The sequence below is a fragment of the Oncorhynchus masou genome, chromosome 27, assembly GCF_036934945.1.
Source record: "Oncorhynchus masou masou isolate Uvic2021 chromosome 27, UVic_Omas_1.1, whole genome shotgun sequence".
Taxonomy (NCBI): domain Eukaryota; kingdom Metazoa; phylum Chordata; class Actinopteri; order Salmoniformes; family Salmonidae; genus Oncorhynchus; species Oncorhynchus masou.
In genome coordinates, this window is record NC_088238.1 from 36931241 (window position 1) to 37053136 (window position 121896).

The following is a 121896-nucleotide window of genomic DNA, read 5'->3' on the forward strand; positions in this document are numbered from 1 at the left end:
CTCTTTGTCGTTGTATGTGTCAAACTGCTTTGCTTTATCTTGGCCAGGTCGCAATTGTAAATGAGAACTTGTTCTCAACTTGCCTACCTGGTTAAATAAAGGTGAAATCAAATAAAATAAATAAATAAAAGAGCCAGAATTCTTACTGGTTGGTAGTTGATCAAATACTTATGTCATGCAATAAAATGCAAATTAATTACTTAAAAATCATACAATGTGATTTTCTGGATTTTTGTTTTAGATTCTGTCTCTCACAGTTGAAGTGTACCTATGATAAAAATTACAGACCTCTACATGCTTTGTAAGTAGGAAAACCTGCAAAATTGGCAGTGTATCAAATACTTGTTCTCCCCACTGTACATATCCCAACCAGAAGCCATGGATTACAGGCAACATCTGCACCAAGCTAAAGGCTAGAGCTTCAGCTTTCAAGGAGCAGGAAACTAATCCGGATGAACCATCAAACATGCAAACCGTCAATACAGGACTAAGATTCAATCCTACTACACCTGCTCTGACGCTTGTCGGATGTGGCAGGGCTTGCAAACTATTATGGACTACAAAGGGAAACCCAGCCGCGAGCTGCTCAGTGGTGCGAGCCTACCAGAGGTGCTAAATTACTTTTATGCTCTGTTAGGTTCTAAATAACACTGTAAAAACTCAGATGACTAGTAAAGCTGAAACCAAGTTTATTCCCCACTGGGTCACATAGCTGCATAAGACAAAGACATATTTACACAAGCACGGGCATTTCATCCTCTCCTATACTGAGTCTACATGGCTGTTGCCAGACCAGACTTTAGTGATGCCTATTCTTTCTCAATTCATCTGACCTGACCTCGGCCCACATTCCTCACTCCTCCCTAATTCATGGCTGTCCTGTTGACTTGTACCAGACTATGGCCCTTCTCCTTTCCATAGGATACCTGATGTCGAACGATAACATGTTCTAACAAAATGTAAATGTTCTGCATTCCCATCTCTCCCTCAGTAACATGAATAATGATATTTCAAGTTTAGAACCCATCAGTACCCCCTTTTGAACATGAACTCCATACTGTTCAACATGAAATAAACTTGGAAATTACTTAGAAATGAACAAAAAAGACAAAATGAACAAGAAATAAAATATGATTTAACATTCACAGTTGATTACTAGGTTTGCACTGCTGAGACAAATGGCCTCTGATCTATAATTACACTATGCACACTTACGTCCATCTCTCGTCTGATAACTGAGAATGCCATTTCAGCTGGAGCTTTTCTTCCACCATTTTCTCCTTCTGGTTCCTAAGAGAGTGATAGCACAAAATTTGAAAACCAAAGATAAACACAAGTATTAATAATGTGTTAAACTATGCATCATCATATATACAAAGAAAAAACGAAGTTTGGTAACATGACGATTTCCACACTCTCTTCACCTGACTCTATGCCTTCCGGAATTTTTTCTGTTGGTTTGCACAAAAATGAAGGCCCTAAAAAACCTCCTCATTCTTTCATCCAGTCTTCCCCCGTCCGACAACAGGTTCCAAGAGGTGTTCCAAAGCCATGTAATTTTCACTCCCCATCTCCTTCTTCCTCCATGGCCACCCGAAATAAACGTTCTGTGGCCTTAATCAACTTTACCTCATCTTGAGGTAACTCAGCGCTGTATATACGTTTCACATCAATGCCCTCAAAAGATGATATCCCAACAATGCTACTAAGGTAACCCCTGCTACTACTAACACTGCCCATGATGCATACCTCAAAATCCCCTCATTTGCGCTCTAGTCCAGTTCCATGCTGTTACTATAGCATCCTTCAAGCGTACTTTCTTTGATGAACCCCTCACTGAAAGTTGACAATAGTGTCTGAAATTATCACACTATCTCTGCTACTCCCACCATGATCTGAGTGGGTGACGTTCAATTTAACTTCTTAGTAGTCTCTATATTGTACACAGTTAGCTGTCCTTCCTCTCCAACTAGCTATTTCCTGGTATAACTATACAGAGCAGAGTGGTATGGTACCCAGATTCTACTACCCCATTCCTTAATTTATGAACCACACAGATCTCCGCCCCAGTCACATTCCATTCCGCTCTCCCCATTCCATATAACGTTAAATCCTTGGTTTTTGGGACTCCACATACAGTACCAGTCAAAAGTTTGGACACACCTACTCATTCAAGGGCTTTTCCTTATTTTTACTATTTTCTACATTGTAGAATAATAGTGAAGACATCAAAACTATAAAATAACACACATGGAATCATGTAGTAACTAAAAAAGTGTTAAATAAATCAAAATATATTTTAGATTCTTCAAAGAAGCCACCCTTTGCCTCGATGACAGCTTTGCGCACTCTTGGCATTCTCTCAACGAGCTTCACCTGGAATGCTTCTCCAACAGTGTTGAAGGAGTTCCCACACATGCTGAGCACTTGCTGGCTGTTTTTCCTTCACTCTGCGATCCAACTCATCCCAAACCATCTCAGTTGGGTAGAAGTCGGGTGATTGTGGAGGCCAGGTCATCTGATGCAGCACTCCATCACTTTCCTTCATAGCCAAATAGCCCTTACACAGTCTGGAGATGTGTTGAGTCATTGTCCTGTTGAAAAACAAACCATATGGGATGGCATAACGCTGCAGAATGCTGTGGTAGCCATGCTGGTTAAGTGTGCCTTGAATTCTAAATAAATCACGAACAGTGTCACCAGCAAAGCACCATCACACCACCACCTCCGTGCTTCACGGTGGGAACCACACACGCGGAGATCATCCGTTCACCTACTCTGCGTTTCACAAAGACACAGTGGTTGGAACAAAAAATGAAACATTTGGACTCATCAGACCAAAGGACAGATTTCCACTGGTCTGATGTTCATTGCTTGTGTTTCTTGGCCCAAACAAGTCTCTTCTTATTAGTGGTGTGCTTTAGTGGTGGTTTCTTTGCAGCAATTTAACATGAAGGTCTGATTCACACAATCTCCACTGAACAGTTGATGTTGAGATGTGTCTGTTACTTGAATTCTGTGAAGCATTTATTTGGGCTGGTAAATCTAATGAACTTATCCTCTGCATCAGAGCTAACTCTGGGTCTTCCTTTCCTGTGGCGGTCCTCATGAGAGCCAGTTTCATCGTAGCGCTTGATGGTTTTGCGACTGTACTTGAAGACACTTTCAAAGTTCTTGACATTTTCCACATTGACTGACCTTCATGTCCTAAAGTAATGATGGACTGTCTTTGCTTATTTGAGCTGTTCCTGACAGAATATGGACTTGGTCTTTTACCAAATAGGGCTATCTTCTGTATACCACCCCTACCTTGTCAGAACACAACTGATTGGCTCAAACACATTAAGATGGAAAGAAATTCCACAAATTAACTTTTAACAAGGCACACCTGTTAATTGAAAAACATTGCCAGTGACTACCTCATGAAGCTGGTTGAGAGAATGCCAAAAGAGTGCAAAGCATTTATCAAGCCAAAGGGTGGCAAAACGGACTTTGAAGAATGTCAAATATAAAATATGTTTTGATTTGTTTTACCCTTTTTTGATTACTACATGATTCCTTTATGTGTTTTTTCATAGTTTTGATGTGTTCACTATTATTCTACAATGTAGAAAATAAAGAAAAACCATTGAATGTCTAGGTGTGTCCAAACTTTTGACTGGAACTGTATATGCTCACCTTGGTTTTGCTCATTTATTGTGTGTGTTTTCTTGATCTGGGTTTGAAAGGCAAATAGTGAGTGCGTTCGAGCACATTATTTATTCAGTGTATGGTAATGTGATAGTAGCTTATTCCCGGTGGGATGTAGGCTACATGTTTATATCCTAGGTTTTATGTACAGTGCCTTCAGAAAGCATTCTTAACCCTTGGCTTATTCCACATTTTCTGTTAGTCTGAATAAAAAAAGGATTACATTTATTTATTTAGTTTATTTAACATGTTTTTAGAAATGTTTGCTAATTTATTGAAAATTAAATATCAAATGTACATGTACAAATTCACACAAATGTACAAATTCACACTCCTGAGTCAATACTTTGTAGATGCACATTTTGGCACCGATTACAGCCACGAGTCTTTCTGGGGAAGTTTCTAGTATGAATGGTGAAAATATGTTGTTACAGCCTGAATTTAACATTTTTAAAACGTCTATTTTTTTGTCACTGACCTACACACAATACCCCAGAATGTCAAAGTGGAATTTTGTATGTAGAAAATGTTTGAAATTAATTTAAATTAAAAGCTTAACAAAAGGCTAAGCTGTGATTTCATGAATATGAATATTTTCTAGTAAGATTATTTGACTGTTGCGCTATGCTAATTAGTGGAGTTGCTGACAATTCTCCCGGATCCGGGATGGGTAGTTCCAAGTTAAATGTCTTGAGTCAATAAGTATTCAACCCATTTGTTATGGCAAGCTTAAATAAGTTCATGAGTACAAATGTGCTAAACAAATTACATAAGTTGCATGAACTCATTCCGTGTTCAATAATAGTGGTTAACATTATTTTTTAATGACTACCCCATCTCTGTACCTCACACATACAATTATTTGTAAGTTCCCTTAATCGAGTGGTGAGGACAATGGTGAATTTAAAACTGAGTTTTTAAATGTTTTATTTCACCTTTATTTAACCAGATAAACTAGGCCAAGATAAAGCAAATGCAGTGAGACAGAAACAACACAGAGTTACATGGAATCAATAGACAGTCAATAGAAAAAAAGAAGAAAAAAAGTCTATATACAGTGTGTGCAAATGGCATGAGGAGCTATGGCAATAAATAGGCCATAGTAGCAAAGTAATTACAATTTAGCAGATAAACATTGGAGTGATAGATGAGCAGATGATGGTGTGTAAGTAGTGATATTGGTGTGCAAAAGAGCAGCAAAGTAAATAAAAAACCATATATGGGGATGAGGTAGGTAGGGTGGGCTATTTACAGCTTTAACGATCTGCAAAGATTAGTTGCTCAGATAGCTGATGTTTAAAGTTGGTGAGGGAAATGTAAGTCTCCAGCTTCAGCGATTTTTGCAATTCGTTCCAGTCACTGGCAGCAGAGAACTGGAAGGAAAGACGGCCGAAAGGAGGTGTTGGCTTTGGGGATGACCAGTGAGATATACCTGCTGGAGCGCGCACTACGGGTGGGTGTTATCGTGACCAGTGAGCTGAGATGAGACGGAGCTTTACCTAGCATAGACTTGTAGATGACCTGCTGACGAATATGTAGCGAGGACCAGCCGACTAGAGCATACAGGTCGCAGTGGTGGGTGGTGTAAGGCGCTTTGGTAACAAAACGGATGGCACTGGGATAGACTGCCTCCAATTTCCTGAGTAGAGTATTGGAAGCTATTTTGTAGATTACATTGCCAAAGTCAAGGATCAGTAGGATAGTCAGTTTTTCTAGGGTAAGTTTGGCGGCGTGAGTGAAGGAGGCTTTGTTGCGAAATAGAAAGCCGATTCTAGATTTGATATTGGATTGGAGATGTTTGATATGAGTCTGGAAGGAGAGTTTACAGTCTAGCCAGACACCTAGGTATTTGTAGTTGTCCACATATTCTCGGTCAGAACCGTCCAGAGTAGTGATGCTAGTTGGGCGGGCGGGTGCAGGCAGCGAACGGTTGAAGAGCACGCATTTGGTTTTGCTAGCGTTTACGAGCAGTTGGAGGCCACGGAAGGAGTGTTGTATGGTATTGAAGCTCGTTTGGTTAGTGCTTGAACTGTTTGGGCATAGACCAACTTTGCAGGCTATCTCTGCAGTAGATTGCAACTCCTCCCCCTTTGGCTGGTCTATCTTGACGGAAAATGTTGTAGTTGGGTATGGAAATCTCAGAATTTTTGGTGGCTGTCCTAAGCCAGGATTCAGAGACGGCAAGGACATCGGGGTTGGCGGAGTGTGCTAAAGCAGTGAGTAAAACAAACTTAGGGAGGAGGCTTCTGATGTTAAAATGCATGAAGTCAAGGCTTTTTAGATTATAGAAGTCAACAAATGAGAGTGCGTGGGGACACGCAGGACCTGGGTTAGCCTCCACATCACCCAAGGAACAGAGGAGGGGTAGGATGAGGGTACGGCTAAAGGCTAGCAAAACTGGTCGTCTAGTGCGTTGGGGACAGAGAATAAAAGGAGCAGATTTCTGGGCGTGGTAGAATAGATTCAGGGCATAATTAGCAGATGGGTATGGTGGGATGCAGGTACAGTGGAGATAAGCCCAGGCACTGAGTGATGATACGAGAGGTTGCATCTCTGGACATGCTGGTTATACTGGGTGAGGTCACCGCATGTGTGGGAGGTGGGACAAACGAGGTATGTAAGGCATGTACAGTGGGACTAGGGGCTCCACAGTAAACTAAAACATTGATAATTATCCTAAACAAAAGTATACAAGGCATATTGACATTTGAGAGACACATAAAGCAATCACAGGGGTTGAGTGGGAGAGCTAGCTAAGTCAACAATGGGTAAGACAACAACAGCTAATCAGCTAAGTCAACAACAACAGGTAAAATGGCGATGAATGGGCAGGGAGGGTCGGTTAACTACACACAGGGTCTGAGTTCGGGGCTAGGGTGACAGATAAACAAAGGTAAACAAAGTGGAGTACCGTGATAAATGAACAGTCCAGCAGGCATCAGCTATGTAGCCAAGTGATCATAGGGTCCAGTGTACAGCAATAGATGAAACAGGAAAACCGCTAGGTAGTCATTACTACGCTAGCATGCGGGAGATACGGCGTTTAAAGTTAGCAGTCTGGGGTAAGTAGAAGCGTCTGCTCCGTCGTCCGGCAAAGGCCAGTTGAAGGCACAGCTGATGGAATTACGTCTGTGGACCAGTCGTGGTGGTACGGCGGGGCCTCGTGTCGACGAAGGGAATGGGCCAGATGGCGAAAGAGGTATTGTAGTTGTGGGAATTTCGTTTGCTAGCCGGGAGATGCGCCTGGCTCAGGGCTAGCTTCTGGGCTGGGTCACTAAGTTGAAGATAGCTAGCTGTGATGATCAATGGTCCAGGGGTTTATGGCAGGAATCTGGCGTTGTAGTGGAGAAAAACAGTCAGAGGCTGGCAGGTATTATCCATCCTAAATAAAACAGCTGGTGCCTGAGCAGAGGGTAAAGGCCGCTAGCTGTGGCTAACAATGACGAAATGGCTAATGTAAACTCACCCCATTCCGTGCAAATGTGCGCAACCACAACATTCAAACGAGGCTACAAAGAAAACTAATGGGACTGTAGCGACTGTGTTGCCTTCAAAATCGGGGGTGTGAACTACGTTTCTATTCAAGCATTGATCGGCTCTATATTATTGGAGAAAAGTTGAAAAAAACTGACCTTCCGTTACATCGTGACGTGTCATGTCTTAACATACAGCACTCATAAAGCAACTATTTTTGTCTTACAATCTCTCTCCACCAGGTGTAGCACTTCTCTCATCCTTTAAAAACAAGAAATGGACAGTGACGGGGATAAGGGGTGATACCTAGTCATTTTTGCGTCATCATTACATGCGATCATCATTCTCGAAGTCGCTGTTTACTTCTAAGATCACTTTAGCACCGCCCTAAAAACCCGATTCAAATTCGACACAAACCTTCAAATAGGTATGTAATGACACATTATATAAACTCTTTATAGTGTTTTATTTACATTTCAGAGGCGATAAGCTGATAAGTTGGACAGATCGAGTGAAAAAAAGCAGTTTTCCCACACAACATCTCTCCTCACTATCACGCATTAGTTTCGCTTCCCCACCCGCCATTGCCTTCTTGATTCATGCAGAAACGGGCAGCGTGGGGGTCATGTAATTGATTATGTTGGGAAGGGGAGAAATTGGGCTTTACAGTGATATTGACATTACAGTTGATCTGGAAGTATTACTTTTTTGGGGCGCTAAAATAAAGTAAACTGTACTGACCTGTCACGACTTCTACCGAAGGTAACTCCTCTCCCTGTTCGGGCGGTGCTCGGCGCTCGGCGTCGCCGGTTTACTAGCCGCTACCGATCCCTTTTTCTTTTTCTGGTTGTTTTGTCTGTGTTCCTTTTCACACCTGGTTTCAATTGCTTTGATTTCTGTGGGTATATAGGGCACCTGTTACCTGCCGTAATTCGTGCAGGATTAAACTTGTGAGTATTAGCGTTCGGTATTCTATGCGGTTTATTATTTTCGCATTTGACGCATGTGTATGTAGTGTCGGGACTGTGGTTGTTCCTCTGTGTACTGACACGAGTTTGTTTTCCTCCGAGCGCATTGTTTGGACATTTATCTGGGCCAATTTGTGTATTGGTGGACTATGTGTACAGATCTCTACATTAAACACGCTTTTTAAAGAAAATACCTGCTCTCCTGCGCCTGACTCCTACACCTCTCACCGAGACACACTTTATCACAGGACCACGGCGATGTACAAAAGTGAGTGAGTTTACGTTAGTAACTTAGCTAATTAGCTGGCTACCTTCTGATGAAAGTTTTGGCTATAGGATCTAAAAAAATAGCGGATCCGTGTCACATTGAGTGAGGCGGGTTACCGGAAGGTACATTTAATAAAAAAATGGAAAAAGAGATTGAAAAATAAATTGGAATATATACAAAAAATATTTAAAAAAGACGAAAAATACAAAAAGTAAACGAGAGGACAACAAACTACGTCTGCACTGCTACGCCATCTTGGATACTAACACATGACTCACACACAATAACTGTCAGTCTTAGAATGATCAAGTGTACAAATGTTAAAATACTTGTGTTGTATAACATGACTGATCCCTGTGTGTCCATCTCCTCTCCCTGAAGCTCTGACGGCAGTTTAATGGTTGTTTTAGGAGAATTGAGGATGGATTAACAACATTGTGTTTACTCCACAATATGTACATGCTGACCACACCGCTCGCGTGGTTCTATTTGTGATGCTTGACACACTGCATGTCCCACCTCTCCCATTTCCTAATTGTTTTTTAGAAGCATATACCCACGTGCGTGATTGAAAGATGAACTGAGATCCATACTCCAGTCCAGTTGTTAGTGGTAATGCACCTTAAAGTTGGTTGCCATCTGCCATATAAAGTCCAAAGAAGAAGAATAAGAAGCCTGAAGGAGGAGAGATTACTAGAAACAAACTCGGTTTACCCTTTTATCTGTGGATTAATTGTTGGAGTAGAGGACCTTGTGCATTTCATTTAAAATAACACAAGTAATACTGCAAAAGGTGTGGCCAAGGAATTAACTTTTTTTCCTGAATACAAAGCATTATGTTGGGGAAAATACAACACATCACTGAGTACCACTCTTCATATTTTCAAGCATGGTGGTGGCTGCATCATGTTATGGGTATGCTTGTCATTGGCAAGGACTGGGGAGTTTTTTAGGGTAAAAAGAAACGGAATACAGCTAGCTATAAGCACAGGCAAAATCCTAGAGGAAAACCTGATTCAGTCTGCTTTCCAACAGACACTGGGAGACAGTAGGACAATAACCTAAAACACAAGGCCAAATCTACACAGGAGTACATACCAAGATGATATTGAATGTTCCTGAGTTGCGTAGTTACGGTTTTGACTGAAAATCTATGACAAGACTTGATAATGGCTGTCTAGCAATGATCAACAATCAACTTGACAGAGCTTGAAGAATGAAAAAAATAATAATTGTACAATCCAGTTCTGCAAAGCTCTTAGAGACTTCCCCAAAAAGACTCAAAGCTGTAATCGCCACCAAAGGTGCTTCTACAAAGTATTGACTTATATCTTTATTTCATTTTCAATAAATTTGCAAACATTTCCAAAAACATGTTTTCACTTTGTCATTATGGGGTGTCGATGAGTGAGAAAAAAAATCTATGTAGTTATGAGGTATGAATACTTTGAAGGCACTGTACATAATAGGCTACAAAACATTTATTCTCTTGATAGAAAAACTGTATTGTGTAAAAAAAGGAATTTTTAAAAAGATGACTGAATGCCATCAATAATTTAAGACCTACAGCGAGCTCTTTAGCCTATATTCTGGAATAATTTTCAGCACTAGACAGCTCCTGTAACGACACAGTTAAGTTTAACTTTATAATGAGTACACTGCGTGGTGTTTTGAGACATGGGTGTGACATCTTCAGCTGTTATGTTTACGATCTTTAAAGCCAGACTCAGTAAGTCCCAAATAAAATGTCATTTTTAAAATCTGGTTTAATATATCTCAAAATGTATAGATAAAAGAGTAATTTATCATTTGGGTCCCTTCAAAGTGTCAAAAATGAAGGTTTTACTAATTATAAGTACAGCAGCTTTGTTTACATATTGAAGGTCAGATTTCTCCAGGTAATTATGATGCATAGGCATATTGATCATTTATCTTGTGCACTTTCTGTCACACCCTGATCTGTTTCACCTGTCCTTGTCTCCACCCCCTCCAGGCGTCGCTTATTTTCCTCTGTGTATTTATCCCTGTGTTTCCTGTCTCTCTGTGCCAGTTCGTCTTGTCAAGTCAACCAGCGTGTTTTTCCAGTGCTCCTGCTTTTTCTTACCACTCTTTTGCTAGTCCTCCCGGTTTTGACCCTTCCCTGCCCTGACTCTGAACCCGCCCGCCTGACCATACTGCCTGTCCTGACCTCGAGCCTGCCTGCCACTCTGTACCTCCTGGAGTCTGACCTTGTTATGATCTTTTTGTCAGTCCACGACCATTCTCTTGCCTGCCCCTTGGATACTAATAAATATCAGAGACTCAAACTTCTGCCTCCTGTGTCTGGGTCTCGCCCTGTGCCCTTATACTTTCTTTCTGTTCCTCTGATCCATCCACAACTACAGCAACAATACATATCTATATCAAATTGTATTGTTCCATACACATATTTAACAGATGTTATTGTGGGTGTATATCACTCTCATTACAAACGAGAGTTGAGTGATACAGAATAAAAGTGTAATTTAGCTGACAAAAACATGTAACGGTTAATAATATTGTCTCCTGGCTGTCAGTCCATCTGAGCATCTGCCTTTCTGTGCGACCATTGACGATGTGCAAGAGCGCAGATTAGAAAACACTGGTGGGCCTGTCAAAGTTGCTTTGATGTTGGTAGCTTAAGCTTCTGAATAAAAATTAGACACAATTCCACTTTTCATTCAGCAAGGGATTGAGAATATTTTCCTAGTGCAACACTCGCTAGTTGGACCACATTTTCAGACTCCTCAGCACGGCCTGCTGGACACTATGGACTTTTTTGGGGGGGACGTCAGCTAACTTCCTGCATTTCAACACATTTTGCCATGATACAAAGAGAAACGTGCAGTTTTATAATGCTACTTGTCATGACGTGGCCCTTTCTGGGTATAGATCATGTCTTCCCCCTCTCTCTCTCTCTCCTACACCCAGGTTATGTTATCTCAGGTCGTAAATTCCTGGTGGAGACTCTCTCCCCCTTTTCATGCAGATAGAGTCCACAGAGTAAACAAAGGATTTCACGTGGCCGAACTCCTAAATCCCCAAATGAAAATGAAGCTATATGTCCACTTGTGAGAATGTGGGAAGGGTCCGTGGACACTTAAGGGACAGTTATGTTGAGTGTGTTTCATTTCGTGACCTCACGAAGGACAGGAAACACACACAACTACAGTGTATATTGATTGCAATTATTCCCGAATGAGTGAGGGTTCAGGTGAGCATTCAGGTGCAAAGGATTAGCATTTCAATTAGGATTCACTACTGTGTGTAGTGAATCCTTTGACTTTCCCGCTTCTTTCTCAGTTCACACCCACTTCCCTTTGTCCACCGAGCCGTCATATCGGCTTAGCCCACTAGGGAATCTTCCCTATCCTTGTTTTTACCAATATCTATTGTTTGTTTGTTTGTTTAAGAATTTCTGTGATTATTTAGTTAGTTAGTAAATAAATGATTAAGCCAATTGGTGTATGGACGATTTATAGTAAAGGCAGGGTTCGTGCAGGTAACCAACAATTTACGACGTTCAGATGAGACTGACGTGAGGTAAAGAATAATTCCTTAATAGAAGACTAATTGATCAGATATTAAAATATCTGAAGAGTTAAATTCTGAAAATTATAACTTTGTAATATGAAGATTTTCAGTGGTGCCACGACTTCCTAGTTATTTACATGATTCGTTTTTATCACACAATAATAATTACAGAGAATTTATTTGATAAAATAACGGTCTTCACTTTTAATGTTGCCAAAGACACACCATACTCTACGCATTTTGTCATGAGATTAAGAGAAAATGTTGCAGTTGTTTTGCTAATTTCCTGCTATTCTACACTTTCACCAATGGGGCTTGGAGAACATTTTGCCTGGGTTTGTTTACATTATGTCTTGCCTGGGTTTGTTTTGTCAACCCGACAGTTTGACATTTCATAATCACAAATGACGTAAATGAGACTTACTGAGTCTGCCTTTAAAACACTTAAGCCTAAATTCCATCGCTTTCGGGAAACCGGGCCATGGTCTTTCGTCAACACGATGTTCCTACATTTTCTTTTCTTTATTTTCTTTATTTAACCTTTATTTAACTAGGCAAGTCAGTTAAGAACAACATCTTATTAACAATGTCGACCTACCCCGGCCAAACCCTAACTCGGACGACGCCGGGCCAATTTTGTGCCTCTGTCTTGCCCCTCAATGTTAAAATCCAAGCACAGGGGTCACCCTTTCACAGTTACTATGATGAGATTTGACTTCAAATATCTTGATTTTGTGAAATTGTGTTAATGTAATGAAAGATTACTTTTTGTGAAAAACGTATGTTACCTTGGTCACTGGCGGTTGCCATGGTGCATCAGTAGTAATATAATAATCAATGCTGAGTTCAAAACAACTCAAAAATCTACGACTTCCGAATTCAGTGTGTTCAAGACAACTGGGAAAAATTGTTTTGAACCGTCATCCAACTCGGAATTCCAAAATCGTGAATGCGGGACTATTTCGAGAGCTCCGATTTTCCAATCTGAGGATCACTAACGTCATGATTTGACCTTGTTTGTTTCAGAGTTCCCAGTTGTCTTGAAAGCACCAATACGCCAAGTCGATATTCATGTCATAGGAAGGAATTACCATCGAACATGCCCACAAATTGTGGAAAACAATCATTCTTACCCATTGACCTCCATTGTAAAAGAGCCAACTTCGTTATCGATGTTTAGTTATACAGAAATAACAAAACATGCAGAAAATCTGCTGTGTTGTTTAATGTACATGTAACCAGGTGAAACATCCCAACCTAAGGTTCACAATGCTCCCACGTAGGTAAATAGAGCCTGTGGGAAGAGCCTTGTGGCTTCAGGCTATTCGGTGTGGAGAGTGGGAAATGGGACCCGGTGTCCAAGTAGGCTACATGTAGCTATGTGTGTGGAAGACATTTAATCACAGCTAACTTGTTTAGTATAGTCTGTTTGTAACTCCACTCACTACTTCTAGCTGTATAGTCTGTTTGTTTGTGTTGTTGGTCTTGGCCAGCTGAATTTTCCAGTCGGTAGCTAGCTAGCATTCACATGGCTGCTGCTAGCAAGTCATGAAAAAGGGCATGAGGGAAGCCCTACAATATTACATTTTCTAAGTAGTGAGAAAGACCAGGAGTAGGCATGTTGTACTTTTGTTACGTGTAGTTTTACAATTGACTAAAACAAGCAGACAAGAAAATTGCTTTAGAAAAAGGTAACATTTTTGCTGTGAGCCAACGGGGTAACCTAGCTAACTACAGGTTGTTTTCTCCACAAGCGGGCGGACCGCAACATTCTATCTAATACTGACTTGGACTATGGTCTTGAGCTTATCTATGGCATCCTTCTGTTCTCTTCCACTCAGGGTCAAGTACTAGGGTCTAGTACTAATGTTAGTTCACAAAATACAAAAAAATATACATTAATTGAGGGGTGTGTTGGGTTTATTTAAGATACGCTTTATAAACTTGATGCAAGTACTCAGGACCGCCATTCTGAGTAGCTAACATAATTATTGCCTTGCGTACGGTATACATTCAGATTCATTTTTTTTAAACATTCATTGAAAATGATTAGTTGATTCAACAGTGGTCCAGCCGGCCTTTTTCTTGGCTCTCTGCACCATGCCATTGATGGCCTTGATACACTTGTCCATACCCACCAACTGCAAGACCACACACACACACACACACACACACACACACACACACACACACACACACACACACACACACACACACACACACACACACACACACACACACACACACACACACACACACACACACACACACACACACACACACACACACACACACACAGAGAGAGAAACGTATCAGGAGAAGTGGAAGTCTAGAAAAGCTCCTCCTTAGTTGAAAGGCTTCACTTACCCTTTTATTTCATCATGCTCAGATCTAGGACCAGCTTATCCTCTCCAAACCATGATGTTAACCAGTAGGAGTGAAAAAACTTGTCTTCAGATCAGTATCTATCTGCGCAACTTCATCCTGCTCAAAGCTGTGTACTAGTAAACTCAGCAAAAAAAGAAACATCCCTTTTTCAGGACGCATGAGGACTGCAGATGTGGCCAGGGCAATAAATTGCAATGTCCATACTGTGAGATGCCTAAGACAGTTCTAGAGGGAGACAGGACTGACAGCTGATCATCCTCGCATTGGCAGACCATGTATAACAACACCTGCACAGGATCGGTACATCCGAACTTCACACCTGCAGGACAGGTACAGAAAGGCAACAACAACTGCCCAAGTTACACCAGGAACACACAATCCCTCCATCAGTGCTCAGACTGTCCACAATATCCTGAGAGAGGCTGGATTGAGGGCTTGTAAAGGCAGGTCTTCACCAGACATCACTGGCAACAATGTTGCCTATGGGCACAAACCCACTGTCGCTGGACCAGACAGGACTGGCAAAATTGCTCTTCACTGACAAGTTGCGGTTTTGTCTCACCAGGAGTGATGGCCGGATTCGCGTTTATCGTCGAAGGATTGAGCGTTTACACCGAGGCCTGTACTCTGGAGCGGGATCGATTTAGAGGTGGAGGGTCCGTCATGGTCTGGGGCGGTGCCTCACAGCATCATTGGACTGAGCTTGTTGTCATTGCGGGCAATCTCAACGCTGTGCATTACAGGGAAGACATCCTCCTCCCTCATGTGGTACCCTTCCTGCAGGCTCATCCTGACATGACCCTGCAGCATGACAATGCCATACTGCTTGTTCTGTGCGTGATTTCCTGCAAGACAGGAATGTCAATGTTCTGCCATGGCCAGTAAGGAGCTAAGAGCCCAGATCACTTCTGGGACCTGTTGGATCGGAGAGTGAGGTCTAGGTCAATTCCCCCCAGAAATGTCTGGGAACTTGCAGGTGCCTTGGCGGAAGAGTGGGGTAACATCTCACGGCAAATCTGGTGCAGTCCATAAGGAGGAGATGCACTGCCGTACTTAATGCAGCTGGTTACTAAATATTGACTGTTACTTTTGATTTCGACCCCCCCTTTGTTCAGGACACATTTGGACACATTATTCAATTTCTGTTAGTCACATGTCTGTGGAACTTGTTCAGTTTAGGTCTCATGTTATGTTCATACAAATATTTAAACATGTTTAGTTTGCTGAAAATAAACACAGTTGACAGTGAGAGGACATTTATTTTTTGCTGCGTTTAGTTTAGGGGCTGTACTTTCCATCTTGCGGCACTGTCACAATTACTTTTTACAGACCTAGGTATTTTTCTGACATTGAAATCTGACATTGAAATCTTCTAAAATTCAGCCGCCTCGACGGGCTACACCACCACCAAAGATTTTTATGACTAACCCAAGATAGACCAGAGCCTGTCATTTCCAATGGGAGCAAATCAATCATAGTGGGCAGAACAAGCAAGGAGGTGGGCAGAGCATGAGCTAGCAGAATCCTATTGATGTGTTTTGGCATTTATTAGGAAACGCCTACTGTGTGGAGTGCACGTGTACAATAACTCAATTCGCTCTTGCCCTCCTAAACGACTACATTTTTTTTACAACTTTGACAAAGGGTAAAGCCAACAATACATAATACACTCTTTCACAGATTCTAGTTTTGGAAACAGAAAACTGTATTAAAATCAAACTTTTCATCAAGGAGAACATTTGCCTGCCACTGGGCTTCCTCACATCTGTGCCACCACTGCAGCCATGACTTCACTCTCTTCCTGTTTAGATCATGTGAGACATCACAACAGTTTCCCAGCTCATCAGATCTCTCCACTGATGTGGTGGATGAGCTCTTTGTGACATTTGCTGATGTAAATAAAATACATTTGATTTGATGACATTATACAGTTTAGACTTAGACATTTTGCATCACTTATATATAATCTGTTTTATTGTAGGAGGCTTTCATGACGTCCACACCTTGTATTGAATTATTTTAAACCACTCACTATCTATTATAGTATCAGTATCGCAGTATTGCATAATATCCACCAGGTGGCAGAATTATACAAGTAACTGATGGCAAAACTTGAGAGAGAGAGAGAGAGAGAGAGAGAGAGAGAGAGAGAGAGATAAGAAAATTGTGCTGATATTTTGATGATAAAGATCTGGGTACAAGGTGTGTTGAGAGGAGAGTGATCATGTTAACTATAGAAAGAATACAAATAATTCCCGTGTGACATATTGGTGAGAGACACAAGTACTGTCTGCCTTAGCCCTTGATCATAACTCTTAGTTCTATTACATTACACAATAATTGGACGAAGGCGTTTTCTCTACTGGGGGAGTTTTAAGAGACCGACACTCAGTCTGAACATTAACACACATCACTAGTGGTACAGATTTGGAAGCATAACAACCTATTTTAGTATTAAGGTTAGGATTAGTGTTCCCACACAGCCATATCTCCAAGTTACAGTGCATGCTTACGGAAGACAGACAGAGGGACCATTTGAGTTAAATATCTCCAGACCCATCCTTCAATTTTTTACCAAAACAGTTGCGGGGAAATACTTTGTTATTGTTTCATCTGCGGATTGCTGCTTTAATATGGCAAATAGTTTTCATTGTGCTCTTAAATGTTACATTTCTGCTCCTTGTAAAAAAAAATATGTCACAGAGAGCCCTGCAATTGGAATTAAATTGTTGTTAAATGTAGTGCACTGAGTAGTGCACTATGTAGGGAATATGGTGCCATTTGGGATGAACCAAAGGTATGGTTGAAACTCAGGGTTTGAGTTAGACCAGCCAGAGGTTAGGATGTTTGGAAAGAAGGACATACACACAATATCACTAAGGATGTGCAAAATGTAAGCATTTTCTTAATGTTTAAACAGCGTGATATTAAAAATATGATTTAAATTTTTTTTAAATTACATTTATTCCCAACTCTGATATAGTCCTGTGTGAGGCTGCTAGGTGGCAATGCAGTTCAATCTACCACAGTCCTTGCTACCTACCAGACGGTGCTCACTTTGCTGCTGTCCCCCACCCACTCAGCAACAATGGTGGCTAATGCCATTTTTGGTTCTCTGCTGTGTGCCTCCTGTTCTTAGTTGTCAGTAGGGCTGAGAATTGCCAGGGACCTCACAATAAGATATTATTGTGATATTTAGGTGCCGATACGATATGTATTGCAATTCTCACGATTCTACAGTGCCTTCAGAAAGTATTAATTTACTTTGACTTATTCCACATTTTGTTGCTTTACAGCCTGGATTAAAAATGATTAAATATATTTTTTTTTGTCTCACTCAGCTACACAGAATACCTCATAATGACAAAGTGAAAACAATTTTTTTTAAAGTGAAATACAGCACTATCTAATTTAAATAAGTATTTCCACCCAAGTCAATACTTTGTAGAAATACCTTTGGCAGCAATTAAAGCTGTGAGTCCTTTAAGAGCTTTAAGAGCTTTTTACACCTGGATTGTGCAACATTTGTGATTGACGGCCTTGATTCGGTCTTATCTAGCAACATTTTAAATTGTTTTTTTTTACATTGGATAAAAGCAGAGACAGCAGGGCTACAAAATGGTATAAATTTGTAATCTCATTTTTGAGAAAATGGCCTTTTAATGTTTTGGTACCTACTGGAGAGCTCTCCCCTCCTCTCTTCAGCCAACCCAATCCCAATTGGTGGGTCATATCAGAACTCAGGATAAGATCCAGATGCAGACAACTAGAGTCATAGATGTTTATTGACCAAAACGGTGCAGGCAAAAGACAGGTCAAAGGCAGACAGAGGTCCATAATCAAGGGCAGATTCAATAAGGTACAGAACAGCAGGCAGGCTCAGGACAGGCAGAGGTTTGTAAATGGTCAGAGTCAGGCAGGTACAGAATGGCAGGCAGCCTCTGGTTCAGGGCAGGCAGAATGGTCAGAGCCAGCGAAACAGAAATTGAGAAAGCAGGAAAACACACTGATAATATCTGACAAGACAAACTGGCAACAGACAGAGAACACAGGTATAACACAGGGCCGATAAAGCGGGGAAAAGTTTGCGGGACTCCACTGGGAGGGGCAGGTCATGAGTGGACTGCCATACCCTTTGCCCGAGACGATACAGGGGAGCCGGGGTCTGGAGGCGCTCTGTTTGTCATCGATACCTGGAGGTGGTCTTGAGAAGAGCCGACCGGGCTCTCTTCCAGGTCCTGCGACAGTGGCGGACAAAAATCTGGGCCGAGGGTATTCCGACCTCTTCCTCTTGCTCCGGGTAGAACAGGGGGTGATAACCCAGGGAACACTCAAAAGCCGAGAGCTCAGTGGTAGAGCAGGGGAGGTGTTGCGGGTGTATTCTACCCATATGAGTTGTTGGCTCCAGGTGGTGGGGTTGGAGGAGACAAGGCATCGAAGAGTCGTCTCCAGGTCTTGATTGGCTCGCTCCGACTGAGGGTGGGAACCCGGGGGGAAGCTGGCCGACGTCCAAATGAGCGTGCAGAATGCCTTCCAGAACCAGGACAAGAACTGAGGGCCCGGGTCTGAGACCATGTGCACCGAGTGTCCATAGATCCGGAAGACGTGCTGCACCATGAGCTGGAAGTTTGGTGGAGGGTAGCTTGGGGACAGGAATGAGGTGGGCGGCTTTGGAAAACCGGTCCACTATTGTCAGGATGGCAGTGTTGCCCTCAGACGGGGCAAGACCAGTGACGAAGTCCAGGGATATGTGAGACCAGGGACAGTGAGGGACAGGCAGTGGTTGAAGAAGACCAGCCGGAGCTTGCCAAGGACTCTTGTTCTGCACACAGACCGTGCAGGTGGTGACGAATGCGGAGACGTCCGGGACCATGGTAAGCCACCAAAAGTGTTGTCGCACAAAGGCCAGGATCCGACGGGAGCCTGTGTGGCAGGCAAGCCTGGAGGAGTGGGCCCACTCCAGGGCCTAGGAGCGGACAGCGTCCGGCACAAACATCCGGTTATCTGGGCCACCACTTGGGATTCGGCTGGGAATGCTGTGCCTCACGGTCCTGCTTCCCTATTCCCCAGATGAGTGCCGTCGCAAGAAATTTACATTACATTTTACATTTAAGTCATTTAGCAGACGCTCTTATCCAGAGCGACTTACAAATTGGTGAATTCACCTTCTGACATCCAGTGGAACAGCCACTTTACAATAGTGCATCTAAATCATTTAAGGGGGGGGTGAAGGATTACTTTATCCTATCCTAGGTATTCCTTGAAGAGGTGGGGTTTCAGGTGTCTCCGGAAGGTGGTGATTGGATGGAGGTGGGAACGATGGTTTCGGGTCCGAGGTTGAAGTTGCAGGGATATAGCGGCCTGACAGCGCATCCAGCTTCATGTATTTGGATCCTGGTCGGTAGGAGAGGGAGAAGTTAAACTAGGTGGAAAGCAGGGCCCATCTAGCTTGCCTGGAATTGAGATGCTTGGCGGTGCGGAGATATTCCAGGTGCTTGTGGTCCATCCACACAATGAACTGATGTTCCGCCCCCTCCAACCAGTGTCTCCACTCCTCCAACGCTAGTTCCTCTCTGTGGCGTTGAGGTGATGGGAGAAGAAGGCGCAGGGATGTAAATTGAGGTCCAGGGCAGAACACTGGGACAGGACAGCCCCCACTCCGACATCCAAAGCATCGGCCTCTACCACGAACTGACGGGAAGGGTCAGGATGAACCAATATGGGAGCAGTGGTGAAGCGGGGCTTGAGGTCCCGGAATACCCGATCAGCAGCTGGGGACATTGTGAACCGAATCTTGGGAGAGGTGAGTACAGACTGGGGAAGCCAGGGTGCTGTAACCCCGGATAAAGTTGCGATAGAAATTGGCAAATCCAAAAGTTGCAGCTGCACTCTGGACATAGGCTGGGGCCAGTCCACCCACCGCTCTCACCTTCCCGGAATCCATCTGTACATTCCCTGCAGTGATGATGTAACCAAGGAAGGGGATGGTGGAGCGATGGAATTTGCGTTTCTCTGCTTAGCTAGCTAGATAACAGTAAGCTTCAACTTGAAATGAAAAGAACTTTGGCAAAATTAGAAACCTATAATATCTGAAACTGTACCTATACTCTTAACCGTCCGTATACATGGATGAACGCTTTACGACAGACTGCAACCCCTTTCATGAAATAAGAAGTTTTAACAAGTTTTTTTTCAGCCACATCCAATACCAGGTGTATCAAACTCATTCATTATAGCAGGCAGGGAGCAGGTTTAAAACCCTCAACATTCTAGCCAAAAGTCCAGCATGCTATCGACTGTGCCCAAATGTATTAATTGTGGTTGGGGCCAATTATGGCTAAAAACACTTTGTCTATTGGAATCTTTAACGTGGAAAGAGGGAAAAGTATTATTATTAGTTTTTCACAAGCATAGCAGGATGGGCTTTTAGCTGAACAATAGGCTAGTCAACTTTTACTAAAGAATTGTATAATAGCCGAGCTAGGCTTTATTTACAAATTAGTGAGAATGTCTCGCCCCATGTTCAGGAATTGCCTTTTTTGCGCTCATTCTAGGTTGAATAAAAACGAAATCCCGAAAATGTTGTTACTTTTGAACAAAGCGATTTATTATTAATTAATTTAGAATGATATAAAAGCCCCTTAGGATCTGTGAAAATATCTGAGAATATCTAACGGAAAATGCCCCTTAGATATTAATACAGAGTCCTCCAATCTTCTAAATGTAATTTTTTGGCGGAGAGTCACATCAAACTATTTTTAGATATATTGTTAAAAATGGTGTAGGTCTTATTTATTTAAGGAGAATGTTGAAGTTAGAAGCAAAAGCCTACAACTATTTTAGCACTGTTTCGTGCTGCTCTGAGATAAGCACGACACTCTGATTGTCACACCCTGACCATAGTTTATTTGTATGTTTCTATGTTTTGGTTGGTCAGGGTGTGATCTGAGTGGGCATTCTATGTTGGATGTCTTGTTTGTCTATTTCTATGTCTGGCCTGATATGGTTCTCAATCAGAGGCAGGTGTTAGTCATTGTCTCTGATTGGGAACCATATTTAGGTAGCCTGGGTTTCACTGTGTGTTTGTGGGTGATTGTTCCTGTCTTTGTATTTGTGGCACCAGATAGGACTGTTTTGGTTTTTGCACGTGTCTTGTTTTGTAGTGTTTGTGTTTTAGTTGTTTTATTAAAACATGAATCTCAATAGCCACGCCGCATTTTGGTCCGACTCTCCTTCTCACCAAGAAAGCCGTTACACTGATTCTTTAGCAAAATAGCCCAGTGCTGTACTGCCGGATATCACATTGTACAGCGCCATATTTTCCGTTCCATCCTAGCAGAAACTCAGAGGGTTTTTGGTTTTTCATTGAATAGAAACATGATAATATTAATCAAATTAATTAAGGAAGTACAAGTCGAAAGTTTGGATACCTACTCATTCAAAAAATATTTCTATATTTTTACTATTTTCTACATTGTAGAATAATAGTAAATCAAATCCAATTTATTTATATAGCCCTTCGTACATCAGCTGATATCTCAAAGTGCTGTACAGAAGCCCAGCCTAAAACCCCAAACAGCAAGCAATGCAGGTGTAGAAGCACGGTGGCTAGGAAAAACTCCCTAGAAAGGCCCAAACCTAGGAAGAAACCTAGAGAGGAACCAGGCTATGTGGGGTGGCCAGTCCTCTTCTGGCTGTGCCGGGTGGAGATTATAACAGAACATGGCCAAGATGTTCAAAAGACATCACAACTGTAGGAGGTGTCATGCAAATGTTTGCTATTAGCAGGACAATAAACTTTAAACCAGGCAACTGTTGTGAAAATCCCTCAACTTGCAATGTATTCGATGCTTAAGTACTCTAAAGTGTTACATTTCTAACTCAAAACAGCAGTACAGTATTTCTTCATCAACATCTTTATGCTTTCGTTAATAAAATAAAATGAGAACAAAGGACATTCAAATGCGGATGTTTATATTTCACTTAAATCTCCATTTGGGTGTTGGTTAGAGAAGAATTAGAAAATTAGGATGCAGAGATGTTATGCTCTTAATGTAACCTTTATTTAACTAGGCAAGTCAGTTATGAACAAATTCTTATTTACAAGGACAGCCTACTCTTTCCCTGTAAATAGCCCAGTACTGTACTGTCGACCATTTTCTGTTGCAGCAGGTACCAGTCAAAAGTTTGGACACACCTACTCATTCCAGTATTTTTCTATATTTTTACTATTTTCTACATTTGTAGAATAATAGTGAAGACATCACAACTATAAAATAACACATATGGAATCAGTTAAGAACACATTCCTATTTACAAGGACAGCCTACTCCTCCCTCCCCAACGGGCCTGCTCTCAACGGGCCTGCTCTCCCTTATATAATGAGTTAGGCACTTTCCCATGTTAACTACAGTATGTATTGTAGACTGCACAGTAGCCTAATTGCCATAACAAAGGGGTTGACTACTTATTGACTCAAGACATTTCAGCTTTTCATTTTTATTCATTTGTATAAATGAAATTCTACTTTGACATTATGGGGTATTGTGTGTAGGCCAGTGACACTCAAAATTGTATACATTTTAAACTCAGGCTGTAACACAACTAAATATGGAAAACGTCAAGGGGTGTGAATACTTTCTGAAGGCACTGCATGATGGGTTGCATGATGCGAATATAGGCTAGTGATGATTTGAGAGAGTCTCAAACAAAACTTGTGCTCTGTTCCTTGCCTCAGGCTGCAGACGCTGGTCTCTCATTTAAGTGATCATATTTTCACCCATCAGACTATTCTCAATTTAAATCTTGTCTTTACTAATATGTACTGTAAAAAAGGTTTTTGATTTAGAATGGCCCATTATCAAATGGGCAGGAACAGGGGAAGAAAAGACATGTCATCTGTATGCACTCAAATGGCAAATGGAGGCCGTTTTCATGCCAGTTCATTTTTCAATCATGCTGGGTAGACTACTCTGGTTATTTAACTCCGTGCATCAACCACTCTTTGAGGAGCATGCAGCCTCTTGCTGCGCAAAAGGTGATATTCCGCTCATGGCCTCTCCAACCCTTTTGCTGAAGCTTCCCAGCGCTTAATTTGGAAAACAAGTAAAAATCTGTTCTGGAACATCGATAGTAACAAGTTTTCACAACAAAATATATTTAATTAAACTGTTGACAGCCCCTCTCTGTGCACTCGAGAAAGGTTTGAAGGGGAAAGAGTAAGAGATGGAAACACACAGTGGTGAGAGATTATGTGGGTAAAAAGGTAACGTGTCAGCCTATTCATAATGCAAATATAAACATTTCCCTATTACGAGCCTATTCAAAATCAAATACAAATTCACTATAATTTAGGCTGACTCTTTTAAGCCGCCCTGCACAATCAAAGAACCAACCGCATCGTCCAGGCCTATACTTTCCATAAGCAATCAGAGCTGCAGTAGGCCTGTATGCAAATAGCCATGGCCATATATGGAAATGTGCCGTTCACAGCATGAGCAGTCTTGAGTAGATCTGCTTGTTTTGAAATCAAAACTAGAACTGCATGTAGGAACCTGTGCACATTTATTCATATTATTTGCTAATTAATGAGTTATTAATCCAGTTATAGCGCATTTTTTGTAAAAAATGGGGAGTGGTTGCTTCTTACATGAGCAGCCATTTTTGAAAAGCGAGTCAGGTTAAGAGCTTTTTGTATGTCTTCAAGAGACAGTGTTGTATTTTGAGATGTCCTTGAATAAACTAAGTAGCCAATAGGCAGAGGGTAGCATAATTTGTCTGATTCTCTGTAATAATGGTATGGGAATAATAATACTTTTTATTTTGTAAAGTGGTTTCTTGCATCAATGTCAAGCAGGTTAATGTCAAGCACTGAATGTTTTTTATTAAAAGTCTCATGGAATGGAATGCCTACATTGAACACCCCACATTTGCTCCTACTTTAGGCTGAATGTTAGAACAGCTATTTCCATGTTGAAATGTTTTGAGGAACCACTCACATGGCCTGTTTCTTAATACTAGCGCTGAGGCCAGGGGAACAAGCGACGTGATGGCAGAGCAGGAGCAGCAGGTAGCCTAGCGGTTAAGAGCGTTTGGGCCAGTAACCCAAAGGTTGCTGGTTCAAATCCCTTAGCCAGCTAGGTGAAAAATCTGATATGCCCTTGAGTAAGGCACTTAACCCTAAGTCGCTCTGCTACATGACAAAAAAATAAATAAAAATAGTGCCAAAACGTGTTAGCGTACAATGACTTCTCAGTTTGCAAAACCCAGGGTGTCTGTGCATGTGCACCGTTAATCAAGCAACCTTGATTTCCCTTTCAAGGGATTTAAAAAAAAACTTTCATGTGGAATACACAACACTTAAAACCTGCAAACAATGGCATTGTTTCAATGTGTTTAGGTGCAAACGTTTTCCTGAAGCCAGTCCACTCTGGGTTTGGCGGCTTAGGCCATCCGTGACGTACCCTGATTGACCGTGCCACTTAGGGTTACTGTTGTCACCATGGGTGTTTGGAGTGGTTGGCAAGGGAGAACCCAATCCCGTGCCACCCCCTTTCCCTGCGCCAAGACCACCTCTCTCCTGGACCTCCGAGGGAGAAAACGTGCAGTGCCTCTTCCTGCTTCTTTTTGTTTTCAAACCGAGCCTTGCTAGACTCCAGGGCCTAACCAAACAACCCTGTGGGAGAAATCGGCTCATTGAGGTACAGCTTGTCTGTCCCTCTTTGGCACCGGCAAAAGCGTCAGCCAAAGATGCTTGTTTACGTACGCCTCTTGGAGGGAACGCAACACCCTGCTATACTAAACTCCCCGGGAGTGAAAGAGATGTGATTGTAGGTGCGGGTAAAGATGACAGAGGCAGAGAATGTTACCATTTACTGGGAATTTATTTCCTTAATACGGTAATGTGGGGAAAGGGGGCTGGACGGAACCAAAGCAAAGAAAGTCTCCTACCTTACCTGCCTACCCACTACTTACCTAAACCTAACGCCACCTGGCGCGCTAACCAAAATACAGGGGGTGGTCCGCCCAGGTCTTACCTAGTGTGCATAGACAAAGTACATACTATGGGTATTTGTATGCCCGCAGGCCTCCTGCCTAAGCACTCCCAAGGTGCTGTCCACTTCCCCATGGGAACAAATGAAACAGCATAATACAAACTTAAAGTGAACAAGTTTAATAATCAAAAACACTGAGTCCTATTTGCACACACATCTCAGAAGTAGCAGCTACAGAATATTTTTCAACAAAACTGTCTCCGAGTGACAACCAACACAGGACATCCAATAAGCTATGTCTCCAAACAAAGGAACACTGGCTTTTATCCAGCTGCAGAAGGAGTTTGTAATTGCCGACAGCTGTATCCCCTAACGTGAGGGCAGGATCAGAGCTCCAATCTGCAGTGGGGCTGACCAATCAGCTGCTTGTGGGAATCCAGGAAGCCATTTCCTGAAATACACAAACCCACACACAGAAACTGGGGAACGTAACAATGCTCTTCCCAAGCGCCAGAACATGTGCAGAAGGAAGTCGGCTGTAAACATGGATCTCATACAGAAGCTCTGCGTAGGGCTCTCCTGCGGTCAAAGTCGTGCCGAGCTCCGCAAGCAACAACTGGTTACTGTCATCTATTGCCAAGCTAATCTGACCCATTGGATCCTCACAGGACAGTCATGACATCGGCTTACCCATCCTCGTCTCGGTTGCTTTCTTGGCCATCTTACTCGTTGCCCCAGTAAATTTAAGAATAACAAGTTGTTTGTAATTAGGAAACTTTTGAGAACAAATACAAACTACAGCACACAACATCCAGGGGGTGAGTACACTCTACCACTATGGGACAGTTTAGTTAGTGCAACGTAAGACAGTCTTGTTTTCCAATTGTTTGTTTAAGTAGTGTGAATCGAAGAGCAATTCACACAGCAATTCACACTGAATTGAAGAGCGGAATAGTTGAAGGAATGAATCCAAGCCTCACAATTATCACCTGTGGAAGTCAGGGCTTCCAGCAATTCACAGATTTCATTGGCCATGTCAGATGTTATTGTAGATCCTTCAACTGAAGTTGCTAGAGTGTGACAGTATGTTGTACCAAATTTGACTGACTTATAAGGGAACACAAACACTGTCTATTATATACACATTAAACAACTTTCTTAGCCTACACTTTCCATTTCTCTCTTTCTATCTCCATCTCCATTCTGTCTCCATCGCTCTCTTACCTCCTGCACACCCTGAGTCTGACTTGTTACATCTCTCCCTCAATTTCTTTTACTCTTCTTTGCCACCTAATTCTTTATGCTGTCTTTTTCACACACCATGCATGGCAGTAGAAATGCAAGACGATGCAATAGATTGACTGCCATATTAATCTTTAAATAAGCATCTAGGCCTACTCTCTGCTAATCTCTCCTAGTGACCCTCACCTCCTTCATAGGACTCTGGTCAAAAGTAGTGAACTAAGTAGCAAATAGGTAGCCATTTTGGATTTGAGACTTAGTAGTTGTCCTTAGATCAATAACCAGTTGATGTATTACCTCTCAGACAGCACAGGGAAAGGTGAGTGTGAGATCATGACGTGTCCATTTGTTTATAAACTCAGCAAAAAAAGGAATGTCCCTTTTTTAGGACCCTGTCTTTCAAAGATAATTAGTTAAAATCCAAATAACTTCACAGCTCTTCATTGTAAAGGGTTTAAACACTGTTTCCCATGCAGCTTCCAGACAGTAGGCAATTAAGGTCACAGTTATGAAGACTTAGGACACTTAAGAGGGCTTTCTACTGACTCTGTAAAACACCTAAAGAAAAATGCCCAGTGTCCCTGCTCATCTGTGTGAACATCCCTTAGGCAAGCTGCAAGGAGGCACGAGGACTGCAGATGTGGCCAGGGCAATAAATTGCAATGTCTGTACTGTGAGACGCCTAAGACAGCGCTAGAGGGAGACAGACAGCTGATCGTCCTCGCAGTGGGAGACCATGTGTAACAACACCTGCACAGGATCGGTACATCCGAACATCACACCAACGGGACAGGTACAGGATGGCAACAACTACCGCCCAAGTTACACCAGGAACGCAAAATCACTCCACCAGTGCTCAGACTGTCCGCAATAGGCTGAGAGAGGCTGAACTGAGGGCTTGTAGGCTTTTCGTAAAGCATCTCTTCACCAGACATCACCGGCAACATCGCCTATGGGTACAAACCCACTGTCGCTGAACCAGACAGGACTGGCAAAAAGTGCTCTTCACTGACAAGTCATGGTTTTGTCTCACCAGGGGTGATTGTCGGATTTGTGTTTATCGTCGAAGGAATGAGTGTTACACTGATGCCTGCACTCTGGACCGGGATTGATTTGGAGGTGGAGGGTCCGTCATGGTCTGGGGCGGTGTGTCACAGCATCATCATTGAACTCGGAAGTGAGTGTTGCAACCGAGGAAAGACTTTTTACATGCTACGCTCTTCAGCACTCGGGGGTCCCGTTCTGTGAGTTTGTGTGGCCTACCACTTCATGGGTGAGCCATTGTTGCTCCTCAACGTTTCCACTTCACAATAACAGCACTTACAGTTGACCGGGGCAGCTCTAGCAAAAAAATTTGACGAACTGACTTGTTGGAAAGGTGGCATCCTATGACGGTGCCACATTGAAAGTCACTGAGCTCTTCAGTATAGCCATTCTACTGCCAATATTTTTCTATGAAGATTGCATGACTGTATGCTCAATTTGGTACACCTGTCAGCAACAGGTGTAGCTGAAATAGCCAAATCCACTAATTTGAAGGGGTGTCCACGTACTTTTGTATATACAAATGTAGTCAGCAGTGCAGCTTTGCATGCTAGGCAGAGTGTAAATACAGAAAATCACAGATAAATAGTGGGACCTGTAGAGAAGATTTAGTTCAGCAGCATTGCATGGTGTATGTTCCAAGCACTCTCTGCCTCTGTTACACTCAATTTAATCTACACACATCATGTATGTGTGTGCGCATTATCTGTGACCAACTGTGAATGAATGGGAAATAGGTGTCTCCTAGTAGTTACCATATATAGGATGGGCTGATTGCCTTGGCTGGAATTAAATGAATGGAACAGGTTTCCATATGTTCCATTCATTCCATTCCAGCCATTACAATGAGTCCATCTTTCTATAGCTCCCACTAGCCACTCTGTGCCTTCTACTCTCCCATACTCAGCAGGTCTCACTAACATAGAAACAATGTTTTCACACTATTTATACTGAACACAAATATAAATGCAGCATGTAAAGTATTGGTCCCATGTTTCATGAGCAGACATTAAAGATCCCAGGAATTTTCCATACGCACAGTTTTTCTTTCAAATGTTGTACACACATTTGTGTATCCATCCACCTGAAAGGTGTGGCATATTATGAAGCTGAATAAACCGCATGATTATTACACAGGTCCACCTTGTGTTGGAGACAAAAGGCCACTCTAAAATGTGCAATTTTGTCATACAACACAATGCCACAGATGTCTCAAGTTAAATGAGAGCACAATTGGCATGCTGACTGCAGGAATGTCCACCAGAGCTGTTGCCAGAGAATTGAATGTTAATTGATCTACCATAAGCCACCTCCAATGTCGTTTTTAGAGCATTTGGCAGTATGTCCAACCGGCCTCACAACCGCAGACCATGTGTATCCAGCCCAGGACCTCCACATTTGTTTTCTTCACCTGCAGGATCGTCCGAGACCAGCCACCTGGACAGCTGATGAAACGGGGTTTGCATAACCAAATAATTTCTTCACAAACTGTCATAAACCGTCTCCGGGAAGCTCATGTTTCTGCATGATAATGCACAGCCCCATGTCGCAAGGGTCTCTACACAGTTCCTGGAAGCTGAAAATGACCTGCATACTAACCAGAAATATATTACCCATTAAGCATGTGTGGGATGCTTTGGATCGACGTTATGACAGGTTGTTCAAGTTCCCGTTAGTATCCAGCAACTTCGCAGAGCCAATGAAGAGGAGTGGGACAACATTCCACAGGCCACAATCAACAGCCTGATTAAATCTATGTGAAGGAGATGTGTCGTGCCGCATGAGACAAATGGTGGTCACACCAGATACTGACTGTTTTTCAGACAACACTGGGAAGACGTATTGTCTAGTTGCTTAAATGACCTTTGCTAAAACCAGTATCTCATTGTCTCCTCTGCTTCATTAGAAATGGAAGAATAATTGGTTTGTCCTCTACCCAGCCAGTCAGAATGGCATTGCACGACTAGAGTTCTATGATTGTTCTGGGGGAGGGGCCAGCGACAAGCCCAACACCAAGAAACTTGACAAAAAAGTAGGTTCAAATCCCGGGTCCTCCTTCTTTTTTGTCCTACACCGATGACCACATTAGAAATAAGTGAATTAAAATGATTTAATGTGTCATATTCTGGGATTCTTCATTTTTGTACATTGTTTTAAACTGTTCAAATTGTTTTACCCTAAAATCAATCAATTCTTCTCCTCAGACGTCTGTCTATCAGAGTATCTTTATCTGCCCCGCCCTCACTGAAGCCTGTCCCACTGACAATAAAAAATGAATAATAATCTTTCTCTCTCCTGCCCTCTCTCCCCCCTACCCTCTTCTTCAGATTATTCGTCTTTCAGAGTATGTCTATCCTTCCCACCCTCACTGAAGCCCTTCCCAAAGACAATGTCTTCCTTCTGTGTGGAGACTAATGACAAAACACATATGTTCGCTGCTGAGAGGAACATCAGCACAGAGTGGGTGGAAAAGATGTGTGAGATCGCCTTTGGGGTAAGACGATGTTTGTGTGTGTGTAGGTTCAGTCTGTGCCACTAGATTCTGAGGTCAGTTCCTTAGCTTTCTGGTATTGCAGTGTTCCCACTTGTCCCCTTAGTATACAATGTAGGCTGGATATCAGGTAGAAATATTCACATGCACTGTTGAGGAGAAAAGAAACCAAGGGAATATTTTGCTCTCTCTCACTGTCTCTCTCACATAGATTATAAAAAGTGCTGAAAAGCATGATTCTTATGCGAGTCTGAATTATAGCACAACTGAAGTAATTAATAACCTCTCTCTCTCAGGGGGATAGTGGTAGCAGCACTCGTGTCTTTGACTCCAACAGAGGACAAACTGATCTACAGATGGCTGAGAATCTCATCTATTACACCAGAGAAGAGGGTAAACACACACACACTATTCCCCCTTGAATTATTGAGTGCATTGACCCATATAAAAACACTCATGAATTATTTATTATGGGCTGATCATTCCTTAGCAACGTTCATAGCAACTCGACCCTCTGGAGAAAGGGTGGCCATTTTGCCACGATTATCTTTATTAATCAAATCACTTCAGTGTTCCAGTTGTCAACACAGCCCTCCCTCCCTTCAACAGACACTGGACAACTGTTGACATAGATTTATACGCAGAAGCTGGGGAGGATACAGAAGTGATATTTGGTCGTTGAGAAAAAAAAGAGGCATTTGATTTTACCTTTGTACATTGTTGCATCATCATAATCATAAACTAACTTTCTGTGGAAGGCTGAGTGACAAACTAAAAGGTCAGTTAGAAAAATAATATGCATTTTTAACCTGCAATTTTATTTTTTTCTAGATTTGTTTTATTCTAACAGTGTGAGAAGAGTATTGAAGGCCAGCTTCTACAAAATTATCCTGCTTTCTCAGTCTGTTCTTCTTAGGACAGTCCCTGGCATTGGATTCATCTCTCTTCTAGTGTTAATTCAGTCACTCTCTCTTGAAGAAAGTGGAACGTTTCTTACCAGACACCCAAGACCCACTACAATTCGCATACCGCCCCAACAAATCCATGGACGACGCAATTGCCATTGCACTCCACACTGCCCTATCCCACCTAGACAAGAGAAATGCATATGTAAGAATGCTGTTTATTGACTACAGCTTAGCACTATCGTGCACTCCAAGCTCACCACTAAGCTCAGGGCCCTGGATCTGAACCCAGCCCTGTGCAACTGGGTCCTAGACTTCCTGACGGGCCAACCCCAGGTGGGGAAGGTAGGCAACAACTCCTCCGCTACACTGATCCTCAACACATGGGACCCACAGGCGTGCATAATCAGCCCCCTCCTGTACTCCCTGTTCACACTTAACTGTGTGGCCACGCACATCTCCAATTCAATCATCAAGTTTTTGGATGACATAACAGTAAGCCTAATTACCAACAATGACGGGACAGCCTACACGAAGGAGGTTAGAACCCTATCTGAGTGGTGCCAGGAAAATAACTTCTCTCTCAATGTCAACAAAATGAAGGAGCTGATCATGGCTACAGGACACAGCAGAGAGAGCACGTCACCATCCACATCGATGGTGCCACAGTGGAGAGGGTCAGAAGCTTTAAATTCTTCGGCATGCATATCACTGAGGAGCTGAAATGGTATGTTTATACTGACTGCGTGAAGTAGAAGGTGGAACAGCACCTCTTCAACCTCAGGAGGCTGAGGAAATTTGTCTTTGCCCCTAAGACCCTCTAACTTCTACAGATGCACCATCGAGAGCATTCTGCCTGGTTGTATCAGCGCCTGGTACGGCAACTGCACCTCCCGCAATGGTAGGGCTCTCCAGAGGGTGATGCAGTCAACCCAATGCATCATCAGGGGCACGCTGCTTGCCCTTTCATGTTCCAACAGCACCCGGTGTCACAGGAAGGTCAAGAAGATCATCAAGGATCACAGCCATCTGAGCCACAGCCTGTTCACCCCGCTACCATCTAGAAGGTGGAGACAGTACAGGTGCATCAAAGCTGGAACCAAGAGACTGATAGAAGCTGTTTATCTCCAGACCATTAGACCGTTAAACAGTCACCACTAGCCGGCCTCCGCCCAGTAAACTGCACTGAACACGCTGTTACTATCCGGCTACCACCCAGTACTCTACCCTGCACCTTAGAGACTGCTGCTCTATGTACATAGTCATTGAACACTAGTCACCAAAAGAGTGGACTCAAGTCACATGACTTGGACTCAAGTCTGACCTTGAGACACACATCTGATGACTTGAGACTCAACTTGATAGAAAATAAAATAACTTGAGACTTGACTTTGAGCCCCAAGACTCAGGAGTCGACAAACTTGAGACTGATTTTGAAATTATTTGGCCAGGTTATAAGTAATGTTTTGTCAGTCATTTTGTGGCTCACTCGGCTCTCTGATTGGACCAGAAAACTGTCAATCAACGTAGGTCAGGTGGAGCGCAAACGTCAAATTGTAGTGAGATCTGGATTGCCATAAATTAATATGCAGCTCTACAAATTGTTTGGTGATCAAGAATATGATCTGTTTACTTTGCAAGCTCACCTGCAATGGGGTTTCAAGCAACATTTACTAGCATAGATAAGCCAATAGGTATTTTGATAAATCAAAATTGCTGCTTGAAATGTATAATTTATTTTTGGGAATTTGTAACAATTAATTATTACATGTTGTGGACAAAATAATGAAAAGGGCTGTCAGGTAGCCTCAATAAATAGTCAAAGATTTGTCATTGCCTGTATAGTTTACTTTTTTTTACTTGACTTGAAAAATCTTGATTTGACTTAATCTTAGAATACATGACTTGGACTTGACTCGACCCATTCTACTTGGGTCTCGACTTGAGACTTGGACCTTGTGACTACTGGACTACTGCTGTACATACCTTTTCTATTCATATACAGTGCCTTCAGAAATATTCATACCCCTTGACTTATTCCACATTTTGTTGTGTATCAGTCTGAATTCAAAATGAATGTATATTTTTCCATCTTTGGCAGAGATCTGTGTGTCTCTAAGAGCTTTGGCAGCGATTACAGCATTGAGTCTTCTTGGATATGATGCTACAAGCTTGGCACACCCGTATTTGGGGGAGTTTCTACTATTCTTTTCTGTAGATGCTCTCAAGCTCTGTTATGTTGGATGGGGAGTGTTGCTGCACAGATATGTTCAAGTCCGGGCTCTGGCTGGGCCCCTCAAGGAGTCTTGTCCCAAAGCCACCCCTGCATTGTCTTGGCTGTGTGCTTAGGGTCATTGTCCTGTTGGAAGGTTCCAACAGGACCTTCGCCCCAGTCTGAGGTCCTGAGCCCTCTGGAGCAGGTTCTCTCTGTACTTTACTCCATCTTTCCCTCGATCCTGACTAGTCTCCCAGTCACTGCCGCTGCTAAATATCTCCACAGCATGATGCTGCCAACACCTTGCTTCACAGTAGGGATGGTGCCAGGTTTCCTCTAGGCGTGACGAATGGCATTTAGGCCAAATAATTCAATCTTGGTTCCATCAGACCAGAGAATCTTGTTTCTCAAAACTCCAAGTGGGCTGTCATGTGCCTTTTACAGAGGAGTGGCTTCTGTCTGGCCACTGTACTGCAAAGTCCTGATTGGTGGAGTGCTGTTGAGATGATTGTCCTTCTGGAAGGTTCTGCCATCTTCACAGAGGGACTCTAGAGCTCTATCAGAGGTCACCTCGGCCCTTCTTCTTGGTCACCTCGGCCCTTCTTCCCCGATTGCTCAGTTTGGCTGGGCGGCCAGCTCTGGGAAGTATGTTGGTGGTTTCAAACTTCTCCCATTTAAGAATGATGGAAGCCACTGTGTTCTTGGGGACCTTCAATGCTGCAGGCATTTTTTCATACCCTTTCCCAGATCTCTGCCTCGACACAATCCTATATATGAGCTCTACGGACAATTCATTCGACCTCATGGCTTGGTTTTTGCTCTGACATGCACTGTCAAATTTGGGACCTTATATAGAAAAAAGATGTGTGCCTTTCCAAATCATTTTGAATCAATTGAGTTCACCACAGGTCGACTCCAATCAAATTGTAAAAACATCAAGAATGATCAATGGAAACAGGATGCACCTGAGCTCAACTTCGCGTCTCATAGCAAAGGGTCTGAATACTTATGTGAGTAATGTGTGTCTGTTTTTTATTTTTAATAAATTTGCAAACATTTCTAGTAACCTGTTTTTGCTTTGTCATTATGGAGTATTGTTTGAATATTGCTGAGGAACATTTTGTATTTAATACATTTTAGAATAAGGCTGTAACGTAACAAAATGTGGAAAAAGTAAATGGGTATGAATAGTTTCCGAAGGCACTGTATATTTGGCCTTGTGTTTTAGGTTATTGTCTTGGTGAAAGCAGACAACCAGGTTTTCCTCAAAACATTTGGCTGTGCTTAGCTCTATTCCGTTTCTTTTATTCTAAAAAAACTCGATAGTCCTTGCCGTATTTTGTATATAGGATATAAAGTGAATTTCTATGCCACGTTTTTTTGCAGTTTTACTTTAGTGCCTTTTTGCAAACAGGATGTTTTGGAATATTATTTTATTCTATACAGGCTTCCTTCTTTTCACTGTCATTTAGGATAGTATTCTGGAGTAACTACAATGTTGTCGATCCATCCTCAGTTTTCTCCTATCACAGCCTTTAGAGTCTTGACGCAGTGGTGCATTTATCTAAGTAACATAGTAAACACTATTACCATAAAAATACATCAGTTTAAGCTGGGGATGTTTTTTGTTGTTGCATGGGCTGCATCTCAATCCACTACAGCCGTCTATGGTGGCCTTCCGCAAATACAGTGCAAGGTAGCCAAGCTACAGCGGGTGTTTGTCAGACCATGAGATCCTGAAAATCGGTTTTCTCGCAAAAAAGTATTTAGCGGCCGAACGGTTTGGCCTAATTATTATGACCACTCTGTGGAAAGGGGGGACTCTCACGGACATGGCAGTGTTCTCCGTTTTGCTCTATGACCCACACAAGTGTCACGGGACTCATCTGAAGGTGACCAGTACTGGTTAAAGTATGGAGGTCGTTTTGTGCCTAACCCAAAAAAAGCGGGTAAATATCTATAAAAAAAAAACTTTCATATTTTCTGAGCTTTCTTATGCATCAAATCAAAGTTTATTTGTCACGTGCGCTAAGTACAACAGGTGTAGACCTTACAGTGAAGTGCTTACTTACAGGCTCTAACCAATAGTGCAAAAAGGGTATTAGGTGAACAATAGGTAGGTAAAGAAATAAAAACAACAGTAAAAAAGACAGGCTATATACAGTAGCGAGGCTATAAAAGTAGCGAGGTTACATACAGACACCGGTTAGTCAGGCTGATTTGAGGTAGTATGTAGATATGGTTAAAGTGACTATGCATATATGATGAACAGAGTAGCAGTAGCGTAAAAGAATGGTTGGCGGGTGGGACCCAATGCAGATGGCCCGGTTAGCCAATGTGCGGGAGCACTGGTTGGTCGGCCCAATTGAGGTAGTATGTAAATAAGTGTATAGTTATAGTGACTATGCATATATGATAAACCGAGTAGCAGCAGCGTAAAAAGAGGGGTTGGGGGGGGCTCACAATGCAAATTGTCCAGGTAGCCATTTGATTACCTGTTCAGGAGTCTTGTGGCTTGGGGGTAAAAACTGTTGAGAGCATTTTTGTCCTAGATGTTGCACTCCGGTACCGCTTGCCATGCGGTAGGAGAGAGAACAGTCTGACTGGGGTAGCTGGGGTCTTAGACAATTGCTGCGGTCAGAGGCCGAGCAATTGCCGTACCAGGCAGTGATGCAACCACTCAGGATGCTCTCGATGTTGCAGCTGTAGAAACTTCTGAGGATTGCAGGAATCATGCCAAATCTTTTTAGTTTCCTGAGGGGGAATGGGTTTTGTCGTGCCCTCTTTTCATGACTGTCTTGGTGTGTTTGAACCATTCTAGTTTGTTTTTAATGTAGACACCAAGTAACTTGAAGCTCTCAACCTGCTCCACTACAGCCCCGTCGATGAGAATGGGGGCATGCTCGGTCCTCCTTTTCCTGTAGTCCACAATCATCTCCTTAGTCTTGGTTACGTTGAGGGATAGGTTGTTATTCTGGCACCACCCGGCAACTCTGACCTCCCTATAGGCTGTCTCGTCGTTGTCGGTGATCAGGCCTACCACTGTTGTGTTGTCTGCAAACTTAATGATGGTGTTGGAGTCGTGCCTGGCCATGCAGTCGTGTGTGAACAGGGAGTAAAGGAGGGGACTGAGCACTCACGCCTGGGGTGCTCCAGTGTTGAGGATCAGTGTGGCAGATGTGTTGCTACCTACCCTCACCAACTGGGGGCGGCCCATCAGGAGGTCCAGAATCCAGCTGCAGAGGGAGGTGTTTAGTCCCAGGATCCTTAGCATAGTGATGAGCTTTGAGGGTACTATGGTGTTGAATGCTGAGCTGTAATCAATTAATAACTTTCTCACATAAGTGTTCCTTTTGTCCAGTTGGGAAAGGGCAGTGTGGAGTGCAATAGAGATTGCATCAACAGTGGATCTGTTTGAGCGGTATGCAAATTGGAGTGGGTCTCGGGTTTCTGGGATAATGGTGTTGATGTGAGCCTTTCAAAGCACTTCATGGCCACGGACATGAGTGCTACGGGTCTGTAGTCATTTAGGCAGGTTGCTTTTGTGTTCTCGGGCACAGGGACTATGGTGGCCTGCTTGAAACATGTTGGTATTACAGACTCAATCAGGGGCATGTTGAAAATGTCAGTGAAGACACCTGCCAGTTGGTCAGCACATGCTCAGAGCACACTTCCTGGTAACCCGTCTGGCCCCGCAGCCTTGTGTATGTTACTGTGCAGCTTGCGGCTGTGCTTCCCTTTTTAGTCTGTAATAGTTTGCAAGCCCTCCACATAAGACGAGAGTTGGGGCCGGTGTAGTTTGATTCAATCTTTGCCCTGTATTGACGCTTTGCCTGTTTGATGGTTCGTCGCAGGGCATAGCAGGATTTCTTGTAAGCTTCCGGGTTAGAGTCACGCACCTTGAAAGCGGCAGCTCTACCCTTTAGCTCAGTGCGAATGTTGCCTGTATGTAATCCATGGCTTCTGGTTGGGGTATGTACGTACAGTCACTGTGGGGATGACGTCCTCGATGCAGTTATTGATAAAGCTGATGTGGTGTACTCCTCAATGCCATCGGAAGAATCCCGGGAACATGTTGGCAAAACAGTCCTGTAGTTTAGCATCTGCTTCATCTGACTACTTGTTTTATAGCCCGAGTCACTAGTGCTTCTGCTTTAATTTTTTGCTTTTAAGCAGGAATCAGGGGGATAGAGTTGTGGTCAGATTTACTGAATGGAGGGTGAGGGAGAGCTTTGTACGCGTCTCTGTGTGTGGTGTACAGGTGATCTAGAATTTATTTATTTTTTCCCCTTGGTTGCACATTTTAACATGTTGATGGAAATTTAGTATAACTATATACACAAGTATGTGGACACCCCTTCAAATTAGTGGATTTGGCGATTTCAACCACACCCGTTGCTGAAAGGTGTATAAAATTGAACAAAGCCATGCAATCTCCATAGACAAACATTGGCAGTAATTAGTTTCAAGCTGAGTGACTTCCATCATGGCACCGTCATACAGTAGGATGCCACCTTTCCAGCAAGTCAGTTAGTCAAATTTTTTGCCCTGCTAGAGCTGCCCCGGTCAACTGTAAGTGCCGTTATTGTAAAGTGGAAATGTCTAGGACTAACATTGGCTCAGCAGCGAAGTGGTTGGCCACATAGGCTCACAGAACGTGATCGCCGAGTGCTGAAGTGCGTCTGTCCTCAGTTGAAACACTCACTACCAACTTCCAAACTGCCTCTGGAAGCAACGTCAGCACAAGATTTGTTCGTCGGGAGCCTCACTAAATAGGTTTCCATGGCCGAGCAGCCACATACAAGCCTAAGATCACCATGTACGATGCCAAGCGTCGGCTGGAGTGGTGTGAAGCTCGCAGTAAGTGGAAATGCACTCTCTTGAGTGATGATTTACGCTCGACCATATGGCAGTCCGATGGATGGATCTGCATTTGGTGGATGCCAGGAGAACGCTACCTGCCCGAATGCATAGTGCCAACTGTAAAGTTTTGTGGAGAAGGAATAATGGTGTTTTTCCATGGTTCAGGCTAGGCACCTTAGTTCCAGTGAGGGGAAATCTTAAAACACTACGGCATTCAATGACATTCTAGACGATTCTGTGCTTCCAACTTTATAGCAACAGTTTGGGAATGGCCCTTTCTTGTTTCAGCATGACAATTGTGGGATCCTGTGTTTTACATTTATAGCCATTACCATATATATGATTAAATATTATCTGATGTTGGTTGTGTGAGGTATCTGCATTTGTGCACTGGAGCATCATTATGAGATTAAACAACTGCTTGCTACTTGCCTGTTTGTGTGTGTGACAAGAACTGAGTAACATGGTGTGACCTGCATGTTGCAAAACTGTAGATAACAGCCCAGCAGATGCTTTGTCCTTGTGTTTGTATGTAACAATATTGAGCACATGGTGTGACATGAGGTATCTTACAAAGTTGTGATGGGGAGGTGTGGTCATCACGAGGTTAAACTGAGATGGAAAAATACTGAACAACACAATAGCAGGAACTGAGCAACTGTTATAACTAGGCTATGATACCAGAACAGTAAGAATCTATACATGGACGGAGGGAGGACTCCAAGAAGCGCCAAGAGGCGGGGACCCGCCTGAGCGCCTGCGATGGGCTGAGCAAGCTTAAACCACGCCCAACATCTACTGTGATAGTTCCAACCCATCTGTTGGCCTATGTCCATCACTGTATAAGAACACTGTTTACATACATCCTGTCAGTTCCCTGTTCTGCCCTGCGTGGTATTACAGTGAGCCCGTATATACAAAAGTTGCATTTGCCATTTATTACTTAGCTAATAAAAAAATACATAGTATACAATCGGTGACTCATTGCTATATTTATCCTGATACCAGATTCAAATTCATGCAACTCTAACACAATGCCCCCATGCACAAAGCGAGGTCCATAGAGAAATGGTTTGTCAAGATCGGTGTGGAAGAACTTGACTGGTCTGCGCACAGCCCTGACCTCAACCCCATCGAACACCATTGGAACGAACTGGAATACCAACTGCAAGCCAGGCCTAATCCCCCAACATTAGTCCCTTTCCTCACTAATGCACTGCTGGCTGAATGGAAGCAAGTCCCTGCAGGAATGTTCCAACATCGAGTGGAAATCCTTCACAGAAGAGTGGAGGCTGTTATAGTAACGAAGAGGGGACGAACTCCATATTAATGTCCTTGATTTTGGAATGGAGATGCTCGTTGAGAAGGTGTCCACATACACTACATGACCAAAAATATTCCCTGCATATTAGACAGACACTTCAAAACCTTATTCCTTATTATTTATTTTTGGACTGTCTTTTTTCAGCATTTATGAATGCGCTATTCATTTTGTTTCTGTGGGCTATAATAGGAAAGGCCAAATTCATGATTTTATCAAATACATTTAAATTGTATTTTTTTCTAAATCGAAATAGGTAAATTAAGACCATGTTTCATTAAAAAAAAGAGTGCATGTGTATGTATGATTTTATTTATCAATCTGACATTTTAAATTGGCGATATAATCTATTATATACTTCTGGGTTGCACGTGCACCGTAAAAATATTTTATAGAAAGTTGTCCAGCCTTGACTTAGATTCAGGTGAGTACTTTTGCAATGCTGAGCCATTGACTATCTGGCTCCATCAGATGGCAGTGTGTGTTTCTTTTGACAATGCACTGGACTACAGCCATATCATTTTGAACCTAGAAACCTTTTAGATGGGAGTAGGCAAGGAGGAGTCGGCCGAGGTTGGTCAGAAAAGTATGGTAAGTTACTGAGTGAGTGTCTTTGATAGCTAGATAGATAACCAACTACGCAGTTAAGTGTAAACACTGTGTTTTACATTTGGCTGGCTAAATAATGGACCAACTGCAGTTATCATAAACCAGACAAATACACTTAGAGCTTATGATTTAAAAGGTCTAAAATAAATGCAAGTCTCATGTCCAAAATTAGTTTTTTAAATTCACGTATAGCATACTGTTGTCTTAACTCCAACTCAATCATCAAGTTTGCGGACGACACAAGTGGTAGCCTTGATTACCAACAACAACGAGACGGCCTACAGGGAGGAGGTGAGGGCCCTTGGAGTGTGGTGTCAGGAAAATAACCTCACACTCAACGTCAACAAAACTAAGGAGATGATTGTGGACTTCAGGAAACAGCAGAGGGAACACCCCCCTATCCACATCGATGGAACAGTAGTGGAGAGGGTAGTAAGTTTTAAGTTCCTCGGTGTACACATCACAGACAAACTGAAATGGTCCACCCACACAGACAGCATCGTGAAGAAGGCGCAGCAGCGCCTCTTCAACCTCAGGAGGCTGAAGAAATTTGGCTTGTCACCAAAAGCTCTCACAAACTTCTACAGATGCACAATCGAGAGCATCCTGGCAGGCTGTATCACCGCCTGGTACAGCAACTGCTCCGCCCACAACCGTAAGGCTCTCCAGAGGGTAGTGAGGTCTGCACAACGCATCACCAGGGGCAAACTACCTGCCCTCCAGGACACCTACACCACCCGATGTTACAGGAAGGCCATAATGATCATCAAGGACAACAACCACCCGAGCCACTGCCTGTTCCCCCCGCTATCATCCAGAAGGCGAGGTCAGTACAGGTGCATCAAAGCTGGGGCCGAGAGACTGAAAAATAGCTCAAGGCCATCAGACTGTTAAACAGCCACCACTAACATTGAGTGGCTGCTGCCAACACACTGACTCAACTCCAGCCACTTTAATAATGGGAATTGATGTAACATCTATCACTAGCCACTTTAAACAATGCTACTTAATATGTTTATATACCCTACATTATTTATCTCATATGTATACGCATATACTGTACTCTATCATCTACTGCATCTTTATGTAATACATGTATCACTAGCCACTTTAACTATGCCACTTTGTTTACATACTCATATATACTGTACTTGATACCATCTACTGTATCTTGCCTATGCCGTTCTGTACCATCACTCATTCATATATCTTTATGTACATATTCTTTATCCATGTGTATGTGACATAAAATTTGATTTGAAAAATATGTATCCCAGACAAGATTAAAGAATGGGACAAAGTGAATATAAGTCCGTGCTTGCGTCCGTAGCAGGTTGTATGGATTTGAGTGGTTACATACAATACATGTTGGCAGAATGGCTTCGAGACAGTTGCTGTATACCCAGGTAAGGCCCTTGCTACCAGAACTACTAAAGACCCCCAGAATTCAGTCAGGATGCTACATCTAAATGTAATCCATTTTACATTCAGTATAACAAAGTCAACGGTGTGAATACTTTCTGAAGGCGCCGGACTGTCCACACAATATACAGTTTATTCGGAAAGTATTCAGACCCTTTTGACCTTTAGCCACATTTTGTTACATTACAGCCTTATTCTAAAATGGATTATATCATTTTCCCCCTCAATCTACACACAATACCCCGTAATGACAAAGTAAAACAGAAATACCTTACTTACATAAGTATTCAGACCCTTTGCTATGAGAATTGAAATAGAGCTCAGGTGCATCCTGTTTCCATTGATCATCCTTGAGATGTTTCTACATCTTGATTTGGACAAGATTTGAAAAATTACACACCTGGCTATAGAAGGTCCCAAAGTTGACAGTGCATGTCAGAGCAAAAACCAAGCCATGAGATCGAAGGAATTGACCGTAGAGCTCAGAGACAGGATTGTGTCGGCACAGATCTGGGGAAGGGTACCAAAACATTTTTGTAGCATTGAAGGTCCCCAAGAACACAGTGGCCTCCATCATTCTTAAATGGAAGAAGTTTGGAACCACCAAGACTCTTCTTAGAGCTGGCCGCCCAGTCAAACTGAGCAATCGTGGGAGAAGGGTCTTGGTCAGGGAGGTGACCAATAACCCAATGCTCACTCTGACAGAGCTCCAGAGTTCCTCTGTGGAGATGGGAGAATCTTCCAGAAGGTCAACATTCTCTACAGCACTCCACCAATCAGGCCTTTATGGTAGAGTGGCTAGACGGAAGTCACTCCTCAATAAAACGCACATGACAGCCCGCTTGGAGTTTGCTAAAAGGCACTTGAAGGACAGACCATGAGCAACAAGATTATCTGGTCTGATGAAACCAAGATTGAACTCTTTGGCCTGAATGCTAATCATCACGAAACCTGGCACCATCCCTACGGTGTTGGCAGCATCATGCTGTGGGGATGTTTTTTAGCAGCAGGGATTGGTAGACTAGTCAGGATCGAGGGAAAGATGAAAGGAGCAAAGTACAGAGAGATCCTTGATGAAAACCTGCTCCAGAGCACTCTGCCCCAGTCTGAGGTCCTAAGGTTCACCCCCCAACAGGACAACGATCCTAAGCACACAGCCAAGACAACGCAGGAGTGACTTCAGGACAAGTCTCTGAATGTCCTTGAGTGACCCAGCCAGAGCCCGGACTTGCAGCCGATCGAAGATCTCTGGAGAGACCTGAAAATAGCTGTGCAGTGACGCTTCCCATCCAACCTGATCTGCAGAGAAGAATGGGAGAAACCAAATATAGGTGTGCCAAGCTTGTAGCATCATACCCAAGAAGACTCAAGGCTCATTTTGAACCTAGAAACCTTTTAGATGGGAGGAGTCGGCCGAGGTTGGTCAGAAAAGTATGGTAAGTTACTGAGTGAGTGTTTTTGATAACTGCGTAGTTAGTTATCTAGCTAGCTAAGTGTAAACACTGTTTTACATTTGGCTGGCTAAATAATGGACTAACTGCAGTTATCTCAAGACTCAAGGCTGTAATCGCTGCCAAAGGTGGTTCACCAAAGTACTGAGTAAAGAGTCTGAATACTTATGTAAATGTGATATTTGGCAGCCCCCCCGCACCCTCTCTGATTCAGAGGGGTTGGGTTAAATTGGGGAAGACACATTTCAGTTGTACAAGTAACTAGGTAACCCCCTTTCCCTAGTTACATACTATTTTTTTTAAACATTTGCAACATTTTTGTCATTATGGGGTATTGTGTGTGTGTGTGTAGATTGATGGAAAAACGATTTGTTCCATTTTAGAATATGGCTATAACGTAACAAAATGTGGAAAAGGTCAAGGGGTCTGAACACTTTCTGAATGCATTGTATTCATAAAGCATGTTGAGTTGTTTTTATGCATGCCTGCATCCTGGGGAATAGGGGAGCGCATACTTACGTTTGGCCTTGCATGCTCGTGTTCAAGTCCTTTTCATGCACTAAGAGAGGTCGGCATATTTTTCTAAAGAAAAAATGTATGTAATAAGCACAAACGTCAAGGTTGTGGTCAAGATTCAGTTATACTTGTATTTTTTAGGATGATATTAACAAGCTTGCTAATCTTTTATATGTGTGAATGATGGCTATCTCCTTGACTGATCGCTGTCCTTTGTATTGTGTGTAGAGAGAGGCGACAACTTGGCCGAACATATTTGTGCTCTACAAATGTTTTGTCTTTTCTTTTGGATGGATTCTGATACATTAAAACAGCCTGATCTCTGAAGTCCACGTCTTCAGTCCCAATCCATCACACACACAACGCAGAGCTACGGCGGTGCAGTAGTACAGTACCGGCTACATTGGTGCCTTCTAGACCCGGATTCATCGCTGAGCAATGTCAGCTCAATCACTGCGGCATTATTGACCTGGAGACTATTTACATTATTAAGTTACTCATATCGCCATGTGGCGAAAAGTGGAACTGCAGTATATATTATTTCTGGTTTCATTTAAATGATGTATTGAGAGGGATGTTTGTTAAATATAAACATAAACATGTTTACCAAAAGAGATTTGAACATAAGTGTACTGACCCCCAGCTGGCAGCAGTATTCCAATACAAGTCAGCCGAGAAATGGGACTGCGAATGAAGTACAGGAGAGAACCTATGAACATGAGCCTCTCACAACAAGCCTCCGTGCATTTGTAACAGTATCCTCAAAGCAAGTAACAGTACAGCTCCATTTGAAGGCTGGGCTGACGCTGGTGCGTGCTGTGACAGTTCTCACATCAGACGCCAGACAAGATGGGCAGACTGCAAGTACCGAGAGGCTCATTCACCTGCTTTAGTGCGTACCTTACAGAAGAGCATACCACCTGTAATGGTTTCACAGACACAAGCCAAGGCGCCATCTTTCCCTGCCCAGCCCTTCAGGCGTAGGGAATGCAGGGTTTGTGGCTCAACAGATCACTCCACTGTGATGCACTGTAGACATGGGAACCCATGCCTCTGGTGATTTCCCCCAGATCATTGGAAGTCAAATTGTTCAAAACAGGAGGAAATCTATGCCAATCCCAATGGTGCCCAAAACAGTAGCAGAGAAACCCACCACAGCAGTAACCGTTAAACTGACACGCCCACAGGTGAAAGTGGTAAATGTGAGTGTTCAATTGTCTGCCGCCAAGAAAGAAAACATGAGTTTGTGCACTGATGAAGAATATAAAAAAAACAAATGTTACGTTAGATTGACAAGAGGTTGAGGTTTTACATGGGAAAGTGCAGTTTAAAGGGGCATGCTTGACATTGAATCTATGGACTGTAGATTGAGTGAAATCACTGTGCAGATGTGAAATGGCTAGCTAGTTAGTGGAGTGCGCGCTAATAACATTCAATCGGTGACGTCACTCGCTCTGAGACCTTGAATTAGTTGTTCCCCTTGCTCTGCAAGGGCCGTGAGTTTTGTGGCGCGATGGGTAATGATGCTTCGAGGGTGGCTGTTGTTGATGTGTGCAGAGGGTCCCTGGTTCGAGCCCAGGTAGGGGCGAGGAGAGGGACGGAAGCTATACTGTTACACAGAGACCTTTGGAAGCAGGTGCCCTTACTCAGTATTATCAGGCCACTCGTTAGTGGGTTGTGGGGGGAAGAAAATTCACTTACATCGGGTGGATGGTACACACCTGTCACGTAGAGTAGGCCAGAAGGCTAAACTGGATAACCTAACCTCTATCAAAATAAAAAAGATGGCGGAACCGCAAAAGTTCTTCTGTGCAAAGGTGTTTATTTACAAGTGATTCCGGAACAAAAAACAACAGTACTGCCATCAACATCTACCTTATGGGACAGCTTAAAAACAATGCTGCCCCATCCACAGCTCAATCCAAACTGCCTCTTTAGAGACTGGAGGAGAGGCTCCTTTTGTAGGGCTAGCCTCTCCCCTCAGAACAATTAACCCTAATTAATTAATCAATTAACAATACAAACCTACATTTTCCATGAACTAAACATACTAAAGGATATACATTGCAACATGGTTTTAAACAATATCACAACATAACATTTACAACATTACATCACTACTGACAATATCTTTCAATATGCCCATATGCATTAATGAGCCATTTGGGACAGGCACTATAAAGCCAACCCAATTCCCTTAGCTCAGGTCCTTTTCCAGCATACCCGGAAGCTACAGAGATGGAGAGAGAGGAACAGAACAAACAAACAATGCGCTCATCCACAACATTGATAAGTATAATAATTATTGTATCTCTCAAATATGAACATTGACAAGTGTGAAATGCATGCACCAAGACAAAAGTTAATTTGTGTGTCGACCCACATTGTTAACTTATCTTATAATGGCGCAGGGAGGAGTGATGAATATGTGTGTGCGTTAAAGAACCAAATGCTGCCCGCGGCCAGTGACGGACTTCTACGTCACAACACCCTTTACCACACCAATGGACTGTGCACAATTCCTGGAAGCTGAAAATGTCCCAGTCCTTCCATGGCCTGCATACTCACCAGACATGTCACCACCCGTTGACCATGTTTGGAATGCTCTGGATTGACGCGTACGACAGCGTGTTCCAATTCCTGCCAAAATACAGCAACTTTGCACAGCCATTGAAGAGGAGTGGACAACATTCCACAGGCCACAATCAACAGCCTGATCAACTATATGCATGTAGTGTGTCGTGCTGCATAAGGGAAATGGTGGTCACATCATATACTGACTGGTTTTCTGATCCACGCCCATACATTTTTTGAAGTTATCTGTGACCAACAGATGCATGTCTGTATTCCCAGTCATGTAAAATCCATAGACTAGGGCCTAATGAATTCATTTAAACTGACATTTCCTTTTATGAGCTGTAACTAAGCAAAATCTTTGAGATTGTTGACTGTTGAAGGTCTATATTTTTGTTCAGTGTCTACATCACCGAGGAAATGGCTCTGCAGCACCTTGAAGTTGTGTTTAGCCGTCTACGTGCCAACAATCTCAAACTAGCACCCAACGAGAACAGTGTGCCGGGGGACCCTGAAAAGGTGGAGGCCATTACCAAGATGAGCCAAGCTCAGCTGATGAAAATGGACTGATGCACTCACTCTGCGTGGAGCCTGAAATCCTTCTTGAGTATTGTATTATTGTCACGCCCTTACCATAGAGAGCCTTTATTTTCTATGGTGGAGTAGGTCAGGGCATGACTGGGGAGGATAGTCTAGTTTATATTTTCTATGTGGGGTTTTAGTTTTGTTTTCTATATTGGTGATTGGTATGATTCCCAATTAGAGGCAGCCGGTAGTCGTCTCTAATGGGAGATCATATTTATGTAGCCTTTTTCCACCTGTGTGTTATGGGATATTGTTTTGAGTTAGTGCACATAGCATCTTGTTAGTCACGGTTCGTTGTTTGTTTCTTTATTTGTTTTGTTCTAAATTTTCACTTTAATAAATTATGTGGAAACCATATCGCGGTGCAGCTTGGGCCAACCATTATTCTGAAGTACGTGACAATTATATTACCAGCATTTTATTCCTAACTGTTCTGCCATAGCTAGGCCCTTGTTTGTACTCAATGGGGGTCAAAAGAAAAGCAGAAGAGATGGGAAGAAGGACAACAGTGGGATTTTCCGCAAGTTAACACAATCGGATTGGACTGAGGAGTGTGTCATTGCATTCCAGAAGCTGAAGGATGCTCTTCTGAACTGTCATGCTGCTTCACCCTGACTTTGAGAGGCTCTTTATTCTCTTCAGGGACACCTCTTTGGATGGTCTCGAAGCTGTGCTTTGTCAATTGCCCGGCGAAGCAAGTCCCATACAGTACCATTCATAAGCAGACCCTGAGCAAGTAGCAGAGAAGTTATCCAGTACACAGACTTGAATTTCTAGCACTGAAATGGAGTGTGTGTGAGATATTCCGTCACTGGCTTAAGGGGCAACGAGTTCACTATCTGGACAGATAGTGAACTCGTTAACATACATCATGATGAAAAAATCCCAACTGGATGCTTTTGAGCAAACTTTGATCTGAAGCGCATCTCAGGCAACAAGAATACAGTAGCAGATGCTCTGAGCCACGCAGAGACTGATGAGTGAGTCGTACCAAGAGCACTTTTGCGTGAGGCTGTTGGAATGGTGAATGATGATGTCCAAGATGCCCTCTGGTGAGTTTCATAACCCCAGGAGATAACCTCCTTGACCACTGCTGGGCAAGTTTAGTGAAGCGGTCAGTCACCACCAGAACATAAACTGAGTTCTTAAAGTCTTCGACTGTCCAAAAATCCAAACACACCAACTCCATGGGAGAGCAGGTATTAATGATCTCTGACGGGGTCTGGCTGCTGGCTCTGGAGTCTTTGTTAGAACTTATCTCTGGCAGCATTGTACATACTCCTTGATGTCTCTCTCCATTGCAGGCCAGAAAAACACCTGTCTGGCTTGGGCTAGAGTTCTAGCTAGGCCTTGATGTTCTGCAAGGTTGCATTGAGTCTCAATGCCTCTGGTAAGACGGACTGGAAATATATCCGGTTGTGTGGCTCTCCCTAATGACACGGTACAGAGCTCCCTCTCTTAGAATCAAGTGGTCCCACTGCTTCATCAGTAACAATACTTCGGAAGAAACAGCATATCGGTCACGTCTAGTGGGCAGTTTCTTGTTGAAGATGAAAGAGAACCTTGTATATCACAGGGTCTTGCAGCTGGATATCTCAAAATTCCTCATGTTCAGGCAAAGTATCAATACCAGGAGGAAGCAGCTGTTGGATGACGGAACAAAGCTGGATTGTGTGCATCTCAGTTGAGCATTCCCAGTCGGTGCTGACATAGAGTATAGCTATCACTTCAGCAGCAGCCACTCAATGTTAGTGATTGCTGTTCAACAGTCTGATGGCCTTGAGATAGAAGCTGTTTTTTCAATCTCTCGGTCCCAGCTTTGATGCACCTGTACTGACCTCGCCTTCTGGATGATAGCGGGGTGAACAGGCAGTGGCTCGGGTGGTTGTTGTCCTTGATGATCATTTTGGCCTTCCTGTGACATCGGGTGGTGTAGGTGTTGCGCCTTTTTCACCACGCTGTCTGTGTGGGTGGAACATTTCAGTTTGTCCGTAATGTGTACGCTGAGGAACTTAACTTACTACCCTCTCCACTACTATCCCGTCAATGTGGATAGGGGGGTGCTCCCTCTGCTGTTTCCTAAAATCCACGATCATCTCCTTTGTTTTGTTGAGGTTATTTTCCTGACGCCACATTCCGAGGGCCCTCACCTCCTCGCTGTAGGCCGTCTCGTTGTTGTTGGTAATCAAGCCTACCACTGTAGTGTCGTCTGCAAACTTGATGATTGAGTTGGAGGCGTGCATGGCCACGCAGTCATGGGTGAACAGAGAGTACAGGAGAGGGCTGACAATGCACCCTTGTGGGGCCCCAGTGTTGAGGATCAGTGGACTGGAGATGTTGTTTCCTACCCTCACCACCTTGGGGCGTCCCGTCAGAAAGTCCTGGACCCAGTTGCACAGGGCGTGGTCGAGACCCAGGATCTCGAGCTTAATGACGAGTTTGGAGGGTATTATGGTTTTAAATGCTGAGTTGTAGACGATGAACAGCATTCGTACATAGTTATTCCTCTTGTCCAGATGGGTTAGGGCTGTGTGATTGCGATTGTGTCATCTGTGGACCTATTGGGGTGGTAAGCAAATTAGAGTGGGTCTAGGGTGTCAGGTAAGATGGAGGTCATATGATCCTTGACTAGTCTCTCAAAGCACTTCATGATGATGGAGGTGGGGTGATAGTCGTTTAGCTCAGTTACCTAAGCTTTCTTGGGAACAGGAAGAATGGTGGCCCTCTTGAAGCATGTGGGAACAGCAGACTGGGATAGCGATTGATCGAATATGTCCGTAAATACACCAGCCAGCTGGTCTGCACATGCTCTGAGGACGCGGCTAGGAATGCCGTCTGGGCCGGCAGCCGTGCGAATGTTAACACATTTCAAATGTTTTACTCACGTTGGCTGCGGTGAAGGAGAGCCCACAGGTTTTGGTAGCGGGCCGTGTCGGTGGCACCTTATTGTCCTCAAAGCGAGCAAAGAAGCTGCTTAGTTAGTCTGGTTCTTTCATGTGGATGCATTTTCTTGGCAAAGGAGAAATATTTACCAACAGAGATGTAAACAAATGTGCACAATATTTTAGAGAAATAAGCTTTTGTGCTTATGGAAATTTCCAGGATCTTTTATTTCAGCTCATGAAACATGGAACCAACAATTTACATGTTGCCTTCATACACACATCTATATACATTACCAGTCAAACGTTTGGACACACCTACTCATTCAAAGGTTTTTCTTAATTTTTTACTATTTTCTACATTGCAGAATAATAGTGAAGACATCAAAACTATGAAATAACACATGTGGAATCATGTAGTAACCAAAAATGTGTTAAACAAATCAAAATATATTCAAAGTAGCCACACTTTGCCTTGATGACAGCTTTGCACTCTTGGCATTCTCTCAGCCAGCATCATGAGGTATTCACCTGTAATGCATTTCAATTAACACGTGTCTTCAAAAGCAATAAGGAAAGAAATTCCACAAATTAACATTTAATAAGGCACACCTGTTAATTGAAATGCATTCCAGGTGACTACCTATTGATGCTGGTTGCCGAGTGTGCAAAGCTGTCATCAAGGCAAAGGGTGGCTACTTTGAAGAATCTCATGTTTTGATTGAACACTTTTGGTTACTACATGATTCCATGTATTATCTCTCAGGTATCTGCTGTGCGGTGGTGTCTTGTGTCTTCTCTCCCTCTGTCCACCCCCAGTGGCCGAGTGTGGGACCCTGGTGGGGTCGGCCCCGGGGTGGCTCGGAGGCGCCTCAGCTCCCTGACGTACTCCCTCTCCAGTAGGAGCTGCTGCCTCTGGGCCTGAAGCTGGTCCTGAAGTCCCCTCAGGGAGTGGGCTCTCTGAATCAATCAACCAACCAACCAATGAATCAAACCAATCCATCAATGAATCAATACATCCATCCATCCATCTTTTGGCTATACCTGGATCAGCTGCTGCAGCTCTTCCCTCAGATGCTGGTTTTCCAGGGACACCGCTCTAGTGTGGGACAGTAGGCAGCGAGATGCCTCCTAGAGGGAGGAGAGGGGGTTGGTATGGAGGTGTGTGTTTGTGTACACATGTTCTTGTGGATGTGCATACGCATGCGTGCATGTCTATGCATGTGTGTGTTACTCACCCTATTAGCGGCGAGGGCCAGGGCCTGTATTTTTTGTTTGGCCTGTGCTTCGTACCTATAAAAATAATAAATTTACAAAGGAATTTACAGTCATGCACACACACTTTTCCCATTTACCTCTCTTTCTCACTGAGGAAGCCAGCCTTCAGGGCCTGCAGGGATTCAGAGTGACGACAGTGCATACTGGTCACCTCCCTCTCTAGCTCTGCTATACGCCCCAGCTGCTGCTGCTGCAAGCTCTGTTACACACACACAATATTAAAGCACACACATGAATAGCCATGTCTATACAGTATACACACACACACTCACATATGCATACAGCCATGCAAAGGGTACTAATATAAAATAGGATTATAATAAAATGTGTAATATTAGTAGATCATATATTCTGTACACTAAGTGGTGGTGTGTCAGGAGAGGAAAGGAGAAGTAAGAGGAGATGAGAAGGCAGAGGAGAGAATGAGAAGACGGGTGGGGGGTAGGAGGAAATAGGTGAGGAAGTGTCATACTTTAAATTCTCGGAGCTCAGCAATCTCAATATTTAACAGCGCCAGTTCATTCTCCTTCTCCAGAATCTCCTTCTTCAGCTCTGTTAGGATAGGTTAGATTAGAGTTAGCTTCCTGCTCTCTCCTCATTGGCCCCTGGCACTTCCTGCTGACTCACCATTGGCCTGTTCCTGGTATTTGTCCAGATTCTCCTCCCTCTGTCTCTTCAGGTTCTCCTGCGCCTGGTGGTTTTGGTCGCTAAGGGTGACGATGGCACTCTGACGCTTCTGGGTCCGCTTGGACATGTACGACATGTACTCTTGCTGAGAAGGCGAGAGATGGGGTCAGGAGGAGAGGGATAAGGAATTATATGCATTGTCACTTTACCCCTACCTACATGTACCCCTGCACATTGACTCGGTACCGGTACCTCCTGTATATAGCCTCGTTATTGTCATTTTATTGTGTTACTTTTTATTTTATTTATTTTTTAAACTATTTCTTGAACTGCATTGTTGGTTAAGGGCTTGTAAAGTAAGAATTTCACAGTAAGGTCTACACCTGTGGTATTCGGCACGTGACAAATCAAATTTGATTTGATAGGGAGGGAGATGGGAAAGAGAGAGATGGGGAGAAAGAGAGTGTCAGCCTTTACTGTCACTCACGCTCTCCATGCGAGTCTGGTTGGCCTCATTCTGTAGGAACTCATTCTCACGCCGTCTGGTACAGCAGCCGCAGTTAAGGGAAGTGAGGAAAGTATTCTTGAGAAGCTATCGCTATCACATGAACAGGGGTGGGTCAATTCTAATTGACGGCAGTTAATTCAGGAGGTAAAATTAAATTCCATTATTAAAGAAGGGCATTTTTACAATTATTTTCAATGATAACTGAAATGTAGAAGCTATTTATTTCAAAAGTTTTTAATTCAGACTACTTCCTGATTTAATTGCTTTCAATTCGAATTGTCCCAAATACTGGAACAGAGGGTAACTATTTTAAAGGGCCCTTCACTTAAACAAAAATGGATGTAGATTAATTAATAGTTTACAATTTAGCGGACTTGTGTATCTGTGACAACTAAATCCTGGCTGTCTACCTGCAGTGTGCAAAGTGAAAGCTTTGGGAATCGTCCTGGACTGGGACGCCATCTGCCAGACCTTCTGAACAGGTGGTCTTGTGCAGACAACTTCAAGGAATAGTGTTCATTATGTGGCTTCATCAGTGCCTGCTCTAGTGAGGCAGAAACAGACTGCTTGAACTGCATTTGTCTTTATGGCCAAATGCCACATGTTCTGGTTATCATTTGCCCAGTGGGCCTGTATAAATTGAATTGGCAGATGTGTTAGAAATGCCTGGGCCGATTTCTGGTTCCACTCTGTCACTGTTGTGAAGTCTGGGATTTAAAGGATACAACTTTTCCACTTTCCTCTTGAGGTTGTTCAAGGTATCGGTTAGCTTGTCGTACCTGTAGGTTACAGGAAGTGAAGTACAGAGTCACATGATGACAGGCAAGCAGACAGACAGGTAGGCATAGAGAGAGAGAGACAGGCAGATAGGCTAGCAGACAGACAGACAGACAGACAGACATGTCTCACTCTCTCTGTAGCAGAGCCTCACTGTCAGATCCAGGGTGTTCTGAGTCCTCTACTCCTTGTCCAGCTTTATCCTGCTTAAGGGCAGACTCTCCTTTCTTCTTAGGGGGCATTCTAGTTGCCTACACACACACACACACACACACACACGTCATCTATAGGGATCATTCTTTGCAGAAACAGTGACATTTGATTGAATGCATTATCATGTTCCATATCGCTGCTTTACCGCTCACCAGTAGCCTATGTAACGTTAGCCAAGCATGAGCCCACCATATCGCCGCCCATGCTTGTTAAAAAACCCGTTACAAGAGAGCACTGGGGCACCGAAAGAGCTGCAAGTTAGTTAGCTAGCTAACCGCATCAGTAATGATCACTGATCAGACTACACTCAACGCTGGCTATGCTGTTCGCATTTGTTGGCTCAGCTCTCTATCAACTTTCCATTGGGTGTAAATATAGCTTTGAATACATCTCTAGTTATAAAGTGTAATTTGATAGCTACAAAAATAGCAAACATCTAGTTATGTCTCACCTTCACGTTAGGTTAAAACGCTCCCCTGTTGCCAAGACAACTACATAGACAACACATTTCTACAGGGAAGTCACGTTCCCTAAAAATGAAAATAATCAAGGTCGTAAAGACCACATTTATATAAAACCACGGATCAGTCCGAGCCTGGAGTTACAATGTTACATATGTTCCACTGACCGCATTTGCCCCGCTGCCGAACTTGACCCATCATTACCACGGTTCGGTGATCTGATTTCACATTGCATTACCGTAAAGATCTGCTCAAAAGGGCAACGGACAGACAATCGCTCTACTATCATGTCTCCAGCGGGCGGTTTTGCCTTGCCTGACAGCCGTTTACTTTGGCAATAAACGTCAAAATTTGTATTACATACAGCTCGTTTATATAAATAAAACATATCTCCTATAAATAACAAATAGCTCGGCATTTTGAAGATTACACGTTTCATATCGACACAGACGAGGAAATAGTATCCTCCATTCCTCACACATTGCATTTGCGTGCAGGAGGTGAGTGCGCCTGTGCGGGGGTTGAACTAGCTGAGCAGGGAGAGCCAGCCGTGGCGGCACAGATGGAAAGGATGGAAATGGAGAACTACTCCGGCGCCTGACCTGAGACGGTACTAGGAAACGTTCGGTAGGCTAGGCTACTGCTCCGGTCGGTTGGATTGCAGGAGAGAGGCGAGGCGCACGGTGAAAGCAGGGGCGACACAGACAGAAAATATGGACGGGAGAAGCGAGTTCCTTTGCGGGGTTGTGGAAGGTAAGGACAACGGTCGTCTGGTTATCTGATCTTTTAATGTTCACGGAGAAGTTCATATGAAATTACCATGTATAAAAAAATATATTTTCAGTGTTTGTGGTAGCTATTGTAGCCCTATGATCAATCAGACATAACCTCACATTCATCTTTATTCTCGTCCTCTTCATTTTCTCATCATTGGTGTCCCAGTTAGTTTGCCATCTATCAAGCCATCTATCAAGCCTGCTAGTCCAGTGGTTTACAACTCGAGTATCACCAAAAGCACACATTTTTGTTGTAGCCTTTGACAAAAAAAAAACACACCTGAGGTGCGTTCAGTTCACTTCAACGTTTGCTATCTTACAGAGCGGTTTGTACTGACAGACACGTTTATCCAAAACGTTCTTGAACAGACTTTGAGGGACGTTTGCTCCCGTTTGGTGAGTGTGTCTTAAAGCAATGAGTGACGTATTTAAAGGGCAGTGGCCATGCTGACATCCTACCTCAACCCACAAACCAACCCTTCCCAATTTTCAATTGATCATTCAGTACAGCACCTTTTCCATTCAATTGAATGTTCCATAACCTAAAAACTTACTGAACGCAGCCCTGATTCAATTATTTTTGGGCCTAATGATTATTTGACAAGTTGAATCGGGTGTGCTTGTCCCTGGTTAAAAAGGTGTACTGTTGGGGGTACTTGAGGACTGGAATTGGGAACCACTGAGCTAGTCAGTCAGTCTCTCTCTTTTGTTCTAAGGTGAGAGATAACAAGACAATCTGAAAGGAGCATGGAGAAAAACATTGATAGAAAAGATAATGATGTGACTGCACACAGCTGGATCCAGAATACCCCCTCCTCACTACTGACCAGTAGCTGTGCATGGGTAAAATCACTGTGGAACCACAGAGATTTATAACCACAGAGAGTTACTGCAAGTCGCAAAGAAAAACAGGAGCTGCTTCCACTATTCCAGCACCATTTAAATTTCAACATCAATATAATTAATAATAATAATTAATATAACCTCTGCTTTTAAAAAATGTTTTATTTCACCTTTATTTAACCAGGTAGGCTAATTGAGAACAAGTTCTCATTTACAACTGCGACCTTGCCAAGATTAAGCAAAATAGTGCGACACAAACAACAACACAGAGTTACACATGGAATAAACAAACATACAGTCAATAACGCAATAGAAAAAGTCTATATACAGTGGGTGCAAATGAGGTAAGATAACGGAGGTAAAGGCAATAAATAGGCCATAGTGGCGAAATAATTACAATGTAGCAATTAAACACGAGTGAAAGATGTGCAGAGGATAAATGTACAAGTAGAGATACTGGGGTGCAAAGGAGCAAAAAATAAAATAACTAAATAACAGTATGGGGATGAGGTATTTGGATGGGCTATTTACTGCTCTGACAGCTGGTGCTTACAGTTAGTGAGGGAGATATGAGTCTCCAGCTTCAGTGATTTACATTTTTTTTTTTTTGTTGTCTGTAGCAGTTTGGGTCTAGAGTGTCTCCCCCTTTTGAAGAGGGGGATCACCGTGGCAGATTTCCAATCTTTGGGGATCTCAGACGATACGAACGTGAGGTTGAACAGGCTAGTAATAGGGGTTGCAACAATTTTGAAGGATGTTTTTAGTAAGAGAGGTTCTCTAGCCCGGCTGATTTGTAGAGGTCCAGATTTTGCAGCTCTTTCAGAACATCAGCTTTCTGGATTTGAGTGGAGGAGAAATGGGGGAGGCTTGAGCAACTTTCTGTGGGGGGTACAGGGCTGTTGATCGGTGTAGGGGTAGCCAGGTGGAAAGCATGGCCAGCCGTAGAAAAATACTTATTGAAATTCTCAATTATTGTGGATTTATCGGTGGTGACAGTGTTTCCTAGCCTCAGTGCAGTGGGCAGCTGGGAGGAGGTGCTCTTATTCCCCATGGACTTTACAATGTCCCAGAACTTTTTGGAGTTTGTGCTGCAGGAGGCAAATTTCTGTTTGAAAAAGCTATCCTTTGCTTTCCTCACTGCCTGTGTATATTGGTTCCTAACTTCCCTGAAAAGTTGCATATCGTGGGAGCTATTCGATGCTAATGCAGTACGCCACAGGATGTGTTTGTGCTGGGCAAGAGCAGTTACGTCTGGAGTGAACCAAGGGCAATATCTGTTGCTGGTTCTATTTTTTTTTAATGGGGCAAGCTTATTTAACTTCTTATGGCTGGGGGGCAGTATTGAGTAGCTTGGATGAATAAGGTGCCCAGAGTAAACTGCCTGCTACTCAGGCCCAGAAGATAAGATATGCATATTATTAGTAGATTTGGATAGAAAACACTCTGAAGTTTCTAAAACTTTTTGAACGATGTCTGTGAGTATAACATAACTCTGAAAAAAATCCAACCAGGAAGTGGGAAATCTGAGGTTTGTAGTTTTTCAACTCTTTGCCTATCCAAGATGCAGTGTAAATTTGGACCGCTTGCACTTCCTAAGGCTTCCACTAGATGTCAACGGTCTTTAGAACCTTGTTTGACGCTTCTATTGTGAAGGGGGAGAGAATGAGTGCTGTTTCAACCAGAGGTCTGGCAGTGCCATGAGCTCAGTCTCGTGTACGACTGTGAGAGTTCGCTGCTTTATCGAACAAAACATGCATGTATTGTGTAACATGAAGTCCTATGAGTGTCATCTGATGAAGATCATCAAAGGTTAGTGATTAATTTATCTCTATTTCTGCTTTTTGTGACCCCTCTCTTTGGCTGGAAAAATGGCTGTTTTTCTGTGACTAGGTGCTGACCTATCATAATCGTTTGGTGTGCTTTCGTCGTTAAGCCTTTTTTAAATCGGACACTGTGGTGGGATTAACAAGTTTATCTTTAAAATAGTGTAACATACTTGTATGTTTGAGGAATTTTAATTATGAGATTTCTGTTGTTTGAATTTGGTAACCTGCATTTTCACTGGCTGTTGTCATATCGATCCCGTTAACGGGATTTCAGACATAAGAAGTTTTAAGATGATGAGGAAAGCACTTCACATGTGGTGTCCAGGGCAGAGGGTGGTCTATTGCAAGATGCAACAGTGAGAGACTTGTTTCTGGAAAGGTGGATTTTTAAAAGTAGAAGCTCAAATTGTTTGGGAACAGACCTGGATGGTAAAGACAGAACTCTGCATGCTATCTCTGCAGTAGATTTCAACTCCGCCCCCCTTGGCAGTTCTATCTTGTAGGAAAATGTTATAGTTAAGGATGGAAATTTAAAAAAAATTGTTGGCCTTCCTAAGCCAGGATTCAGACACGGCTAGGACATCCGTGTTGGCAGAGTGTGCTAAAGCAGTAAATAAAACAAACTTAGGGAAGAGGCTTCTAATGTTAACATGCATGAAACCAAGGCTTTTATGGTTACAGAAGTCAACAAATGAGAGCGCCTGGGGAATGGGAGTGGAGCTAGTCACTGCAGGTCCTGGATTAACCTCTACATCACCAGAGGAGGAGTAGGATAAGGGTACAGCTAAAGGCTATAAGAACCCGTCTTCTTGTATGTTCGGAGCAGAGAGTAAAATGAGAAGGTTTCTGGGCGTGTAAGAATAGATTCAAGGCATAATGTACAGACAAAGGTATGGTAGGATGTGAATACAGCAGAGGTAAACCGAGGCATTGAGTGACGATGAGAGAGGTATTGTCTCTAGAGACACCATTTGAACCAGGTGAGGTCACCGCATGTGTGGGAGGTGGAACAAAAGGGTTAGCTAAGGCATATTGAGCAGGGCAGGAGGCTCTACAGTGAAATAAGACAATAATCACTAACCAAAACAGCAATGTACAAGGCATATTGACATTAGGGAGAGGCATGCGTAGCCAAGTTATCATAGGGTCCAGTGAGTAGCTAGGTGACCTGGAGGCACGGTGATTCGGACAGCTAGCAGAAGGGCCTTAGAGGGATGTTGCGATGGAAGAAGTCTGTTGTAGCCCCCTCGTGCGGTTACGTCGGTAGACCAGTTGTGATGGATCAGCAGGGCTCTGTGTAGTAAAAGGGCCCAGGCCAATTGGCAAAATAGGTATAGTAGCCCAAGAAATTGGCCGATGGACCTCTTCAGCTAACAGTTCGATATGCTCTAGACAGCTAGTGGGCCACAGTTAGCAGATGGGCATTAAGGGGATGTTGAGATGGAGGAGGCTATTGAAAAAAAACCTTGGGTGGATTACGTCGGTAGTCCAGTCGTGATGAATTGTCGGGGCTCCATTTCAGCAATGAAAGGGGTCCAGGCCAATTGGCAAAATAGGTATTGTGACCCAAGGAGTGGCTGATGGACCTCTTCAGCTCGCCGGGAGATGGGCCTAGCATAGGCTGGCTCCAGGTTAATTTTCGCTTGCTTCGGAACAGAGACGTTAGCCAGGAGTAGCCAATCGGATAGCAGCTAGCTAGCTGCAATGATCCAGGTGGAAAGGTTCAGAGCTTGCGGTAGGAATCCGGAGATATGGAGAAGAAGTCCTATGGGTTGAATCGCACTGTGCAGACTGGCAGGAGTTGTCAGGGCTAAAGGTTAGCTGATGACCGCTAGCAGTGGCTAGCTGACTACTGGCTTGTAGCCAAGCTTCTTTTGGGGGTTCCGGTTCTAAAGTAAATAGTAGATCCATACCACATTGGGTTAGGCGGCTTTCAGGAGAGTATGTTGAGGTTAAGAAAAATGTGAAGAAAAAAATATAAAAAGATATATACATGGTACACGACAAAGACTCCTGACTGCTACGCCATCTTGGATTTTGATTAGTCTAATACAGTGATAGCTAAAATATACCAAAAACAATTTAGTCCAATCAATGTAAGCTAAATATGATGTGGCTGTCCATTGTTCTGATTTCTGTGTGTGTGCAAGTAGAAAAACATGTTGACTCACCCTACTTGTAGGGCAACACCAATGCCATCCTCCGCTCTTTCATTTTGACCAAACGATCTATCACTCTGTCATACAGTACAAGCTTACATTTTGTTGTCCTAGGCTACCTGGCTAAAATGCTTGCTAAGCCAACTTCCATTCATGGGCAACATTAGCTAGTTAACATTGGCCTTCTACATATAGCTACATATTGTACGTCCATCCTCTCAGGCCAGCATCACAACAATGTATGAATTAATGGTTGGATCAGAATCTCTGTTATAATCATTGGCCAGTACGGATAAGTTCAAATCCCTATATCCGTCCATGATTTATTTAGGATAGGGCTAATTTTAGCTAGCTAGCTAGCCACCGGAAGACAACAACACAATGAGATGCAACAATTCAAGTTTTTCTGTCAATGAAGTATGCTCTCAATGGAATTTGATAGGAGTGATGCCAAATCCAAACTGGCTTCCCTTGACAATTTTTTTTGGTGCACCAGGACTATTCACAGTTGAACTCGACGCTGATTGGCAAAAAAAATAAAAATAAGTTGTCAACGGAGTCCAGATGCTTGCTAGCTTCCCTTCAATACAACCGGTGGTAACATACTCGTTTGGACCAGACAGCTTCAGATAGATGGCCCACACGTAAAGAGACAGAGGGGCGCTATTTCGCTCGCTTGGATGCTTTCCCCTGTGAGATACATTCAGCCTCTTGCGAATTTAATGATAATTCTGAAACACAGCGATGAAAGATACGTTTTTTTTTCTTTCTAAATCTTCTTGGTAATTTTTTGGGGGAAGCCTGGCTTCCCTTGGTTTTCATGCATACACGCTACTGACCCACTTTCCTTCTTACACACAAGCATGCACTCAGTCAAAGTTAAAGGTGCTGCATGGTCAATCTGTCATCTGCATTGTCCTTGCAGCATTTACTGTGACATGGCCTCTGCAGAAGTCAGGGCATTTTTACTTCTTGCGCTGCGCAGAGCAGTGCATAGCTGTTGTGAAGAAACTTGTCAAGGAGGTGATTTTGTGTTTATACAGGACTTCCCGCCCTCACCTACCATCAACCAATCATGTTAATGCTGAGCTATACGGCTCCCTCAGCATTGTTACAATATTTTAGAGGTGCATAGCAATGCGTTACTGAGCTCAATTTGGCCTCTGCATGCCTCCGGAGGCTCCGCAATTGCGTCACACCATCCATATGGCGCCTCCGACCACAATTTTGGATCAAGCATAAATTGGCTCTTTTAATCAATCACACTACCCAACGAGCACATGTGGTTCTTTTGAAGTTATGGAAACCTGCCTCACTCTGCTTGCTCCGCCCGCATGCTTCTTGTGAGTTTTTCATTTTAACAAGACAGAGGATAGAGAGAGTTTTGTTGACGCTGAGAACGGAACGTATATGTCAGTCTTAACTTTCCATGAACGTTCTTTCTTCATGTTATTAGAATGTAATTTAGAGCTTATTGATGTAATGTGTACAATTAGTTTTTTTTTATTCACAGAATATTAAACAGAACCATACATTCTGAGAACATCGATCAAGTCACATTTTTTTTTAGAATGTTCCCAGAATCTAATAAAAATGTGACATTAAATAAGAACCACATGGGAACTTGTGGAAGTACTGAAATTCCCACAGAAGAATGTTGTTTCTTAAAACCTCTTAAGGATAGGCGGGACGCAAATGTCTCAACTGGCCAATTGCCAGGGGAAATATGCAGAGAGCCAGATTCAAATAAAATGCTATAAAATTCAAACTTTCATTAAATCACACATGTAAGATACTCAATTCAAGCTACACTCGTTGTGAATCCAGCCAACATGTCCAATTTTAAAAATGCTTTTCGGCGAAAGCATAGGAAGCTATTATCTGATAGCCTGCACCAGCAGTGAACAAAGGAGCTAGCATATTACAACCCTGCAGGCGCTACACAAAACGCTGAAATAAAATATAAAACATGCATTACCTTTGACGAGCTTCTTTTGTTGGCACTCCAATATGTCCCATAAACATCACAATTGGTCATTTTGTTTGATTTAATTCCATCCATATATATCCAAAATGTCCATTTATAAAGCGCGTTTGATCTAGAAAAAAACAGCTTACAAAAACGCAACGTCACTACAAAATATTTCAAAAGTTGCCTATAAACTTTGCCAAAAAATGTCAAACTACTTTTGTAATACAACATTAGGTATTTTTAAACGTTAATAATCGATCAAATTGAAGATGGGGCAATCTGTATTCAATACAGGAAAGAAAACAAACCAGCTCTGCTTTTCACGTCTTGCGCAACTCACAAAAGTGTCCCCAGTTCCCGAGTTGGCCTACTTCTTCATTGCACAAAGGAACAACCTCAACTAAATTTCAAAGACTGGCGACATCCAGTGGAAGCGGTAGGAACTGAAAATAGGTTCCTATGAAATATCCCATGGCAAAGACAATACAGGGAACCGAGAGGGGGAAAAAAATAAAAAATTCTGAACAGTTAGTCCTCGGGCTTTTGCCTGCTACATAAGTTATGTTATACTCACAGACATAATTCAAACCGTTTTAGAAACTTCAGAGTGTTTTCTATCCAAATCTATGAATAATATGCATATGTTATATTCTTGGCATGAGTAGCAGGAAGTTGAAATTGGGCACGCTATTTATCCAAAAGTGAAAATGCTGCCCCCTAGCTTCAAGAGGTTTTAATGTTCTCTGAACAATTTGAGAACATGACCTTAATCAGAACCATGACGAACCAGTAGGAACCTTTTTATCATGAAGTACTGAAAATCCCAGAGAAGAATGTTGTTTCTTAACATTCTCTGAACTATTTGAGAACATTCCCATGTCAATCCAGTTGGAGAACATTCTTAGAACATTACCAAGATATAAATGAAATGTATCCATGTTTGAACTTTTAGGAAACTTTCTGTTAAAGTTATGAGATTAAGTTATTTGTTAAAGGGCAACATTAGGCATGAAAAACTGTCAATCTCCGCCTCTTTCTCAATTTTGAAACAAATGTGTGTGCCTTTGGTGGTTTATGTGACAACGATAATTTACTCCCACTTGCCAGAAAAAGCAACTGTATTAGTTGACACTGGATGTTCTCAGAATGTTATGTGCTAGCTGGCTATGGACAATGGTGATGCTCCCATTTCTATATTTTTATTTACTTATTTTTTATTTCACCTTTATTTAACCAGGTATGCAAGTTGAGAACAAGTTCTCATTTACAATTGCGACCTGGCCAAGATAAAGCAAAGCAGTTCGACACATACAACGACACAGAGTTACACATGGAGTAAAACAAACATACAGTCAATAATACAGTATAAACAAGTCTATATACAATGTGAGCAAATGAGGTGAGATAAGGGAGGTAAAGGCAAAAAAAGGCCATGGTGGCAAAGTAAATACAATATAGCAAGTAAAACACTGGAATGGTAGATTTGCAATGGAAGAATGTGCAAAGTAGAAATAAAAATAATGGGGTGCAATGGAGCAAAATAAATAATTTAATTAAATACAGTAGGGAAAGAGGTAGTTGTTTGGGCTAAATTATAGGTGGGCTATGTACAGGTGCAGTAATCTGTGAGTTGCTCTGACAGTTGGTGCTTAAAGCTAGTGAGGGAGATAAGTATTTCCAGTTTCAGAGATTTTTGTAGTTCGTAGCAGGGTCTTGTAGATGACATGGAGCCAGTGGGTTTGGCGACGAGTATGAAGCAAGGGCCAGCCAACGAGAGCGTACAGGTCGCAATGGTGGGTAGTATATGGGGCTTTGGTGACAAAACGGATTGCACTGTGATAGACTCCATCCAATTTGTTGAGTAGGGTATTGGAGGCTATTTTGTAAATGACATCGCCAAAGTCGAGGATTGGTAGGATGGTCAGTTTTACAAGGGTATGTTTGGCAGCATGAGTGAAGGATGCTTTGTTGCGAAATAGGAAGCCAATTCTAGATTTAACTTTGGATTGGAGATGTTTGATATGGGTCTGGAAGGAGAGTTTACAGTCTAACCAGACACCTAAGTATTTGTAGTTGTCCACGTATTCTAAGTCAGAGCCGTCCAGAGTAGTGATGTTGGACAGGTGGTTAGGTGCAGGTAGCGATCGGTTGAAGAGCATGCATTTAGTTTTACTTGTATTTAAGAGCAATTGGAGGCCATGGAAGGAGAGTTGTATGGCATTGAAGCTTGCCTGGAGGGTTGTTAACACAGTGTCCAAAGAAGGGCCAGAAGTATACAGAATGGTGTCGTCTGCGTAGAGGTGGATCAGAGACTCACCAGCAGCAAGAGCGACCTCATTGATGTATACAGAGAAGAGAGTCGGTCCAAGAATTGAACCCTGTGGCACCCCCATAGAGACTGCCAGAGGTCCGGACAGCAGACCCTCCGATTTGACACACTGAACTCTATCAGAGAAGTAGTTGGTGAACCAGGCGAGGCAATCATTTGAGAAACCAAGGCTGTTGAGTCTGCCGATGAGGATGTGGTGATTGACAGAGTTGAAAGCCTTGGCCAGATCAATGAATACGGCTGCACAGTAATGTTTCTTATCAATGGTGTTTAAGATATCATTTAGGACCTTGAGCGTGGCTGAGGTGCGCCCATGACCAGCTCTGAAACCAGATTGAATAGCAGAGAAGGTATGGTGAGATTCGAAATGGTCGGTAATCTGTTTGTTGACATGGCTTTCGAAGACCTTAGAAAGGCATGGTAGGATAGATATAGGTCTGTAGCAGTTTGGGTCAAGAGTGTCCCCCCCTTTGAAGAGGGGGATGACCGCAGCTGCTTTCCAATCTTTGGGAATCTAAGACGACACGAGAGGTTGAACAGGCTAGTAAAAGGGGTGGCAACAATTTCGGCAGATAATTTTAGAAAGAAAGGGTCCAGATTGTCTAGCCCGGCTGATTTGTAGGGGTCCAGATTTTGCAGCTCTTTCAGAACATCAGCTGAACGGATTTGGGAGAAGGGGAAATGGGGAAGGCTTGGGCGAGTTGCTGTGTGGGGGGGGGGGGGGGGTGCAGTGCTGTTGACCGGGGTAGGAGTAGCCAGGTGGAAAGCATGGCCAGCCGTAGAAAAATGCTTATTGAAATTCTCAATAATGGTGGATTTATCAGTGGTGACAGTGTTTCCTATCTTGAGTGCAGTGGGCAGCTGGGAGGAGGTGTTCTTATTCTCCATGGACTTTACAGTGTCCCAGAACATTTTTGAGTTAGTGTTGCAGGAAGCAAATTTCTGCTTGAAAAAGCTAGCCTTAGCTTTTCTAACTGCCTGTGTATAATGGTTTCTAGCTTCCCTGAACAGCTGCATATCACGGGGGCTGTTCGATGCTAATGCAGAACGCCATAGGATGTTTTTGTGTTGGCTAAGGGCAGTCAGGTCTGGGGAGAACCAAAGGCTACATTTCTTGAATGGGGCATGTTTATTTAAGATGGTTAGGAAGGCATTTAAAAAAAATATCCAGGCATCCTCTACTGACGGGATGAGATCAATATCCTTCCAGGATACCCCGGCCAGGTCGATTAGAAAGGCCTGCTCGCTGAAGTGTTTCAGGGAGCGTTTTACAGTGATGAGTGGGGGTCGTTTGACCGCTGACCCATTACGGATGCAGGCAATGAGGCAGTGATCGCTGAGATCTTGGTTGAAGACAGCAGGGGCGTATTTAGAGGGCAAGTTGGTTAGGATGATATATATGAGGGTGCCCGTGTTTAAGGCTTTGGGGAGGTACCTGGTAGGTTCATTGATAAGTTGTGTGAGATTGAGGGCATCAAGTTTAGATTGTAGGGTGGCTGGGGTGTTAATTAAGCATGTTCCAGTTTAGGTCGCCTAGCAGCACGAGCTCTGAAGATACATGGGGGGCAATCAGTTCACATATGGTGTCCAGAGCACAGCTGGGGCAAAGGGTAGTCTATAGCAGGCGGCAATGGTGAGAGACTTGTTTTTAGAGAGGTGGATTTTTAAAAGTAGAAGTTCAAATTTTTTGGGTACAGACCTGGATAGTAGGACAGAACTCTGCAAGCTATCTTTGCAGTAGATTGCAAAACCGCCCCCTTTGGCAGTTCTATCTTGCCTGAAAATGTTGTAGTTTGGGATTAAAATGTCAGAATCTTTGGTGGTCCTCCTAAACCAGGATTCAGACAAAGCTAGAACATCCGGGTTGGCAGGGTGTGCTAAAGCAGTGAATAGAACAAACTTAGGGAGGAGGATTCTAATGTTAACATGCATGAAACCAAGGCTATTACGGTTACAGAAGTCGTCAAAAGAGAGCGCCTGGGGAATAGGAGTGGAGCTAGGCACTGCAGGGTCTGGATTCACCTCTACATCGCCAGAGGAACAGAGGAGGAGTAAAATAAGGGTATGGCTAAAAGCAATAAGAATTTGTCTAGAACGTCTGGAACAGACAGTAAAAGGAGGTTTCTGGGGGCGATGAAATAGCATCAAGATATAATGTATAGACAAAGGTATGGTAGGATGTGAATACAGTGGAGGTAAACCTTGGTATTGAGTGATGAAGAGAAAGATATTGTCTCTAGAAACATCATTGAAACCAGGAGATGTCATTGCATGTGTGGGTGGTGGAACTAATAGGTTGGATAAGGTATAGTGAGCATGACTAGAGGCTCTACAGTGAAATAAGCCAATAAACACTAACCAGAACAGCAATGGACAAGACTTATTGACATTAAGGAGAGGCATGCTAAGTCGAGTGATCTAAAGGGTCCAGTGAGTAGAGAGGTTGGTTGGGGGTCACGGCGATTTAGACAGCTAGCCAGGCCATCGGTAGCAAGCTAGCATAGGATGGAGGTCTGTTATTAGCCACCTCTTGCTTTCCGTCAGTAGATTAGTGGGGTTCCGTGTGGTAGAGGGGATTAATCCAAATCGCACAACAACAACAAAAAACAATCGATATAGTTATTGAGGCCCAAAAAGAAATAATAATAATAATAATAATAAATTGTCCGATTGTCTATTCAGATAGCAGCCGATAAGACAGCTAACGGTTAGCGGGCCGCAGATGGGCGTTCAGGTAACGTCGCGACGGAGGAGCCAGCCGGATAACTCCTTCGGGTAGATAACGTCGGCAGTCCAGTTGTGAAGGCCCGGTGGGGCTCCGCCTAGGTAGTAAAACGGGTCTAGATAGGTGATTGTAGCCCAGGAGTGATTGATGGAATTCTTCAGCTGGCGAGCTCCGGAATAATTGATGTTTGCTCTGGAATCGACGAAAGCCGATAGTCACACGGATAGCCGCTAGCTAGCTGTGAGATCCAGGTATGAATGTCCAGAGTTCACGGTTGAAATCCAGGGACATGGAGAGAAAAATTGGTCCGGTATGTTCCGTTCCGAGCCGCGCTGCGCCGTACAAAACTGGCGATAGATTTTAGAGCTAAAGGCTACCTGACGACCACAAACCTTGGTCAGCTGAATACTAACGATTAGCCAGTAAAGAAGCTAACTAGCTTCTGATTAGCTTCTGATTAGCTTCTGATTAGCTTCTGATTAGCTCCTGGCTAGCTTCTGGCTAGCTTGTGGCTAGCTTCTTGGAGGATTACAGATTTGAGGTAAATAATATTTTTTTTATAAATATAAATTGGTGAGGCGGGTTGCAGGAGAGTGTTTTTATGGAAAATTAAAAAATATGTGAAAAAAGTTGTAAATATATATATATATATATTTATTTATTTATTTATTTATTTATTTATATATATATATACGGGACAAGACGAGGACAAAATACGTCTGAACTGTTATGCCGTCTTGGAATCTAATCGAATTGCTCTACCAACTGAGCCACATCATTTTTTCATTGCCTTTATGATCACAAACCACCATTCGCTTATCTTTCAGTTCGCTGCAGCTCACGACTGGCTCTATATGAACAATTGTATGGCATGCTCTGCTGTATTTGCAGATGAGGGGTTGCCTCATAGGCAGGAATTTGTTAGTGTGGTGGAACTTGCCTGAACATTGTGTTCACCATTCCATTTCACTTCACCAGTCTGGCATTCCTCCTCATTGAAATGGTCTGTAATGAGGGACACTATTCAAAACGAACTTATCTGCAATCGGAACCAATCACAGGATGAACAACCTAATTCAAAGGACAGTGATTGGCCATGTGGGATTTTGTCCTAAACCCATTGTTTCTGAGGATGCTGATTGGACCGGTCCTTTTCTAACTTATTCCAAACCCCCATCTATTGGGGAAAGGTCATACAGATACGCCAAGTGAAATAGAATGGTGAATGCAGAGATCAGGCTGGTTCCACCAGGGTATGGCCACTTCACCAATGCGTGTCCATGAACAAATACTGTGCATGTACTAACATGAATATAGGTCTGAATGGCAACACTGCTTAATTGTACACTAGCATTAATGTCTCTCTTTCGTGTGCTTGTCTGTGTCTCAGGGTTCTATGGGAGGCCCTGGTCTATGGAGCAGAGGAAGGTCCTTTTCCAGTGGTGAGTACTTGGTGACAAACAGAAAGGTAACATACAGATGTAGGATCTTAATCTGTTGCAGGATAACTTTCCTGCAATGCATGACATTTTAAACGTGCTGTGTACTAGAGGTTTAAAAAGGCTTCTGAAGATTGTAATGTCAGACTTTTATCATTCTATACAAAAATGTCAATTTTAATTTTATCCACATAGTTAACATTTCCGGTTGCTGCAGGTTTATTTTCCTTCTGTAGCAAACTGGCTCAAATTAAGATCCTAAATCTGTATGGTTGACATAGGAGGACATGGAAAGGGATAAGGAGGGAGTGAGTATGATCTGCAGTTGAAACAAAAACAAAGCGGTGGTTGACTTTGTTTCTGTAAAAAGCTGAGGAATGGGCCTGGAGAAATGTAGCAACTCTCAAATGTATAGACAGAGCTATTGGTGCAAGGACTTGACCGTCCATGATATCAAAATGATTTCCAGAAACTGACGCTGGGTTAATATCATCGTAAAGAACTCTCTCCCTTTCTCTCTGTTAGGATGCAGAGGTGGGAGTTGAACACCTATCTGTACGGTCCTAAAGATGATCTGAAACATAGACTACTCTGGAGAGAGGTCTACTCCCCTGAAGAGGAGGGTAAGGGATCTCCCCATCCCTCACTCATCCATCTCTTCATCCCTTCATTTATTTGTTAACATCTCTTTTAGTCCACCTTCCCACCCCTCCATCTCCCCATACCCTCATCTCACCTTCTCTCCTCACTCTGTCCTTTTCCCTCCATCTCTCACTTTTGCTTTAAACTAAATGTATCTCTCCTGGTGTTGTCCTTGTTTTCTCCACTCCTCCTCGCTCCTCTCTTGCAGGTCAGTTGCGTACTTTGATAGTAGAGTCGGAGAAGAGAGGTCTGAGGTTTGTGTACTCTCTCTCTCCTGGTCAAGACATTGTCTTCTCTTCTTCCTGCGACCTCTCCCTGCTTAAACGCAAGCTACGACAGGTACATACATGCACCTACACACACTTGCATGCGCACACAGGCATGCACACTCATACCTACACCCCTGCCTTACTATCTCTCCTCTCTATAGGTGTCAAAGTTGGGTTGCCAGGCATTTGCGATCCTTTTTGATGACATAGACCATTCCCTGTGTCAAGCTGACAGTCAAGCCTTCTCCTCATTCGCTCACGCCCAGGTTTCAGTTGCCAATGAGATCTACCGATTCCTGGGAGAGCCGCCCGTCTTCCTGTTTTGTCCAACAGGTGTGTAGTTGAGATGTGTGGAGTGTCCTTTCTCTCTCTCTCACACACACACACCACCAACAAGAACAAAGTTCCAAAAGAAATAGAGACATTGCAAATGTCATATTATGGCCATATACAGTGTTGTAATGATGTGCAAGAAGTACACCCCTGATAACATGTAAACAACAGTTAACGTTCATAGCAGCCACATTTTTTATTAATTTATTTTATTTGACATTTATTTAACCAGGCAAGTCAGTTAAGAATAAATTCTTATTTACAATGGCAGCCTACCAAAAGGCAAAAGGCCTCCTGCGGGGATGGGGGCTGGGATGTATATTTATATATCCATACCAGCCCCCATCCCCGCAGGAGGCCTTTTGGTAGGCTGACCATTCAAAAGTTTGGGGTCACTTAAAAATGTCCATGTTTTTGAAAGAAAAGCACTAATTTTTTGTCCATTAAAATAACATCAAATTGATCAGAAATACAGTGTAGACATTGTTCATGTTGTAAATGACTATTGTAGCTGGACACGGCTACAATGAATATCTTAGGCGCGCAGAGGCCCATTTAAATCAAATCAAATTTTATTTGTCACATACACATGGTTAGCAGATGTTAATGCGAGTGTAGCGAAATGCTTGTGCTTCTAGTTCCGACAATGCAGTAATAACCAACAAGTAATCTAACTAACAATTCCTAATCTACTGTCTTATACACAGTGTAAGGGGATAAAGAATATGTACATAAGGATATATGAGTGAGTGATGGTACAGAGCAGCATAGGCAAGATACAGTAGATGGTATCAAGTACAGTATATACATGTGAGATGAGTATGTAAACAAAGTGGCATAGTTAAAGTGGCTAGTGATACATGTATTACATAAGGATGCAGTCGATGATATAGAGTACAGTATATAGGTATGCATATGAGATGAATAATGTAGGGTAAGTAACATTATATAAGGTAGCATTGTTTAAAGTGGCTAGTGATATATTTACAACATTTCCCATCAATTCCCATTATTAAAGTGGCTGGAGTTGTGTCAGTGTGTAGGCAGCAGCCACTCAATGTTATTTATCAGCAATCCTCCTGTGTTCCAATGACATGTTGTGTTAGCTAATCCAAGTTTATAATTTTGAAAAGGCTAATTGATCATCAGATAACTCTTTTGCAATTATGTTAGCACAGCTGAAAACTGTTGCCCTGATTAAAGAATAATAGAACTGGCCTTTAGACTCGTTGACTATCTGGAGCATCAGCATTTGTGGGTTCGATTACAGGCTCAAAATGGCCAGAAACAAAGACCTTTCTTCTGAAACTCATCAGTCTATTCTCGTTCTGAGAAATGAAGGCTATTCCATGCAAGAAATTGCCAAGAAACTGGCCCGCATCTCAGTCGCCTCTTTACTGTTGACATTGAGACTGGTGTTTTGCGGGTACTATTTAATGAAGCTGCCAGTTGAGGACTTGTGAGGCGTCTGTTTCTCAAACTAGACAATCTAGTGTACTTGTCCTCTTGTGCACCGGTGCCTCCCACTCCTCTTTCTAATCTGGTTAGAGCCAGTTTGCGCTGTTCTGTGAAGGTACTGAGAGTACTACACAGCGTTGTACGAGATGTTCAGTTTCTTGGCAATTTCTCACATGGAATATCCTTAATTTCTCAGAACAAGAATAGACTGACTAGTTTCAGAAGAAAGTACTTTGTTTCTGGCTACTTTGAACCTGTAGTTGAATGCTGATCAGGCGAAACAAAACTTTCCAAGCCAGACCGCTACACACAGCCTACATCATTGTCACCACATTAGCTGAAGTAACATCATAGTCAACATAGCTAATAGAACTAACATGTTAGTAAACCCACTATAATCATGCAGTAACGTTAGTGTACAGTCAGTAAGCAGTTTGCACTTACACCGGCGGGGCCCTGTGGCAATAAGTTAGTAAAACCAAAAGGATCCCTTGACTTGGAAGAGTTCCAGTGTTGTGTTGGATAGTCATAGCTAGCTAGCTAACATAGCATCCCTCTGTTTGAGCAGGGTGTCTGAGTAGGCTAAACTAGCTTGCTGCATTTGCTCGCTAAGTAAGTGAAACTGAAAGTGAAAAAAATTACTCTCTCTTGCTTTTCCTTCATGTTGAATGAGATTCTTCTTTCAGTACTAGATTAATTCTCTGAACCTTTGATTGTTTGGACAACATCTCAGTTCATGCTGCAAGAGCTCTGATAGGTTGGAGGACATCCTCAGGAAGTTATCATAATTACTATGTAAGCCTATGGAAGTGGGTGAGAACCATGAGCCTCCTAGGTTTTGTATTGAAGTCAATGTACCCTGAGGAGGATACACCATGGTGCTACCCTACAGAGTGCTGTTGAGGCAACTGTAGACCTTCATTGCAAAACAGTGTTTTCATTTCTTACAGATATGTGGGACGGTAGCGTTCCCACCTGGCCAACATCCGGCGAAATGGCGGAGTGCCAAATTTAATTACTATAAATCTTAAACTTCCATAAAATCACAAGTGCAATACATCAAAATAAAGCTTAACTTGTTGTTAATCCAGCCGCCGTGTCAGATTTCAAAAGGGCTTTACGGCGAAAGCAAACCATACGATTATCTGAGGACAGCGCCCAGCACACAAATGCATAACAAAACATTTTCAACCAGGGAGTTTGCGACACGAAAGTCAAAAATAGCGATATAATATATGCCTTTCCTTTGAAGATCTTCTGTTGGCACTCCAAAAGGTCCCAGTTACATTACTAATGGTAATTTTGTTCGATAGTCCTCTATATCCATAAAAACTCAGTTTAGCTGGCGCGCTTCAGCCAATAATCCACTCGGTTTCCCTCCTTCAAAATGCATACAAAATTAATCCCAAACGTTACCAATTAACTTATACAAACAAGTCAATCAAAATGTATAATCAAATCTTAGGTACCCTAATACGCAAATAAACAATACAATTTAAGACGGAGAATCGTTATTGTCTTCACCGTAGAAAAATCCCAAAGAATGCCTTCCCATTCACACGCTTGGAAACACTACAGCCAAAATAGAAGCCACCTAGAAAAACTACAATTCCTGGCTCATTTTTCCAAAACCAGCCTGAAACTCTTTCTATAGAATGCTGGCATCTAGTGAAAGCCCTAGGAACTGCAATCGGGCATGATTTCGCCCTATTAAAAAGTGCCAGCCATTGAAATCAGTGGTAGGATGATTTTTTTTGGGGGGGGGGGGATCGTTTGTCCTCGGAGTTTCGCCTGCCATTTCAGTTCTGTTATACTCAAACATTATCTTAACAGTTTTAGAAACTTTAGAGTGTTTTCTATCCATATCTACCAATAATATGCATATCTTTGCTTCTGGGCCTGAGTAGCAGGCAGTTTACTTTGGGCATGCTTTTCATCCGGACGTCAAAATACCGCCCCCTATCCCAAAGAAATTAATCAATTATTTGCTGACATGAATGTATTAAGTATAGTTTAATCTAAAAATGAAAAACTTTAAAATATTTTACAATTTAAAACATTCTGAAAATCACTGAGGATGATGTACCTCCTCTGAAGAGTCTCCACTGCTTCTCTTCTAATTAAGTAATTGCATACTGATATTATGTTACTCTCCTCTCTCCCTCGCTCACCCTCCCTCCTCCCCCCTCTCTCCACTCCTCTCTCTAGAGTACTGTGGCTCTCTATGTTCTCCCAGTGTATCTAAGTCTCCATATTTGATGACTGTTGGAGAGGACCTGCTGCCTAACATCTCTATCATATGGACCGGTGAGACACAGACAGACTTTCTATTGTTTAGATTTAAAAAACATGTTTATATTCTGTAAATTACAATGATATGGCATGATAATTCCCAATCTCTATCTCCCTCTTTCGCTCTCCCACTATCTTCCCTCTCTCGCTCTCCCTCCCTCTATGGTCAGATGACATGAAAATAGGGCTTTGGCCATGCACACCAGTGGTGGGTCTGGCGTTGAAAGACAGAAGCATATGCAGAAAAGTACCTCATACCTATGGTAAAATATGGTGGTGGATCTTTGATGTTATGGTGCTATTTTGCTTCCACTGGCCCTGGGGCGCTTGCTAAGGTCAGCGGTGTCATTAACTTTACCAAGTAGCAGGACATTTTAGCCAAAAAACCTGGTTTCCTCTGCCATGTGGCTGGCACTTGGCTGCAGTTGTATCTTCCAGCAAGACAATAACCCCAAGCATTAATCAAAATCCGCAAAGAAATTGTTAATTGACCACTCAGTCTCCATACATGAACCCCATTGAAAACCTGTGTTTTGAATCGTATAAGAGCAGACAAAGGATATCAAGGATCTGGAAAGATTCTGTATGGAGGAATAGTTTAAGATCCCTCACAACGTGCTCTACACATTTTACAAAAAGCCACAGGATCAGTGGAAGCAAAAAGGCTGCATAACATAAAAGATCCTCCACTATATTTTACAGTAAAAATGGGCTTCCTCTCTTCTTATGCATCCTTATTTCAACGCTAAACCTACCACTGGTTTGTGTGTTCAAAGAGCTCTATATTCATGTAATCTGACCATAGCACCGGTTAAAATTCAAGTGCCAATGCCATTTAGCAAACTCCAGTCGTGGGCAGGAAATCTTTATGGAGGAATGATCTAAAGGATCAGACATACCAAGGATACTGAATGCCGAGAGGTACTTAGATGTAGTCTTGTTACGATACCAGAATTTAGACTTTGATACCAATACCAGGATTAGTATCATGATTCTCATTACCATAACGATACTCAATACCAAAATGATCCCAGAATGGTACCACTGCAAGAAGGCACATTAACCAAAGTCACAGAATGGGACTTGATCCAAACAGAAACTCAGCTACGGCTCTGTTCAATCGTTGGGCAGCTAATGAGTTCATTGTCATTACATTTGACATTTTTTTCCATCAACATTTTTCAGAGACAGCCATGTATGCATTCACTTCTTTGGGACTGGGGGGCAGTATTGAGTAGCTTGGATGAATAAGGTTCCCAGAGTAAACTGCCTGCTACTCAGGCCTAGTTGCTAATATATGCATATCATTAGTAGATTTGTATAGAAAACACTCTGAAGTTTCTAAAACTGTTTGAATGTTGTCTGTGAGTATAAGAGAACTCGTATGGTAGGCAAAACCCTGAGAAAAAATCCAACCAGGAAGTGGGAAATCTGAGCTTTGTAGTTTTTCAAGTCATTGCCTATTGAATATACAGTGTCTATGGGGTCATATTGCTCTTCCTAAGGCTTCCACTAGATGTCAACAGTCTTTAGAACGTTGTTTGAGGCTTCTACTGTGAAGGAGGGGGGAATGAGAGCTGATTGAGTCAGGGGTCTGGCTGAGTGCCATGAGTTGATCATGCGTGCTCACGTGAGAGTTAGCTTGCGTACCATTGCATTTCTACAGACAAAGGAATTCTCCGGTTGGAACATTTATTGAAGATTTATAATAAAAACATCCTAAAGATTGATTCTATACTTCATTTGACATTTTTCTACGAACTGTAGTATGACTTTTCTTCTGAACTTTCGCCTGGACTTGCCCGCGCCTCGTGAGTTTGGATTGTGTACTAAACGCGCAAACAAAAAGGAGGTATTTGGACATTAATGATGGACTTTATCGAACAAATCAAACATTTATTGTGGAACTGGGATTCCTGGGAGTGCATTCTGATGAAGATCATCAAAGGTAAGTGAATATTTATAATGCTATTTCTGACTTCTGTTGACTCTACAACATGGCGGATATCTGTATGGCTTGTTTTGTTGTCTGAGCGCTGTACTCAGATTATTGCATGGTGTGCTTTTTTGGTAAAGCTTTTTTGAAATCTGTAACAGCGGTTGCATTAAGGAGAAGTTTATCTAAAGGTCTATGCATAACACTTGTATTTTCATCAACGTTTATGATGAGTATTTCTGTAAATTGATGTGGCTCTCTGCAAAATCACCAGATGTTTTGGAAGCAAAACATTACTGAACGTAACGCGCCAATGTAAACTGAGATTTTTGGATATAAATATGAATTTTATCGAACAAAACATAAATGTATTGTGTAACATGAAGTCCTATGAGTGTCATCTGTTGAAGATCATCAAAGTTTAGTGATTCAGTTTATCTCTATTTGTGCTTTTTGTGATCCTCTTTTGGCTGGAAAAATGGCTGTGTTTTTCTGTGACGAGGTACTGACCTAACATAATCGTTTGGTGTGCTTTCGTTGTAAAGCCTTTTTGAAATCGGACACTGTGGCTGGATTTACAACAAGTTTATCTTTAAAATGGTGTAAAATACTTGTATGTTTGAGGAAGTTTAATTATGGGATTTCTGTTGTTTTGGAATTTGGCGCCCTGCAATTTCACTGGCTGTTGTTGAGGTGGGACACTACCGTCCCACATATCCCAGAGAGGTTTTAATGAATCAATTGTATAATCAGACTTTGGTAAAAAAAATCTAACTATATAACAACATAATGGTAATCATTTATGATTTTTTTTTAAATAAAAGCCTTTCGTGAACTAACACTCGCACTTGAGTCTTTTCCTTCTTGCTAGCTCTGACTTTGCTGATAGCTACCTTTTTATTGAGGAACAATTTTCTTACTATGACTGTGGTAGGTGGTTGTTTCACCTAGCTGTCTTCAGATGAATGCACTAACTGGAAGTCGCTCTAGAGAAGTGTTTGCTATATGACTCAAATGTAATGATAAATCTCTACTGATAAAGTGGCTAAATAAAGATGTAGCCTTGGCTTATTCACATGACTGCACAGTGTGCGCTGTCTCTTTTAATGAGGAATGACGTCATTACTGGGTAATGAATTGTGTAGCCCAGGGTAGTGAATTGATGATTGCTTCAGCTGTAAGATAGCAGCAAAATCGCACCGGAGAGGATGGATGACGTTTCACATGCTTCTAACCAACTGTGCTATTTTGTTCATTTTTTTGCGTTGTTTGTAACTTATTTGTTTTACTTATTTTGTACATCATGTTGCTGCTACCGTGTCTTATGACCGAAAATAACTTCTGTACATCAGAACAGTGACTACTCACCTCAAACTGGAAGCTTTTTCCTTTAACAAGTCCATAAGTCCGAGTCCATCTATAGTTACCACCACAAACCGATAATGGCACTAAGACCGCACTCAACGAGCTGTATAAGGCCATAAGCAAACAAGAAAATGCTCATCCAGAAGCGTCACTCCTAGTGGCCGTGGACTTTGCCTACATTAATCTTAAATCCGTTTGACCTCATTCTGTCACATGTGCAACCAGAGGAGAAAAACAAACTTAAGACCACCCTTACTCCACGCACAGAGATGCATACAAGTCTCTCCACTGCCCTCCATGGCAAATCTGACCATAATGCGATCCTCCTGATTCCTGCTTACAAGCAAAAACTAAAACGGGAAGTACCAGTGACTCGCTCAATACGGAATTGGTCAGATGACGCTACAGGACTGTTTTGCTAGCACAGACTGGAATATGTTCCGGGATTCATCCAATGACATTGAGGAGTATACCATCTCAGTCACCGGCTTCATCAATAAGTGCATTGACGTCATCATCCCCACAGTGACCGTACGTACATATCACAACCAGAATACATAGATTACAGGCAACATCCGCATCGAGGCAAGAGCTGCCTATTTTTTTCAAGGAGCAGGACCCTAATCCAGACGCTTATAAGAAATCCTGTTGTGCCCTCAGACGAGCCATCAACAAACAAAGCGTCAATACAGGATTAAGATTGAATCCTACTATGCCGGCTCTGACGCTCGTCGGATGTGGCAGGGCTTGAAAACTATTACGGGCTACAAAGGGAAACCCAGCCACAAGCTGCCCAGTGAAGCCTACCAGACCACTGAAGCATACACGAGAACACCAGCTGTTCTGGACGACTGTGTGATAACGCTTTCTGTAGCCGATGTGAGCAAGACCTTTTAAATAGGTCAACACTCACAAAGCCAGACAGATTACCAAGACGTGTACTCAAAGCATACGCGGGCAAACTGGCAAGTGTCTTCACTGTCATTTTCAACCTTTAATACCGACATGTTTCAAGCAGACCACCATAGTCTCTGTGCCCAAGGAAGCGAAGGTAACCTGCCTAAATGATTACCGCCCCGTAGCACTCACATCGGTAGCCATGAAGGGCTTTGAAAGGCTTGTCATAGCTCACATCTGCAGTATCCTCCCAGATACCCTAGACCCACTCCAATTCGCATATTGCTCCTACAGAACCACAGATAACAATCTCTATTGCATTCCACACTGTCCTTTCCCACTTGGACAAAAGGAACACCTATGTGAGAATGCTGTTCATTGACTACAGCTCAGCTTTCAACACCATAGTGCCCTCTCAGCTCATCACTAAGCTAAGGACCCTGGGACTGAACACCTCCCTCTGCAACAGGATCCTGTAATTCCTGATGCGACATCCCAGGTTGTGAGGGCAGGCAACAACACATTCACCACGCTGACCCTCGATACTTAGTCCACTCCTATACTTCCTGTTCACCCATGACTGCGTGGCCGAGCATGACTCCAACACCATCATTAAGTTTGCCGAATACACGACGATGCTAGACCTGATCACCGACTACGATGGACAGCCTATAGGTAGGAGGCCTGGCAGTGTGGTGCCAAAAAACAACCTCACCCTCAACGTTAGCAAGACAAAGGAGCTGATCATGGACTACAGGTAACGGAGGCCCAAGCACTCCCCAATCTCCATTGACAGAGCTGAAGTTGAGCGGGTCGAGAGCTTCAAGATCTTCGGTGTCTACATCACTAAGGATCTATCATGTTCCATACACGCCAATGCAGTTGTGAAGAGGGCATGGCAATTCCTCTTCTCCCTTTATGAGGCTGAAAATATTTGTCATGGGCCCTCATATCCTCAAAGTTATACAAATGCACAATTGAGAGCATCTTGACTGGATGCTTCACCGCTCGGTATGGCAACCGCTTGGTATCCGACTTCAAGGTGTTACAGAGGGTAGTGCGTACTTGGCCGAGCTCCCTGCCATTCAAGACGTCTATACAAAGGCGCTGTCAGACAAAGGCCATAAAAATTGTCAGACTCCAGCCACCCAAGTCATAGACTGTTCTCTCTGCTGCCACACAGCAAGTGGTACTGATGCACAAAGTCTGGAACCAACAGGACCCTGAAAAGCTTTTACCCCCAAGTCATAAGCCTGCTAAATAGTTGGTTGGTAGCTATTTGGTTAACTATTTTACTGTCTGCGTTAACCCTTTTTGAAACTTTTTTGACTCATCACAAACAGTTGAAGTCGGAAGTTTACATACACTTAGGTTGGAGTCATTAAACTAGTTTTTCAACCACTCCACAAATTTCTTGTTAACAAACTATAGTTTTGGCAAGTCGGTTAGGACATCTACTTTGTGCATGACACGAGTAATTTTTCCAACAATTGTTTACAGACAGATTATTTCACTTATAATTCACTGTATCACAATTCCAGTGGGTCAGAAGTTTACATACACTAAGTTGACTGTGCCTTTAAACAGCTTGGAAAATTCCAGAAAACGATGTCATGGCTTTAGACGCTTCTGATTGGATAATTGACATCATTTGAGTCAATTGGAGGTCTACCTGTGGATGTATTTCAAGGCCTGCCTTCAAACTCAGTGCCTCTTAAGAAATCAGCCAAGACCTCAGAAAAAAATTGTAGACCTCCACAAGTCTGGTTCATCATTGGGAGCAATTTCCAAATGCCTGAAGGTACCACGTTCATCTTTACAAACAATAGTACGCAAGTATAAACACCATGGGACCACTCAGCCATCATACTGCTCAGGAGAGAGACGCGTTCTGTCTCCTAGAGATGAACGTACTTTTGTTCAAAAAGTAAATCAAGCCCAGAACAACAGCAAAGGACTTTGTGAAGATGCTGGAGGATATCGGTACAAAAGTATCTATGTCCACAGTAAAACGAGTCCTATATCAACATATCCTGAAAGACTGCTCAGCAAGGAAGAAGCCACTGCTCCAAAACCGCCATAAAGCCAGACTATGGTTTGCAACTGCACATGGGGACAAAGATCGTACTTTTTGAGAAATGTCCTCTGGTCTGATGAAACAAAAATAGAACTGTTTAGCCATAATGACCACCATTCTGTTTAGAGGATAAAGGGGAAGCTTGCAAGCCGGACCATCCCAATTGTGAAGAAGGGGGGTGGCAGCATCATGTTGTGGGGGTGCTTTGCTGCAGGAGGGACTGGTGCACTTCACAAAATAGATGGCGCATCATGAGGAAGGACAATTATGTGGATATATTGAAGCAACATCTCAAGACATCAGTCAGGAAGTTAAATCTTAGTCGCAAATGGGTCTTCCAAATGGACAATGATCCCAAGCATACTTCCAAAGTTGTGACAAAATGGCTTAAGGACAACAAAGTCAAGGTATTGCAGTGGCCATCACAAAGCACGGACCTCAATCCCATAAAAAATGTGTGGGCAGAACTGAAAAAGCGTTTGCTAGTAGGGAGGCCTACAAACCTGACTCAGTTACCCCAGCTCTGTCAGGAGGAATGGGGCAAAATTCACTCAACTTATTATGGGAAGCTTGTGGAAGGCTTCCCAAAACGTATGACCTTAAGTTAAACGATTTAAAGGCAATGCTACCAAATACTAATTGAGTGTTTGCAAACTTCCGACCCACTGGGCATGTGATGAAAGCTGAAATAAATAATTCTCTCTACTATTATTCTGACATTTCACATTCTTCAAATGAAGGCGTGATGCTAACTGACCTAAAACAGGGAATTTTTACTAGGATTAAATGTCAGGAATTGTGAAACTAAGTTTAAATGTATTTGGCTAAGGTGTATGTAAACCTCCGATTTCAATATGATTGTGTGTATGGACAGCATATGAATAGAAAAGGTGTGTACACCGGTAGTTGTCTAGGATGAGCCTTGACTAGAATACAGAATATACATATAAAGTGGGTAAACATTACTGAAGTTACCAGTGTTCAATGATTATGTACTGTACATGTTTATCAGTCTCTTGTTCCCAGTTTTGATGCACCTGTACTGTCTCCGCTTTCTAGATGGTAGCAGGGTGAATAGGCTGTGGCTTGGGTGACTGAGGTCCTTGATCATCTTCTTGGCCTTCCTGTGACACCGGCTGCTGTAGATGTCGTGGGGGGCAGGCAGTGTACCCCTGGTGATTCATTGCGCTGACCGCACCACCCTCTGTACCAGGCGGTGATACAGCCCGACAGAATGCTCTCAATGGTGGATAAGTAGAACTTTGTGAGGGTCTTAGGGGTCAAGCCAAATTTCTTCTGCCTCTTGAGGTTGAAGAGGCAGTGTTGCACCTTCTTCACCACACTGTGTGGATGGACCATTTCAGGTTGTCAGTGATGTGCACACCAAGGAACTTGAAGCGTTTCACCTTCTCCACTGCGGCCTCATTAGTGTGGGTGGAGCGTGCTCTCTTTGCTCTCTCCTGAGGTCCACAATCAGTTATTTCGTTTTGTTGACTTTGAAGGAGAGGTTATTTTCCTGCCACCATTTTGCCAGGGCCCTCACCTCCTCCCTGTAGACGGTCTCATCGTTTTTCGTAATCAGGCTTACCACTTTTGTGTCGTCTGCAAACTTGAGGATTTAGTTGGAGACGTGTGTTGCCACGCATTCATGGGTGATCAGGGAGTACAGGGGGGCTGAGCACACATCGTTGTGGGGCCCCTATGTTGAGGATCAGACCCACCTCAAATTTTAGTGGGTCTAGGCTCGTGTGTCAGGTAACAGCAAATTAGCTAGCAACTGCAAGCTAGATAGCTAAATTGCCACAAATGTTTAATGCTTTTTGACCTGTCCCCAAATTAATATAATTGGTTCAGAGTTTGTTTTGATATTTGAACCTGCGTGTCTTGATCGTTTGGTGTAGGGGGACAAAATCAATTTGCACACAATGGCACGTGGCCGGTTTGGGTACAGTGTAACAGGACAGAAATGTCCTCCTATTTGTATTAATTGCTAATTATTAATATCAAACAAATCGGGTAATTTTTCTATCACACATGTTTACCTTGGATCAGCCTCTCCGAATGGTACTAAAAACAAACAAGAAAACCAGAAATATACAAAAAATTGCCCATATTAACAGATGTTAAGACCCCACAACTATTTCCACATTTTGTTACGTTACAGCCTTATTCTAAAATGGATTCAATAAAAAATGTTCCTCATCAATCTACACACAATACCCCATAATGACAAAGCAAATAGTTAAAAATATATATATTTTGTAAATTTAGAAAAAGTACAGAACCTTATTTACAGAGGTATTCAGACCCTTTGCTATTAGACTCGGAAAAATTGAGCTCAGGTGCATCCTGTTTCAATTGATCATCATTTACATGTTTCTACAACTTGATTGGAGTCCACCTGTGGTAAATTCAATTGATTGGACATGATTTGGAAAAGCATACACCTTTCTATATAAGATCCCACAGTTGACAGTGCATGTCTGCACCATGGCGCTCATGGCTATGAGGTTAAAGAAATTGAACAATCGGGGGAGAAGGGCCTTGGTCAGGGAGGTGACCAAGAACCCGATGGTCACTCTGACAGGGCTCCAGAGTTCCTCTGTGGAGATGGGAGAACCTTCCAGAAGGACAACCATCTCTGCAGCACTCCACCAATCAGGCCTTTATGGTAGAGTGGCCAGATGGAGCCACTCCACAGTGAAAGGCACATGACAGCCTGCTCTAGATTTTCTGGTCTGATGAAGCCAAGATTAAACTATTTTGTGCATTTCAGGTAAAATAACAACTCCATGTTTATATCTCAGGACAAATTAGCTAGCAACCGCAAGCTAGCTAAATAGGACAAATTAGCTAGCAAGTGCAAGCTAGATAGCTGAATTGCCATACATGTTTAATGCTTTTTGACCTGTCCCCAAATTAATATAATTGGTTCAGAGTTTTTAAAATTTCAAACTGCGTGTTGTGATTGTGTTTGCTGTGGGGGAACAAAATTAATTCATGCACAATGGCTCACGCGCGCAGCTGGTTTAGGTTCCGTGTTAGAGGATCTCATACAGGTTAATCTGCCTCCCCTAAAGCCTATTCGCATAGGATGTTGCTATAGACCACTGAATGCTAAACGTCAGTATTTGGACTATGTGTGAAATACTCGATAATGTATGTGACATCAACAGAGGGGTATATTGTCTGGGTGACCAAAAGATTGACTGGTTGTCACCAAGTTGTCCACTCAGAAATAAGCTTCAAGCAGTAAATAATACTTGCAATCTGGTTCAGGTTATCAGTCAACATACCAGGGTATTTACAAACAGAACTGGAACTAAGTCATCCACATGTATTGACCACATCTTTACTAATGCGCCCAAAATCTTCCTTAAAGCAGTATCCAGACCCATTGGATAGTGATCCATAGTGATCATAATATAATAGCCATATCTAGAAAAAACTAAGTTCCAAAGACTGGACCTAAGGTGGAGTATAAGCAATCATACAAGAGGTTTTGCGATGTCATAGTTGTGAAAAATATTTGTTGGTCTGATGTGTGTGATGAGGAACAACCTGACTCCACAATTGAAGTATTTAGGAAATTGGTTTCTTCTGGTTACTTATAGGCATGCGCCCATCAAGAAACTGACTGAGTTACAGTTTTGACTTAAATCTACTTATAAATCTATGGCAAAACCTGAAAATGGTTGTCTAGCAATGGTTACCAACTCAATTTGATTGGCATATAATAATAATTGGCAAATGTTGCACAAACCAAGTGTGGAAAGCTCTTTTAAGATTTAACCAGAAAGACTCACAGCTGTAATCGATTCCAAAGGTGCTTCTGCAAAGTATTGACTCAGGTGTGAATACTTATGTAAATTCGATTTCTGTATTTCATTTTTCATAAACGTGACAACATTTTTTTATTTAATAAAATGTTTTTTGTTTTAACCAATTTTTGTGATATCCAATTGCAATCCTGTCTCATCGCTGCAACTCCCCAACAGGCTTGGGAGAGGCGAAGGTTGAGTCATGCGTACGACAAAACATCACCCGCCAAACGGCGCTTCTTAACACCCGCCCACTTAACCCGGAAGCCAGCTGCACCAATGTGTCGGAAGAAACACCATTCAACTGACGACCAAACCCTCACGACGCCTATTGGACTCCCGGTCACTGCCAGTTGTGACACAGCCTGGGATCGAACCAGGAGTCTGTAATGACGCCTCAAGCACTGCGACGCAATGACTTAGACCGCTGCACCACTCGGGAGGCCATATGCAAAAATTTCTACAAACATGTTTTCACGTTGAAAAAAAGCTGTAACACAACAAAATGTGGTAAGAGAAAGGGGTCTGAATAGTTTCCAAATGCGCTGTAAATCAAAGGGTATGAATAGTTTCTGATGGCATTGTAACTAAACAAAAAGAAGAAGAAAGTATTCTATGGAACAAAGAAATTATATAAAGAATGATAGTAAAAAGATTTGGAGTACCTTAAATGAAATTCTAAGGTTTATTAGGGGACTTGGCTCCGTCTTCCATTGAGGCAGACTTGTTCATAACAAAACCCTTTGATATTGCCAACCACTTTAATAACTTTATTTGTTGACAAGATATGCGGACTTTAAGCATGACATGCAAGCAAAAAAAGCTGAGCCTTCATATTTATGCATAACGAACTAAATAATGAAATACAAGCACTGTAGTTTTGAGTTCTGCGAAGTTGGCGTGGAAGAGGTGAAGAAATTGTTATCTATAAATAAGGACAAGTCACCTAGTACATTTCTGAAGTTGGTAGTGGAATACATTGCGACTCCTTTTTGCCACATCTTCAATTTAAGCCTGGAATACGGTGTGTGACCTCAGGCTTGGGGGAAGGCAAAGGTCATTACGCTGCCCAAGAATAGCAAAGCACCCTTTAATAGTTCAAACAGCCAACCAAACAGCCTCTTGCCGGTGCTTGGAAAACGTTTCGAAAAAAGCTTCTCTATTGCAAATTTGGTTGAGTGGGTTGTACCGCAGTGCAGTCGGCTTTGCCCGTTATTGTTTTCTGTTTCTACTAATGACCTTCCACTGACCCGTGGCTATTGAGCAAGTTGAGGAGACAAAACTCCTGAGTGTAACCCTAGATAGCAAGCTACCATGGTCAAAACATATAGACACAATGGTTGCTAAAATGGGAAGAGGTCTGTCCATGATAATTCATTGCTCTGCTTTCTAAACATCTAAATCAATGTCCTACAGGACCTAGTTTTGGCACACATGGACTACTGTCCAGTTGTGAGGGCAAAGAAGGACATAGTAAAATGGCCGTTGGTCCAGAACAGAGCATCACGTATTGCACTTAGATGTACACGGAGGGCTAATGTCAGTGGTATGCATGCCAATCTCTCCTGGCTCACAGTTGAGGAGAGATTGACTGCATCACTATTGGTCTTATGTGTGAGGTGCTGATAGGTTAAAGGTAGCAAACTGTCTGTTCAAGCAGTTTGCACACAGTCCGGACACTCATCAGTACCACACAAGTCTTGCAGCCAGAGGTCTCTTCACAGTCCCCAGGTTCAGAACAGAGGCTGGAAAACGCACAGTATTAAATAGAGCCATGACTACATGGAACTCTCTGCCACAGAGAGATATTTGGAATTCACATGTGAAAAGGTTAAGCTTCTGCTCATAGGAGGGGAGGAGGAAAGGGGAGGCATGATTTGGTTTGCCTTGTAGCTGTCCCAGAAGGGGGTGTAGCAATGGTCAAGAGTGCTTGATGAGCGATTAGCACAGGAGATGTTGATACAATTTTGGTAGTATTTTTTTCCCTCAGATTTTCTTTATTAAAGTCTCCAGCTACAATAAATGCAGCCTCAGGATATACATTTTTCAGTTAGCATTTCCAGTGTAGTTCCTTGAGAGCCATCATGGTGTCTGCTTGAGGGGATATATATATAGGGACGATCATTCGTTTTTGAATGAAGCAGTTGTCTGTTCTAGCTAGCTATGTTGTGCCAACTGGCAAATGGCGACGCTAACATTAGCTAGCAAGCAAACTGATTGTGTGCATTGTGCTGGATTTGCCACCCCATTTGTTTCATGTGAAGTGTAGCTTGCTAGCTAACTAACTAATGCACATTCATCAAACCTGACAAAAAAAATCCTTCTTCAAGCATTAAACTCCTTAGCTAGATGTAAAGACTGGCTCTAGAAAAAATATATGTATTATGTAGCTTTATTGTTTTAGCAATTGTACGGAGCCCCGTCAGTGAGAAGAAACAAAAACAGGCCAGGCTAATCCATTCCCTCGTTATTTTTCTTCCGTTCCCTTTTTTTTCTCTATATAAAAATATATTCCCCCAACATAACCATGCTCTCAATATAAAAATGTGTTCCCTCAACATAATAATGTGTTCCCCCTCCTGCCAGTTTATTCATGTGCATGTCCTTATCATGGATTGATCACAGTTAAATTAATTCTACTTCAATCTGGGCTTGAAATAGAAAGATTTTCTTTGTTGTTTGAATATGTTACTGAGAGAGATCTATTTCCGGTTTCAGTGTTTTCATATGACTCTGAATCATAAGAGCAAATAATGGGTCACGGGCGTGCAAAACCACTCAATTAGGTGCAATGATGCACTCGCACCCCTGTGCTAGGCAGGTATTCCATCTGGCTCTGCTTCATTACCTTAGCTGTTCTACAGTATATCTATACTTTGGGGGAGTTCATTAACTACCTATCCTTCTGATGAAATGGGTGGGATTACACTGAGAAAAGTGCCTTTTTATTTCCCTTTTTGTTGTCACTCCTGTCGGCTCTCATGTAGAGGTTTTTGGCTCAACGTCAATTTATCCGCCAGTTAACGAGCATTGTGATTCTGCAGGTAGAAACGACAGGTTCGTCGGTACCAGGTTGGTACACAGCACAGTACGTCTTTTGTTCTAGCAAGAGAAGGAACGGCCTCCTACTGTGATAAATACCTATCAGCAGTGAGATTTTTCAATCTTAGATTGCTCACAGTGTTCTCCAATCTCAAAAAAACATTTTAGAGAAAGTGCCATTATCCTCGCAAGGTGGGGTATTGAAACTGAGGTGTCAATACTTTTGACCTTTCTTTTTTATAAAAAAATATATAACTTTTTATTGTTTACAAATTTTGGGGGGCATACAATATAGCTCAGTATTTATTTTATCATATTGTTTGCTAATATTTTTGATGGGTGCCACTAATTATGGTCCTGGCTGTATATGTAATATACACTGCTCAAAAAAATAAGGGGAACACTAAAATAACACATCCTAGATCTGAATGAATGAAATATTCTTATTAATTACTTTTTTTTTTACATAGTTGAATGTGCTGACAACAAAATCACACAAACATTATCAATGAAAATCTAATTTATCAACCCATGGAGGTCTGGATTTGGAGTCACACTCAAAATTAAAGTGGAAAACCACACTACAGGCTGATCCAACTTTGATGTAATGTCCTTAAAACAAGTCAAAATGTGGCAGAGTAGTGTGTGTGGCCTCCATGTGCCTGTATGACCTCCCTACAACGCCTGGGCATGCTCCTGATGAGGTGGCGGATGGTCTCCTGAGGGATCTCCTTCCAGACCTGGACTAAAGCATCCGCCAACTCCTGGACAGTCTATGGTGCAACATGGCGTTGGTGGATGGAGCGAGACATGATGTCCCAGATGTGCTCAATTGGATTCAGGTCTGGGGAACGGGCGGGCCAGTCCATATCATCAATGCCTTCCTCTTGCTGGAATTGCTGACACACTCCAGCCACATGAGGTCTAGCATTGTCTTGCATTAGGAGGAACCCAGGGCCAACCGCACCAGCATATGGTCTCACAAGGGGTCTGAGGATCTCATCTCGGTACCTAATGGCAGTCAGGCTACCTATGGCGAGCACATGGAGGGCTGTGCGGCCCCCCCAAAAAAATGCCACCCCACACCATGACTAACCCACCGCCAAACCGGTCATGCTGGAGGATGTTGCAGGCAGCAGAACTTTCTCCACAGTGTCTCCAGACTGTCACGTCTGTCACATGTGCTCAGTGTGAACCTGCTTTCATTTGTGAAGAGCCAATCTTGGTGTTCTCTGGCAAATGCCAAACGTCCTGCACGGTGTTGGGCTGTAAGCACAACCCCCACCTGTGGACGTCGGGCCCTCATACCACCCTCATGAAGTCTGTTTCTGACCGATTGAGCAGAAACATGCACATTTGTGGCTTGCTGGAGGTAATTTTGCAGGGCTCTGGCAGTGCTCCTCCTGCTCCTCCTTGCAGAAAGGCGGAAGTAGCAGTCCTGCTGCTGGGTTGTTGCCCTCCTACGGCCTCCGCCACGTCTCCTGATGTACTGGCCTGTCTCTTGGTAGTACCTCCATGCTGTGGACATTACGCTGACACACAGCAAACCTTCTTGCCACAGCTCGCATTGATGTGCCATCCTGGATGAGCTGCACTACCTGAGCCACTTGTGTGGGTTGTAGACTCCGTCTCATGCTACCACTAGAGTGAAAGCACCGCCAGCATTAAAAAGTGACCAAAACATCAGCCAGGAAGCATAGGAACTGAGAAGTGGTCTGTAGTCACCACCTGCAGAACCACTCCTTTATTGGGGGTGTCTTGCTAATTGCCTATAATTTCCACCTGTTGTCTATTCCATTTGCACAACAGCATGTGAAATTTATTGTCAATCAGTGTTGCTTCCTCAGTGGACAGTTTGATTTCACAGAATTGTGATTGACTTGGAGTTACATTGTGTTGTTTAAGTGTTCCCTTTTTATTTTTTTTGAGCAGTGTATTTTATAATATATAATATATTTCATTTTGCTTCTCTCCCCCCAGGTAGTAAGGTAATCTCTAGAGAGCTGAGTGTAGAGGGTCTGTCTGAAGTACAGTCTGTCCTACAGCGCCCTCCTCTGGTGTGGGACAACCTGCATGCAAATGACTACGACTCCAGGTAGGATAAGATGAAATGAGATCAGAAGATAATATAAGGTCTTCTATATTTTGTCTGTATATTTTGTTTATTGTAAGACATTGTCAGCACCATTTCACCAGGTCAAATTATTGTTACATGCAAATGTGATTCTGATTCCAGACGTCTCTTCCTGGGTCCCTTCAAGGGTCGCTACCCCCAGCTTGCCACCCAACTCCGGGGCTTGCTACTTAACCCCAACTGTGAGTTCGAGGCCAACTACATACCCCTGCACACGCTGGGGACTTGGTACCGCACTGGGAGGGAGGAGAAGAAGGGTAAGAAAAGGGGTGAGGGAGGAAGGGGGGGAGTGGATGAGGGATGGGGGACGAAGGGAGGGAGAGGGAAGAGAGGAGGGGGAAGGAGACAGAGGGATGATAGTAGGTGAGGGAGGGAGGAGGCAAGGAACATTTTGGACAGATAAGTGACATGGTGTTAGAGAAAAACACACACACACACTGGGTACACTGACACCATCAGAGCAGCAGACCCTTAGACTAGCGCTACCCACAGTGAAAACATCATAGAGGGATTGGGGGGCGAGTGGAGGGGGAAGGGGGGAGAGGGATGGGGAGGGGGGGAGGCAGGGAGGAAGGATAGATGCGAGAGAGGAGGAAGGTTGATGTCAACTAAATATTTTTGGACAGATAAGCGACAGGGTGTTGTAGATAAACACACACTGGGTCCACTGACACTATCAGAGCAGTAGACTCTTAGACTGACGTTATCCACAGTGACAACATCATAGAGGGATTAGGGAGAGAGAGGGAAAGGAGAAGGGAGAGAGAGGGAAAGAGGGATGCATTCAAGAGGGGAAAGAGAATTTAAGCGCAAAAGCATGAGATCAAAAAGGCAAGTGAGGGGTGAAGTAAAGAAGACATGATGTGAGTGAGGTCAGAAAGGAAGGATGGAAGAGCGATGGACAGTAAAGGAGAAAGAGAAGGATAAAGAGACAATTGAGGGTGGGAGGGAGTGAGAGGGAGTGAGAGGGAGTGAGAGGGAGTGAGAGGGAGTGAGAGGGAGTGAGAGAGAGTGAAGGAGAGAGAGTGAAGGAGAGAGAGTGAAGGAGAGAGAGTGAAGGAGAGAGAGTGAAGGAGTGAGAGGGATAAAGAGAGGACTGGAGCGTGTGAGTGGGCTGAGAATCAGAACACTCAGTGCCTCCACACCCCTAGGGGTAACCGCTATCACCAGGGTTACGATAGAATGTTGGGGGTCAGGCCAGTGTGATACATGATCTGACTGGCTCATTATATTTGCTTTACAAAAAATGTATACATTTTACTCAAGTTCTGACTGAACTACTTTTCACATACATTTTGACAAACCATGTGTGTCATATCAAATCAAAATGGTTAGCAGCGTAGCGAAATGCTTGTGATTCTAGTTCCGACAGTGCAGCAATATCTAACAAGTAATCTAACAATTCCACAACAACTACCTAATACACACAAATCTAAGTAAAGGATTTGTCTGTATCATCATATATGGATGCACAATGACCGAGCAGCATAGGCAAGATGCAATAGATGGTATAAAATACAGTATATACATATGAGATGAGTAATGCAAGATATGTAAACATTATTAAAGTGGCATTATGAAAGTGACTAGTGATCCATTAGTGTTTTTTTTTGTGTGAGTGAATGTGTATTTCTTACCATAGTGTGTGTGTGTGTTTCTAACAATGATGTGTGTGTGAGTGAATGTGTATTCTTCATCTTGGTTTGTGCATTCCTAACCATGGTGTGTGTACATATATGGTGTGTGTAGATGAGGAGCACCAGTACTGTCCAGAGATGGCGCTGTCTACTGCACTGCACGACTGGATGGAAGAGCTCAGCCAACCACTGCAGCCAGGTTGTGTGTGTGTGTGTGTGTGTGGGTGGTACTCAAAAGATCTCAACTCAGCTTGATCTCAACTGTTCATCCTGATGTGGATTCAGATCTGTGTCAATTCTAATTCTACCAATCTACTCATTCCAATTCTATGATTCTCATTTTAATTCTACTCATTCAAATTCTATACATGTAATTCTATAATTCTACTCATTCTAGTTTTAGAATTTGAAACATTCAAATTCTATAATTCTACTTATTCTAGTTCTATATGTGTGACTTCTCCACAGGTCGCCAGAGCAGACAGGTAGACCAGAGGTCATCGGGTCAAAAGTCGGGGACCCTAGAGAGTGAAAACTGTCACCCCACCACCAGAGAAGGTCGCCCTAAACCCCCTAGAGAACCTCCGCAGGGGGACAGCCCTCCCCCCTCCAGCCCTGAGGGAGAGGAAGGGGTGAGGAGGGGGGAGAAAGAAGGAAGGAGTGAGGGAGGAGATGGAGAGGAGAGAGAGAAGAAACTCCACAACAACCAGTTCCAACAAGGGCCAGGCCAGCCAAGGAGTCCAGGGGGGGTGCTTTGTGTTGGGAAGGCTCCTCTAAGCGAGTCCCAAATCCGTCTGCTGGTAGGTCTCCACTACCTTCCCCATGAGCACGGCCCATCAGCCCAGAGATTGTTACAGGACCTCACCTGGCTCAAAGAACACTGCCACCTGGTCAGCGCCAATGACAAGAAGGGACCGCCGCAGAAGGTCTGTGTGTGTGTGTGTTTGTGCCCATTTACTGAATCTGATGGCATCTCAACTGTATGTGTGTGTATGTACACTATGTCAAAAAATAACATTGTATTTGTGGCACAGCGGTCTAAGGCACTGCATCTCAGTGCTAGAGGTGTCACTACAGACACCCTGGTTCGAATCCAGGCTGTATCACAACTGGTTGTAATTGGGAGTCCCATAGGGCGGTGCACAATTGGCCCAGCATCGTTGTAAATAAGAACTATCTTCTTAACTGACTTGCCTAGTTAAATAAAGGATAAAAAATAAATAATAATTGGTCACATGCATCGCAAACAACAGGTATAGACTAACAGTGATGCTTACTGATGGGGCGTTCCCAACAATGCAGAGAGAAAAATAGAAAAGAATAGAAAGATAATAACACTGGGAATAAATACATAATGAGTAACGATAACATGGCTATATACACGGTAGACCAGTACCGAGTCGATGTGCAAGGGTACGAGGTAATGTGTGTGCGCCTGTGTGTGTGTGCCTTCATGCTTGTGCGTGTGTGTGTGTTGCAGGCGGAGGAGTGGCGTGGCCGAGCGGCTGGGTTCCTAGGTGTGTGTGAGGAGATTGCAGCGCTGCACAGTAGTGTAGTGAGTGGAGTGAGCAAGGCCGTGCTGTATGACCTTTACCCTTACGTATGGGACCTCAGAAACACTGCACTGGTGGCCAAGGCCTTCATCTGCTGGCTCGGTGAGTAGAGGGGGAAGGGAGGGAGAAGGAGAGCGAGAGAGGGGCTAAGGACAGAAAAAACATTTTAAACTTGGATAAAGCAGACACTAAGATTTACTATACTCTCTTTCTCTCCACTTCTTCCTGTATCTGTCCTCCCCCTCTCTCTCTTTCTGTCTAAGATGGGCGTGTGTTGAGTGACAGCTCTCCGTTGGGTTCCTGGAGGAACTGCTTCCACTGTGAGTAGAGGTGACTCCTGACCCCTCAACCCCAACCCCTGACCCCTCCACTGTCTTTGACCCTGATCCTTCAACCCTGAACCCTCATTGGGTCGTTATGGAATTGGGCATGGTCTTCCTTAAATGCTGTGTGATTGACAGGCGGGTTCTCATCTATGATAGGGTGCGGGACGACCACGGGGGCAGAGTTACTGGGGGTGGAGTCAGAACCCTGGGTGTTCAAAGGGGGAGTGTCCGGAGAGTTGCAGGTAGGACCGTGTGTGTGTGTGTGTGTGTGTGTGTGTGTGTGTGTGTGTGTGTGTGTGTGTGTGTGTGTGTGTGTGTCAAACAAATCTTATGTCACATGAACGTGTTTAGCAGATGTTATTGTGGGTGTAGCAAAATGCTTGTGTTTCTAGCTCCAACAGTGCAGTAATATCTAACAATACACACAAGGAATGGAATTAAGAATATATAAATATTTGGATGAGCAATGACAGAGTGGCATAGACTAAGATATAGTGAAATAGGATACAGTATATGCATATGAGATGACTGATGCAAAATATGTTATCATTATTAAAGTGGCCAGTGATTTCAAGTCAATGTATATAGGACAGCATCCTCTAAGGTGCTAGTGATGGCTATTTAACAGCCTGATGGCCTTGAGATAGAAGCTGTTCTTCAGTCTCTCGGTCCTATTTTGATGCTCCTGTACTGACCTCGCCTTCTGGATGATAGCAAGTTGAACAGGCAGTGGCTCGGGTGTTTGTTGTCCTTGATGATCATTTTGGCCTTCCTGTGACATCGGATGCTGTAGGTGTCCTGGAGGGCAGGTACCTTGCCCCCGGTGATGTGTTGGGCAGACCGCACCACCCTCTGGAGAGCCCTACGGTTGCATGCGCTGCTTTTGCTGTACCAGGCGGTGATACAGCGTGCCAGGATGCTCTCAATTGTGCATCTGTAAAAGTTTGAGGGTTTTAGGTTTCAAGCCAAATTCTTCAGCCTCCTGTTTTATTTTATTCATTTTTTAAACCTTTATTTAAGTAGGCAAATCAGTTAAGAACAAATTATCAATCAATCAAGAACAATCATATTTACAAAACGGGCATACACCGGCAAAACCCGGACGACGCTGGGCCAATTGTGCGCCTCCCTATGGGACTCCCAATCACAGCCGGTTGTGATACAGCCTTCTTCACCACACTGTCTGTGTGGGTGGACCATTTCAGTTTGTCAGTGATGTGTACGCTGAGAAACTTGAAACTTTCCACGTTCTACACTATGGTCCCATTGATGTGGATGGGGGGTGCTCCCTCTGCTGTTTCCTGAAGTCCACGATTCACTCCTTAGTTTTGTTGCTGTTGGGTGAGAGGTTATTTTCCTGGCACCACAGTCCCAGGTCTCGTCATTTTTGGTAATCAGGACTACTACTGTTGTGTCACCTGCAAACTTGATGATTGAGTTGGAGGCGTGTGTTGCCATGCAGTCATGAGTGAACAGGGAGTACAGGAGCGGGCTGAGCACACATCCTTGTGGGGCCCCAGTCTTGAGGATCAGCACAGTGAAGGTGTTGTTTCCTACCTTCACCACCTGGGGGTGGCCCGTCAGAATGTCCAGGACCTAGTTGCACAGGGCAGGTTCAGATCCAGGGCCTTGAGCTTAATGATGAGCTTGGAGGGTACTATGGTGTTGAATTCTGGGCTATAGTCATTTACATTACATTTACATTTAAGTCATTTAGCAGACGCTCTTATCCAGAGCGACTTACAAATTGGTGAATTCACCTTCTGACATCCAGTGGAAGTCAATGAACAGCATTCTTATTCCGATTGTTCAGACCAGCGTTGAATAGTCCTTAACATGGGTACTTCCTGTTTGAGTTTCTGCCTATAGGAAGGGAGGAACAAAATGGAGTCGTGATCAGATTTGCCAAAGGGAGGGCGGTGGAGGGCCTTGTAGATATGCCGGAAGTTGGAGTAGCAGTGGTTCAGTGTTTTAGCAGCACGAGTACTACAGTCAATGTGTTGATAGAACTTCGGTAAAGTTTTCCTCAAATTTGCTTTCTAAAAATCCCAGCTACAATAAATTTGGCCTCAGGATATGTGGTTTCCAGTTTGCAAGAAGTCCAATCTGTGTGTATTATGTCGTTTAATGTAAGCACATGTATAAGAGAATATATTCATTTAAAATACATTAATTTTCCATGTATTGTGTCTTGCTTACTTTCACGAGCTTGTTTGACATTTTATGTCTGTCCTACAGATGCTTCTACCTATAGGCAGTAACAGTGAACTGTTCAGCCACCCTCCTCCTCTCTTCCCCACCTCACGACTCTACAACATACGACCCTACCACAACAAGGACAAGGTGAGAGGACATTTTCATACACACACACACACACACACACACACACACACACACACACACACACACACACACACACACACACACACACACACACACACACACACACACACACACGTCGTTCTGTCAGCTGACTGACTCTGTATTGTATGGTAACTTTCTGTGTGTATACATTATTATTGTTATATATTATTATGTTATATATTAAGCCCATGACGGTTCTATGGTCGAGCTGCCAATACCCTAGACCAGGGACTTGCAACTCCAGTTCTCAGGGGCCTGATTGGTGTCACACTTTTGCCCCAGCCCCAGCTAACACACCTGACTCCAATAATCAACTAATCATGATCTTCAGTTTAGAATGCAATTAGTTTAAATCAGCTGTATTTGCTAGGGATGGGGAAAAGGTTAAACATCACTCATATTATACCTCCTGTCCCCTAGGCGGAGCTGTATTGTATGGTGCGCCAGCTTCAACAAGGAGCCCAGGGGAGCCCTGATTCCAGCCCAGCACATCCTGACCTCATCGGAGACAGGTGTGTGTGTGTGTGTGTGTGTGTGTGTGTGTGTGTGTCTGTTCCTATGCTATAAGTCGAGCCAAGCTGTACTGAGCTGGCTTTGTTATGCATGGTTCATGTCGGCAGAATAGTGTGAAAAGGGTATGTGTCTCTGAGCGTGCAAGCTTGAGGACAAATGATCAACAGTTTGTGTGCCTGTGTATTTATATGCATGTGTGTGTCCCTGCAGGTGTCTGGGGCCCTGCCTGGCTTTGTGTCCTGAGTACAGCATGGTGCTGGAGGATGAGCTAGGTGTGTGTGGGTGTGTGTTGGGTGTCGTAGATGTTCGTTCCTTCGCCAAGCGCTGCCAGACTTGCTGGATGCCCGCCATGAGAGATAAATACCCACCACGTACCGGACATGCCAACTCACAGGTTAGAACAAACAAACACACACACGCAGGTAAGAACACACACATAACACACACACACTCATTCTCTTCCCCCATCCCGCTCTCTATCCCTCTCCCGTTCCCTCTCTCCATCTCTCTCTCCAACCCGCTCTCCACCCCATCCCCATCCCTCTTTCTTATGTATTATCTAACTCCAGTTCCCCTCCTGTCCTGTAGGAGGTGTTGCAGCAGATGGAGGAGGACCAAGGGGAATACCCAGACTCTCTTCTCTACCACTTTCCCTCCCAGCTCCGTCTGGACGCTTTGCCTGACCTGGTGGACATCAGTGTGACCCGCTGCCTGCTAACCGCACTCCTCACTGCCCTTAAAGCCAATGGTGAGAGTGTGTGTGTGGCGATGGGTTGAGTGAGTGTGGTGTGTGTGTGTGTGTGTGTGTGTGTGTGTGTAAGTGGACGTCAGTCTGAACCCGCTGCCTGCTGACAGCTTTATTCACTGCACTGAAAGCCCACTGCGTGTGTGGGTGAGTGTGGTACATGCAGACATTGCATTTTGAGGATAACTGTCTGTCCTCGATGGTTTAGGCCCAGGTATAAAAAGTTACAATGATTTATTGAATTATTTATTGGTTATAGACTCCCCTGCGTATATATTTGGACAGTGAAGCTAAAACGTATAATTTGGCTCTATACTCCAGCATTTTGGATTTGAGATCAAATGTTTCATATTAACACCTTTTTATTTTAGGATATTTTCATGCAAATCTGTTTTACTATTTAGAAATGAAAGCACTTTATGTATCGAGTCCCCCTATTTGAAGGTGTCGTCAGTTCAAATTCACTTAGCGCAGACATTCTGTACATTACCTTGGAAATAATGGACGACGTAGCGGCACAAGGTCGGAGCCGAGTCCCTTTGCGGAGTAAATTTTTCCAAGGTAATGTGCATAACGGAGGCGTTTGGCCCGCGAATACCACAGTTGGCAAAGAAAATAATACTGAAGCACACATTTAGGGGTAGAAATAAATATTTTGTGTTGATATTTACATTTTTAAAAGACAATTCATACTTCTTCATATTTTGGTTGCTAGCGAAGCGACCCAGTATTTTGATATTTATGGTCGCATTCCAGTTGTTTGTTCTATATGTTCTGTTAACATGCTTGGTGGGAACGTTATTGTCCCTTGCTTCCTAGCTAGCCAACTAGCTACGGCTAACACAGTCACCTCTGCAACCAGAATTACAGCGAAGTAGCTGCGTTTGAGTTTGTTTAAGCTGTTTTCTATCGACATTCATTTGGATACATCCATAACAATGAGCTGATGATGCTTGATTTTGCCTGGCATAGCTAGAAAAGTTTTTCTTCTCGTCAGGACACTCAGCACTGTTCATTATGAGGAGATCGCATTGCATATCAGACTCTAGGCTAGAAGCTAGCTAAATAGTTTGTTGCTAAGCAAACCTGCCAATATGACTGCCAAATTAAAAAATACTAGTTGCTGACAACAGCTGGTCAAACTAGAAACATTTGGGAATATTTGACAGCAAAGTGCCACTTGCGTCATGACTGCAACAGTAGGGACCAGAGAAATTCATGTTCATCACTCACCATCTTAGATCATCAGATGCTCAAAAACAAATAAATGCTGCTGGCTATCTACATTTTTCAAATCAAATCAAATTTCATTGGTCACATTATACACATGGTTAGCAGATGTTATTGAGAGTGTAGCGAAAATGCTTATGCTTCTAGATCTGACAGTGCAGCAGTATCTAACAGGTAATATCTAACAATTTCACAACAATACCTAATATCTAACAAATAACGCAACAAAACCTAATACACACAATTTAGTAAAGGAATGGGATAAGAATATATAAGTATAAAATATATGGATGAGCAGTGACAGAGCAGCTAAGATGCAATAATAGTAAAGAATAGATAGTGAAGGATACAGCATATACAGTTGAAGTCGGAAGTTTACGTACACCTTAGCCAAATACATTTAAACTCAGTTTTTCACAATTCCTGGCATTTAATCCTAGTAAAGATTCCCTGTCTTAGGTCAGTTAGGATCACCACTTTATTTTAAGAATGTGAAATGTCAGAATAATAGTAGAGAGAATGATTGATTTTATTTCAGCTTTTATTTCTTTCATCACATTCCCAGTGGGTCAGAAGTTTACAAATACTCAATTAGTATTTGGTAGCATTGCCTTTAAATTGTTTAACTTGGGTCACACGTTTTGGGTAGCCTTCCACAAGCTTTCCACAATAAGTTGGGTGAATTTTGGCCCATTCCTCCTGACAGAGCTTGTGTAGGCCTCCTTGCTTGCACACGCTTTTTCAGTTCTGCCTGCAAATTTTCTATGGGATTGAAGTCAGGGCTTTGTGATGGCCACTCCAATACCTTGACTTTGTTGTCCTTAAGCCATTTTTCCACAACTTTGGAAGTGTGCTTGGTGGTCATTGTCCATTTGGAAGACCCACTTGTGACCAAGCTTTAACTTCCTGACTGATGTCTTGAGATGTTGCTTCAATATATCCACATAATTGTCCTCCCTCATGATACTATCTATTTTGTGAAGTGCACCCTCCTGCAGCAAAGCACCCCCACAACATAATACTGACACCCCCTTCTTCACGGTTGGGATGGTGTTCTTCGGCTTGCAAGCCTCCCCCTTTTTCCTCCAAACATAATGATGGTCATTATGGCCAAACAGTTCTATTTTTGTTTCATCAGACCAGAGGACATTTCTCCAATCTACAATCTTTGTCCCCATGTGCAGTTGCAAACCATAGTCTGGCTTTTTTTATGTTTTTTTTATGGCGATATATTGATATATATATATATATATATATACAGTGCCTTGCGAAAGTATTCGGCCCCCTTGAACTTTGCGACCTTTTGCCACATTTCAGGCTTCAAACATAAAGATATAAAATTGTATTTTTTTGTGAAGAATCAACAACAAGTGGGACACAATCATGAAGTGGAATGACATTTATTGGATATTTCAAACTTTTTTAACAAATCAAAAACTGAAAAATTGGGCGTGCAAAATTATTCAGCCCCCTTAAGTTAATACTTTGTAGCGCCACCTTTTGCTGCGATTACAGCTGTAAGTCACTTGGGGTATGTCTCTATCAGTTTTGCACATCGAGAGACTGAATTTTTTTCCCATTCCTCCTTGCAAAACAGCTCGAGCTCAGTGAGGTTGGATGGAGAGCATTTGTGAACAGCAGTTTTCAGTTCTTTCCACAGATTCTCGATTGGATTCAGGTCTGGACTTTGACTTGGCCATTCTAACACCTGGATATGTTTATTTTTGAACCATTCCATTGTAGATTTTGCTTTATGTTTTGGATCATTGTCTTGTTGGAAGACAAATCTCCGTCCCAGTTTCAGGTCTTTTGCAGACTCCATCAGGTTTTCTTCCAGAATGGTCCTGTATTTGGCTCCATCCATCTTCCCATCAATTTTAACCATCTTCCCTGTCCCTGCTGAAGAAAAGCAGGCCCAAACCATGATGCTGCCACCACCATGTTTGATAGTGGGGATGGTGTGTTCAGGGTGATGAGCTGTGATGCATTTACGCCAAACATAACGTTTTGCATTGTTGCCAAAAAGTTCAATTTTGGTTTCATCTGACCAGAGCACCTTCTTCCACATGTTTGGTGTGTCTCCCAGGTGGCTTGTTGCAAACTTTAAACAACACTTTTTATGGATATCTTTAAGAAATGGCTTTCTTCTTGCCACTCTTCCATAAAGGCCAGATTTGTGCAATATACGACTGATTGTTGTCCTATGGACAGAGTCTCCCACCTCAGCTGTAGATCTCTGCAGTTCATCCAGAGTGATCATGGGCCTCTTGGCTGCATCTCTGATCAGTCTTCTCCTTGTACGAGCTGAAAGTTTAGAGGGACGGCCAGGTCTTGGTAGATTTGCAGTGGTCTGATACTCCTTCCATTTCAATATTATCGCTTGCACAGTGCTCATTGGGATGTTTAAAGCTTGGGAAATCTTTTTGTATCCAAATCCGGCTTTAAACTTCTTCACAACAGTATCTTGGACCTGCCTGGTGTGTTCCTTTTTCTTCATGATGCTCTCTGCGCTTTTAACTGACCTCTGAGACTATCACAGTGCAGGTGCATTTATACGGAGACTTGATTACACACAGGTGGATTGTATTTATCATCATTAGTCATTTAGGTCAACATTGGATCATTCAGAGATCCTCACTGAACTTCTGGAGAGAGTTTGCTGCACTGAAAGTAAAGGGGCTGAATAATTTTGCACGCCCAATTTTTCAGTTTTTGATTTGTTTGAAATATCCAATAAATGTCGTTCCACTTCACTTCGTGTCCCACTTGTTGTTAATTCTTCACAAAAAAATACAGTTTTATATCTTTATGTTTGAAGCCTGAAATGTGGCAAAAGGTCGCAAAGTTCAAGGGGGCCGAATACTTTCGCAAGGCACTGTATATATGACTCATTTTACTGTGGCTATAGATACTTTTGAACCTGTACAATGTTTTTTCAGAGGTCTTGGCTGATTTCTTTTGATTTTCTCATGATGTCAAGCAAAGCCACTGAGTTTGAAGGTAGGCCTTGAAATGAATCCACAGCTACACCCCCAATTTTCTGGAATTTTCCAAGTTGTTTAAAGGCACAGTCAACTTAGTGTATGTAAACTTCTGACCCACTGGAATTGTGATACAGTGAATTATAAGTGAAATAATCTGTCTGTAAACAATTGTTGGAAAATGACTTGTCATGCACAAAGTAGATGTCCTAACCGACTTGCCAAAACTATAGTTTTGTTAACAAGAAATGTGTGGAGTGGTTGAAAAACGAGTTTTAATGACTCCAACCTAAGTGTATGTAAACTTCCGACTTCAACTGTACATATGGCATGAGTAATGTGAGATATGTAAACATTATTAAAGTGGTATAATTAAAGTAGCATGTGTTCCATTTATTAAAGTGGCCAATGATATCAAGTCTGTAGGTAGGCAGCCACCTCTCTGTGCTAGTGGTGGCTGTTTAATAATCTGATGGCCTTGAGTTTGAAAAACAGCTTCTATCTCTCTGTCCCAGCTTTGATGCACCTGTACTGACCTCACCTTCTGGATGGAAGCGGGGTGAACAGGTAGTGGCTCAGGTGGTTATTGTCCTTTATTATTGTTTTTACCTTCCTGTGACATCTGATTTTGTAGATGTCTTGGAGGGCAGGTAGTTTGCCCCCAGTAATGCCTTGTGCAGACCGCACCACCCTCTGAAGAGCCCTGTGGTTGTGGGCTTTGCAGTTACCGTGCCAGGTGGTGATACAGCCCGACAGGATGCTCTCAGTTGTGCACCTATAAAAGTTAGTGAGGATTTTCAGTGACATGACAAATTTTTTGTCCTTCTTCACCACACTGTCTGTGTGCGTGGACTATTTCAGTTTGTTGGTGATATGTATACCGAGGAACATAAAACTTTCCACTTTCTCCACTGCTATCCCATCAATGTGTATAGGGGGTGCTCCCTTTGCTCTTTCCTGAAGTCCACGATCATCTCTTTTGGTTTGCTGACATTGAGTGAAAGGTTATTTTCCTCACCTCCTTCCTTTAGGCTGTTTCGTCATTGTTGTTAATCAAGCCTACCACTGTTGTGCTGTCTGCGAACTTGATGATTGAGTTGGAGACGTGCATGGCCACGCTGTCGTGGGTGAGCAGGGAGTACAGGTGAGAGCTGAGAACGCACCCTTGTGGTGCCCCAGTGTTGAGGATCAGCGGAGTGTAGATGTTGTTTCCTACCTTCACCACCTGGGAGTGGCCCGTCAGGAAGTCCAGGACCCAGTTGCACAGGGTGGGGTCGAGACCCAGGGTCTCAAGCTTAATGATGATTTTGGAGGGTACTATGGTATTGATTGCTGAGCTGTAGTCAATAAACAGCATTCTTATATAGGTATTCCTCTTGTCCAGATGGGATAGGGCAGTGTGATGACGATTGCATTGTCTGTGGACCTAATGGTGCTGTAAGCAAATTGGAGTGGGTCTGGGGTGACCGGTAGGATGGAGGTGATATGATCCTTGACTAGTCTCTCAAAGCACTTCATGGTGACGGAAGTGAGTGCTACGCGGCGATAGTTGTTTAGTTCAGTTACCTAAGCTTTATTGGAAACAGGAACAATGCTGGCCATCTTGAAGCATGTGGGGACTGGGATAGGGGTTGATTGAATGTGTCCGTAAACACACCAGCCAGCTGGTCTGCGCATGCTCTGAGGAAGTGGGCGACCGCCTTGCGAGGTTTAACACGTTTAAATGTTTTTCTCACGTAGGCCACAAATCGGGCTTCCTCAAGGACCTGCGTTTGTGCAGTTGTTGGTTAGAAGCTCTGTAACTTTACAGCAAGTGCAGTCTGCGCATATTGCATCATGATTGCAAGGTGTCCCGATATCTTTTCCAACTTTTCCATCATCTGGTTTAATGTCCATTCTAGAATGTATTCTAGCCAATCAGAAACGAGTTTTCAACAATGCTGTGTGATGGGTTCTGACTTCGAAACTAGAAATATTGTTAATCCTCAAGTATCCTATGGAAATCAGAAGTGCCACACTCTGGTTTCTACACCAGAAGTGTATGGTTATATGTAAGAATCAAGACAAGAGACCGAGGACAACCATCCAGCTCACCAACAGATCTAAAGACTTCCAAAAATCTTAATGAAATTATTTCTATCAATGAAATATAAAAAATGTATCAGCAAGTTAAAAGAGAACAAATCTCCAGGGAATTCTATACAATTTTCAGGTGGATATTGTTGAATTTATATTTCATGTTTTTAAGGAGGCAATTGATTTTGGGGTGCTGCCTGTTTCCTTGACACAAGGCCTCATTTCTGTAATACCCAAACCAAACAGAGATTGTATGATGTTAGAAAATTGGAGACCAATCACATTAATGAACAATGATGGAAAGCTACTTCCATCTAACTTTGCAGAAAGATGGATACCTTGACCAAATCATTGATGATATCCAGTCTGGTTTTATGAAGAGCAGACATATATGTAACAGTATTCTACTAGTATTGGACTTGATAGACTACAATGAGCACATTATGGAAGACAGCTTTATTTTATTTGTAGACTATTACAAGGCATTTGATACAGTTTAACGTAATTTTCTTTTTGAGACTTCGATTTTGGGGTTTTGGTCAATATTTTCAAAGTGTAATTAAGAGACTTTACAATAATAGTAACAGCTCTGTTAAATTATCCCATGGAACTTCACAGATATTAGACATGGAAATAAACAAGGATGCCCAATTTCTCCTTTCTTATTTTTATTAGTCACACAAGTTATGGCACTTCATATAAATAAGAATAGTTTTAGGAGTATTCAGATACAAGACCAAGAGAAGATGTTCACAATTGTCTGACAACATCTTTTTGAAAGATCATAATGAAGTCAAGGAATATATTGTGTGTTAATGCCTTCTTACATGTATCTGGTCTATCTCTGAATATTTGGAAATGTGAATTATTTGCGTTGAAAAGATGTGACTTCATATCTTGGTATTAAAGTTTGCAAAGATCAGAAAGAAAGGGCCAACTTAAATGTCTCTCCTATTGGGAAAAGATATAACTCCTGGTTATTAGGAGATCTTTCTTTATCTGGACGTGTACTTTTGTCAAAATCTGAAGGTCTGTCCAGATTCGTTTATACCTCCCTTGCCTTGGATGTTCCTCTGTCAGTAACTACAATGGTTGATACTCAATTATTTAACTTCATATGGAGGAATAAACCTCATTATTTCTGAAAAGCAGTAAAATGTAGCACCCAAAGTGAGGGAGGGTTGAATGCTCTGGATTTTAAAACCTCTAATATAATATTTAAGATCAATTGGATACAGAACTATTTAAGAAATAAGGATTGCATTTGGAATATAATCCCTAATTTAATATTCCAATATTCCACCAGATTGGTGGTCTAGAATTATTACTCAAATGCAACTTTAAATGGGTAAAATCCCTATTAATCTTCCTAACTTTCATTAACAAGTACTTCTAACTTGGAACCTCATGTACAAACACAATTTTTCCCCACATATGTATACAATATGGAATAATAAAGACATAAAATACAAAAAAAGAGTCTTTGTTCCAGAACTGGTTTGACAACATTATTTGGGTTAAACAATTATTGAATAATGATGGCCAACTATATGATTATCAAGAATTTATGAGAACACACAATGTTAAATTCACTCCTGATGAGTACCAAATTGTTGTTAGAGTTGTCCCTAAAGGTACTATTCTTCTTTTAGGAGAATAAACAATACTCCAAGTGCAACTGTTGAATACGTTTTTTATTATTTTATTTATTGTACCTTTATTTAACCAGGCAAGTCAGTTAAGAACAAATTCTTATTTTCAATGACAGCCTAGATAACACAAATGGCTGGTGGCTTTGGTCAACTATTTCAAGCTCGAGTACTGTCCTGGTTGAGTCAACATGGATGCAGATGCACTGTCTAGAAGACCACACCCCTGCAGCAAACTGGATTGAAGTTCCAGGTCTTGGTGTCACAGCCAACTGTCGGACCATTGCTATGGAGGTGACACCGTCTGATATCCAAAACCGTGCAGCCGTGATGTTAGGAGTCACCCCAGAAGCATTGCCTAATGCCTACGTGAACCTCATAGGTTCACACAGTCCTTACCTGCCTCAACTGGATGTTGCAGAGCTTGAGAGAGCCCAGCAGAGTGATCCTGTGATATCTCATGTCATGGGAGCTGTGAAAACAGGAAATGACCAATGTGCCCCACTCGAGTTGGAGTGTATAGACTTAAACTCTCTGAAGAATGACATGAAGAACATTAGTAACATCACTGTAATGACAGATCACTTCACTCGCTATGCCCACTAAAGACCAGAAAGCCAGCACTGTGGCCAAGGTGCTTTGTTAAATGTCCATTATGGCCTGAATTCCTGCATCAACTCTGATCAGGGACTTTGAAAGTAGACTCATCCGGGAGGTCCTTCAGCTGGCTGGGATGAAGAAGTCATTCACATCGCCATACCATCCTCAAGAAAACCCGCAGCCAGAGAGATTCAATCGCGCACTGCTCTATAGGAACTCTTTTTTGTTGTTGTTTTTTTTGTGTGAATTTTACCCCTTTTTCTCCCCAATTTCGTGGTATCCAATTGTTTTAGTAGCTACTATCTTGTCTCATCGCTACAACTCCCGTACGGGCTCGAGAGAGACAAAGGTTGAAAGTAATGCGTCCTCCGATACACAACCCAACCAAGCAGCACTGCTTCTTAACACAGCGAGCATTTCAACCCGGAAGCCAGCCGCACCAATGTGTCGGAGGAAACACCGTGCACCTGGCAACCTTGGTTAGCGCGCACTGCGCCCGGCCCACCACAGGTGTCGCTGGTGCGCGATGAGACAAGGATATCCCTACCGGCCAAACCCTCCCTAATCCAGACGAGGCTAGGCCAATTGTGCGTCGCCCCACGGACCTCTCGGTCGCGGCTGGGGTTATGACAGAGCCTGGGTTATTGGCATAGTCTCTGGGCTCGCGCTGCAGTACAGTGCCAGCTGTGCCACCAGAGACTCTGGTGTGGCCTTAACCACTGTGCCATCCAGGAGGCCCACTAATAGGAACTCTTGGATCCAAACAAAAGTCCACATGGAGTCAGCATTTGGTGTACCTAGTCCATGCCTACAACTGCACCCAAAATTACTACTGGATTCTCCCCTTACTACCAGATGTTCGGGAGGGAGACTAGACTGCCCATTAATCTGTGCTTAGGAGTCACCCCGGATGGCAGCTCTGACCAAGACTACCTGAAGAACACCTCCAAATGAAGGGAACAGCTAAAGGAAGCCTATCAACTAGCCTCCACGGCAGCTTCAAGCAGGAACAAGATGAACAAAACAAGGTACGACAAGAGGGTGAGACATCAAGAGCTACAACCTGGTGGTTGTGTCCTTGTACAGAACTTGAGACTCCCAGGAAAGCACAAATTTGCCAACAGGTTGAAATCTGAACCTCGTGATAGTGCAGTGGCTACCTGGAATGCTCACATATCAAGTACATCCCACCGAGACCACTTGCTTCCCATTAGCCTGCTGAGTGGTTAATATGACGGTGAGACCATAGAACATAAATAGAGGATGGAGATACGTCATCAAAAGCATAAATCACCCGTCTCAGTTTCTGCCCTGGCATTTGATGAAGATGAGGAGGCAGTTGTGGGCCTCGCTATAGGAGAGGATGAAGGTGAAGGAATAAAGGAAGATGAAGGAAGCTCGGAAGAGGAAATGGGATCCTCTGAAGCTCCAGTGTTGGATTTTCCCTGGAGCAATGCCAGTACACAAGTCCTTCCCTCTCTCAGAAAGTTGAACCGGAGTGCCCCTCTGAAGATGAAAGCGAAGTGACCTCTGGAGGATAATTAAATGGCCCTAGTGTGCAACAGTCTCTGTGTCAAGCCCTAGTTTAGAGGAGTCACTAACCCCAAGGCCTAGCTCTGACGAGTCAGTAGCCCCAGTTCAGAAATCTTGCAATCCCTTGGCCCCAGTTCAGATTAGTTTTTAGTCCCAGTTCCCTCAGAGAAGAGACAGACTAAACCAATGGTTAGACTCACTTATGACCAGCTAAGAATGCCTTAATACACTCAGCTATCAGTCATACACAGAGGAGTCTCTCTTGCTGCAAATTTCACCTCATTACAGAGTGTTTTCTTGCACCACACACCTCATATTTCTGATTTTCTTTTGGTTTGAGGGTGTTTTTATATGCCTGTGCTTTACTGTTGCATAGTGTTAAGTGAGCTTATAGCTCAAGGTGTGTTGTAAACTGTGTTATGCGTTTAATTCATTGTAAATGCTTAATCTTATGTATTACTTCCCGTACATCAGGTTTTCCTAGGGAGGGATGAATGTAACACCCTGTAAAGACTTGGTGTAGTTTATTATGTGTGGCAATGCTCATGTCCGTGTTCTGGAACTGCCCACATCCCCATACAGGACTGTCTGCATCCACGTGTAGTGTGGCTGCAAGGATATTGGCAGGGTACACGTAGGTTGGGTTGAGGTGATCTTGTGGAACAACGACAGAGTTCACTAAGAGTGTTGAGACACTGACGTTTATTGTTCAATTAGCTTTTTGTTTAATAGTCAGGGGTAGTATGAGTGTAGCCAGCTCCTTTTCGCTCGCTATTCTTTTAATTTTGTGGTTCACTGGATTTGCTAGTCAAGCTTGTCTGTACAGCTAGCTAATGTTAGCTAGCTAGCTACTCTACCAGCAACGTCTTACCACTACATCACCGGCTGTCAGCAGTCCTACAAGTTACAGCTCGGCACAAATGGACCTCTCCAGTTGTTTCTTCCACCTGTTAAATTCCATGGAATGCTTGGCCCTCTCGTTGACGGATGCCAGCTAGTTCTCCTATCTTCACTGGATGGACTTTAACTTTGATATTTTAACCCCTCTGTGTCCTAGGACAGGGATCACATTTAAAATATTATTTTCTGTTTTTTTTGTTAAAACACTTGAGAGCTTTCAACTTTACTATCTGCCTACTTTTAGGTACAGTGACTTCAGAAAGTATTCATACTCCTTAACTTGCCCTGGTCTACTAACTGCTAGCCCATGCTAACTGCTTGCTTGCTAACCCGGCCTGCTGACTGCTAGCTTGCCCTGGTCTACTAGTTGCTAGCTTGTTTAGCTCCGGCCTACTAACTGTTAGCTTGTTAGCCTGCTAACTGTCTGAATCGCCATGACCCCAGCCAGCCCAACCACTCACTGGACCCATATGTTCACTTGGCTGCGCATGCCTCTCTCTAATATCAATATGCATTGTCCATTACTGTCATGGTTAGTGATTACTGTCTTATTTCACTGTAGAGCCTCTAGCCCTGCTCAATATGCCTTAACCAACCATGTTGTTCCACCTCCAATATATGCGATGACATCACCTGGTTTTAACATCTCTAGAGACTATATCTCTCTCTTCATTATTCAATGCCTTTACCTCCAATGTACTCACCTTACCTTTCTCTGTACACTATGCCTTGAATCTATGCTATTGTGCCCAGAAACCTGCTCCTTTTACTCTCTGTTCTGAACGTGCTAGACAGCCAGTTCGTATAGTCTTTAGCCGTACCCTTATCCTACTTCTCCTCTGTTCCTCTGGTGACGTGGAGGTTAATCCAGGCCCTGCAGTGCCTAGCTCCACTCCCACCCCCCAGGTGCTCTCATTCGTTGATTTCTGTAAATGTAAAAGCCTTGGTTTCATGCATGTTAACATTAGAAGCCTACTCCCTAAGTTTGAGTTACTCATTGCTTTAGCACACTCTGCCAACCCATATGTCTTAGCCGTGTCTGAATCCTGGCTTAGGAAAACCACCAAAAACCCTGAAAACGTTTTCCGCCAAGATAGAACTGCCAAAGGGGGCGGTGTTGAGATCCACTGCAAAGATAGATAGCCTGCAGGGTTCTGTATTACTAAGTCTGTACCCAAACAATTTGAGCTTCTACTTCTAAAAATTCACCTTTCCAGAAACAAGTTTCTCACTGTTGCTGCTTGCTATAGACCTCCCTCTGCCCCCAGCTATGCCCTCGATACCATATGTGAACTGATTGCCCCCCATCTATCTTCTGAGCTCATGCTACTAGGTGACCTAAACTGGGACATGCTTTTAACACCCCGGCCATCCTACAAACTAAGCTTGATGCCCTCAATCTCACACAAGTTATCAATGAACCTACCAGGTACAACCCCAAATCAGTAAACACGGGCACCCTCATAGATGTCATTCTAACTAATTTGCCCTCCAAATACACCTCTGCTGTTTTCAATCAAGATCTCAGCGATCACTTCCTCATTGCCTGCATCCGTAATGGGTCTGCGACCAAACGACCACCCCTCATCACTGTCAAACTCTCCCTGAAACACTTCTGCGAGCAGGCCTTTCTAATCGACGTGGCCGGGGTATCCTGGAATGACATTGACCTCATCCCGTCAGTAGATGATGCCTGGCTATTCTTTAAAAGTGCCTTCCTCACCGTCTTAACCCGTTGGTGTTAGGGGGGAGTATTTTCATTTTTGGAGAAAAAAAAACGTTTTAAACTGGATATTTTGTCAGGAAAAGATTCTAGAATATGCATATAATTGACAGCTTTGGATAGAAAACACTGTAACGTTTCCAAAACTGTAAAGATATTGTCTGTGAGTATAACAGCACTGATGTTGCAGGCGAAAGCCTGAGAAAAATCCAATCCGGAAGTGCCCCAGGTTTTGAAAGCGCTGCATTCCAATGACTCCCTATTCAGCTGTGAATGTACCATCAACGAGCTTCCGCTTTCTACGTATTCCCCAAGGTGTCTACAGCATTGCTTTTCTGTTGAAGAATAGCTGTAGGCAGCCACATTGCGTAAGTGGTCACATGGTGGCTCCGAGAGAGGTTCTCGCATTAAATACAGAGGTAGCCATTACTCATAACGAATTTTCCCGATATTATCGAATAGATATTAGAAAAACACCTTGAGGATGGATTCTAAACAACGTTTGCCATGTTTCTGTTGATATTATGGAGCTAATTTGGAATATTTTTCGGCGTTGTGGTGACCACAATTTCCGGGTGATTTCTCAGCCAAACGTGAAGAACAAACGGAGCTATTTTGCCTACAAAAATAATATTTTGGGTAAAAATGAACTTTGGCTGTCTACCTGGGAGTCTCGTGAGTGAAACGTGAGTGAAAACATCTGAAGTTCATCAAAGGTAAACGATTTAATTTGATTGCTTTTCTGATTTCCGTGACAAGTTTGCCTGCTGCTAGCAAGGCATAATGCTATGCTAGGCTATGATAAACTTACACAAATGCTTGTCGAGCGTTGGCTGTAAAGCATATTTTGCAAATCTGAGATGACAGGGTGATTAACAAAAGGCTAAGCTGTGTTCCAATATATTTCACTTGTGATATTCATGAATAGGAAGATTTTCTTGGAAGAGTTATGTCCATTGCGTTATGTTAATTAGTGTCAGATGATGATAACGGTCCCGTTCACGGGATGGGGTGTCACTAGAGGTTATTAAATAAGAATACCCCTCTCAAAAAATGTAGAACTAGGAATTGATATAGTTCTTGGTTCACGCCAGACCTGTCTGCCCTTGACCAGCACAAAAACATGCTGTGGCGTTCTGTATTAGCATCGAGTAGCCCCCGTGATATGCAAATTTTCAGGGAAGTTAGAAACAAATATACACAGGCAGTTAAAAAAGCTAAGGCAAGATTTTTAAAACAGAAATTTGCATCCTGTAGTACTAACTCAAAATAGTTCTGGGACACTGTAAAGTCCATGGAGAATAAGAGCACCTCCTCCCAGCTGCCCACTGCTCTGAGGCTAGGAAACACTGTCACCACCGATAAATCCACTATAATTGATAATTTCAATAAGCATTTCTCTACGGCTGGCAATGCTTTAGACATGCTACCCCTACCCCGGCACCCTCCACAGCAACCCGCCAAAACCCCCACCCAAATCCAGATAGCTGATGTTCTGAAAGAGCTGCAAAATCTGGACCCCAACAAATCAGCCGGGCGAGACAATCTGGACCCTCTCTTTCTAAAATTATCTGTCAATTGTTGCAACCCCTATTGCTAGCCTGTTCAACCGCTCTTTCGTATCGTCTGAGATTCCCAAAGATTGGAAAGCTGCCGTGGTCATCCCCTCTTCAAAGGGGGTGACACACTAGACCCAAACTGCTACAGAGCTATATCTATCCTACACTGTCTTTCTAAGGTCTTCGAAAGCCAAGTTAACAAACAGATTACTGACCATTTCGAATCTCACCATACCTTCTCCGCTATGCAATCTGGTTTCAGAGCTGGTCATGGGTGCACCTCAGCCACGCTCAAGGTTCTAAACGACATCATAACCACCATCGATAAGAGACATTACTGTGCAGCCGTATTCATCGACCTGACCAAGGCTTTCGACTCTGTCAATCACAACATTCTTATTGGCAGACTCGACAGCCTTGGTTTCTCAAATGATTGCCTCACCTGATTTACCAACTACTTCTCTGATAGAGTTCAGTGTGTCAAATCGGAGGGCCTGTTGTCCGGACCTCTGACAGTCTCTATGGGTGTGCCACAGGGTTCAATTCTCGGGCCGACTCTCTTTTCTATATACATCAATGTTGTTGCTCTTGGTGCTGGTATTTCTTTGATCCACCTCTACGCAGACGACACCATTCTGCATACTTCTGGCCCCTCCTTGGACACTGTGTTAACTAACCTCCAGACGAGCTTCAATGTCATACAACTCTCCTTCCGTGGCCTCCAACTGCTCTTAAACGCAAGTAAAACTAAATGCATGCTTTTCAATCGATCGCTGCCCGCACCTGCTCGCCCGTCCAGCATGACTACTCTGGACAGCTCTGACTTAGAATACGTGGACAACTACAAATACCTGGGTGTCTGGTTAGACTGTAAACTCTCCTTCCAGACTCACATTAAGCATCTCCAATCCAAAATTAAATCTAGAATCGGCTTCCTATATCACAACAAGTCTCACATCTCCCTCACTAGCTTTAAGCACCAGCTGTCAGACCAGCATACAGATCACTGCACCTGTACATAGCCTATCTGTAAACTGTCCATCTATCTACCTACCTCATCCCTATACTGGTATTTATTTATTTTGCTCCTTTGCACCCCAGTATCTCTACCTGCACATTCATCTTCTGCCAATCTACCATTCCAGTGTTTAATTGATATATTGTAACTACTTCGCCACCATGGCCTATTTATTTCCTTAACTTACCTCATTTGCACATAACAAAAAGTCTTTATTTTGTTCTACTGTATTATTGACTGTATGTTTTGTTTATTCCATGTGTAACTCTGTTGTTTTATGTGTCGAATTGCTACGATTTATCTTGGCCAGGTCGCAGTTGCAAATGAGAACTTGTTCTCACCTAGCCTACCTGGTTAAATAAAGGTTAAATTAAAAAAAATGTATTCCAGATTTGTTAAAACCTGAATTCAAAATGGATAAAATAGATTTTTAATCTGACCTATAGTACCAGTCAAACGTTTTGGACACCAACTCATTAAAGAGTTTTTCTTTATTTGTACTATTTTCTACATTGTAGAAATGTAGAATACTAGTGAAGCTGTGAAATAACACATATAGAATCATATAGTAACCAAAAAAAGTGTTAAACAGATAAAAATATAAGGGCTTAAAAATTGACCGACTGCAGCCACCCAAGTCATAGACTGTTTTCTCTGTTACTGCATGGTAAGCGTTACCGATGCACCAATTCAGGAACCAACAGGACCCAGAACAGCTTCTAACCCAAGCCATAAGTCTGATAAATATTTAGTTAAATAGTTAACCAAATAGCTACCCAGACTATCTGCATTGACCCCAGTCTTACCTACCTACAAGTTATGGAAATATGCTCTTTTTTAGTATTTCTCCAGTAGGTTTCCTCAAGTAGAAAGCCTTCACTTCTATGTCAAAGATAATAAATCTAAAATACTATAGTAAATACTACACTATACTACAATCTGCAGTTTTATTTTACTACTATATTTATACTATAGTTCACTGTAGTAGGTAGAACCCTTCATAGAAGGCTCTAGGAAGAAACGTAAGATGATAAAATGGTTCCTGGTAGAATCGTTTTATAGAGGGTTCTTGGAAGAACTCTTCAAAAGGTTCTACCTAGCACCAAAAAAGGTTCCCCTATGGGGACAAACCGAAAACCGACAAACCGAAAAACCTAGAGTGTAGGGCGGCAGGTAGCCTAGTGGTTAGACCGTTGGACAGTAATCGCAAGATTGCTACTTTGAATCCCAGAGCCGACTAGGTGAAAAATATATCGATCTGACCTTGAGAAAGGCACATAACCCAAATTGCTCCAGGGTCGGCGTCAATAATGGCTGATTCCTGGCAGATTTCCATTTCACACTACAGACTTGTACAGGTTAGACACTCGTACATGTGTGAAACAGGACAAATGTAAGCACACTGGTTAAAGGTAGTGCACTATGTAGGGAATATGGTGCCATTTGGGAGGTAACCTTTGTCTTTCTGGTTGTTCTAGTTTAGGGGTGTCAAACTCATTCCACGGATGGCTGAGATTTTTTGTTTTGTTATTTCCTTCATGGAATGAGTTTGACACATGTTCTACTTTCTCTTCTCTGCTCGCTCTCATATTTCTATCAACGATCATCTTATTCACTCTTTGTCTCTCTCTGTGTGTGTGTGCACGTGTGGTGTGTGTGTGTGTGTGTGTGTGTGTTACAGGTTCTCATGGTGTGTTCTGTGAGATGCAGCCTACAGATCGCATGAGGCTGGACTTCCTGACTAAACTAGGCTTCCTGGAGATCATCAGAGGAGAGGCACGACACAGAGAGGGAGTGGTACTGGGCAGGCTGCTCTGAACACACACACACAGAAATGTACACACAAGAGGTGTAATGGTTTACCAAACCCACGGTTCGGTATGCACATGATTACTCATCAAAACTACATTTTAAAATAAAGTGCAATATGCGTGTGAAATCAATGTGTAAAAATGGCTCAGACATTGTATAGGTCTATGCTAATAATATTTTTCTTACAAAGAGAAAAATATTTCACTTGTGTGACTCATAAAGAGAGCATGTCTGTAGCACAGTACTTCTCATCTCCCACTCCGGGGTAATGTAATGGGCTGTCACTGTTAAGTAGCTCTGTATACCTGGAGGTCCATTCATCTGTGGTAACAGAGTGTGAATTGGCAAATTAATTTTCGCCATTGTACAGAACTAGTTCCCGGCTGCGCCTCACAAAATGACAGTTTTTAAGTGCACCAATTAAGATCACAATTTTGATTACAATGTGCGCATAGGCTGTATTTGTTTTAAGGGAATAGCCAGAAATGTTGTTTTTTTTTCAGTACAGAATTACTTGAGGCATACATCGCAGCATAGGCATAGCATATATTTAAAAAAAAATGTTTTCATTAAAGTTCATAGTACGACCCGAGGTCCCTGTACTGCCACCGTTATACCCCAATACACACCCATACATGCACGCGCTCACCCATTCATTTGCATGCATGCACGCACACGCACACACACACACACACACACACACAGCACATGCTCAAAAACACACATATACTCATATAAACACTGGAGTACAAAAGGAACAATATAACTACTGTAAGCTTAATCACACACAGGTGATACAGGGTAATGGATTACACAGTGCTCTCTTTACACACACGAAAACACATGAAAAGACAGAGGGCAAACATTCACACGAACACACACAAACACATATGCGAACACAGATATGAACACACACAAGGCTGAGGGTTATATGGATGATGAAGACAGGCACAAAACCAATATGTACATCAGATGGCACACACACAAACACACACACTGATAAATCTTACTCAGCGTAGGACATATAGCATCATTCATCACGTCCTTTTATTTCTATCTTCTAGAAGCACAAGAACAACAACGCATCCTTTAAACGTTTTATACCTGAGACATGTCTTCACTAAAAACCAGTAATGCCCTTTTCTATTGAGGAGACTTGGGCTGGGATTCAATCTGATCCTGCTTGTAGACAATGCAGCTTTTAAAGGCAATATCCCCACGTTTGCAGAGATCGCATTCAAGGGATGGGCACGGACCCTGGAACTGACCATATATGTAGCTTTATTACTTTCTTGTGTGTTTTTGTTCCACTTGACTTTTTTTAATAGTACTACTAAAAGCTGCAACATGGAAATTACTTTTAAACAACAACCACGCTGCAACAAGTTTCGGATTGAATCCGGCCTTGGTTGAGAAGACTGTCATCGTCTATGTCTTTTACCTTTATTCAATTTAATGAGAATAATACACTTTATTTATAGAGTTAGGTTACAGATGGAAGGGATTTAGTTATCAAAATCTTTGGCTAGGTGAGTGTTTGAGAACACTGCAAACATGTCAGGTTTTTTCTCTCGATCACTTCCTAACCATTCGTCTCCTATCTGTGACTACTTTTCTAGAACAGCAGCGCTTACTATTCATTGTCCTTGTATCACTGTCCCAAATGACACCCTATTCCATATTTCGTGCACTATGGTCAAAAGTAGTGTACTATATAGGGAATAGGGGGCCATTGGGACGGAGCCTTTGTCTTTGCTTCAGTGAACAATGGTTGTTTTGTAATGAGGTCTGTTGTTAGATGTGTATAGCCTTGTTCATTCCATTTAAAGGCAATGGTCCCAGAGATCACATTCATGGTAAAAGCTGGAGAGGTTGGTTCAATGAGAAATTACCTTTAAATGTCAAACGTGCTACAACGCAGTTTCGGACTGAATCCCGGCCTGACTGTTCATTCAGGGTGTGTGAGGGTTAAACTATCATGTTACTGTGTAGAAAGTCTGTGTTTACAAATTACTGCAGTAATACCAATGTTTTAAAATGTAACATTTTATAAAAATATTTTTTGTGTTGACACTATTAAAATATTTTTTCCTCTCCTTGTGCCTTTCAGTGTCTGTGCCTTTTTGTCTTCCATCATGTCATGAGGTTATATCTCTTTAAGAAATTTTAGTCATTTTTTCACATCTACAGTTCCTTCACAAATTCTTCATACCCCTTATTGCACATTTTCTGCAAGGACTCCCAAGTCCGATGACAAGCATACCCATAACATGATGCAGCCACCTCCATGCTTGAAAATATGAAGTGGTATTCAGTGATGTGTAGTGTTGGATTTTCCCCAAACATAATGCTTTGTATTCAGGAACAAAATGTGTATTTCTTTGCCACATTTTTAGCAGTATTACATAAGTGACTTGTTGCAAACAGGATGCATGTTTTGGAATATTTTTCATTCAGTGCAGGCTTTCTTTTCACTCTGTCATTTAGGTTAGTATTGTGGAGTAACTACAATGTTGTTTGTCCATCCTCAGTTTTATCATATCACAACCATTAAACTGTAACTGTTTTAAAATCACCATAGACATCATTGTGAGTAGTGTCTTTCCTCTCTGTCAACTGAGTTAAGAAAGACGCCTGTATCTTTGTAGTGACTGAGTGTATTTACACACCTTCCAAAGACCAATAACTTCCCTATTCTTAAAGGGATATTCAACGTCTTTTTATTTTAAACATCTACCAATTTGTGCCCTTTGTGGGGCATTAAAAACCTCCCTGGGGGGCTGGGGCAGTCGCTTGGCCAGGAGCTAGGGCTGGGTCCAGGGGAGAGAGGTTTGTGTGTGTGTGGAGGTATCAGCATGGCTGTCTGAGGAGGGGGTAGGAGTGGACATGGTGGAACTGGAAGAACATCTGGTGTAGCCCAGAGGGCCTGTGGGGACTCAGCAGAGAGCTGGAAGAAGAAGAAATTATCAAGAAGTCATTATTTACATTATATATGTCGGTCTGTGTGGCTATAACTGTCTGTCTGGCTGGCTGATTGATGCAGTCAGTCAGTCGGTCTGTGTCTGTCTTCTAAAGCTACGAAGTTATATAAATTCTGTGTTGGTGTAACAGTATAACCTTAAACCGTCCCCTCGCCCATACCCGGGCGCAAACCAGGGACCCTCTGCACACATCAACAACAGTCACCCTTGAAGCATCGTTACCCATCGCCCTTGCAGAGCAAGGGGAACTACTACTTCAAGGTCTCAGAGCAAGTGACGTCACCGATTGAAACGCTATTTAGCGCGAACCATCGCTAACTAAGCTAGCGTTTCACATCCGTTACACCCTTTTGACCTCCTCCTTTTCCGCAGCAACCAGTGATCCGGGTCAACAGCATCAATGTAACAGTATAACATTAAACCGTCCCCTCGCCCATACCAGGGCGCCAACCAGGGACCCTCTGCACACATCAACAACAGTCACCCTCGAAGCGTCATTACCCATCGCTCCACAAAAGCCGCAGCCCTTGCAGAGCAAGAGGAACTACTACTTCAAGGTCTCAGAGTAAGTGACGTCACCGATTGAAACGCAGGAGCAGGAGAGCCAAGGAGAATGAGCGAGTCAAAACAACCAGCCTGAAGACACGAGGCATGGGGAGGAATATCCTAATAAAGCTTAAAGGGATGGAGGGGAGGGGACAGGAAAATATAATAATAGATGCCATTTAGCAGATGCTTTTATCCATAGTGCCTTTCAGTCATACGTGCATACATTTTACATATGGGTGGTCCTGGGAATCAAACTCACTATCCTGGTAATGTAAGCACCATGCTCTACCAACTGAATTAGAGTACTTGACTTAGCGACAGAGGAGGGAGACAGGTATGGATTGAGGGAGTGTATTTGGGAGAGATACGGGTTAGGGTCAATTCCATCACAATTTCTCTTTGTTCCTGAATTTAATTTGAATTGACCCTAACCTAGGGTGAGTCCGGTGAGATATCATACATTTACATTTTGATATTAAGGGAGTGGGTGTTTAGACGATAGTAAACAATAGTAGACTCCCAGTGAGCACCTTCCAAAGTCTGGCATGAACCGAATCTGCACCATACATAGACGTCAATAATTGGTTCTGATTTGGTCGGATCTGCACCAATCACAGTTGTCTGGTGTGTGTCTAACTTCCTGATAAATTTGAAAAATTTTGTTGATACCAGTTTCAATCGGTCAGCGCCACTGACTGACTTGCTGGGGCTAGCATATTTTTGTACAATTCATGTGATAGGTAGCTAGCAACCTAGCTACCTAACACATACCTTGCCTAAACACGGTTCAGTAGCATGTTAGCTAGCACAAGAGCTAAGGTTTGTAGGTTGCTAACAAATATATAAGTTAATTTGACATCAAAGCAAAACTTTTGGTGTTGGAAGAGGCTGTTTTGGGAGGATGCATCAACACCCTGGAAATATGTTTGGTGCACTCACTCACACTATTTGACTGATAAGGTAAGTAAATGCATGTATTCTCAAATGTTGCTATCTCATACATTCATTATTTTAAATAATTAGCTAGATATTTTCCTTGCTTTAAACTAGCAGCTAGCTCATATTGATCATGTGTTCCTTCTCTTTCTAGAAGCAATTGGCTACAAGGGAAAAATACAGTGAGTCTTTCAATCAAATTGAGGACAGAGAAATGTGTGCACCAGACAGGTCAAGGCATCTTGCGTGCATGGCTTCGAGATGTAAATTACACACACGAAAAATGTTGGGTTGTTGGGATGACCCAATTGCTGGGTTGCAGGTCAAGTGGGTCAGTAGTTGGGTTGTTTTTCAGTTTGTTGTGTGTGTTGTAAATACAGCAAGGTTGAGTTATTGGTGCTGGGTTATTAAGGTTGAGTTATGGATATTTGACCCAGCCAGTGGGTTAGTTATCCCACCATCAGTGTGAAGTCCACAAGGATGCTTGCAAACGTTCTAGTGCGACAGTGACTGACGAGTGGAAAATGGCTAACCTTATTTCGACAGACTAACACGGAACCCAAACCAACACCAAGCTAGCTAAATAGGACAAATTAGCAAGCAAGTGCAAGCTAGCTAGCTAAATTGCCATTAATGTTTTAATACTTTTCAACCTGTCCCCAAATTAATGTAATTGGTTCAGATTTTGTTTTGATATTTTAACCTGCGTGTCATGATCGCATTTGGTGTGGGGGGACAAAATGCAAAAATGCACAATGGCGCATGCGCACAGCCGGTTTGGGATCCGTGTTAAGGGTGTTTTGGCTGACTGAAAACGTTAAGTACTAATTACGAATGTGATGGTCATTCAGGTTAAGTAGATAGTCTTATCATAATTAGGTAGGTAGCTAATGTTAGATAGCTAATGACCGTTAGCTGACTAACTGTTTTCTGAGGTATTATCTCTGGCTATAGTAATGTTAGCTAGGTTACTGAAGTGCTGTTGCAGAATATAACTAAATGTATGGTTTTAGCTAGTTGGCTAACTGTCAGTATCTATAACGGTAACTACCTTAGCTAAGTCTGACACTTCTTCTGGACTGTCTCTGACACTTTTTCACTTGTTAGCCTGCTAACTAAGTTACCTTAGTTTATATTTATTCTCCATCTGGTTTAATTTAACCAAGAAATTATGCAGGCTTATCTCATGCTTGAATGGTGATTGATTGAGTTAGCTTGCGTTACTGTACTGGTTTTCAAAGGTTTCTGGCAGGCAGTGGCAGCTTTAGTCGGACTTGTGAACTTGCGAAGGATGGATGCTAATTCTGTTAGCTAGCTAACGTTAGAGTTGACCTTAAACTTCGCCACAGCCTTTTAGAACCATGCACCCACTTTGGTACTAGATACATTACATGCACAGTTACCATAGTCTTCCCTTAATTTTACCATACTTTCTTTATTGGTCATTTTCACAGATTCTGTTAAAGTGACCAACCTGACACATATCACATGATCGGAGCAGCTCATGGGTATTTAGGGGTAAAGGGCCTTGCTCAAGGGCACAACAGCAGTAGGTGGTACTCATTCTTCTCTTTTCTCACTCCCTTGTATTTAGAAATATGGGTGACACTATCCCTTTAAAATATTCCTTCTAAGCTTCGTGGTTAAGATTGTTGTGCCAGTAACTGATGCACAAATTGACCAAAAGTATGTGTACACCTGCTAGTCGAACATCTCATTCTAAAATCACGGGCATTAATATGGAGTTGCCCCTCCCCCCCTTTTGCTGCTATAACAGCCTCCATTCTTCTGGGGAGGCCACAAAAGCATTAGAGGTTGGGCACTGATGCAGGGTTTTTAAGCCTGGCTCGCAGTCAGCATTCATATTCTTCGCAAAGTTGTATGATTGGGTTGAGGTCAGGGCTCTGTGCAGGCCAGGCAAGTTCTTCCACACTGATCTCTACAAACTATTTCTGAATGGACAATTTCTGTATGGACCTTGCGGTGCATGGGGCATTGTCATGCTGAAACAGATAAGGGCTTTCCACAAAGTTGGAAGCAAAACATCCTCTAGAAGGTCAATTTATGCTGTAGAGTTAAGACTTCCATTCACTGGAACTAAGGTGCCAAGCCCAAGCCATGAAAAACAGACCCAGACCATTACTATACAGATGGCACTATGCATTCGGGCAGGTAGCATTCTCCTGGCATCTGCCAAACTAAGATTTGTCCCTTGTACTGCCAGATGGTGAAGCGTGATTCACCAGTCCAGAGACCACGTTTCCACTGCTCCAGTCCAATGGCGGCGAGCTTTACACCACTCCAGCCGAGGGTTGGCATTGCGCATGGTGATCATAGGCCTGTGTGCGGCAGCTCGGCCTTGGAAACCCATTTCATGACGCTCCCGACGAACAGTTCTTGTGCTGACGTTCTTCCAGAGGCAGTTTGGAACTCTGTAGTGAGTGCTGCCACCAAAGAGAGGCAATTTTTACAGACTGTGCTTCTGCACTCTGGAGTCCAGTTCTGTGAGCTTGTGTGGCTGAGCCGTTGTTGCTCCTAGACGTTTCCACTTCAAAATAACAACACTTAGTTGACCGGGGCACGTCTAGCAGGGCAGAAATTTGACAAAAGGACTTGTTGGAAAGGTGGTATGCTATGACTGTGACGTGTTGAAAGTCACTGAGCTCTTCAGTAAGGACATTCTACTGCCAGTGTTTGTCTGGAGATTGCATGGCTGTGTGCTTGATTTTATACACGTCAGCACCGGTTGTGGCTGAAATTGCAGAATCCACTAATTTGAATGAGTGTCCACATTCTTTTGTATATAGTTAGTGTAGTTTGTTCCATCTTGCAGCTTCAGGGATTCTAATCAGCAATCTGCCTTTCTGCCCTTAAAGGCCGTTAACCCCCAACAGCAACTGTTCCCACACCTCGAAGATGTGTATTTTGTTTTAAGGCAGCCACCTGCACCTCTCTGATTCATATGGGTTGGGTTAAATGTGGAAGACAACATTTCAGTTTAATGCATTCACTTGTGCAACTGATTAGCTTTACTGCTGCAAAATAGAGGGTAGAAGGGAAGAGATGGACCAGAAAATTCTCTTGCTTTTGGACAACTCAACTATAGTCGGAAGATGATGAAGAACGTAAAAGCCTTACATGCTGTGAGTATTCTGTAAATGCAACCTTTTTTATACAGGTGGGAAGGTCCTCAGGATATACATAAGGAATGTGGACACCAAGCATGAGCAGTAGCTGTCTTGCCAGGTACATGTTGAAAGAGTTGTGTATTTTGAAAACTGATTGTTTGAAGGAATTCAAAATTAATTTAATACTTTGTACACACAACAGTGTCAAATGTGATTGGGGCAGCCCAGATGACCAAGTAGCTGAACATCTGGCAGGCAAACCAGGTTGCGGGGGACATGAAGGTGACCGCGATCCAGAGGGCTCAGTCTACCAGACAGAATGGGGTCGAGATAGTCCGAGGGTATCCGTGTCTGCTGGATACTCCAGGCATGGTGGTTAAATTTTTTAACCTAAACATTAGACTTGAATTTGTTGCGCATGGAGAGCTATGACCACACGGGTCTGGAAAGGAAGCTTTTTGTTAACCTCTGTAAGTCTAAGCCATTGGAGGGGGATACGGTGGGAACATGTGGATCTGAGCAAGTGTGATGTCATACGGTGATCACTACATAAATAGTCATTTTAAACATTCATGAAAATACAAGTGTCTCACATGGGTTGAAAGCCTAGAATCTTGCTAATCCAACTGCGTTGTCAGATTTTAAATAAGGATTTACTGCGAAAGAATACGATGCGATTATCGGAGAACAACGCCCCATAAATAAAAACTATTCAACCAGAACAGGCGTAACATGACAAATTGCAATAAAATAAATTGTTTACGTTTGACGATCTTCCTCTGTTTGCAATCACAAAGCTCATTGTTACACAATGAATGGTCTTTTGTTTGATAAAATAGTTTTATAGCCTAACACGAAACATTTTGTGAACAGCTTGTCGTGAATTCCATCTCATTCCATTTTCGACGACACATTCGACAACACATGGTCACTTTTGAATGCCGGCGGTGCTTTCACTCTAGTGGTAGCATGAGACGGAGTCTACAACCCACACAAGTGGCTCAGGTAGTGCAGCTCATCCAGGATGGCACATCAATGCGAGCTGTGGCAAGAAGGTTTGCTGTGTCTGCCAGCCTAGTGTCCAGAGCATGGAGGCGCTACCAGGAGACAGGCCAGTACATCAGGAGATGTGGAGGAGGCCGTAGGAGGGCAACAACCCAGCAGCAGGACCGCTACCTCTGCCTTTGTGCAAGGAGGAGCACTGCCAGAGCCCTGTAAAATGACCTCCAGCAGGCCACAAATGTGCATGTGTCTGCTCAAACGGTCAGAAACAGACTCCATGAGGGTGGTATGAGGGCCCGACGTCCACAGGTGGGGGTTGTGCTTACATCCCAACACCGTGCAGGATGTTTGGCACTTGCCAGAGAACACCAAGATTGGCAAATTGGTCACTGGTGCCCTGTGCTCTTCACAGATGAAAGCAGGTTCACACTGAGCACGTGACAGACGTGAAAGAGTCTTGAGACGCCGTGGAGAACGTTCTGCTGCCTGCAACATCCTCCAGCATGACCGGTTTGGCGGTGGGTAGGTCATGGTGTGGGGTGGCATTTCTTTGGGGGGCCGCACAGCCCTCCATGTGCTCGCCAGATGTAGCCTGACTGCCATTAGGTACCGAGATGAGATCCTCAGACCCCTTGTGAGACCATATGCTGGTGCGGTTGGCACTGGGTTCCTCCTAATGCAAGACAATGCTAGACCTCATGTGGCTGGAGTGTGTCAGCAGTTCCTGCAAGAGGAAGGTATTTATGCTATGGACTGGCCCGCCCGTTCCCCAGACCTGAATCCAATTGAGAAAATCTGGGACATCATGTCTCGCTCCATCCACCAACGCCACGTTGCACCACAGACTGTCCAGGAGTTTGCGGATGCTTTAGTCCAGGTCTGGAAGGAGATCCCTCGGGAGACCATCCGCCACCTCATCAGGAGCATGCCCAGGCGTTGTAGGGAGGTCATACAGGCACGTGGAGGCCACACACACTACTGAGCCTCATTTTGACTTGTTTTAAGGACATTACATCAAAGTTGGATCCGCCTGTAGTGTGGTTTTCCACTTTAATTTTGAGTGTGACTCCAAATCCAGACCTCCATGTGTTGATAAATTTGATTTCCATTGATAATTTTTGTGTGATTTTGTTGTCAGCACATTCAACTATGTAATGAAAAAAGTATTCAATAAGAGTATTTCATTCATTCAGATCTTGAATGTGTTATTTTAGTGTTTATTTTTTTGAGCAGTGTATATCAATCAGTATGGTGACTAAGTCAGGGAAAGCTAAATCTAAGTGTAGATCTACAGATGTACACACCATTTTAGAAGAAATTGATCGGGAAAGTGAGAGAGATTGTTGGAGGACGATTCATTTAGCGATTCCCAAATGGAGGAATATTTTTTGAACTGAGAGTGGTTTTGGACTTGTAAGTTCTCATGCT

General features: G+C 42.9%; 2 protein-coding genes across 4 annotated transcripts; one reads left to right on the top strand and one right to left on the bottom strand.

Moving 5' to 3' along the window:
- Positions 1 to 49660: 49660 nt before the first annotated feature.
- On the bottom strand, positions 49661 to 53808 carry ccdc166 (coiled-coil domain containing 166). Of its 3 annotated transcripts, none has more exons than XM_064940106.1 (10): positions 53486 to 53807; positions 52777 to 52895; positions 52593 to 52646; positions 51847 to 51901; positions 51360 to 51504; positions 51205 to 51284; positions 50810 to 50931; positions 50693 to 50747; positions 50499 to 50585; positions 49661 to 50414 (listed from the first exon to the last, which is right to left on the bottom strand). In XM_064940106.1, the coding sequence occupies exons 2-10, from the start codon at positions 52884 to 52886 to the stop codon at positions 50217 to 50219; spliced, it is 906 nt and encodes a 301-aa protein (XP_064796178.1). In that variant the 5' UTR covers positions 52887 to 52895; positions 53486 to 53807; the 3' UTR covers positions 49661 to 50216. The 3 variants fall into 3 exon arrangements, with proteins under 3 accessions (XP_064796178.1, XP_064796177.1, XP_064796179.1); XM_064940105.1 differs by having other exon boundaries at positions 53309 to 53805; XM_064940107.1 differs by having other exon boundaries at positions 50331 to 50414; positions 50499 to 50747; positions 53309 to 53808.
- si:dkey-183c6.8 (protein O-GlcNAcase) lies at positions 53785 to 113974 on the top strand. The gene is made up of 18 exons (XM_064940104.1): positions 53785 to 54071; positions 67339 to 67390; positions 67913 to 68010; positions 68238 to 68368; positions 68460 to 68631; positions 72298 to 72396; positions 87500 to 87614; positions 87756 to 87910; positions 89403 to 89489; positions 89759 to 90216; positions 90771 to 90945; positions 91107 to 91163; positions 91326 to 91411; positions 93408 to 93512; positions 93954 to 94045; positions 94257 to 94440; positions 94635 to 94794; positions 111742 to 113974. The coding sequence occupies exons 1-18, from the start codon at positions 54032 to 54034 to the stop codon at positions 111876 to 111878; spliced, it is 2403 nt and encodes an 800-aa protein (XP_064796176.1). The 5' UTR covers positions 53785 to 54031; the 3' UTR covers positions 111879 to 113974.
- The last annotated feature ends 7922 nt before the right edge of the window (positions 113975 to 121896 follow it).

Excerpts from the sequence above, each read along its gene's own strand:
- ccdc166 (XM_064940106.1), bottom strand. The coding sequence starts at position 52,886 with ATGCCCCCTAAGAAGAAAGGAGAGTCTGCCCTTAAGCAGGATAAAGCT. Across the intron at positions 51,505-51,846 it reads ACCAGACTCGCATGGAGAGC|CAAGAGTACATGTCGTACAT; the intron begins GTGAGTGACAGT and ends TCGCCTTCTCAG. Across the intron at positions 50,586-50,692 it reads TGGCCCTCGCCGCTAATAGG|GAGGCATCTCGCTGCCTACT; the intron begins GTGAGTAACACA and ends TCCTCCCTCTAG.
- si:dkey-183c6.8 (XM_064940104.1), top strand. The coding sequence starts at position 54,032 with ATGGACGGGAGAAGCGAGTTCCTTTGCGGGGTTGTGGAAG. Across the intron at positions 54,072-67,338 it reads CCTTTGCGGGGTTGTGGAAG|GGTTCTATGGGAGGCCCTGG; the intron begins GTAAGGACAACG and ends TCTGTGTCTCAG. Across the intron at positions 68,011-68,237 it reads CTACTCCCCTGAAGAGGAGG|GTCAGTTGCGTACTTTGATA; the intron begins GTAAGGGATCTC and ends CCTCTCTTGCAG.